The 143,656-nt window shown below is 45.1% G+C and overlaps 3 protein-coding genes and 1 non-coding gene across 5 annotated transcripts; 3 read left to right on the top strand and 1 right to left on the bottom strand.

Annotated features, from left to right (window-relative positions):
* The first annotated feature begins 4,895 nt into the window (after positions 1-4,895).
* Positions 4,896-4,969, top strand: TRNAI-AAU. The gene has a single exon. It is a non-coding gene; the product is annotated as a tRNA-Ile (tRNA).
* A 2,536-nt stretch (positions 4,970-7,505) lies between these two features.
* On the top strand, positions 7,506-25,915 carry ZNF839 (zinc finger protein 839). The gene is made up of 8 exons (XM_048485441.1): positions 7,506-8,006; positions 9,865-10,740; positions 11,323-11,529; positions 18,773-18,865; positions 21,524-21,667; positions 22,394-22,528; positions 23,049-23,163; positions 24,748-25,915. The coding sequence occupies exons 1-8, from the start codon at positions 7,539-7,541 to the stop codon at positions 25,296-25,298; spliced, it is 2,589 nt and encodes an 862-aa protein (XP_048341398.1). The 5' UTR covers positions 7,506-7,538; the 3' UTR covers positions 25,299-25,915.
* On the bottom strand, positions 25,765-33,525 carry LOC125426756 (cyclin dependent kinase 2 interacting protein). Of its 2 annotated transcripts, XR_007243570.1 has the most exons (7): positions 33,411-33,525; positions 31,285-31,444; positions 29,543-29,666; positions 28,484-28,607; positions 27,861-28,028; positions 26,502-26,625; positions 25,765-25,862 (listed from the first exon to the last, which is right to left on the bottom strand). XR_007243570.1 is itself a non-coding variant. In XM_048485442.1 (5 exons), the coding sequence occupies exons 1-5, from the start codon at positions 33,415-33,417 to the stop codon at positions 27,826-27,828; spliced, it is 618 nt and encodes a 205-aa protein (XP_048341399.1). In that variant the 5' UTR covers positions 33,418-33,524; the 3' UTR covers positions 27,453-27,825. The 2 variants fall into 2 exon arrangements, 1 of the variants encoding a protein (XP_048341399.1); XM_048485442.1 differs by lacking the exons at positions 25,765-25,862; positions 26,502-26,625 and having other exon boundaries at positions 27,453-28,028; positions 33,411-33,524.
* TECPR2 (tectonin beta-propeller repeat containing 2) lies at positions 33,508-111,773 on the top strand. The gene is given in 24 exon segments (XM_048484637.1): positions 33,508-33,631; positions 38,136-38,383; positions 40,581-40,709; positions 41,072-41,203; positions 45,604-45,761; positions 46,681-46,993; positions 49,717-49,849; positions 53,031-53,489; positions 55,608-56,563; positions 60,861-61,056; positions 63,425-63,558; positions 63,560-63,626; positions 66,190-66,364; positions 67,430-67,571; positions 69,450-69,678; positions 71,706-71,795; positions 73,267-73,500; positions 75,437-75,479; positions 76,931-77,024; positions 77,853-77,917; positions 78,653-78,725; positions 98,784-98,925; positions 107,441-107,590; positions 109,510-111,773. Coding segments are annotated over 23 exon segments (4,506 nt in total). The 5' UTR covers positions 33,508-33,631; positions 38,136-38,149; the 3' UTR covers positions 109,668-111,773.
* The last annotated feature ends 31,883 nt before the right edge of the window (positions 111,774-143,656 follow it).

The following is a 143,656-nucleotide window of genomic DNA, read 5'->3' on the forward strand; positions in this document are numbered from 1 at the left end:
CCTGATGAAGTGCTGTGGAGTACTTGAAAGTTCTCACAGTATTATGTGTCATTGGATTGTCTTGACAAAAGTCTTCCTGGCATGGATGGTCCAGGTTAGACAGATCTTGTCAGATTATTATAGAAGTTAAGCAGGGTTGGCCCTGGTTAGAACTTGGGTGGGAAAAAAGACTAGGGCCACTACACAGTGGCGGGCAATGGCAAACTGCCTCTGAATGCCTTGAAAACCTTAAAAGGGTTGTTGCCAAAAGTCACCTGTAGCTTGAAGGCACTTTCCTCCACCAATAGGCCATCCTTTGGGCTCTATGGACTTACTCCACCCAAAAGGACGGCACAAGTCCAAGCACTGGCATTCTGGCAGGCAAATGCTGGCCACATCTCCAGAACACCCCCACTATGACAGCAGGGGTGCAGGAGTGCTGACATGGTGCTCTGCATTGTGTCTGACTACTGTGGAAGATTGCGGCAGCTGCCTGCCAGCATATTTGGCCCTATGGTGGAGCAACTGCCCCGGGGAGGGCAAATCAGCTGGCATAGACCTGTACCACCTCCGTAGGCAGATTCACACACATACACACACACACACACATTGGATTGGACCATTAAAGTCTCTTTTACAAAGATAAAGGTGTCTTCCAGGCAAGGTGCCCAGAAATACCATAAACAACTTCCCAGTCAGATCATGGAAATGTGTCACAGAAATGCTGGCACTTAGTTAAAAGGTGAAGATTTACTGAAATAGTCAAAAACTATCCCATCTGTGATTTATCCCTGTCAATCATTTCTTTATAGGGTGCTGTGTGGTTTCCGGGCTGTATGGCCGTGTTCTAGCAGCATTCTCTCCTGACATTTCGCCTGCATCTGTGGCTGGCATCTTCAGAGGATCTGATAGTAGGAATGGAAAGCAAGTGGAGTATATATAGAGTAGCCTGGCATGTGAGTCACAAAGAAGTCTGTAGCATGTGAGTAACAATGAAGATAGCAAGGTCAATAGGTGAATGCACCTGAATAGAAGTATCCTGGTCTTTGTTCCCTTTGATTGCTATTGTCTATCTTCATTGTTACTCACATGCTACAGACTTCTTTGTGACTCACATGCCAGGCTACTCTATTCAGATGGCCGCACCTTTTGACCTCACAGTATATATACTCCACTTGCTTTCCATTCCTACTATCAGATCCTCTGAAGATGCCAGCCGCAGATGCAGGCGAAACGTCAGGAGAGAATGCTGCTAGAACATGGCCATACAACCCGGAAACCACACAGTACCCCAGTGATTCTGGCCGTGAAAGCCTTCGACAATACATTTCTTTATATTTTAATTTGATTTATTTCAAATTGATTTACTCCATCATTACTTGGTTAGTTATCACACTTTTTAAAACATCTGTTCCGCTTCTAGAGAAAATGGCTGCTTTGGAAAATGGACTGCATGGCATTATATCCTACCAAGGTCCCTCCCCTCCCTAAACCCCTCTTTTCTGTCCTCATCCTCAAATCTCCACCCATTTCTGCACCTGGAGTTGACAACCCTAGCACCTCCAGTGCGGAGGCAGTAAACCTCTGAATCCAAGTGCCAGGAGGCAACATCAGGAGAACGTCTTTCTCTATGTCCTGTTGCTGGACCTCCAGATGAACTGATTGGCCACTATGCGAGATAGGATTCTGGACCAGATGAGCCACTGGTCTGATCTGGGGAGGGGGGGCTCCTTATGTTCTTAGAGTTACATGCTTCTAAATCCATAGGTTTAGACCTGAAGGATGTAATTCTTTTCAAGATGGCACTGTTCATTTATTTTGGATTGAGACCTTTTGAGGAATAAGGCACTTTTTACTTCCAAATAAACATATTTGGACATATATTCATATGTCATTAACATATATTCCAAATGTTAAAAAATTCTAAATTGTTGTTCACCGCTCAGAGCCCTTTGGGGATTGGGCAGTATAAGAAAACTAATAAAATAAACAAACACTTTTAACTTCCAAAAAACATGGAGCCAGTGTGGTATAGTGGTTAAGAGCAGGTGGATCCTAATCTGAAGAACCGGGTTTGATTCCCCACTCCTCCACCTGAGTGGCAGAGACTTATCTGGTGAACCAGATGTGTTTCCAAACTCTTACATTCCTGCTGGGTGACCTTGGGTTAGTCACAGTTCTTCGGAACTTTCTCAACCCTACCTATCTCACAAGGTGTCATGGGGAGAGGAAGGGAAAGGAGCTTGTAAGGTAGGATATCAATCTAAACTCCTCTTCCTCTTCTTCATATATAGGATTGGACTGCAAAGTGAGCTTATGGCTGATCCCAGGAATGAAGGCTCTTATGACCTTGTGTCTCTGAAGTTTAAGTGCAATCTACAATTTCATTTTTTTTTCATGTTTGGAATCCACAGGACAATTCCAAGCAAATGGAGTTAAGACTGAGGAGGCCGAATGCTGATCTGAATGAGACTGAAGTACAGTTGTTGATTTTGTTGATATGAAGATGTTTCAAGTTCTGCCTAGTGTTTTTGGAATGGCACCCTGGGTGCCGATTACTACTGGGACAACCTCAGCTGATTTGTGCCATAGTCACTGAATCTTGATTTTCAAATCGTGGTATTTAGTAACCTTCTCATGTTCTTTTTCAATGACCCTGCTGTCATTGTTGCTACAGTGACGCTAGTCACTTTCTTGTCCTTGTCCTTGATGTCCAGTGTATTATATGCCAACACTTTTTTTCTGTTTGGATTCAAAAGTCCCACAAGATCTTGATCTTTTCATATTCTGCCACTTTCTCTGAACAATGTTCCCACCAGTTTTTAGCCGTCCTAATGTTGTAATTCTTGCATAAATTCCAGTGGATCATCCTGGCCACTGGGTTGTGCCTTTATTTGTGTTGTTGTTATTGTTGTTAAATTTGTTTGATATCACAGCTGCAGGTTCTTTAGCTTTTTTGTTTGATATCACAGCTGCAGGTTCTTTGGCCTTTCATTACTGCGACCACTGCTACTGCTATTGTAACCTCTGCTTGTGGATTCTGTGGGGCAGAACTTGGAAGGAGTTTGCAACAACTAAATTTAAAAAATGATTTACTTTTCCTTAACATATGACACTAATCAAGTATAAACTCATGTATATAGATATACACATTTGAAAAATTAGTTATAGCCAGAGTGCAACAGTAGTCCTATTATTAATATTTACTGCTGCACCCCTTTTCTTATGTGAGACTAATCAAGCATTAACATTTAACATAAACATTCAAGGTCCTGTTTAAGTTTCATTCCAAGTCCTTCTAATTGCAGTCTGATAATGCCAAGTCTATTTCTTCCTGCTGGTGGTTGGCTCATGAAGACTCCAGAGGCTTGGTGAACTGGATTTGAGATGATGAAGGTCCCCAAAAGAACTCTCACCTTTTACATATGCAAAACCCCTTAAACAAGGTGTTAAGAGCTTATACAAAATCAATCACGGTCCCAGCCTAGTAGCCTTGCTTCCTCCAACTTCATGAGTTTTTGCAGCCTCCTGTTACTTTCAGTCTTCACCTCTTTTTGGGTCATCCCATTCTGTACATAGGGGTTACACTATTATTATTAGTTCAGATGTACCTAGCATGTAGTACTGCTTTAAGTCATTTTTAATCTCTTCCTTCTTCCAGGGAGCTCATTGTTCTTCTTTTCTTTTATTCCTACAAAAAAACTGTGAAGTAGTCTGTAGATCCATTAAATATTATAATATTTTTAAAATCTTAATTTTTAAATTTTATGTGTTTTTAAGAGGGTGGTAGACTATAGTGGTAGAACAAATTCCGCTTAACAGCAATTTTTACACACAAACACCGACACACATTACTTTAGAGACCAGTCAGGGTTAAGCTATTATGAGTCAAAGTTTACTGCTTTGGATGCATCTAACCAAGTGAGATTAGAGTTACAAAAGTTTATACCCTGGGAAATTGTGTTGGCTTGTGAGGTAGATTGAGTGACTGGTCTAAGGATTTGTACGAAAATCTTGGGGCTTATGTAACCTCAGCTTGTGAGTTCTGTGGGGCAGTACTTGGAAGGAGTTGCAAAGAAACTAAATTTAAAACAAAATGGTTTACTTTCTTAACAACATTTTAACATTTAACACATTACAGTCCTGTTAAGTTACACTTTCAAGTCCTTATATTTACAGTCTACTGATATTGCCAAATCCAATTCTTCTTAGCAAGTGGGTTGGCTCCTGAAGACTCCAAGGGCTTGATGAACAGGATTCAACATAATGAAGGTTTCCAGGAGAACTCTCACCCATTACAACCACAAAAGAAACCCTGAAACAATAAACTCCAACATTTACAACACAGCAAAAATAAACAACTCCCTTCCCACTAGTTCCCAACAACATTGCAGTTACCTTAACAAGGTGTTAAGGGCTTATAAATCAAGGTCCAAACTACATGAGCCCTGCAGCCTCCTCCTGCTTTGAGTCTCCACCCCTTTCTGGGTCAACCCATTCTGAGCATGGGGGTTACATTTACTCATAGGAACATTTATGTAGGGTTGTAGCCTTTTTCTCCTGCTTGCTAAAATCAGTTAATTAGTGTGCTGCAAAATTTCAAGTGGAAATCTGCTTTCATATTTTGTAGCAGCTCAAGAAAGCTGCAGGAGATGGGGTTAGATAAACAAGATCGCTGAATATACACGAGTTAATTTATATGGAATATGTTGCTAAACTGCTATACTTGATTCCTGCTGTTTATTACCGCCACCTCATGATGATTAAAGAACAGGAAGTACTTTGATCTAAAGAAATGGAGTGTATCGCAAACACATAAGTCACTTTCAACTTTACGCCAAAATTTTAACCTGAAAAACAAATTGATGTTGCAACAATTGCAGAAATAAAAAAATAGCAAGCAGAAACAAACAACTGGCCGGTTAGCTCAGTTGGTTAGAGCGTGGTGCTAATAACGCCAAGGTCGCGGGTTCGATCCCCGTACGGGCCACACTAGATTCTTTTGTTTTTAAACTTCATAAAGTTTTGGCTGTAACGTGTGTTTCATCTGTTGTAAAAACGGTACCCCGAAAAACGTTTCCGAGCTTTAATAAAGACAACTGTACATTGAAAAGGTAATTTTGTTCATTCTATTACGGGAAAAAACCCTATAATTCGGTCGGTTTACAATCTTTGCCTTAATTAAAGAGGCAACATTATATTTTTTTAAAAAAAGGGGGGGGGGGAAACAGGAGCCTGCAGGAATTTCTTTACCGTGTTACGCTTATTGCTCTGAATTTCAGACTACATTCTGAAATAACCAAGCCCATCAACTTGTAATACTCGGATTTCAATCTAAATTGGGATAGAATGAGATTTTTGGCGATGTTTTAAAAAAGTGATTCCTCTTGATTGCGCACGAACCAAGACGTATCGCTTTCATAACCAGTTTCTGCTTTTATTTATTTATATAACCGAAACGCGGATCGCCGGGTGAAAAAATAGTTACTCCGATGTGAGTCACGCACGCGCTTTTGGAAGAAAATTGAACCCACTCGGCTTCCATCACACAGGTGATCGTTTCTCTCTTTTCCCAGCCCCTTCCCCTGGCGATTAGCGCCGCAGAGGCAGAGGAGCATTTCAATTGGTCCGTCCTTAAACCTGCCTTAGCATCTAGGGAGGGGCGTGTGTTTGCATCCAGCGAGAGTCTTTGCTTTATGAGAATGCAACGCGTAATAAAACTACCTAAATTGGCCTCAACACCCGATGACCCCTTAGCCTAGCAAGTTGTGGGTCCCACCCACTCTATAGGGATACCACAAACATCTGTTGTTATGCTTTTGGAGTGTAACCGTTTTGTTGCCTCTTGCTCTGAGGAACACTAGCTGTAATTTGCAACGAGCTCTGTTTGAAATCCACTCCTCAGTCAACGCCCAAGGCAGGTTCAAACAGGACTTTACATCCAGTCCTGAGGCATTCTCCGACTTTTTAAATTTTCTAACATCCAACCTGAGAAAGAGTTCTGTCAAGTGTTACTGGGTTGGTTCCAATAACAGATACTACACAGACTGCATTGTTTATTTTGAATCAACAAAGACCCCAGAAAAGGAGTCACATGTTTTAGGTTACCGTATAATAAATTGCAAAATCCAAGTTGGGAAGGGTGCACTTCCGGTAGGGGACCTCAGTGGACTCGCATACCAGCGTCCACCCTCCAAAGCAGCCATTTTTTGAACTGGTCTCTGTAGTCTGGAGATCAGTGGCCATCCCAGGAGTTCTCCACATATCCCCACAGTCGGCAGCCTTAGTTGCGGTCCACACCCGAACTCCATTTCCCGTTCTCCCTTCCCATGCGATAGGTATCGTCCTATAAATTATCCTAATTGCCTTTAATTAAGTTGGATTATTAATTTGAGCCCTTCGGGGGTTGGGCGGTATATCAAGTAGAAAAAACAAACAAATAAAATTTGTTTTATTAAAATAAATAAAATCCTCTGAAGATGCCAGCCACAGATGCAGGCGAAAAGTCAGGAGAGAATGCTGCTAGAACACGGCCATACAGCCCGGAAACCACACAGCACCCAAATAAAATTATTTCTTACGGTAATTAAATGTACCAGTTGTAACTGTACAATGGGTATCGGATGCAACAGTGGCTATAATTTTTGTGCATGTAACCCCCATGCCCTGAATGGATTGGCCCAGAATGGGTTGACCCAGTAAGGGGGTGGAGACTCAGGCAACAGAGGAAGTGAAGAGCTCTTTGGAAAGGAAGGAACAAGGCTACCAGACTCGGACCTTGATTTCTATAAGCCCTTAACACCTTGTTAAGGGAATTGCAATATTGTTGGAAACTACTGGGAAGGTAGTTGTTGTTTGCTATGTTGTAAATGTTGGGTTTATTGTTTCAGGGTTTCTTTTGTGGTTGTAATGGTGAGAGTTCTCTTGGAGACCTTCATCATGTTGCAACCTGTTCATCAAAGCCTTGGAGTCTTCAGGGCCAACCAACTTGCAAAGAAAAAATTTGGACTTAGCTTGTATCAGTAGACTGTAAATAGAAGGACTTGAAATGCAACCTGAACAGGACCTTGAATTGTAACGTTAAATGTTGATGTTTTAAAAGTGTTAATTGTAAAGAAAAGTAAACCATTTTGTTGTTTAAAAATTGTTGTTGCAACTCATTCCAAGTACTGCCCCACAGAACCCACAAGCTGAGGTTACATGCACATGTTTAAACTGAATTGTAGTCATTTCAATCTGAAGGATATTAGATATGTTAGATTAGTTAGGGAGGCCCGATTCAGAAATAAAGTCAGGGAGGCCCGATTCAGAAATAAAGGTAGGAATCGTGTTGGAATAAAGCCTGTAACTCTTTAAAATGCCACCGGGACTCCGTTTCAATTTTGCTGCAATAACCCGATAGAGTTATTCCAGCGCCAGTGGTAGAGGACTTTCAGAGAACGATAGACCAGCGCTTCCGGCGGCCTGTCGTTTTTTAAACCGGAAGTTCGCTCCTTCGCTTTTCCCTGTCTCTATGGTTAACCGCCTCTTCAAACCTTCTGCCGCGGGCCGGTCCTAAGATGGCGGCTCCTGAGGAGAGCGCGGGGGAAGGCGTCGTCGCGCAGGGCCCGGCAGCTCCCCGTGGGGCTGCGTTGCTCCCTCAGCTTCTCCAGAACCGTCCCCCACCGGCAGCTGAGGGACGGCGGGTGGTGGCCATCGAGGAAGGGCAGTCGGGTGCGGCGCCTCCTGGAAGAGAGGCCGTCTCGGAGCCGGTGTCGTCCGCCTTCCTCCTGCGGCAGCCTACTCCCGCCTCGTCTTCGCCGGCCGTGGGGTTTTCGTCGGCGCCCCAGGAGAACGGCCTTTTGGCGCCTCCCGCGCCTGGCTCCTCAGCGCGGCCTTTCGCCTCAGAGACCCAGTTGGTGCCCAGCACCCCTCAGAACGCCTCCCAGCAGTTGCAGGATGCGGCCCGGCGGGTCGCCCTCCAGCAGGGCAGGTCGGAAGCGGCTGCTACTGCTGTTCCTCCTCCCGCCAGACTGCTTCCACCCAAGGCACGTCTCTGGAGATACAGAAGGGGGGGTGGGGGTGGCACGCGGGGTGGGAATGCTTTTCTTACATGCGAGGAGTAGCGTTGCCAACCTGCAGGTGGGGCCTGGAGACATTTTGGGATTCTAATTTATCCCTAGACAACAGTTCAGTGCCTGGAAACAGTGCAGGGTGGACTCTATGGCAGTGTAGTCCTCTGACGTCCCTCCCCAGGCTCCACCCCCAAATCTCCAGGAGTTTCCCAACCTAGAGTTGGCAACCCTAGGAGAGGGTCAAATAGACTACTGTGTTTAGACTGAACCATTTTGATTGGGAACGTTTCTTTTAAAGTGTACCCTGTGGTCAAAATGCCAAAGTCCATTGCACAAAGGGAAGCCACAAACTGAACAGGGTAACAGAACCTCTCTGCTGTGCTAGTTTAACCTTGTTACTGGCAACTAGCAATGCATATTGTCCTTTAAAAGTACAGAATAGGAAGAGGGTGGAATAGAGCTGCTGTCCCACTTTTTAGGCTAGGCGGCCATAACGGAAAAACCTGAAGAAAGCCCATAAGTACAGGTTGGTGTGAAGAAAATAGGGGATTTTAAGAGTTCATTTTGTGATTCCAGGCTTTGGTAAGTGTCTTGTTCTGTAACGTGGTTTTATGATAGGCAGAGGCTGCAACAAAGCATGCAGAGTGTGAACTGTAGAAAGTAAGAGAAGCTCAAGTATTACATGATTGTACCTTAATTCATCCATGTGTGTGAAACATGCAAAATTAATGTTTATAGAAGACTTCCCCCCTCCCCCGGTACCCTTACAAGAGGACATGCTAGTTTTTATATAGATGACACTTCTTACCCGGCTTATTTCTACTGAAATTCATCTCAAAACAGGTTCCAATCACTTTCTCCCCCCCACCCTTCACAGTGGGCACCTTGTGAGGTAGGTGGAGTTGAGAGAGTTCCGAGAGAACTGTGTCTAATCCCAAATTCCCTCAGCAGACTTCATGTGGAGCAGTGGGGAATCAGACCCAGTTCTCCAGATTAGAATCCGTCACTTTTAACCACTACACCATTCTGGCTATTGAGGATGATTCCACTTTTCTCCTACAAAGATGACCCAGTTTTCAGTTATAGACAGTATTACCAAATGCTTAGGGAAATAATTATTTGCTGTTGTTGCAGTCCTGAATACACATATGACAATGCATGAAGAGAGCAAGGAAGAGAGTTATGAGGGAAAGAGACGACTCAAACCAATGTTTTTCTGTCTCCTAGCCACTCTGTCTCTCAAACTTAGGCTGTTTGTGCAATATGGTCTGTCCTGCAGCAAGGGTACATCATCTTTGGGTTAAACTCTGAATTGCTGGCACGTTTTCCCCACTCCTGAACTCACCTTGTCACAGATTAGAGAATCCCTTTGGTTTCCAAAAGCAGAGAAAGTGACCCTTTCCCCCTACCTGCACAGGAAACTCTCTGTTTGGCTTTTCTAGGTTCTCCTTGCCTTTCCCTGCCCTAGTTTTGCCATTTGAGATCAAATGTAAAAAGATTTGATTTTAGATAGGATTTGGAGAACTAGATTTGATTCCCTGCTCTACCACTTGAAGCCTGCTGGGTGATCTTGGACCAGTCACAGTTCTTAAGGAACTTTCTCAGCCCCTCCTACCTCACAAGGTGCCTGTTATAGGGAGGTGCCTGTTACAGGGAGGAAAATAATATGATCGTAAGCTGCGTTGAGACAAGGAGGTAGAGAAAAGTGGACTATAGAAAACCTAGTTTCTCATTAAGCCCAACAATATGGTGTTGGAGGTCTCTAATGCTCAAGAATTCGAGGGAAATCTATGTAATCTTATACTTAAATAATTCTGTCTTTTTCTTAAAGCAATTAGACACCATCTGTGTCCAACTACAGCCTGATCAGACAAAAGAAAATGAAAGACCAGCCTTTGCCACAATTGCCACTATTCAGTCCCAAAATGTAACCACAACTCAGCCAGTTGAGAAGAACGCAAAGGTTTTGGGAGTCAATGTTGTTAATCCTCAGGTCATTAGGATAGAGCCTCTTACAGGAACTGGATCACATCAGTTTTTCTTACACAACTCTTCTGGACCCACAATTCAGTTGCTCCTGCAGAGACCCCACAGACAAGTATCTGCAGATAAGATAATGACACAGCAAATATTGAATGAGCAGAGAAGCAAGTCTCCTATGCAAACTCCGCGTGGTATTGTGGTTTCAACAAATCCAGCAAACTCTATTGGAAACTGTGAGAAGAAACACAGAGAGCAAAAGCTTAAAAAGACCTTGAAGGTGAAAACCCGATCTGGGCGGATTTCACGCCCTCCTAAATATAAAGCTAAGGATTACAAATTCATTAAAACTGAAGACTTGGCGGACTGTCACCAGTCAGATTCCGATGACTATTCCGAGCTCAGTGTAGAAGAGGATGAAGAAGGCAAGGACAAGGGAATGCCCTTGTTTGGTCCCTTGGCCTATGACTTGAGGCCGAAATTGTTCAAGTGTCAGACTTGTGAAAAATCGTACATAGGAAAAGGAGGATTAGCAAGGCATTATAAATTGAACCCTGATCATGGGCCGCAAGAATCTTCGCCACCTCCCCCTATGAATAGTCTTTGTAGGATAGCATTGCTTGAAGATGCTGGGAAAGCAAATGGTGAAAGTAACCTTCGGACTTTTGTACCGCCACAAGTTACTGTAACAAATGAAAAGGCAGATGCCACAGAAAATGGACAGCAGGTAAAAATATTTCTATTATCCCTTTAGTGTATTTTAAGACATAGATATAATACCAGCGTTACCAGTTATTCATTCATGGAGCATGATTCAAGGCCAGTAGCACATTAGAGACCAGTAAGATTTCTGGGGTACACTCTTTTGAGACTCAAAGTGCCCTTCATCAGATACTTGTGGAGTGGATACATGGAGTGGGGTGGGTTTTTCAGCACCATCTATCAGTTATTCTAATTGTTTTAGTGTTTGTTGGTTTATATCTGTTTTAATTTATAATGTTATTGTTTGCCGCCCTGAGCCCAGCTGGGAAGGGCGGGGTATAAATGAGAATATAAAATAAAAATTAAAGAATAAAAACACGCTCTACCCATAATTCAGTGGTGTAGCGGTGGGATATGTATAGACTACTGCCAATCTGGCATAGCATGGCTTCAGAAAAGGGGTTTTCTTGCTTGGCTTGTCGAGTGTGTCCCCTCTGCTTTGGAATACAGGCTCAATTATTGCTGCTATCATTTCAGGCAGGAAAATGAATACATAAAGGCCAAAATGTTTAAAAGACTGTTCTGATGTTCAGTTTTGTTTTGAAAGTCCAGTATAGGTGGTGGAAAGAGAAAGTCTGCAGCACAGCAAAAGAACATTTGTTTGTTAAATTTGGGTCCAGGGAGACCTCGACAACCAAGGCGGCATGGCTGCCCCAGGAATACTGCAAGATCAAGACATTCTGGTTGCCGACCTGAACACAAGGTATCTGCAGAACATCACAGTGTACTTAAAAAGAAAGCTCGGCTAAAAGAGGTATGATTTGTTTTCATTTTTGCACAATTTAATTTTATTTACAAAATGCATACCCTGTCTTTGTGCCCACATCAGAGCCAGAGTTCGCTTTCCATTCTGGGCTGCACCCTTAATCCAATCCAGAGCTGACAGGTGGGGACAGCACTGATTCGGCGTCATTCCAGCCACTCCAAAACGCTTTCCCTCATCACAGGAACCCTGAAAATGTAAAAAAAACCCAAAAACCCTCACCTCAAAGCCCCCACAGGGGCGAATAGAGAGATGCTACAAAAATTGGTTTTTTTAAAATTGATTTATTGTATATCATACAGTAAGAAACAATACCCAAAAGTCAGTGAAATGAACATTTCATATACCATTTAACCAATTCACTAACTTATCTACATTATTCTATTTGGTTTAATAATAATTAATAAAATTACTTCTTACTAAGGTTTCCCTTTCCAAATAATATAGTAGTCAAGTATCGAACTTCCCCATCGAGTTAGCTGAATCTGGAGAGTTAAGAAAAAAAAGCAATCATATATTAAACAAGTAACAGTCTTAACATAAGTAATACTCCTCTAATATTATTCCTGATATAATCTCAGATCTATCTGTTTATATTTAATTTTCATATATGTCATGTCTCAAGAAACAGGAGTCGGAGGAACAAAACATAGTACTTTATTCCATAGCTGCTACTCACACATAGCCTAAAATCACTCTGCAGCTGTGCTCAATATAACACACTTACTGATTACCAATTACAGTGCAACAGCTGCAGACTCTTAAAACAATACAATACATTACACCCCTTCCCCCTAACTCCTGTAATAATCTGGTGGGATTCTCTTTCGCTGCGATCGTCTCAGCTCCCGCTCTGGCTCCTGAGTCTGTGTTTTTTCCTGGTTCTGCAAAACAATTGGACCATTTGCTGTTTCCTTATCCTGCATCTCCATCTGCCCCCTTAACGCCCCAGATTCCTCGGGGACAATTGGACTATTTGCTGTTTCTTTATCCTGCATCTCCATCTGCGCCCTTAACGCCCTAGATTCCTCGAGGACCTGGGGTTCCTGATCTACTATTGGACCTGGCACTCTCTTCTTACTTGGTCAACATGTCTGCGGATCACCCGCCCTTCTTCGGATTTCCACCCTATAAGACAAGGGGCCCTGTTGGCTGCCTCCCACAACTGGGACCCAACGGACCTGCTCCATAATTTGGGACATACACCGTATCATCCCTATCAAATGTCCGAGGTGCTTTGTGATCTTCTTTTCGTGGGCTGATCATCAACTGAATCGGGATGCATTCGGTCCAGCAACGTCGTAAGTTTCCGATTCATTAGCAACTCCATGGGACTCCTCCGGTGGCTGTGCGGTGTTATGTGCTGTGTTAACAAAAAATTCGCCAACCGGCCAGGTGCCAATCCCCTCTACTATTACCAGCCGCTAATGCATCCTTTGTTGTGCACCATCCTTTCTGCCTGCCCATTAGTAGCGGATGAAAAGGGGCCGAGGAGTAACCTGGCGAATAACACCATTAGCCAGGAATACTCTAAACTCCTTGGATACAAAGCGCTGTCCCATTATCCACGTGCACCCGTATCCGGAGACTGGGTTGCAAATAACTACGCAGTGCCCTAATTACTGTTTGTGATGTCATTGACATTACTGGCACTACTTCTAGCCATTTGGAATATGAATCCTCTACGATGAGAAACACCTGGCCTTGGAAAGGCCCTGCAAAATCAATATGTACCCTTGACCACAGTCTTTTTGTGGACTCCCATTGATGGATAGGGGCCTGAGGTGGGGCAGGTCGCGTTATGTGACATTCCCTGCACCTGGCCACCCATTCTTCTATTTCACTATCCATCTTTGGCCACCACACATAGCTTCTGAGAAGCCAATGCCTTCATTCTCACTATTCCAGGGTGCCCTACATGCAAGGCCTCCAGCACCCCTAATCCTTAAAGCTGCTGGGATCACTACTCTATTTCCCCACGAAGTAAGCACCCTTGTGGACAGATATCTAGTGCTGCCTCATTCCAAATGGTCTGAATTTTTCCTCTAACTTACCCAATGGCCAACCCTTCCATTACCCCAATTCAAGACTTCGGGCAAGCACTGGGTCCTTAACTGACCTCTCTGCTATTTCTGCCGCTTGCACTGGAGGCTCTGATAACGATTCCAACATCAAAACCTCCAAAAGTGGGGAGTGATCTTCCTCCTCCCTTAGTACTGGCAAGCGACTCAGCGCATCTACATGCCCAATTTTCTTTCCGACTGGTGCTGCAAGACATAATCATATGCATTCAGGAACATTGCCGCAGCATTCTAGGGGACAATATCTGTGGTGTCTGGCTCTGAGGAAAATAATCCCAACAGCGGCTTATGGTCTGTAACAATCACAAATGGTCAGCCCATACACGTAATCATGAAACTTCTTAACCCCAGCCACTATTGCTAATGCCTCCGCCCATCATTTCGCTCCGTTGTAGACAACGTCCTAGAATATCACATAATTGGAGCTTCCATCCAATTGATGGCTTAACACTGCTCCAACTCCATGCGGGGAGGCATCGCCGCGTCAAAATTAATGGCTTCCTCTCATCAAAATGAACCAATACCCTTTCTGATGACAACAATCGTTTGACATCTCGGAATGCCTTCTCATGCTGACTTGTCCACTGCCACACTGCCCGCTTATCTAATAAACAGTGCGAGTGGCTCTGCCACTGTGACCTTATAGCTTTAAGAATGAATGGTAAAGAATTGTAATCCAAAATGCCTGTAGCTCTTGCTTTGACTGTGGTGCTGGGGCATCCTGGATGGCCTTCACCTTACTGCTGATGTCGGGTGGATTCCCCTTGCATCTACCATGTATCCCAAAAAACTCTACTTGCGCTACTCCAAACCGCACATTTTTTTCTAAACCGTGGCGCAACCCTACATCTGAGAAGCACTGCAATTACTTTCCGTACCTGTGTCATCAGTTCCTCCTCAGTTGCACCCACTATCAAGACATCATCTCGGCAAGTTTCTTAATATTTCTTCCATCAAGCTCTGGAATATCCCAGGGCTACACTCACTCCAAATTGCAGCGCTTTACTCTGAATGCCCCCCTGTGAGTCACTATCGTCTGGGCTTCTGCAGTGGCATCATCCACTTCCAGCTGTTGGTATGCCTGCGCTAGATCTAATTTTTTGCAAAACCTGCCAATGTTGCTAACAACTGACTGACAACTGGCACTGGAGTGCGGATGTTTCTGCAATGCCTTGTTAATTGTGCACTTATAATCAGCACAAATGCGCACATCCCATTGGCCTTCAGGGGAGGTCCTGGTGGGGTTCCCATTTGCATTTACCACTGGTTCCAGTATTCCCTGTTCAATAACCGATCTAATTCTGCATCCACTTTAGAAGCATAGAAGCAAATGGAATCACGAGAGGCGTGATTTTAGGCGATATTGGGGGTACTGAAGGATCAAGATACAACGATATAGGTGGACCCTTATACTGCCCCAGTCCCTCAGCAAACACACTCTTAAATTCTTCCACTAGCACCTCCCATGTTAACAACCTCATGAATTCCAGTAATTGCAATTCCCAACCTCCCGAACCAGTCCAGCCCCAATAGGAAGCTTGTCCCGCCTTCCTTCCACTATTAACAATTGCAAACATCCATCAAACATATGATATTTCACATGCACATTACGCATGCCAACCCATGGGTACTCTATGTCCTTGATAATCCGTAAGTGGTAAGTCACAAGATCTAATGTCCAAATCATCCTGTGGGCAAAATGTCTTATAAGTGTCCCATGAAACGATGGAGAATGCTGACCCAGAATCCACTTCCATCACACAAGGGACATCCTGGATCCTCACAGTCACCGTCAACTTATGCTGGATCTCGGGTTGCACGTGGTTAATTACATCAGCTGCATGAACACCATCACACTGCTCAAGTGGGGGTTGGCCAGCCAAGCCAGCTACATGGGGACAGCAAGGTGCATCCACAGAGTGTGTAGCAGATGAGCCGGGAACATGTCTTCTTGGTCCTTGATGAATTTTTTCTCTGCACACTCTCCCAATATGCCCCCAATGTTTACAACAGAAACATTGTGCCTCTTTAAATTTACACCTTTCTCTCTCATGGGGCCCACCACAACTCAAACATTTCTCTGTTGACATCCTCCCTCTCTGTTGTGGTGGTCTCCCCATCTTCATTACACCATGCTGCAGTCTCTGAATTTCACCATTGCCAGGGTCTACAGTCCCACTGCCAGCTGTTTGCAGTCTCTGTGTGCTCCTGGCTTGTCGCACCTCCCGAGTAGAGGCTGCAGCAAGTTCAAAATTCAAGGCTTCTTGGTATGCCGTTTGGAAAGTCAAGTCTGTCTTTGCCAGCAGCAACTTTTGCAATGATGCCTCTCTCAGGCCACAGACCAAACGATCCCTTAACATTTCTTCCAAATTGGAGAAATTGCATTGTTGTGCCAACCGTCGTAAGGCTGCAACATAATCTGCAATGCTTTCAGACCCCTCCTGATCACGTTTGTAAAAAACACTCCGTCTGGCTATTTCTGACGGTTGGGGAATGAAATGGTTCCCTAATGCAGTCAATATCTCTACAAGTGGCGTTGCTGATAAGTCTCTTGGCGCTATCAATGCTAAGGCGAGGTCAAACACCCCTTCACCACAGAGGCTCAAAAACACAGCTCTTTTCCTTTCTGGGTCTGTTATGCCATTTGCCAGAAGATAAAATTCCAATCGGGCCTCATAACTCTGCCACTTCAAAGGAAACTCCAAATTAAACTGTTCCAGCTGCCCTTGAAAGGCCATAATTTACTCACATTCCACGCTTCACTAAAAACCTTCCAAGACCTTTCATAAGTTCATCCTCGTCGCCAATATGTCATGTCTCAAGAAACAGTAGTCGGAGGAACAAAACATAGTACTTTATTCCATAGCTGCTACTCACACATAGCCTAAAATCACTCTGCAGCTGTGCTCAATATAACACACTTACTGATTACCAATTACAGTGCAACAGCTGCAGACTCTTAAAACAATACAATACATTACAATATATGTATTAGTTTTCCATTAACACAAATTTGCTTAATATTGAATTTTTACTTTCCTTTTCCAAAAACAATAAATATGCTTTCCAAGTAGAGATATGCTACAAAAATTGTTGAGTATCTCTGCTGGTGATTCCGCTAGCGCTAGGGGGCCAAATCGGCTCTGGGGACTGACTAAGGTTGGCCCCATCCCCTGGAATGCCTCTACCATGCTGACGCATCTGGGGGCAGTGTGGGAGGACTGACGCGAGGCCAGATGCTGCGGCTAGCTGTCACGGGATGCTGCAGTGGCTGGATGCCAGTGGATTTGCTCCTCCACCAGGGTAAATGTCCTGGGGAGGGCATTTCCACCAGCGTCAGCCTGCACTGCCTCCAGAGAGGGATTCCCCCCACTCCCTCAGATTGAGCTGTTAGTCAATTCATTTAGTCACCTTAGTCAAGTAGGTTGCTGAATAAAACTGTCAATTCAGTGCGTCACAGGAATGAAAAAGGTAAGCTCTGTGTTGGAGGTTGTTTGGAAAGGGGTTGAAAATAAAACAGCATTATACTATCCCCTATATAGATCTGTGGTACATGCAGCCTCATTTGGAATTCTGTGTGCAGTTCTGGTCACTGTACCTCAGAAAGGACACTGCAGAATTAACAGAAGAGGGCAACCAAGGTGATTAGAGATTAAAACACCTTCTCTATAAAAGAAGGCTGAAAAGTCTGGGCCTTTTAATCAAAGATAACTTTTTCTCTCCCAAAGTACCAAAATTTAGGGGCATCCAAAGCGACAGATAGGCAGTAGATTCAGGATGGAAGAGAGGAACCATTTCTTTACCTGGCAAGTGATTACAATATGAATTTTGGTGCCCGATGACATGGTGATGGTCATAGACACAGGCAGCTTTAAAAGGGGTGAGCAAGGTATCAGACCAGGATCTGGGAAACCCAGGTTCTAATCTCCACTCTGCCGTGGAAACTTGCTGGGTGTCCTTGAGCCAGTTGCACACACTGAGCCTTGACTCTGGTAAGTATTTGGGTGGGAGAACTCCAAAGAACATTAGGGCCGTGACTTCAGTCAGTGGCAAACCAACTCTGAACGTCTTTTGCCTTGAAAACCCCACCAAGGGGTACCATAAGTCAGAAATAACTTGACAGCAAAAGAAGAGTTTTTTGAAGGATAGGTATTTTGGTTGCTACTTGCCATGGTGAAGCAGTAAGCCTCTGAATCTGAAGGTTTCATCTTCTGTGTCCTGCTGTTGGACTTCCAGAGGAACTGGTTGGTTACTGTGTGATACAAAATGCTGGATTAGATGTGCCACTGGTCTGATCCAGCAGGACTCTCCTTTTGATCATCTTAAGCAGTGCCCATGGCTCATAGGGCAACATGGTTATTTTTAAAATACGTATGAAAATGCAGGTGGGAGCTTGGAGGTTTTTTTCCTTTAAAGACAGCACCTGCTGCAGTTCTTCCATGCATTATCAGCAAACATTTGGATTCAATCTATTCTCCCCTTCCCCACAAGCACAAGCACAAGGATATGATTTCTGTTAATAGTCGCCGTGGCCTCCCATATGCCTCATCTTGTGTTGTTCTGGAGGGTTCTTTGACCCTCAAGAGCAGTATTGTAAAGGACTGCAGAACTGTAGCAAGGAGAGGGGGGATGTGGCAAAGATGTCTTCCATAAGCTTTATTCAAAGTTGTCCGAAGCTAAATGTGCCTTTGTCATGATTATTAGGTTGCTGTGCACTTTTGAACCATTTTAATGAACAAAAATGTGTTCAGCTAATTGAATGAGTGCATAATACTTTGAAATTCTTGTGATTTGGGGAGCATTTTTTTTAACTGGCATGGTGTGTTCATGCTAAATCTTTCACAACTGGGACATTTGCCATGAGCGGTTCATGTGATGTTATATATGACTTCTGTTTCTTATATAGATAGGTAGTATGAAGTTGCTTTTGGGTATTGCTATTTGCGGTTGTCTTTAAATGCACCTTAATCAGCTTTTATCCTGATAATGAAGATAGGAGCTAATTCCTAACATTGATGTTTACTCACTGACTTGACTTGTGGTCCATGATTTCATATATCCTTCTTTCTCTCTTAATCCTCATATGTTTAGAGTTGGCGTTTTAGCAATGTGATTAATGGCTTCTCTAAAGAAATCATTATGGTCTTTAACAGCTGATTCAGCAGTGTTCCAATGAAGATTTCATGGAGTTGGTGGCTCCACATTTTGCAGCAGTTGTTACTGTGTTTGAATTCCTGCTTATGAAGGCAAGTTTATAATGTTAAGTCTTGAAATTTCAAAGTCTAATCAGTTAAAGTTTCCCTAATCAGGTTAACACTTATCTTTGCCTAAGAAAGTGCTGATTGAGCCATTGCATATTTATTTGCTTGTGCTATTTATAGTCCCATCTTTCTCACATGGATTTAAGGCACATTACAGAATGAATCAATACAATCAACAGAAAGAGACATTCAGTGAACAGTGCAATAGGATTAGGCTTGTAGAAGCACTCAGAAATCTAAAACTAAAGCAAAGCATACATATTAACATGGCATTAAATACAGTGGAACCTTGTTTTTCGTTGGTAATCCGTCTGAAAAGAATCGATGAAAACCGAAACCGATGAAAACCGAGGCAAACTTTTCAATAGGAATTAATGTAACTCCAATTAATCCGTTCTAGGCACTCCAAAAACATACCAAAAACACATTTTTTGGTGAAGAAACATAGTGTTTAATGCTGAAAACAGTAACAAGCAATAACATTAGGACCAGCTTCAGAGCCAGTGGACCAATGTCGCCCCAGAAAGCGGTCCAAAGAGGTCTGTTTCTGACACCTGTTTAAGATTTGTCTGAAATGGGGCAAGACATTGTCATTAAACAAGTTGCAGACACGGCCCGCAACAGCTTTGTCCGGGTGATTTTTCTCCACAAACCCCTGCACCTTACTGCAAATCGATGAAAACCGAGGCAAATCGATGAAAATTTTTCACTGAAAAAATCGATGTAAACCGAAACTGATGAAAACCGAAGGCAATGAAAACCGAGGTTCCACTGTATTCTTGTGATTAAGGAGGAAATGAAAGTTGTGGAAGTCTTTATAATTAAAATTTGCAGAGTAAGTTCTTGCTATAAATCTGTTCATGGGGGAACATTTCACTAACTTCAAACAATTGTCTTAAGTCAGTCTCTTGATATGGAGCCGCAATTGAAACTAATACAAAAGTTAAGTGTGATACAATCAAGGGGAAGTCCTAAAGTAAGACTAACCATGCTGTAGGTAATGGAAGTGGTAGTTGTTAGTGCGATGCCCATTCTTGTATTTCTTTGTAAATAAATATAATAGGTGCAAAATAACGTTTGTCTCCTCCTTTCTCTATATTTCACTGCCACCAGAAATTTATTTCTCAACCCCTTTTAAAATTCCTCCCGAAGTAGTGTGTCCAAGCTTTAAAGCAGTTTCGAAGGGCTACATGGTCCCGAGAAAAATTCCTAGTGTGGGATTCCAGGTTACATTCAACAAATAATTTTTTTAGTTATGTACTTTAGCTTAAATGTTTCAGGAAATAATTTACAATAAACAAACTGTGGTAACAACTTTTTGTAGGTAACTCTCACTTTACATCAATCCACTCTCACTCCTTTGCATCTGTGAGACCTTCACCGATTACCCACAGCTGGCTCTGCCCCACCCTTGCCCCGCTTTGCCGCAAACATTGCACAAGAAGTGCTCTTGCTTTCCATAGGTGGAGCAAGAGGAAGGATGTTGGGATAAGAAATCATGCCCTGATGCACTTCCTCTCTCAGTGCGCCACAGGGAGAAAGCACATTGGGACGAGATTTTTTGCACATATTAGTGCACACCAGAGAGGAAGTGCGTCAGGACAAGATTTCTTGCCCTGACGCGTTTCATATGCCAGCACATGGCAGCTGCCCTGTGGGTAATTGACCATTATTTGGATTTGACTCCATTTCTAGTCTCTCAGTGTTTTTACACACTCTGACTCAGTTAAGCTCAGACTGACTCCCTGTCAATCTCCAACACATACTGCTGTCTCTCCCAAGTTTTATGTACACTGTGACTCAGTTCAGCACAGAATACTGTCTCTAGTTCTGCACACTCTGATTAAGTTTAGCTCAGATTCAGTTTAGCTCAGACTCTCCACAGTCAACCAATGTCAGTATCAACCAGTCTCCTCACTCTCTCATCCCCCTTTCACCTCACCTCACCTTCTACAACTTACCTCTCACTTTAAAGAAACACACAGATACAACATTTTAAATCACAGTTAATTTTATGATTTTAGGAGGAAAATAGACAGGTTTGAATCCATTGGCTTTATTCCACTAATAGTTGAGCCTCCCTCCTATGGAACATGCCTCTTATGATGAAGGAAGCCTTAACCCTTAGTGGATCAGAACCTTTTGAATCCAGCTTTCGCAGTTTTTTCAGTTATAGATTTTTCTTCTAAGAAGTGCCGTGGGTCAGAGGCCATTAGCTCCCCTCCAAAGCCTCAAATTGCTCAACTAATTTGTGCCATGTTCTCAGCAAGATGTTTGCAGCACTTGAATTAAAAGGCATACCAAATGTTGATTATAACCTTTGGGAATCAACCTGCAACTTCTAGAGTTGTTAAAATTCAGCTGTTTACCTTCTTAGGCTCCTTGTAGCATAACAGAAGCCTTGCTATGATTCTTTGTTGTGAATCCCCACTGTATTGGAAGAGCAGAGCAGTCAGTGATGCGAAGAGAGACAGCGGCTGACTGAGAAGTAAGAGCTGGAGAGGAAAAGCAGGACTCTGTGACTCTCCCTTTCCACAGTGAAATCTCTGAAAGTAGCATTTACATAATCAGTATTTCCTGTTATAATATTGCTGTGAATGATATTTATAGCCAGCATGCTGTTGTTTGTATTTTTTTAATCAGGTAAAAAAAGATGACCCACAAAAAAGGCTCTTTCCCGATGTATACAGGGAATTTGAAGAATTGCATGCTGTAGTGATGAAAATGTCCCAAGAGTATTTCAGCAATCCTGAGATAAAAGAGCCTGTGGAAATTAAAAATCCCAAGGTAAATGTGGGTTGCTGAATGTGGGTATTTGTTGCTAGCCAACACCTATCAGCCACACTGCATGTAAGTGAAATCAGACAGAACTTGCTTGGAAAGAAGAATTTATAGATGGGCAGAAAAGGTTCTCATTTGCTCTGGCAGGTTATATATCACATTTTATTGAGGGCTGGATCCAGAGGAATGTAAACAACGGGATGGGGCCAAGTTTATGCCCTCTCCCCCTTTCCATTGCAGTCCCTGCATCCTCTAAAGAGTGGCTGCTGAGGGTTGTGATATGCTTGGCAGTCCCATGGGATGTGGTGTTGGTGTCTGCAGTAGAAAGGCAAAAACAGAATTCACTCCATTCTTGAGCAGGTAGAAGAGTGAATTTGGATCCCAGCCTGTGATCGTAAATAAATGGACTTTGCCGTTTGCCAGATCTCCCTCCACCTAAAGCGTGCTTTCCAGAAATCATGCGATAGAGTACAGGAATTTGGAACATTATGGGAAGACTAAACTCAAATGAGAGAAGCATTTAGTTATGGTCTCCTGCTAATACTCTAGTGGTATGTGGTGCCCAAAATGTTGTCCACCCTTGTGTTAAATTACAAGTAACTCTTTAGAATACAAGTAAAATAGACATGGGAACGTATCACAATATTATAACTAATGTTTTAATGATTACTATAGTAATGCTTGGTTATTTTCTCCGATATTCCCTGATGAGACCAAACCTCCTTTTTGTAGGTTGCTGAATCACTAGGCATGAACAGCAATTTATTTGGAATGCAGAGTATTCAAGCAGGCTTTTCCCCTGAACACCTTAAAAATTTCAGTGAGCGCGCAGTTACAACGGCTCCAGCACAGAAACGAGCAGCTGAGGTACAACTGTCGATTTCCCCCTGTTAATCTAAACATCGAAATAGGATAGGAAACTTTCTGATTAATTGGTTTTGCAGATGTGCCTTCTTTTCAGGAAGTGTCATCTTTGCACCATAGATTGGTTGAATATAGCGTACATTCTTCCACAATTCTAAATCTTGCTGTTGCCAAAATCAAGCAAGTTATTTCTCAAAAACTTAACATTTTAGCTTCCTAGCACTATTTTGTAATTCCAGTTCTGTATAAAATTGGACCATATCTTATTGTGACTTATTCCTTTTTTGGTAATTACTGTTACAACTGTTACACATATATGCATGGCAATTGGTATAACAAAGCGCAATATTTTGTAATTTAGATTTTTTTAAAGGTGTCATTTTGATTTGAGGCCTTTGATGGTCCTTCTGAAATGCTGCAGCTTTGAATTATTTAAGAGGCATTTTTTGCATATACGACGATCCTGTGATGTTGAATAAATATCTGACTTAAGAGTAACCGTTTATCAACATTTTATATCTAGAGTTCTGATGAAATGTTGCCGCTTGCGAAAAGGAGCAGAGAGCAAAGCCTGTTGGAGAACTCGGATGATTATTTGAGTGACCAAGGAATGAAAGAAATATGCGCTACAAATGAAGGTGCAATTTGAATCACATAAAAAGATTTATTTCAAAGGGTACTGTAGGCCTTAAGTAGAAAGATGCTGAGCTGGAAAAATGGGTTGATATTATAGAGGTGAATTGGATTATCCAGATAACTTTGTATAGTTTTTGCTGATATTACTTGGAGCAGCAGTGGCGTAGGAGGTTAAGAGCTCATGTATCTTATCTGGAGGAACCGGGTTTGATTTCCAGCTCTGCCGCCTGAGCTGCAGAGGCTTATCTGGAGAATTCCACACACGCCAGCTGAGTGACCTTGGGCTAGTCACAGCTTCTTGGAGCTCTCTCAGCCCCACCTACCTCACAAGGTGTTTGTTGTGAGGGGGGAAGGGCAAGGAGATTGTAAGCCCCTTTGAGTCTCCTGCAGGAGAGAAAGGGGGGATATAAATCCAAACTCTTCTTCTCTTCTTCTAATTGTATTGTATCCCGTGGCCAGTCCAGTGCTCAGCAGCACACACACCATTGATGGGAACTGCTTGGAAGGGCAGAAGGGGACAGCTGGGGCTGCAGGTTACCTCCCAGCCCAGAGTTAGCACCTGACTCTTCCTGAATGTAAAAAAGAGCCCTGTGGCATTAGCCCAGTGGGCCATTTTGTCCAGCATTTTGTCTTGCACAGTGGCCAACCAGTTCCTGTGGAGGTCCAACAACAATCATACCCTTTCCTGGTGGCAAGAAGGAAAGGTAGTGGTGGGAGGAGAAGCAAGGGGGAGGGTGAGCTTTATGGGTAGAGAAAGGGGGCAAGGAAGGAATAATGAGAGGAAGGGGCAGTAGGGATGGAGAACGACAGGAAACTGGAGCAGAAAGTGAAGGAACTTGTCCATGAGTTTCTCCCAACTCCTCCCTCCCCCTTAAAGAAGTGTGTTTATGCTATATGGGGAGGAAGCTAGCTCACGCTCTTGCTAACTAGGTCATAGTTTTCCATTTTATGGACTGGGGATGAAGCCTGGGATGCTCTGAAAGCTTCACTAAGCCTGTGTCTTGGATGATTCTCCCAACACAGCACTTCTAAATCCAAGGCAAGGGCCGAAACTAGATTAGTGATACTGCTTCTCCCATTGGGAAGTGAAAAATTTGCCACAGCGAAGTCACTTGAAACTGTAAATACCGTACCAATAGGCAAGATGTTTTCATTTATAGCCACATGGTGGTAGATCTAAATATTAAATCCTGCAATTCTGTACCTAAGATCCAGAATTAAATTTCCTTAAAGCCAGTGTTTGCCTTGACCCAGATGGCCCAGGCTAGCCTGATCTTGTCAGATCTTGGAAGCTAAGCAAGGTTGGGTTCTGGTTTGTGCTTGGATGGGAGACCACCAAGGAAGTCCAGGGTGACTATGCACAGGTAGACAATGGCAAACACCTCTATCTGTCTCTGACCTTGAAACTCCCATGAGGGGTCGCTGCAAGTCAGTTGTGACTTGACAGAACTTTACATGTGCACATACACCCAGTGTTTATAGGTTGCTGGAAGACATATCTAAGTACTGTAATTAGAAGTCTCTTTAATCTGCCTTTTAAGCAGGAATATGTATGTAAACAGGGTTTTTTTAAAATGTGAATCTAGATTTCTTTCCAGAAGACAGCTCTGTAGCCAATACCTGCTGTGGAAATAGAATGGCCAAGGAACAACATGAATCACTTGAATTAGAAGCTGTGACGGACTGTGTAAATCCTGATCCACCCTGTCAGCCCATGAAAGCAGGGCTTGAGAACTTGCAGTTTTCCAGAACGCTGGAACTGGGCCATTATCCAAGCTGCCTGTTCTCATGTGATGAAATACAACCAGCTGTCAGTGCAGAAAATTTGCAAGAGAAAACTGTGGACACAAACTCATCTTGGAATACAGCAAGCATGACAAAGGGGTCTGAATTCTGTAACTCTCTTGCATCTGAAGAATCTAGTCAAAATCCTGACTTGCCAGTGCTTGAAGAAAACTGCGATAACGGAAAATATCAACTTCGACAGGAAGCAAATGAAGACTCCCCCCTTAACGAAAAGGTAGAACAGCCTAAGGACACTGATAGTGTTGATGACCTTGAAAAACACTTTCCCAGTAGTGCCACGGAAGCAATTCATCAATTTGAGAATAGAACGGAGAGAGCTGCTCCCGTGTAAACAGCCTGAGAATTCAGTGATGTAATTGGTATAATTTATGGGATATAACAATGGGCTGGGTGGAGAAAGAAACAATAATACTTCTCATGAATAACATCCATGAGTTTCTCTCTTGGGACAACAGTAAATCATTGAGGCTTGTGCTGGGCTTGTTCTGCTTTGCACTAGTGGTACAGTTACTACTGTGCTCCTTGGCACAGCTTAAACCTGTCTGAAAATTTTACAGGCGCGTTTAATAGCAGAAATGAGGGATAGAAACAGAGATCTTGATTCTGCAAAGGCTTTGTTTCCACTAAGTGTTCTTTCTTGGAGAAGAAATATTTTAACACTTATTTTTCTAATTTAAATGTTATGCTTGATCTACTTCGTTAGGTTGAATGTGTTCAGCACAATAACCAAAACTTCAGAAGGCTATTTAAACTGCTTTATAGTGAGATAAATGTTCCTTATAGTTGCATTGTCAACTTAATTGAGGCAATCTCCCTAGATTGCATTTTTTGGCAGATACGTTGCACTGTTTCTTGACAATGTTCTGATGAAGTAAAATGGATTCTGATGGAACTGCTGAAAAATATTAAAAACAAAGATATAATTAAATTTTATTGTCTCAAACTTTACAAAAGAATCTGGTAGTTCTTTAAAAACTTTTCTCTGGAAGTCATGGCATTTGATTATTTTTGTAAAGTGGATCATGACACAAACCCGTCTAAGTCTAAATGTAGGGTCCATAATTTTAAGCAATAATTCAGTTATGTGCATGGAGCATTAGCAAGTTCGCACTCCTATATTTTGACAATGAAAAGGCCACGTACTGCACAACAGATGAATTAAGTAGTGTGAATAGCTCCCTCCAGTGCAACGTGTCCTTACATCCCATGCAGGTGGTCAGTTTGATAGTCAAAAGACCTGCAATAGATTGTAGTACGTAGTTAAGATATTGGTTTGATTCAGATGTGAAGTGAAGCCATGACTTATATAGATAAGGATTGTCCTATGAAAGGACAACTCCCAAACCAGACTTTAATTAAACAGAAGCAGTAAAGTTAATGAGACAATGTTGAAATTCACATGCTTTTGTGATGATTTTTTTGCTCAAGGAAATTAGAATTTTTTCTCCAGTTAGCTGAAGACCTTTAATTGTGCTAAAGGGCAGCTGGTGTCTCACTGGCTTCACAGGAAGACAGGCACATGAAACTGCCTTACCTGTTTCCATTAAAGCTTTGGATGACTTCTCCTTTCTTAAATGCCATGTTGATTATTGCTACTATATTCACAATAAGTCCTACCATCTGGCACAGTTATCCTTCGTTCAGAATTTAGCGTTCTTCTGTATGATAGAGGAAGATTTGATGTTACTGATCCTGCAGATATGCTGGTATTTATACCTCTAATAGCAAAGTGCCTTTTGCCTATGGGAGCTAAATCTACAGACAGGGGGCTCACTCACCCCACACAGATCTTTCTGCAGACCTGGGGGAACCCCTACGTCTACGGAAAAATCTGACATTTAATAAACAATTGTGGGGGGTTAAGCTCCCCCCCCCCCAATTACCTCAGGGTATTGGCAGTGGCGGTGCAGTCCAGGAACTGTGCAGGGCTTGGCAGTGGCTCCAGAAGGGGCCTACCTACATGCAGCCGTTCTGGTGAGTCAAGGGAGGGCGTAGGGGGAAGGCTCTGTAGTCTTTTGAAAGAGTGTGGGGGAAGCATCTGCACTACTTTGAGAGAAAGTGTGTGGGCACATTATTGAGACAGAAAGCGGGGGGACCTAGGGTGCCACTGAAAGTCAAAGTAGTGGGGGGAAAGCCTCTGTGCCCTTGAGAGGGGGGAGTAGGGAGGAGCCTCAGGGTGCTGTTGAGGGGGAGGAAATGTGCTGGGAGCTTCTGCCCACCCATCTCTGAAAGTTACTTGCAGGTCTCCACTTGTTTAGCAAGAAGTTAGTGTGTCTTTTATAGTACTTGCTTTTACCACAAAACAGCTTCTTATTTCTTCCATTCAGATTTTTGGGCCTGACTGAACATTGTTAGAATTCATTCTATGTAGGATGGGTTTGTCTACCTACCAGCAAGGTACCATGTGGTTTAGGTCCCTGTTTTTCAAGCACTGATATAGCATGTAGTCACTACAACAAATAAAAGCTACAATCTGCAGAACTGATTTGCTAAGGAAACCACATTTTACTGTCAGTAGCTAAATAGGTACTTAGCTTATGGTACAAAACTGACTTTGCGGGGGAAGAAGACAGATGCTGAAATATCTTAAAGCAAAATGCAGACTTCTTGAAAACTGTCAGACAAGTATTGCTTTACAATTCCCCCTACTTTACTTTTTTTGGCCTAATACACCGACAACAGTAATAATAAAACCAGTATAAATGTAGTAAACACACAACTTATCAGAACACGATTACATTAAAGAACCCAAATAAATTTTAACATAGTTATTAAATACATTTAAATATTATGCAGCTTAATTTTCATCCAAGGATTTTCAGGGCAAGAACTAGCTTTTCAAATAGGTCTGAAAGTGCTCAGAGTGATCTGTGTCCTGTTTCCAACAACATACTTTCTAGCAGAACTTTGCTGCTCTGTTCGATATAAGGCTGATATAACCATGATGATAAGTAGACCATTAAGAGATCTTGATCAGTAGTATGTGCAATCTCTTGCACAATAGTTTGTTTCAGTTTTAATTCCCTTGAGTACATTTCTAGGAGTTTGGCAGAAGCTTCATCTGAAATAAAAAGCAAAATCAGGAAGGAGTTCTACAGTTGCATCTCCCTTTAAATTCCCTTTTTACGATGCCCAACTTTACAACATTAGAATTCTCTTCTCTATATATTAAATTTCTGGCCTTCATTCACTTTATCATCTTAGAAAATTAAAATATAGCAATTTAAGTGCCCAAAGTGATATTTTTTTACCCTTGCCAGGCTGAAAATATTTTAATATCAAGGTTTGAAATAACTTTTAATTTAATTGTATGTGAGACAGAGAATTGTTAACTATGAAAAGTACAGAGCACAAAACATTCTCCCTTGGAAATTCATAATCCCCTCCTTAAACTCCAGTTCAGTCCTGATGAGCTACGTTGACTTCTTTGCATTATTTTGACTTATCATTTTCAACTAACAGCCAGCACCTCAAACTGGAAACAGACCAGCAAATTAAAAAGAAGAATGAACTTACAGAAATAGGGTGTGGGCCACGTGTGGAATAAGAGTGTCCTGTGTTCTCCGTGATGGTATTTTTCCAAGTCACAGATTCCTTTAGTGGTTGAACACAGCTTTTCCATCTTCTGATATATTTTTGTCTTAACGAATTTAGGACAAATGCACATGTAAGGTTTTTAAAGTAAGAATGGGGACCAACCGCTCATTTAACAGTAAATATATGCCACATCAGTTTGTTTGATTCTTCTGTTTATAACCAGTTTAGGAGATTGCAATGCTAGGAAAGAGTTCTACCAAGGAGCTTAGAGAACTGGGGTAGGCAGAAACAGTCCTCCAACTGGTTCTGGTGGTTTTTCTGGGCTGTGTGGCCGTGGGCTGGTGGATCTTGTTCCTAACATTTTGCCTGAATCTGTGTGTAACAGACTTCCCTCTGTGATACACCTCTGAAGATGCCAGCCGCAGATGCAGGCGAAACATTAGGAACAAGATCCACCAGACCACGGCCACACATCCTGGAAAACCCACCAGAATCAGTTGAATCCGGCTGTGAAAGCCTTCAACAGTCCTCCAACTGTTATTCTCCCACCCCCAAATACACACACACATATCCTGCTGCTGCTGCAGGAGGAGTTTTTTTTGTTGTTATTTCAATATTCCTTGAGAGGGGAGAAAAGGCATCTGTAACAGAAGCTCTGCCCTGAAGAAAATCTCCCTTTAGTATATGGGGGGGAGGGGGGAGAGCACCAGTGTACCATCGGCCTATGAATGGATGTTGACTTAGACATGTCAACGCAAGGTTCTCAAAAAAAAACAACACGCCCTATATTTCCTAGCTCAAGGTGTGGCATTAGTCTAAAGCAGTGGTTCTCAACCTAGGGGTTGAATAACCCTTTCACAGGGGTCGCCTAAGACTCTCTGCATCAGTGTTCTCCATCTGTAAAATGGATAAATGTTAGGGTTGGGGATCACCACTACATGAGGAACTGTATTAAAGGGTCGCGGCATTAGGAAGGTTGAGAACCACTGGTCTAAAAGGTGGGAGAAATGTAGTAATTATGGCTGTGAAGAAGAGTACCATATTTTCAGAAGTCCCAAGTAGCTCTACACAATGTTCTTCCAACTCTACATTATAACTTGGTGGCACTCTTCTATCGTCGGAGGCAACATTTTCACATTCTACATCCAACTTGTCTTTAAACCTAAAGAAAAATATCAGTATTAAGGACAATGGTTGTTTCCTATGCCCTCCTTAGCGGTCAACAGCATTGTTGCCCAGAAGATATTCATTCCCTCTGGAAGAAGCTACCCAGGAGGCCCCCTTCCATGGAATCTTGTATCAGGGTCTTTTCTCCATTTTTCTATCATTAAAGAGAATTTTAAAACTAGGCATACATACTGGTGAAATAAAATGCCAACCAAGCCCAGGAGATCTCCAAAGCTTCCACTGTGAAAAGCCAATCTTGGCAATTAGTTTAACTCCATCTGGCTGATACCTGTGAATGATGCACTCTCCTCCCAAAGTAGTAAACTAATCAACAGCATCTAGCAGGCTGAACACAAGGATATTGCCTTGCCTAGAGAGGATACCTCTGCTGGTGTTGTATCCTCACTGTTTTTTGCTGTGTCCCTTGTGAGTTTTTTGTTCATTCATAAAGGAATTTATTAGATGCCATCTTTTAAGTAATTTTAGAAAGTTCTAATTAATTTGAGCTTTAATTGTTGATGTATTTTGGCATACTGGGTTTTAATTATTACTTATGTGGTTATCAGCAATCCTGAGCCTGACCTTTGATGAGGGAGGGCAGCATATAAATTGAATAGAATTAAATACATTTACTAGGCCAATTTCTATCACCCACAAGCTGATCCTTATGAAGAAGAATAAGAAGAGTTGGATTGAGATAGGTGGGGCTGAGAGAGCTCAGAAGAACTGTGACTAGCCCAAGGTCACCCAGCTGGCGTGTGTTGGCGTGTACAGGTTCATCTGAATTCCCCAGCTAAGAATTCACAGCTCAAGTGGCAGAGCGGAGAATCAAACTCGGTTCTCCAGATTAGAGTACACCTGTTCTTAACCACTACGCCACTGCTGCTCTCTGTCTTTTCATTCTAATTCAATCAAGTTCCCCACACACCCGTTAGACTCTCAGCAGCCCCTTTTAGTGCTAGGATTTTCATATGCAAATTCAATCTTCGACAGACCAAAACTAAGTATTGCCGAACAATCAGCCACTTTTAGTACTCAGAGATGAACTTGGAACCCGGTAAGCACTCTGTCTTGCTCAAAGATGGCCTCTCTCCCCATGATCTTCAAGGAATCTTAGATTAACACCTTCCTCCATTGGACAGGTAAAGTGTATTTTACATTCTCTTTTATTTCCTAATCAGGCAGAAGCACTCTGCTCCCAAGACTATCTTTCCATAAGGCTAGATTGTGTGCTAGCTTCCTCAGGTGTACATGATATTCTTCTGAACCAACTGTTTCGTTCTGAATTGACTCGCTCTCTCCACTTTGCTTTATGCTTGCTGACTCTTATTCTAAATTATAGTGTATTTTTAAAATGTTTTTTGCCTCCTTCCATTTCTGGGACTAAAGTGCCAGGCTTGACCCATGTATAAACAGACATAAATAAACACAGACTGCTTTAGGGGCACTTAAGAAAGACTGTACCTGTGTAAAGGGAGTAGTTTGCATACCAGCATACAGGATCATTATTTTAATTGGTGCATGATGTAAATATCTAAAAAGCTGCCATCTAACTGAAGTGCAAGAGATTACCTTTGTATGGTTATTGTAGATATTTTTTCCCCAATACTTACGCTGTAGCAATTTTGATGTTCACAATTTTGGTAGCAGTGGTAAATCCATTTTCATTCAGCGTCTCCCACTTCATTATTAAATTATGCCAGTCTGCTGCATTATCTTTAATTTTCCTTGCACTGACTGATAACCCAGACGTCTTGGGAGTAAGACTTTTACCTATTCAGGAACACAAAACCAAAAGCTCTTTAAATCAGAAAAATTAAAATCAGACACAGGGTTCTATTTACAGCATGTGAGTATGCACCTTAATTAACATTTTCTTTCATAGAAGTGTGAATGTATACATTAAAATTGGTCTTAAAGTTAAGAAAGATGTAGTTTTCATCACTAGTCTTTATATTGTTCTGTAGAGTACGTTGTTTTATGAGTATAGCACCTGGAAGACCCCGGTTCAAATCCCTGCTCATGCCATGGAAGCTTGCTGAGTGGCCTGGTCACACACTCTCAGCCAAACCTAGAAGAAGAAGAGTTTGGATTTATATCCCCCCTTTCTCTCCTGTAGGAGACTCAAAGGGGCTTACAATCTCCTTGCCCTTCTCCCCTCACAACAAACACCCTGTGAGGTAGGTGGGGCTGAGAGAGCTCCAAGAAGCTGTGACTAGCCCAAGGTCATTCAGCTGGCATGTGTGGGAGTGTCCAGGCTAATCTGAATTCCCCAGATAAGCCTCCACAGCTCAGGTGGCAGAGCGGAGAATCAAACCTGGTTCCTCCAGATTAGATACACGAGCTCTTAACCTCATATAGTTGTTATGTGGATACAGTAAAGGAGAAGAGAATGATGTAAGTTGCTTTGGGTTCCAAATGGAATACAAAAGAATAAAATAAATCTATTCATTGGTGAAGATCTTTGGCAATCAAAAGAGTCAATCCCTCGTATCCAGTTAAAAGGATGAGATGAAGAAAAGATGTGAAAGACCTCCACCTAAGCCGTTTGAAGACATGCTGTCTGTCTGTAGATAATACTGGTTTGGATAGTTTAAGAGTCTAATTCAGCATCCTACGTCAATATCGGCACATAGAATTCTCCCCTTTATTTAGACAAATTTAGAATGAAAACCATCCCTGGCTACTGTATTTACAGACACGATAGTGAATCAGAGTCTCAGCTCATTTCCAAAGAAGATACACTGAGGAGAGTTAGAGCTCAATTGGGAGCGGGGGCAGACTCACCTCTGAAGCTGGTGCAACCTTGTGCTAGTGCATGTGCCCACCCTGCTGACACATGGGGCAAATGCACCGGTGCTTGGAAGCAGGTGACATGGCTGGGGCTGTTCCTGGGAGGTGAAACCGACCTTCATCACTTTCTACATGGGGTTTGGGGCTGGAAGTATGTCACCCTGGCCCTCGGACCTTTTGGGTGGCGCAAATCTATTGAGCCCAATGGAGGTCTTTCTGACAGTGGGCTTTTCCCCCTCTACCGCCCCACACTATGGGAAAAAAGCCCTCTAGAGGCCTGCCTGGGGGGGTCTGGATTGGGCTGCCCATTAGTTCATTTATAGCACACCTTTCTCACTGAGACTCAAGGCGGATTACACAAGTACAGAAAGAGAAGAAAATCATATTATATATGATTGCATATATAATCATATAATGTTATCACATTATATAAAATCATGTAATCATTGTATAAGGACATCAAATGAACAGGATAACCGTACAAAACTGATGGGCAAAATGAGCAACAATAAGAATACACCGTATAAAAGATGCACTTTCAATCCACTTTGCAGTTGGGCGAAATAGCAAAACCCACTTGCAAACAGTTGTGAAAGTGGATTGATAGTGCATTATTCTGCATGTGCGGAAGGGGCCATAACAGAGTGAACAAGGGCAAAAGAGCACCAAATAACACATTGAACTGCAAATTGTTTTGCCTAGAGACTGCCTTCTGACTGCGTCGGCGGTGAAAAGGGATAAATAAGTACTAATTAATAATGTCCAATTTCAGTGTAAGTCAACCCAAGCTACACTGAAGAAACATTGCACGGCCTGGAAATAACGGATTCCCAGCTGGGGCTCCCGACCTTTTCCTGCAACCCCGCCCCTGCGGTGCACTCCTCGCCCCGGCCTCGCCCCACCGTGAAGAGCTGCCCCCTCCTAAGCAACCCCCGGAGGCACTTACCGGCCATCCTCGCGCGGCCCACACAGCCCGGGACTCGGACTGAGGCCGCTCCCCTCGGAAGTGCGCTCACGTCCGGCTCCGCCTCTCACAACCGTCCCGCCGCTGCCGCCTGGAGGCCGCGGTGACGCCGGGCTTTGCTTTCCCAGCGCGGCTGGGAGCTTGCGGGGTGGGACGGTCGGAGTCCACCCCGAACACCATGAAGGGTCCCGGGCCCTGCTGAGGTGAGTAGGCCGCGGCATAGCCTGGTTCTTGTTGTCTCCATGGAAACGGGTTGCTGCAATCCAGGTTGCGCCTTTGGAAATTCCTGCCCTGTAGTCTTGTGCTCCTGGGAGGGGAGGCTCGTCGCCCCACCCAGGACTACTTTGCAAAAACCCTGGCAGGCCAGTCGTTGCAAGGCTTCCTTGGATTCTGTCAGCTCCACCCCTTTCCAGAGGATTTTGACACCTTAAAATAGTACATTTATTGTGGCAGAGGCTTTCTGTAAACAAACATCGCCTGCTTGCTGGAGTAAACTAATATAGGGATTTATCAGTGGGGTAGGGTTGGTTTTGGGTGGTCGGGACTTTGCATCTACTCAGAAGTACTCCTTGCAGTTACAAAGCTATGGCACAGATATTGAGGTGGGCTTCTGGTGAGCACATTTCTTAAATGCCTCTCGGATGAACAGGTAGGAAATCTATGTTGCAAATTCAGAGTTTGGCTATGCACAGAGGAATGGATTTAGAATTACTCAATGGAGATTCGTTTACCCTTTTATGATACTTTGGGCATCCATTTATACTTATCTGCTGAGTGATTTTTTGTTTTTGTTTTGCTTGTAAGTGGCTTTGGGCTTTCTAGTAAAATTACTTGCTGTGGGCATGGAGATGGGCGTAGTTAATTACTGTGTATTAGCTACTCCAGAATATAGTGTGTATCTGGAGGTGATGTAATCGTTTACTGTATTTGTGTTATTTGTCACTGGAGTAGATAAAGGGGGGGGAGGGCAGAATTGCCACTCTGTGTCAAATGGAGAACATCTGTCCTCTCTCACTGATAATCCGGGGTTTTCTCTCCCCTTTAACAAAGCACAAATCTCTCTTTTGCTTCCCTCTCCAGCAGGCATTAAAGTGGAAAATGCACACTTTTTAGGGAGCTTCTCTTAATACAATGCCCTTTATTGAATATTGCAGTAAGTGTCTGCAATAGCTTCTGCAACAACAACAAAAACAGACCTCTGGGAGTTTCTCCCTAATGAATATGCATATATAGTTTCATATTTCTTAGCTGTTGCAAACGGCATGTTAGAGGAACTTGGGTGGAGTCTGCTTCTATGGCTATAGACATCTAGCTCTTAGCAGTTTGCAGTTTGTCACTTTGCAGCTTGTCTTTCTCTTTTAGCTGTGTGGCACTTGTTGAATTTTTCTTTAGAGATATTCTGCATGATACCGACGTTTGTTGCAAACTTTGTGGGAAATAATATATCTCATGGGTTGCTTTAATGTTTTAAAAGCATGACTGTAAAGCCAACGTGAAAGTCTGGCTAAGTTGTAATTAATGCGGTCTTTCAAAGAATGCCTTCATGTTGCTCTCTCATTTAAGCTAAAGGAAAAGACACTGTCTTTTGTCCACTCCAGCTTCTAGAGAAGAATAACACCAGTAATTTGCTAACATGTTTGTCAACCAGAGAGAGCCATCCTGCCATAGAACAGGGGGAATGTTATTGATGGAATATAGTTGGCAGAATGTGAGTTCGTGTTTTACGTGTTCAGACATAAGACTAATATCCATAATGGAGGAAGCATATAAGTGTAATGTATCTTCAGCCCTCTGCAAGTACTTAAAAACAACATCTTTTCGAAGTAAGAGTCTTGTATTGGCTTTTCAGCATGATCATAATCTTACTGCAGTGCTCTTTAACGTCAATATAATTCTAACGCCTTACATTGACATAATATTTTAGCACGGTCCAAATATTTCATAGATGTTATAACAACCCTGAACAGTAGGTCAATAACAATTCAGATTCCATGCATTTTCTTTGAAGTAAGTCCTTGTTTATTCTGTGGGGCTGACTTCCATGTAAGCGTACATAGACTCGTAGGCTTAATTAGTCACAATAAAGTTGTTAGAGCCTGATCCTCTGGTTTACTTATTTATGAAATAATGTGCCAAAAATGTGCAGCTCCTGAAATAAAAATAAAGCTCTCTAAAGGGCACCTTATAATGAAGATCAGGGCATACGGTTCTGGTTACATAACACGGCTTTCACATGACAAATGAGAAATGAAACTAGGTAACTGACATTGACTTTGACTTTTGCATCTGGTCTTACGCTGGGGTTGAATCTGATGTGTTTGTTGTATTGGTGAATGGCAGCTGACCATGCCTGTTTGCAGTCATCATGTTTTCCAACTTTTTGCACATGGGGATGACTTATTTACTATGTGAAAAGATAATTTTATGTTGAATGAGGGACTGGGAAATCTGGATGGCCCAGGCTAGCCCATCTCTTCAGATCTTGGAAGCTAAGCAGGGGGTGGTCCTGCTTAGCACTTGGATGAGAAGGAAGTCCAGGTTTGGTACTCAGACAATGGCAAACCACTTCTGTTTGCCTCTTGCCTTGAGAACTCTGCAGGTTGCAGTATGTCAGCTGCAACTTGACGGAGTTCTCCATCTTCATGAGGGATTGCCTTCCGGATGGGTACAGATTTCTGTCTGCATAACTGAACTCTTCCTGTCGGTAGTGTAAATCACAAGATTCATGACAGAAGTAAACCATATATTAGAGCAGGGAATGACAGGATTTACTGTGTTGTCCTTTTCAGAAAAATATGGTTATTTGGGGTTTAGCTTTCACTGTGTCATACCTTGTCAAAGCTATGCTAGAAAGCTAGTTGAGTTTCTTTCAGTCCTATGTGGGAGTTTTACTTGCTTGCTTTTGCATAGACATCCGTACAGGCAGACTTGGTAGTAGAAGCACCTGCTTGAATGGATGGCTGATATGGGATTTGGGTATTAGATTTGCAGCCTATGTGATTAAGGCCACAAGCTGGCCTGTAAGTGGACCAAGATGAATATTCAGGGTTCAGACTATGGTGTCATGAATCTAAACCAGGGATAGGGAACCTGCGGCTCTCCAGATGTTCAGGAACTACAATTCCCATCAGCCTCTGTCAGCATGGCCAATTGGCCATGCTGGTAGGGGCGGATGGGAATTGTGGTTCCTGAACATCTGGAGAGCCGCAGGTTCCCTACCCCTGATCTAAACAGTTGTGTTAAGTCCTTTTCTAATAATAACATTTAGATTAGGAGTGTCCAACTCTGATCCTTCAGATGTTCATGGACTACAGTTTCCATCAGCCCCTGGCCATTCCAGCAAGGGTTGATGGGAATTGTAGTCCAGGAACATCTGAAGCCCCAGAGTTGGACACCTCTGATTTAGATGGAGGTAATGGTAGTCCCCTGTACAAGCACTGGGTCATTACTGACCCACAATGTTTACCAAGCAAACTTTGTTTACAGGGAGGTCTACCGTTATCTTACCCAGTCATCTGCATTTTCCTGACCTTGGAAGGATAGAAGGCTGAGCCAACCTTGAGCCAGCTACCTGAAACCAACTTCTCTTGAGACTGAACTCTGGTCATGAGCAGAGCTTGGACTGCAGTACTGCAGCTTATCACACTGTACCACAGGGCTCCTAACATTTATATAGCATCTTCCAGATGTTCAGTGCAGTTTGCAGGCTTCCCTTGTAACAACAGTCCTGCAAGACAAGCCAGTGGAATTGTCCTGATACAGTGTATAATGGCCAGATGCAAAGAAAGGATTGACTTGCCTCCAGCTGCCTAATAAACATGTGCACGTGCCAGAATTTGAACCAGGAGTTTCTGATTGCTCCACAGTGGGTGTGAGAAAATAAACAAGAGAGATTCAGCCATGATGTCTTCAGAGTCCTGCAGAAAGTGAAACAAAGTCCTACCCTGACCCCAATCCCTCCTTGTGTGTGCCAGGGGACCTGCATGGATGCAGCGGGTCTTTTGTTTTCAGTGGAGGCTTGTAAGAGGAAGGAGTTGAGCAAGTTTCTAGGGCTGCTTCTACAAAGCCAGCGCAAAGGAAGGCAGACCCTTTCCCTTGTCCGTGTTCCTTGCTATTCACAAAAGCCAGGGAAGGCTCTCACCATTGGTGAGCTGGCAAGAGCATTTGTGTAGCTTGGGGGTCCATGCAGGAAAACAGCCACACCATGAGTCACTTTTTCCGCTTGTGTTCCTTCTTCTAGGCAGGATTACTTGTGTCAGTTCTATGGGATTAGGAACAAAGTCCAGGAGGCGAACAGGGTTCAACTTCAGCATCACCTTAAAGACCAACAAGATTTATTGGGTATAAACTTTTCAAAAGTCCCAGCTCCGTTCATCAGGAGCTTTAAAGCTTATACCCTGGAAATCTTGTTGGTCTTTAGGGTGCTATTGGACTCAAATCTTCCTCTTGTCCTGCAGACCAGCTCAGCTACTACCCACTTGGGGGAAAAAAAGGAGAATTCCTTAATTCTCCTGGAAAATGCCAGAACTGTCACGATTTTAAATGTGAGAGATTTGAGCGAAAAATCAGTGAAAATGTTGGAATGATAAATACGAGAAAGATTTATACGTTAGTCTTTACCTGTACTGTATTTGCTCTCAGTTCTATGACTTGTAAGGGTGATGCTTAACAAAAGCACGGGGAATAAATTATGTGCCTCTTTCCCAGCCTATAGGTACCACATGTGGATGTTGACCATGGCATCGGTGACTCCTTCCTTTACTTTCAAGGAGTTCTGCCCTTTGTATTACCTCCTGAATGCCATTCCTACAAGGATCCAAAAGGGATTTCGTTCCATCGTGGTATACCTCACCGCCCTTGATACCAATGGAGACTACATTGCTGTGGGCAGCAGTATCGGGATGCTGTATCTGTACTGCAGGCACCTCAACCAGATGAAAAAATACAATTTTGAGGTAAAAGTGAACATGTGCTGATTAAAGTGTACGGCTCCATTTTTTTAAAGGAATATTCATGAGGCTTCTGCTGCCACTGTCCTGCCTGGCCCTGCTTCTTCTTTGCAGCGGGGGTGGGGGGGGAGGGCAGGATGAGCAGAGAACTTGGCCACCAGACGGGAGGGTGGCTTGTCACCACTGCTCTGCTGAACTCTGCTTCTTTGGAAAGCCGGCAGAACGCATGGCAAATGGCTGGAAGTGAGCTGTCACCGTGTGTTCTAAAGCTTAGCAAATTATGTCTTAGGGTAGCCTGGTTTTAAGCTGTATCTACTTATGCATTTTTAAGATTTTAGTGTTTTTCTTGATATTCAGCTGTTGCTTTATTTAAATAATTTAGAGACCGATACCTTGGCATGCAAGTGGATGCATAGTTTACTAGGCTAGCCAAACATAGTTTTCATAGTAGTAGATAGATATCAACAGTTTGCTTTATTAAACTACTTTTTTAATATCCTATTTTCCTTCCTTTATGAACATGAGTCAGCAGTGTGATATGGCAGCCAAGAAAGCCAATGCAATGCAACCCGTCAATTTAAAAAAACGTATCCTGAGATCACTAGCCACCCTGAGTCCAACTTGTCAGGAAAGGGCAGGGTAAAAATCCAATAGACAGAATAAACAAGCTAGGTAAAGCATGTAACCTAACAGTGGTTCAAAAGAAAACAAACACAGAGTTCCAACAATGTATTCATTTATTTTGGTAGCTTAATCCTTTGCTTTAAAGTAAAAGATAAAGTTTCCCTTTCAGTCGTGTTGGACCCTGGGGTACCACTACGAGCAGTGAGTTTATAGGCAAGCCTCTTTGTGGGGTAGTTTGCCATTGCTTTCCCCGGCTATTCCTTACCCCCTAGCTATAAGCTAGGTGAGTGGTTCTTAAACTTCCTTTAATACAGTTCCTCATGTTGTGGTGATCCCCAACCCTAACATTTATCCATTTTACAGATGGAGAACACTGATGCAGAAAGTCTTAGGCGACCCCTGTGAAATGGTTGTTCGACCCCCAAAGGGGTCGTGACCCACAGGTTGAGAACCACTGAGCTAAGTACTCATTTACCAACCAAGAAATGGATGGATGGCTGAGTTGACCACGAGCCAGCTGCCAGGATATCTGACCCACAGGGGGCTCGAACTCCTAACCGCGTGAGTGGCAGTGCAAGCACTTAACCACTACGCCACGCGGCTCCTCCTTGCTTTAAAGAGGCTTGCAGAAATATTCAGTTGAAATATAATTTAATTAAGAAAAAACCCCGATGAATGAGAAAGAACACAAAACCAAATCTTCTGCAGGTTTTAAGTCCACTGACCAGCTTAATGGCCGAGGACTCAGAGCACTTTTGCCGATAGGCTCATGCTTAGCGGTTGCTGGCTCCGAGTTGGGAAATTCCTGAAGATTTGCTGGGTGGAGCCTGGGGAAGGCCGGAGGAGGGAGGACCTCAGTGGGGTACATGGCCATGCAGCCCACCTTCCAAGGCAGCCATTTTCTCCAGGACGACTGATCTGCGTAACCTGGAAACCAGTTGCAATTCCAGGACGTCTCCAGCCATCATCTGGAGACTAACTGGAAAATAAAAATGGAGAAGCACAGTAATGCAAATGGCTAATTAGGTATAAAAACTGCAGCGCAAGAAGTGGCCCCACTGAGTCTTATCGAAGAAGAGGAGGAGTTTGGATTTATACCTCACCTTTCTCTCCTGTAAAGAGACTCAAGGTGGCTTACAAGCTCCTTTCCCTTCCTCTCCCCACAACAGAGACTTGGGAGGTAGGTGGGGCTGAGAGAGTTTGGAAGAATTTCATGTTCTGGGGGTGAGTATCAGAGGGATGGTCCATATGGATCAGCGGTTCTCAACCTGTGGGTCACGACCCCTTTGGGGGTTGAACGACCCTTTCACAGGGGTCGCCTGAGACCATCGGGAAACACATATTTCCGATGGTCTTAGGAACCGAGACACAAATAATTTTATGGTTGGGGGTCACCACCACAACTGTATTAAAGGGTTGCTGCATTAGGAAGGTTGAGAACCACTGATACGGATGAAGCATTCCTTTGGGCTTCCCAGTTCTGGCTGTCAGAAGTAAAACTTATGATTGCGTTTAGGCTTCTGTCTGGAAACTTCTTGCCTTAATTTCACAGCCACCATTTTTGCTCTCTTTTGATCAGGGGAAAAGCGAGTCCATTACAGTTGTCAAACTCTTGAGCTGTTTTGATGATCTTGTTGCGGCTGGAACAGCTTCAGGCAGGATTGCCGTTTTCCAGCTGGTCTCTTCGCTGCCTGGGAGAAACAAACAAGTAAGCCCCAAACTTGGCTAATAGTTGCAGTGTTCAAGACAGGCTCAAATTAATGGGATGGTTTTCTGGCAGTCAGATTAATGGCATATGCTTACTGCAATACCTAGTAAGTACACTGTAGGGGTGGGGCTTCCCCTCCCTCCAACCAGGGAAAGCCCTAATTACTCAGACCATCTTTGTCTGGAAACACGCTTCTGTGAAATTCCTGATGCATATTAAAATAAAAGCACCAATATGTAAATTGGACTGCAGAGAATAGCACCAATGTGTAAATTGGACCATAGAATAGGCTTTTTTGCCTATTTCCCCCCTCCCCCTCAGCTTCTTTGGTACATTCACTGGGGTGTCTTTTTTTTAAAAAGCTTCGCCGATTTGATGTGTCTGGGATCCACAAAAGTAGCATCACAGCCTTGGCATGGAGTCCCAATGGAATGAAATTATTCTCTGGAGATGACAAAGGGAAGATCGTCTACTCTGCTTTGGATTTTGATCAGGTAAGGAGTGAGTCCAGAACACCTGGTGGGTGTTTTCTGAATCAAAATTGGAGGCAGTGTTTGACCTGGGGAAAGCTGAGCCTTTAATTTCTGTTTCCACTTTGCAATATGAACAGTTGCATAAGGTTCTGGCCTGTTGGCATCACGTCTTTGATAAGATGTACCATAATCCTGGAATGATAACTAGACTGAGCTGGAGGGATTCTGGGAATCAGGGCTATCTTCATCCTGAAGGAATCTACTTGTTTGCTTAAGTCACTGGATTGGAGCTTCCTACAAGTGCTGGCATCGTTTATCAGGCTGGTTTGTGCCTGGGCAGGGCTTTCTCTGTAGTGGCACCCTCACTTTGGAACCTTTCCCTAGACAGGGTTAGGTAGACCTGCTATGTTTTGGGTTAGGAGGCTGGTTAACACTGTGGTCATTTGGTCTCTTTGAATCAAGTGTACTTTACCTTCGAGTCAAATTCTCAACTGTGCACGTGTTTCCTGCTTTTCGGAACTCTCTGTGCTGCAGACCAAAGAAACCCCATGGTTTCCGAGAGTGGGCAAAGTGCAGGGACAGTGAAGCAGAGCAGGGTGCATTTTGTTTCAGTCAGCTTTTGCACTCCTCCCTGCCTTCCCCTGCCATACAAGAGCAGTTCCGCCAGCATTTCCAGAGGATCGTTGGGGCTCTTTTTCGTTTGCTTGTTTTTTTTTATTTAGATGCTTTTGATCCATCCCAGGAGCAACAGAGCATGGAAACGACTTAAAAAAAAATCAGGAACAGGTGGCAAAGAACCTCCCGATCCAGAAGCACGGGGCAGGCAAAATGGCAGCTAGGCTTGCGGGGAGTGGGGAGGAACAGGGCACCCCTTCCAGAGGTGGGATCCAGCAGGTTCTCACAGGTTCCCGAGAGTAGGTTACTAATTATTTGTGTGTGCCAAGAGGGGGTTGCTAATTGGTGATTTTGCCATGTGATTTTTGCCTTAGTTACGCCCCTCCTCTCAGCAGTAGCGCGCAGAACTTGAAGCAGTCTAGCAGGAGGTGCACCGGCGTGCGTGGCAGCCTGCGCCTGCGTGCATTCGTTTCCTGCCCAAGGACTGGCGCAGCGGCTGCGTCCTTGCCACAGCCCCGCCCAGGAATGCCCCGCCCCCGTCGTGCCCCGCCCAGCCCCATTGGCACTACGCCAGTTTGAATCCCACCACCATGGGAACCTGTTACTAAAATTTTTGGATCCCACCACTGACCTCTTCTCATGTAAACAAGGGAATGTAGGGAGACCCCACTGCGAAGCGCAGAGCTGCATCACAAAAAGGGCCTTATTACTGTGGGAAGTGTGGAAGGAAGGAAACGTTTACTCCCGATTTAAGGGAAATTTAATTTGAGCTTGTTGCTGCTATGGGTTTGCCATTGTTCTTTACGGTGTTCTTGCTAAAACACGATATTTCTTATTGATGGAATGCAATGGTTTTCAGTTGCCATTAGATGATATGAGGATGTTTGAAGTCTGGCAGGATAGAAATGGAAAAATGAGAAAATACGTGGCGGAGTTCACATTGCAAATGGGGGGTGGGGCAGCGTTAATGCTTTGATTGAACTTAGTAGAATTGTTTGAGTTCCCGAAGGCCTTTTAGTCAGGGCAGTGCAACGTAGCTGACACAAAGGCACAGTGTTTCTTTGTGTTAATAATAGGACGTTCAAAATAACAGATCCTGCTATGAAACTCTGTGGGCTGACACCAGTTTATTTGGTAGTGGGCAAAGCTTGTCTGGTCAAACTAGTCTGAATAATTTGTTAATACCCTGTTTCCCCTAATATAAGACATCCCCGAAAAATAAGACATAGTAGAGGTTTTGCTGAAGTGCGAAATATAAGGCATCCCCCGAAAGTAAGACATAGCAAAGTTTTTGTTTGGAAGCATGCCCGATGAACAGAACACAGAAAAATAAGACATCCCCTGAAAATAAGACATAGCACATCTTTGGGAGCAAAAATTAATAGAAGACACTGTCTTATATTTGGGGAAACACGGTAGTTTGGTCCCCTTTCCCGAAATATTCTGCAGTTTGCAATATAGTCTGTTCTTGGCCTTTTGAAAATTATTTAATTTATGTTCCTTTTCCATTCCCTTTCCCTTCCTTATCCCTTTCCCACATAAATGTGGATTTTATCAGGGTTTAGTCTCAATTAACCTGCCTATCCCTCTGAGAAGATGACTGGCACCAAGATATTGATGCATTACTGATTTTATTTGTTATGTTTTACTGTTGTCAGCTGCCCTGAGCCCATACAGGCAAGGGCGGCCTATAAATTGAATAAAATAAATATATAAATAAATTTATTTTGGTGTTATGACCTCTGTAGCATTAGGATGTGTCCTATATGATTTGATGGCATAAGGATGGAGCAGATTATAGGTAGTTTTCATTTCTGGATATGTTTTCCTCTTCATTTTCTCCTTTCTTTATATTTGCTCGTGTGTGTTTTTCCCCTCTGCTTTATTTCAATTCTTTTTTCCTAATCTGGGAAATTTTAAAATAGTGGAGGCACAACTGAGGACATATGTACGTCTCAATCAGCTCCCAGAATATCCAGTAAGCATCCCCCTCAACTGTGAGATACCCTGTCTGTGTGGCTTTCTAGCATCCCCCACTTTCCCGTGCCTGGTGCTTCTGTGCAGTGAAAGTCTTTGTTTGCATTTTCTTTTATGCTGCGCCTGTCTTCTATATCACCAATAGTTCCTCTCCTTAGGGGTGCTACTTAATTCTTAGAGATAGGAGAAGTCAGTGTAATATGGCCCTCCACACTCCTGTGGGCATAGAGCAGTGGATGCGTCCAGAATGGTGTCTTAATTTTCCAAAGGCATATCATCTCCCCTCTGTCCCCAAGTTGGGAGCCTGTAGAGATCAGAATATGTGCTGTATTTAATTTTTAAAAACCCAGATGTATAATAAATTATGTAATCTGGTTAGCTCTCCTCAGTTTCTCTGGAGGATTGTTGAATGTAAATACCATGGTAATGAGAAGAGACTTTTTAAGCATAAGCATTTTATTGTCATTGTGCACGCACAACGAAATTTACAGCAGCATTCCTCCATGCACACAATTTCAGACTCATACCCCATCCTCACTTTCTCCTTCCTCCACCCATCCCTACACAGCCCCAAACACATCAACACAAAGCCACGGAGTTCAGCATAGCCACAGCTCTAGAGTAGAAGCTGTCTCTAAGCCTCTTTGTCCTAGTTTTGATAGACCTGTATCGTCTGCCGGATGGTAACCGTTCAAAAAGAGAGTGTGCTGGATGAGACAGGTCTCTCAGAATATTTTGGGCTTTCTTTAGGCTTCAGGAATTATAGAGTTCTTCCAAGGAGGGGAGAGGGCAGCCGATAATCCTCTGTGCAGTAGTGATCACTGTGCAGTAGTGATTTAGAAGATATTGGTGGTAGAAAATGCCATCAAATCACAGTGGACGTATGGGGACCCTGTAGGGCTTTCAAGTCATGAGAGTTTCAGAGGTTGTTTGCCATTGCCTGCCTCTGTGTGGACTAAGAATTCTGAGAAAACTATGATTGGCCTGAGGTCACCCAGCAGGCTTCATATGGAGGAGTGGGGACTCAACCCCCCAGATTAAAATCCACCACTCCAGATTAAAGTCCACCACTCTTAATCACTACAGCTGCATTAAAGCAGGCATGGTAAGTGTCTTCTGCTCTGAGAAACCTCTTTCAGGGATCCATAGATCCCTTTTTCCTGCCGGTTTGGTCCACTTTTCCCTAAATATACTACAGTTTGCGATGGGGTCTGCTAAAGTTGTCACATTTTTCCAAAACAAGAAGCCCAGTGAAAAGAGGGAAATGGAATGTGACGGTTTTTGCTGGCACCTGTTCTACTGTTGCAGTTTGTGCTATCTCTTGCTTGGCGCTATTCCCAGACTGGTCTGGCCTTGCCTGTCTGAGAAAGCTTCAAAGGAGGCTGGACCAAAGTTCTCTTCATAGCTGCCTGTACTTTTGCCATTCAGTTCTTTCAAGAACTATGACCAATCTAGCCATATTAATAAAGATCTTTCTGCTTTCATGAAGATTCTATTCAGGGACTCAGTTTGTTACACCCAGTGGCACTCAAAAGACTAACAACATTAGCCCAGCACAAGCTTTTCTGAGTTGGTGATTTCCCCAAAGGTTTGTTTACTCATGTCACAGTTCATGGTGGATCATCACCAGATTAATTATCTGTGCTCAGCTGTGAGAGGGTTGGATCTTGCCTGACTTCCTTTTTCATAATGGTACATAATGAACTGAATTCTAGTGGTGCTTACCCACCACTGGGTCAATCTTCTTTAACCTGATCCAGCACAGCTAAAAGTATAACCAGGTTCTTAACTTGGGAAATGTGTTCTATGTCCATATTATGTCTCTGCAGGGCCGCTGCCATTCTAGTTTGGTCTTGGAAGAGCCATCTTCAATTGTGCAGCTAGATTATAGCCAGAAAGTGTTACTGGTCTCCACTTTACAGCGAAGTCTGCTGTTTTACACAGAAGAAAAATCGGTCAAGCAAGTTGGAACCCAGCCCAGGAAAAGGTAACCCCATTAAACTTTGATGTAAACAGATATCATTAGTTTCGGATTTGCAGAGATGGGATTTGGATTATGAATATGCAATTTGACATAAATCTCTGCATAAAATATCTCGTGTTCAACAGACTTTCTATGAAGCTGTTAAGCAGATCGTTTCAAGTATGATGGTTTCATTATATTGGAGAGGTGACTGTGCTTATCGGAAATTCTCTGACTTCTGCTTGTCGTGAGCAGGCCATTAATATCGCATGCCTCTTAGCCTTTTTCTTGGCTATTATCCCGTGTTCCCTGGGTCTAATTCAAACTTCTATTACTCTTCTTCTTGGCCATTATCCTATGTTCCCTCGGTCTAATTCAAATTTCCACATCCATTTATATACTTCCTTCCATGTCTTGTTGCTTGCCAATGAAGCTCTCTATATTTGTTTGCAGAGCAAAAATACTTGGAAGCAGAATAAGATCTGTCAAACTTGCAAATTCTCTCTCCGCTGTTGCCGTATCCTTACATTATTGGGGATGAAAATAGCTACAATCCTCCTTTTGTGAGGTGGGGTTGCTTGATCAAGATTCAGGGAGCCCTGTATATAAGTAAAAAATCACTTCAAAGTGCATACACATGAATGTTGAACACCTGATTTCTTACCTGGCTGCCTCTGCCTGTACCACGCCCTAAAATGCTCCAGAGAATCTTCTAGCCCTGAAAATAAATTTGTCTGGGCTGCAACAGGAAAAGAGCAGCCAGAGATCTGTTGGGTTCAAAGAAGATGGCCCATTGCTCTGGTTTAGAAATGTAACGTGCTGCCTCTTCAGGGTCTTGCCAGGATGCTAAAGTGGTTAGCACGAGTGTTTTCTTTTTCTCCTCCCCTCCCTGCCCTCTGGTATGATTATGTGGTTTGCCAATACTTTTGCTTTTCAATTTCAGCACCGGCAAAATCGGAGCTTGTTTTATACCTGGGCTGTGCAAGCAAAGCGACCTGACCCTGTTTGCTGCGAGGCCTGGGATTCGCCTGTGGAAATCGGACGTCTTTGGGACCGTGCAGGCCACTTACATTTTGAAAGACGTGTTCACTGATGGAATGAAACCTTTTGAATTATATCCACGAATGGGACCTGCAGACAAGGGAAATTACAATTTCCCCGAGAGGCAACTTGGGCTCATCTCTTGCTTTTTCCAGGAAGGGTGGGTGATCAGCTGGAATGAATACAGCATCTATTTATTAGACACCGTCAATCAGGTGAGCGAAACCCCTAAAACTGTGTTGTGTTGGTGGAAGGTGCTGTCAAATCACAAGTAATTTATAGCGACCATGTAGGGTTTTCAAGGCAAGAGATGTTCAGAGGTGGTTTGCCTCTGAGTAGCAACCCTGGGCTTCCTTGGTGAGAAAGAGGGACTGGCAAAGGACTGTGCTTTCTTTTCAAACAGACACAGATGCCATAGACATATCGATATGATCTGGGCATTTGGAATATTAAATAGAAGAAGAAGAGTTGGATTTATATCTGCCCTTTCTCTCCTGCAAGGAGACTCAAAGGGGCTTACAAACTCCTTTCCCTTCCCCCTTCACAACAAACACCCTGTGAGGTAGGTGGGACTGAGAGAGCTCCGAAGAACTGTGACTAGCCCAAGGTCATCCAGCTGGCGTGTGTTGGAGTGCACAGGCTAATCTGAATTCCCCAGAGAAGCCTCCACAGCTCAGGCGGCAGAGCGGGGAATCAAACCCGGTTCCTCCAGATTAGAGTGCACTTGCTCTTAACCACTATGCCACTGCTGCACCTTTATTACATTAACAAAAAAAGGTTTCTTAAAGCAAGACAGATCACAATCCGATAATATAGGAGCTAAACAACTATTCTTTTTTTTAAGGGTTTGGAAAACAAAGGACTGGGTCCTTAAAAACAAGGAAGTACAAAATAAAATAAAAACAAAGCTTAATGAATATTGGGATATCAACAAGAATGAAGAGACAAACTTAAATATCGTATGGGATGCACACAAAGCAATTATTAGGGGATCCTTGATTAGTATAGAACACCATATAAAAAAATAAGAGGAAAAACGAGTTAGAAAAAGAATTGAAAGTCCAGAAATTAGAATGGCAAAAAAACCCCCCCAAAACCTAATAATTAAAAAATAATATTATTACATCAGTCTGTTCCATACAAAAGTTCTGGCTTTGTGACAATTATTAGCACAAGCATGGAAAATAGGAAAGGTCCTTGAGCTACATATATGGCCTTGCAAAATATGGAATACTATGTTGATGGATAAAATCTCTTCATGAAAGAAAAAGCAAGAAGGGAAAAGTGGCACGCAAAAGAGAAATCTACTGAGAACCTGCATTGGAACAGAAACATTCTATACTGGAACTCAAACAAGCCTCAGAAGCAAGTGGAAGAGACTATTTAAAGATATATCTGAATAAAGATGCTCAGTTATGACCGAATAGCATCGTTTGAGTATGGGATTGACCCGTAGTTAAGCTTTCCTGACTGATGCGGGCTGCTCAATGAATGGAAGGAACTTGTGGAACTTTTTGTATCGGTTGAAATGCTTGAGGATTGCAATATCTTTCTTTTTCAGTTTGAAAAAAGAGTACTATGATACCTGTCTCTTTTGCACAAAGGTTTTGGTACTGTGACTGACATGTTTGTTGCTTGATCCTAAGATATGCTTAGTTGTGCATTGCAAGGCAATTGCATACTGTTCCGTCGGTGGCCAGCTGTTCAGCTGCTTATTGGAAGAGTGGAGAGCATTAGCCAACCTGACCCAAATGTTTTCCTGCCGCCTGCCCCTTTATCAGTAGACCAGCTGTTCTGCGGGAGGAAGAGAGAGCAGGACCCCTTCTATGAGTATACTTTGAGCCATTGGTGTTTTTTGAGTCTAGCCACCTGGGATTGGTTTTGCTCAGTCATTAAGCTGGAAGTTTTGCATGTGTGCTGACATGCAACTTTTACCTCTTTGTCAATTTACACAGTCTTATTTTGTGTACAGAAAGCTTCAGCCTACCTGCTGTCTTTTTCAGCTTCTGTGATTGGCTCAAGGCACTTGCCTTTCAGAGAGAGAGAGAGAGAGAGAGTCTGGTTGTCTGGTTGTTAGGTACTTGGGATACCATGGCGCTCGTTCGTGATTCTAGAGTGCAAAGCAGTCTTGGGACAGATGTGATGAAAAGATAATTGCTCCTGATCACACTGGCTGGAAGCTGGAGCTGAGCTTGTGCCTGTCTGCTTAGTCCCTTGATCTTCAGCTGACTTGGGTGAGGGCATCACCCAGACTGGGTTGTCTGTTTACTATAAGCTAGAGCTGTTGTTCACTTTCCCTTTCAGTTAATAAACAGTGCCAGTATTGCAGCCAGACATTAAGTCACTGCAACTCATGGTTTCAATTCAGTGGGACTGCAACAAAACGATGGATGCATGAAAAATATCTTAGGATTCCTGGTCATAGCGTGTGTTTTGGCTTCTTCTGGTTAAACATACTATTAGTGGATTTTTGGCTGCCCTGTTCATGCCACAGAACTCTGTAATCGCATGAATCTGTATCAGTGGACTATGTCCAGACTAATAATTAGGTGGCAACATAGCTATTTTTCTTCTCCCTCTTTCATCTTAACAGGTTTCTGAAGGCAGTTGCTGGCCAGCTTTGCTGTACTTTGAGCACTGAAAGAGGTGACGAATGTAATCTGAGATTATGCTTCCTGGGCTAGCAGCGCTGAATATACCACAGCAGAGCTCAACTTATAAAACATGTATAACCACTTCGGTTCTGTGCTCTTTGCCAAGCTTAATGAGGATAACCCTCAGCCCCAAATCCCCCGTTCCTTTCAACAGCGCTCTTTGTTTTGATTGAATAATGTTCCTGGTCGAGGGTGCCGTCCAAACTCTCAAGTGCTGCCTGCATTCTGGAGAGAAATTTTCAGCGCATTTATAGCTTGTCTTCCAACTCTTCTTGTGTCCACAGGCTCTGATTGGCAGCTTGGAAGGATCCGGTGACATAGTGTCTGTATCCTGTACCGAAAATGAGATTTTTCTTTTGAAGGGAGACAGAGACATCATAAGGCTCTCAAGCAGACCTGAAGGATTGGCATCAATAGGTTTGCACAAATTAGCATGTTGAATACATAGCATGTGTGAAGTGATTGAAGTGTGGTGAGCATGCCTCTCTATATCTCAGAAGTGTAGCAAGGGGGGAAAGTGCCCGGTGCACTGGTGCATCCTCCACCCCTGCCCCGCCCCGGAACGTCCCCACCCCCGGAATGCCCTCGCCACACACCCCGCAGGGGCGCGCACCCAGTGCGTCCCCCCCCCCAACCGTCCCCTTGGAGCTACGCCTCTGCAGTATCTAAGGGGAGCAAACATCTGAATTCTGGTGGTGGGACACGGCAACAAGGAAAAGTCTTGGTTTCTATGCCCTGTTCATTTGGCCCTCCAGGGCAAGCAATCAGCTGCTGAATAAAACAATATGCTGGATGCATTGATCTATTTCAGGAGGCTCTTGTCATGTCCTTATTTTTTTTAACAGACTGAGATGACCAGTTGATTTCCTTATTGATTTACTGTTGGCTGCTGATTTTTGTTGAGTTGAATCTAATTTTAAAAGGGATAAGCAGATGATTGAGCTCACTGTTCTCCGTCAGCTTTAGGATTCTTGCAATGCATGCTTATGTTAGGGACCCAAAAAAAAGGTGCATGAAGTTCTGTCTGCGCATAGGGGGCTATCCCGCCCCTGCCCTTCATCTGCAATGTTTTGCATTCCCCAGAAGGCCACACTTGAAGTTCAGTGGACTTTCCAGAAAATGGCATGCACTGTAACATAATGCACTGTAGGTGGAAAAGAAAATTCACAGACACCTCCTTCCCTTGTGCAAGAAATGCCTTCTGCTTATGCAAAGGGATCTTTGGATCCAAACTAATATGTTGAAGACTCAGGGCTAAGCAATGAAACTGCTGGAAACAGATAGAAAATGTTTGTAAAAGGCATGATGTAATGGTTAAGAGCAGGTGGATTCTAATCTGGATTCCCCACTCCTCCACCTGAGTGGCAGAGGCTTATCTGATGAACCAGATGTGTTTCCGCACTCCTACGTTTCTGCTGGGTGACCTTGGGCTACTCACAGAACTCTCTCAGCCCCACCTACCTTACAAGGTGTCTGTTGTGGGGAGAGGAAGGGAAAGGAGCTTGTAAGCCACCTTGAGTCTCCTTGCAGGAGAGAAAGGGGGGATATAAATCCATACTGTTCTTCATCCCTTTGAATAACCTGGCTTGAAGAATCCACTATTGTTTATTGGGTTGTCACTGGTTGTAGACAAAGTGTGTATGTGTACACACACATATACATACATACATACATACATACATACATACATACATACATACATACATACATATGTGTGTATGTATGTGTGTGCGTGCGTGCGTATATGTATGTATATATGTGTGTGTATAGAAAAATCTGGCTATCTTATCTAATGATCACATATGCCCTGTTGCTAAAATTTCATGGGATATTTGGTTGGTTGCTGATGGACAGGATTCTCATTCAGTAATCCAATATAGCTTGTGAAGTTATGTTTGGAACAGAGACAGCCTGTAACTTATGTCCTTAATGCCTCAGTCTTTGAAAAGCTAGATTTGTATTGTCAAAGGCTTTCCCAGCGGGAATCGATTGACTGTTGTGAGTTTTCCAGGCTGTTGGGGCCATGATCTGGTAATTTTAGCCCATAATTTTTTGCCTGCATTTGCATCTGGCATCTTCAGAGGTAAGATGTATTTCATTCTGTGGCACAGAGTGGAGCACAGTACCATGGAGAAACACATCTTACCGGGATATGCCTAGGAAAACGCCAGCCGTAGATGTAGGTGAAATGTTAGGAGATAAAACTACCAGACCATGGCCACACAGCCTGGAAAACCCACAATAGCTAGATGGGTCTCAACATGGACGTGTCCCACTAAAGCTGAGAAACATAATTAGTTTTGCAGTACTTGAAAGTGTTTTTGCCCACTCACTTTATCATAACACACCTCGTTGTCAGTACACATTAATCTAGGCTTACTTTTTAGGGTTAAAAGGTAACACTTTTTAAAAATGAAAGTTAAAATTCAGAGTGTTCAGCATAACCAGACTTCTAGTCAAAGGATTTGATTGCTTTAAACACGGTTCTTTTGTGGTATTCTCTTTACCCGATTTTTCTTTTTATGCTCTCAAGAAAATACACACATCAAAGTATCTTCTCGTAATTTGGCGTCCTACAAAAATCCCCCCTGAAAAGATCCATTTAGCCAGTCATTTGCAAGCCAGATGCATCTATGAAAGAAAATGCTTATGTCAACAGGCCTCAATCAGGTGTGCATGTTTCATCCCCAGAACCTGGTATTCTGAAGATACTTCCTTCCAGCACGTGAGGTTCTGTTTCATAACTCACAGCCATCGATAGACACAACTCCTAACCTTTTTTTCTAATCCTTTAAGAAAAGTGTGTCCTGCCACATCTTGTGAAGGCAGAATATATAGGCTGTGTATTTTTTCCAGTCTGCCAAGAATATCCAGCCCATAATTCTCATAAAATGATTAGCTTTAAAAAGGGCTTGGACAGATTTATGGAGGAGAAGTCGATCTATGGCTACCAATCTTGATCCTCCTTGATCTCAGATTGCAAATGCCTTAACAGACCAGGTGCTCAGGAGCAGCAGCAGCAGAAAGCCATTGCTTTCACATCCTGCACGTGAGCTCCCAAAGGCATCTGGTGGGCCACTGCGAGTAGCAGAGTGCTGGACTAGATGGACTCTGGTCTGATCCAGCAGGCTAGTTCTTATGTTCTTATCCTGAATTATAATATTGCAAAAAAAGAGAAGACAATCGGTGGCCTATTCATTTCGGGTATCCACGTCATAATTTTATTGACCTCTGTTGCCTCTTTAATGCCTTCTTTTCTTCAAGGAGTTTGGGGGTAGTACGTGGCCACCATCTCCTTTTTGATCATGGTAACAACCTTGTGAGGAAAGTATGGTTGTGATAAAGAAAGAGGTTCAAAGGCACCCTGTATGTACTTCTGGGGCTCACAGCCACATTCTCTTGTTTATACTTTTTGAAAGCATTGTGTTCCCTCTAACACTGGGGCGTCCAACTGTGGCGCTTCAGATGTGCATGCACTACAATTCCCATCAACCCCTGGCCATGCCAGCAAGGGCTGATGGAAATTGCAGTCCATGAACATCTGAAGTGCCAGAGTCGGACACCCCTGATCTAATGTTATTGTTTTGTGTCTGTTCAGTTTCAGATGTAAATTCAAAGGCGACCTGTCCGATATCTGATTTGAGCCCGAAATTACAAAGCCCGCTCTCAGTCGTTGCATCTGTATCACTGGATCCGTTGACGCAAGCCAACCAAAAAAGCTTCCCTTCGCCCCAGACTCCTGGGAATAAAAATGGTTCTCTAACAAGAGCTGATCTAGAAGCAGCGCTGGTAGCGGAGAAATTTCGCTCGCAGAGCTTTGATGGACTAGGGGACTTGGCCAGTGACCCAAAGAGAAGGGGCTGCTCCGTAACTACTGAGTCGAGAAGCCGGAGCAGCTCCGTGAATTCTGTGGACAGTGGCTCCAGCTTCATGACCGGTGGAGACCAAGAAGGTCCATTGTCGTCTCAGAGATTCAGCACGATTAGCTCTGAAGACTTCAACCAGGAGCTCATTGTCAAACCCATCAAAGTGAAAAAGAAGAAAAAGAAAAGACCTGGTAAATATCTTGTTTGCTTATCAAGCCCTTTCTAGCCTGCCTATCGAATTTAAGGCTCCCAGTGTCTGAGGAGGTAAGAGCGGAGAAAAAAAACTCGCTCTACAAGCCACAAAATAGGGGAAAATCTCCCTTGCCCTCCTCCCACCCCCCTCCCACACACTTTCCTTAGTGAAACAGTGCAGTTTGTAGAAGCGTCCTGTTCCCTTCAGGCTGAAAACAGCATGGTGGGAACTACACTTCCCATGAGACCTTGCGAGCCCCAGGGTCCTCAGCCAGGAAGGCATAGTTCCACCAGGCCGTTTCAACCGAAGGGAACAGCCGCTTCAAGGCTGGGCTAAGGTGGGGGCGAGAGGGCAGAGGGGCAGGGCGCCATAGAGGGGTGTGTGTGGAAAACACAGTGTACTAGGTGCACTCTGGCCCAGCTTCACCTCTGATGATCAGGCTCAACTGAAGTGGCAATTGCTTGGAAGGCAAGGAAAAACATTTCTAACATTGTCAGTTCCAGAGCCACCTTTTGGTATGGAAAGTGCCCCACTATATCATTCCTTCACTTACCCTGTGTTACGGATGTTACAGAAGTTCAGTCATCTGAGACTCAGAATACAGATCTTAGCAGCTCGCCACCCTCGTCTTCAGTGTCAAGACTACAAAACTGTTTCGGCTTGGAGTGCCTATTAAAACTAGAGAAGAACTCCTCCTAAATCTTCCTCCAAGAAGGAGAAGGAAGGAGTCTCCCTTTGCCCTCTTTCCTATCTCTCCCATCCTTTATTATGTTGGGCCTGTTTTGGAAGCATCTGAAGCATCCAACCAGGTGTGCTCTAGGAAATGAAGTCCTCAGACCACCTGGCATGAGAAATTCCAGCATCCCAGGGACTGTGCTTCCTGGGTCGCATCACCACTCCAGGAGCTGCCGCGATAGTAGACAAGGGACTGTAGATGAAGAGGGAGGAGAACAGAAAGGTTGGAGTCGGGAGAGAGGGACTTAATTTGTCCAGCTGTCACTGCACGCCCAACCACAGTCACAGGGTGAATTGGGGGCAGTTGAGGGGACTTTGAGAAAAATCTATGTTAATTCCCAGGGATTGTCTTTCAAAGTCATTCTGAAATGGGTCTAAAAAGCCCTGCTTGCTACTTTTAGATCTTTATTTTTGCAATCCGGCTCAGTTTACCAAGTCCAAACTGAGCCTGTGTGTGACGGGGTGCCCCTTCTCTAATATTTATAGAGAGAAGCTTTTGTTTTTCACAGACATGTGCTTTTCAGAGTGCATTACTATATATCGGTACAAAAAAAAGGGAGTCTTTTTTTATAAGCTGTGGAGGCTTATCTGGTAAACCAGATTGGCTTGTGCACTCCAACACATGCCAGCTGGGTGACCTTGGGCTAGTCACAGTTCTTGGGAGCTCTCTCAGCCCACCTCACAGGGTGTTTGTTGTGAGGGGGGAAGAGAAAGAAGATTGTAAGCTCCATTTAGTTTCCTTATAGGAGAGAAAGGGGGAATATCAATTCCTCCTCCTTCTTCCTCCTCCTCCTCCTCCTCCTCCTCCTCCTCTTCCTCCATTAAATCTGATGTCCATTTGCACCTTCTGGTTTAAAGATACCCATCTAATATAAGATACAGACTCTGAGAAGATGAACGTCGTGCTTCATTGCAATGATTCTCAAGTTGGGAGGAGCAATCACTGTGTAGGTAGAAGTTTCTAAATTTGACCCCTGGCATCTCCAGTTTAAAAAACTAACAAACAAACAAAACCCCCGTGAATCTTAAGGAGCAGGGTTTGACTTCTGTCTTGGGCCATGGAAAACAGCTCCAGTGTAAAAGTATCCCCAGTACAATAAGGCTGGCCATGCAGGAAGGGGCTGATGGGATTTGTAGTTCCTGAACATCTGGAGAGCCGCAGGTTCCCTACCCCGGGCTAGAATATAATGCTTTATGTAGCTTCTGCTTAAATCATGGAAACTTTATAGCTTGCCAATACAGTCAAAGTGAGGGATCTCCAAGGCTCTAAAGTGTAGTAATTGTTTACCTGTTGTTTTCAGTTTGCCCTTAAATTGATGGTGTTCTTTTCACTTTCCTTCCTCATCGCCCCCTTTGATCTCCCAACTATATGTGAGCTTAGAAAATGGGCCCAGGAGAAATCCGAGCTCTCTGGAGAGTACACCGTGCTCAGAATATCAGGGTTCAACTGACAGTCCCCAGTCGATAAACGCAGACTCCCTCTCCATTGCTTCGAGCCTGATGAGTGGCGTGGTGGACAGCTTAAGTATAGATTCTCCGGATCAAGAAAGTCTTGTGTTGTTGCGGGAGGAAAACGGCTCCGAAACGTTCAGCCCGCTTCAGTCTCCAGAGCTGGGAGCTGCTCTCACCCCCAAGGGGAATGGCGAAGCTTTGGAACTGCTGAAACTTTCTCCTGGGGACAACGAAATGGGTGTGTCGCCCGCCACAGACTCCTCGGCTTCTGGCTCCCCCACGCTGCTTGCTGATGATAAAACGGACAACACTGAGAGTGGACGTGATGGGACCCTTTTGCCTGAATTTGCTGAAACCACCTCAGGGCAGCTGTCCCAAGATGAAGAGGATTGTCTCGCGTTCTGTGAAACAGAGCAGATACTAGATCAGCCGGGTCAGCCAAGTAGTTTTGTTTCTCTAAAAGACACAGAGCCCGTGAATGGCATACTGACCAATGTGGAAATGGCCTCTAGTGTGGATGAATCTTTTGGCAGGGAAATAGGAGGTGAATCCCTCCCAAAGGAGGACTCTCAGCAACCTCTGATGGGTGGAGTCCCTCCAAGCCTCCTTCATCCTCTTTCTGCCACTTCTGAGCCATGTCATGTGGAGGATGCCTTCTCTGGACAGGACTGGAGCCCTGAATGCAATGCTAGCCCTGCCAACAAGTGGATGAGCGATGATGCTGGAGCTGAAAAATCAGCCTCGAGTGATGAGGAGGATATCTACGGACACGGCCTGCCTCGTTCGTCTTCAGAGACTGGTGTGGCAGACGTGGGGGACTTCTGTGCTCCCCCGAAAAAAGCCCAAGCAAGTTTAGAGGAAGGGATGCTTTTAAAATCTGATCAGGTATGTTCTTGTATGTGTCGGTGCAGCGCAAGAAATGGAAATATGCTTTATTTACTTTTTAAATGAAGCCCTGTGGGTTGATCTAGTCCCCCTCAGTGGCATAGGAGGTTAGGAGCTCGTGGCATAGGAGGAGCAGCAGTGGCGTAGGAGGGTAAGAGCTCATGTATCTAATCTGGAGGAACCGGGTTTGATTCCCAGATCTGCCGCCTGAGCTGTGGAGGCTTATCTGGGGAATTCAGATTAGCCTGTGCACTCCCACACACGCCAGCTGGGTGACCTTGGGCTAGTCACAGCTTCTCGAAGCTCTCTCAGCCCCACCCACCTCACAGGGTGTTTGTTGTGAGGGGGGAAGGGCAAGGAGATTGTAAGCCCCTTTGAGTCTCCTGCAGGAGAGAAAGGGGGGATATAAATCCAAACTCTTCTTCTTCTTCTTCATAGTGGTTAAGAGCAGGTGTATTCTAATCTGAAGGAACCTGATTTGATTCTGGGGAATTCAGATTAGCCCCGTGGGGGCGAACCTTTGGCACTCCAGATGTTATGGACTACAATTCCCATTGGCCATGCTGGCAGGGGCTGATGGGAATTGTAGTCCATAACATCTGGAGTGCCAAAGGTTCGCCACCACTGGATTAGCCTATACACTCCAACACGCGCCGGCTGGGTGATCTTGGGCTAGTCACAGTTCTTCTGAGCTCTCTCAGCCCCACCTACCTCACATGGTGGTTTGTTGTGAGGGGGGAAGGGAAAGGAGTTTGTAAGCCCCTTTGCGTCTCCTATAGGAGAGAAAGGGAGGATATAAATCCAACTCTTCTCCTCCTCCTGCTTCTCCTCCAAGCTGACAACTAGAAGGTTCCCAAGCTTCCCAGCTAAGCACTGACTCACCAGGGTCTGCATTACGAATGTTTCCACCACCAGACATCCCAAATCAAACCACTAAAATTTATAAAAGGATTAAGAGGGGCTGAGATGTCAGAGCTTGAGTTATTGGAGCTTGCAATTCTGAAGGAGAGGGCGATTGGACGCGCCACAGCGTGAAGAGAAATTCATGACGACTTAACAGTTTATAAGCGTAGTTTATAAACACTTCGGGATGACCCAGGTTTTTTTTTCTATTAAATTGGCAGTGGAGGATTTGAGCAGTCTGGCGAAACTGCATACTAGAAGGCCTAATTCCATAATCGATGGTGGGTGTTTCTGGTTTTGATGGAAACTACTATACTCTGTCTCAGGGAAAGATCCTCTGAAGATGCCAGCCACAGATGCAGGTGAAACGTCAGGAGAGAATGCTGCTAGAACACGGCCATATAGCCCGGAAACCACACAGCACCCAAGTGATTCTGGCCGTGAAAGCCTTCGGCTGTGAAAGCCTTCGACAACACTGTTATTGTTTGTACTGTTAAACATGGAAGTTTGAAAAGAGAGCATTTATATCGCCCGAATGGCTATTAGCAAGACTTCCCTTTCTGTCGGACTTATCGTTTTCTTTCCCGTTCCTGCCATGGGAAACAAAATGGCAGACGCAACTTTACAAAAAGGCAAGTCTTGCTAAAAGCTGTCCAGGGCAATATAAGTGCTCTTTTGTTCAAAATTTGATGTTTAACAGAGTAGGCAGTAATGGTTTTAATGAAAACAGTGCTTAAATAAGATTATTTAATGCCAAAAGAGAATGTGTGTGGGGGGGGGGGTCTCTAGGACCCCATGGAGCATTTGCACACAAGGACGGTCCAGGAAGATGTAGCGAAGTAATTCACACATTTTCTGACATCTTTCCCTGATACAGAGCATATCAAGTCACAGTCAGTTTATATTGAGATTCAGAGCTGGTTTGGCATGGCCTGCCACTGCATTTCGCAAGTCCCTGGAGCTGTAGGTGGTCTCGTCCAAGTGCAGAGAAGAGCGTGATGCCTGGGCCAGAGCGTGCTTGGTGTGCACTCCTGGCTTTTTTCGCCTCCTCCCTCATTAAACCCCCTTACTTTGTAAAACCAAGCAGGCTAGGGAACAGGCTCGTTTGCACAAACCTATTCTGGGGAACCATACTTGCCAAGGTCTCCCTGGAAATGTAGTTCCCACCAAATCACTGCAACTCTGGAAGGCAACTGAGGCGAACCCTATTCTCCAGCCTCTGCCTGGTTTGTTGGCTAAAATAGAGTATTTGGGGGGGGGGGGGGATCACACATGCTCCCACATCGACAGCCCACACTTGAGCTTTAGCAAACCGAAGCAGGCCTGGAGAACATGCCTGCTCAGGGGTGTAGAATCCTACATTTCCTACCCACGCAGACCCGGGGAAATGTAGTTCCCCACCAGAGGCTGAACAGGAAGGCCTCGTTCTCCAGCCTGCTGGCTGGTTGCTAGAAGTAGATTATTGTGTGGGAAGAAGCTGTCGGAGTGGTAGGGAGGACTTTTCTCCACCACCCACTTACGTGGCCTAAAGCCCGTGGTGCCTTCGTGCATGGCGCACTTCCCTTCCCCAGTAGCTCTGCAACTAAGTCCAAGTACCCCAACCAGGACCGATCTCTCGATTAGCTTCACGAGACCTGGCCGAGATTGGGCTGCTTGCCCAGCCTCCTGGTGGTTAAGTTGGGTGTTCAGCAGCCTAACGTTTCTCTGCAAATCCTGCGTTCACAGCTGTGAACACAAGTGCTGGGGAAGTCAGCAGTGGTAGAGACATGAAGAGAGTCCATATCTTGAAATAAATGGTACTTTCCCCTCCCACATTGTTATTGTATTAACAGATGGATAAAATTTAACTACTCTGCCAGTCAGCTCAGACAAGTAACAAATGGTAAAAGGTGAGAAGTTTGGCGCCATGCAGGTGCACAGTGAATTCTACGCAAGGCTTTCGTTGTCTGAAAACTCCCCACCCCCAACAGAGCATGTGGGTTTGGCGGCCCCTCCTGGGGGTCCTTGCTCAGCAGTATTGGAGCCAGCTGGGTGCCCGATGAAACAGTGCCACTAGAGATTGGCAGCACATCTATGATGAATAGCCAGGATCAGTGGAGGTTAACTCCCTCTGTCGCATGCTAAGCTATCCCCGGATCTAAATCCAAACCTGGAGAGCTTCATGCTTGTTCCAGTAAAACCCTGGGTTCTTTCTTCCAATAACTCCAAGTAAACCAGCTGAGTTCTCAAGGTGATTTTTTTTTTTTTTTTTATTGTCAAAATTCACAAAACAAGGAAATAAAAATAAACTTCAGTTACAGAGATTTCTTCAGCTAAAGCACTGGCCATTCTTGTTCCTGTTTAGACCTCTGCTGGAAGCCAGAAGGTAGATGCTTCTCAGGCCTGGAGTCCATGCAGATGGGAATGCTCCCCACCCCTTTGTCTTTTCCTCTCAGGAAAACCTCCCTCCTTGCCATGAGGCCCTCCAAGCCCATTTGGCTACTATCTTGTGTTGGGTAAATTTCCACAGCCTTTCTGGTTTCTCTATCCGGAGATCAAAGCTACCTGTCATACTGGTGTGAGTTTGCCTGTTGGAATTACAGGATGCAACTTCCTCACAACATCTGAGAAAGCTGCTGAGAGTTGCCAACGGCTGATATCCTTGTTTCCTTTTAAACTCAGCAAAGGGTTTCAGATGGTGAAACCCAAGTGGAAGTTGAAGGGTTAAACCCAGAGGTGGGATCCAGCAGGTTCTCACAGGTTCCCGAGAGTAGGTTACTAATTATTTGTGTGTGCCGAAAGGGGGTTACTAATTGGTGATTTTGCCAATGCATTAGCACTGCCCTTAGTTAAGCTCCCTCCTCTCAGGCGAGTAGTCGCGGTAACCTTGAAGCAGTTGCCCAGCAGGAGGTGCACACCGTAAAGTGTATGGCCACTCGCGCCTGTGTGTGTTCCACTGGGACTGGCTTTGGCCGGCTGTGCCCCTTCGCTGTACCACAGCACTGCCAGGAAATTTCCGCCCCTGTCCCGGAATGTCTGCCGGTATTGCGCCTCTAGCCACACTTGAGAATGCCACGCCCCATTGGCGCTATGCCACAGTTTGAATCCTACCGCCATGGGAACTGTTACTAAAATTTTTGGATTCCACCACTGGTTAAACCTTTCTGTGCCTAGAACAACCCTGAGGTGAATTGAGGCTGGGCAAACATGCAGGTTGTCAATTAGAACTGTAGGTGCTGCTGCATGGAGGGGGAGTATCCGTTTATGTCCCCGTGTTCCTATCAAAGTTGTTTCTGGCCAATGCAATTGTTCTGAGTCGAACACCCTGCTTTTAGATCGATGCCGTGTCAGTTTACTGTCAGCTTTCTTATACCAACGAAGACACCTCACTACCATCTAACTCTCCAGTCTTTAGTTTGCAGAAAGCTGGATGGGCTACGCAGGTCCTGGCTATGGAATACTGAGCCTGGTTGTCTCCGACAAATACATTTGGTGCCTGGATTACAAAGGGTCTGGCCTGTAGCTCTTCTTTACTCCAGCGCCCGACCGTACTAAGAAGCGCTGGCAGAAGTTTGAGGAAAACGTCCAGCAGGTGGCAGTCTCCCCTTCAGGTTGGTTGGCTTTGCGTTTCTGCCTTCTGTGCCTGGAAGATCAACATTTGTACGAAAGCTTCAGTGTTGGCTCCTTCAAAAAAATTCAAGCCGCTCCTTGGTTCTTCTTCTAACTTTATTGTCTCAACAGTGCACAAAGGTCCGCCTGCAGCCCCTGAGGGTTGTGCCGGATTACGTGAGTTTCTCATTTGCAAAACTTCGGTATTGTTAACAAACAAAGCGCCCTGGGACAGATTTTGTTGGGATTTCCCTAACAAAAATTAAATTCCTGCGAGCTGGGTGTATGGATTGCTGGAAGCATAAAAAATATAATGATGCACTGGAGGCAGTGTGGCTAAGACTGCCTTTTAATAAAAAGATGTTTTCATGAATATAGAACCGTGGTAGAACCTTTGGCACTCCAGATGTTATGGACTACTGAATTCCCATGCAGCCCTGTTCTTAACCACACCTACCACGCTGGCCCATGTGGAATTGTAGTCCACTCTTTATCTGGAAATATAAGAACGCTTTGCGCGTCACTCGACTATGAGGAATCCACCACTGTGTGTTGTTCGTGGGGACCTCGGAAAAAAACATGCCATAATGCTTTTCTGGACCCCTCACAAAGCAGGTCGAATAAGTTTGACTCCTCTAGGACAAGGAAGACAAAGGCGCCCTTTTTTCTGCGCGTCACCGCACCAAGCCTTAAGAGTAGCCAGTGTGGTGTAGTGTTTGTCGAATCCAGGGTCTATGAGGCCCGGTGGTTCAAGATCCCATTCCAGCGTACCATGGTGGTTTATCCTCGTGACCTTTAGGCCAGCAGACGCACTTTTCCTCCTGTTCCAACTAACCACATTCCGGCGGCGGTTTGTTGTGAGGATAAAATGGAGGAGAGGAGAATGAATGGAAGCTGCTTTGGGGTCTCCCGTTGAGAAGAAGGAGTATGCTTCCACAGGAGGTGTATGGAATATGGAATATGCTGCCACAGGAGGTGGTGATGGCCACTAACCTGAATAGCTTAAAAAGGGGGTTGGACAGATCGCTTATGGAGGGTGGATCTATTGGCCTACGCCGTAATCTTGATCCTCCTTGATCTGGACGATTGTAAATGCCTTAGCAGACCAGGTCGGCTGCGTGAGACAGCAGCAGAAGAAGAAGGCCATTGCTTTTCACGGTGATCCCTGCATGTGAGCTCCCAAAGGCTCCTGGTGGGCCACTACGAGTAACAGAGTGCTGGACTTTGGTCTGATCCAGCAGGCTCGTTCTTATGTTCTTTAGGAGTATCTATGAATTCACAACATGAATACTCCATGCAGAGGAAGAAATTCTTTTTGCTGGTCTGCTTGAAATATATCTACACAACGGGCTTTTCTGTGGCAGAGTATTCAGTATTCTGTGGCAGAGTATTCAGTCTTTTTCATACGCATCAACCAGAAGGTGGTATAGTTCAGGAAAAGTTTTCCCGCTTGATTCCGCTGGCTGTATAAACTGGCACTCGGACTACCTGTTTGAGTTACTCCTAATTTTTGTGAAAATATCATTTAAAGAACTAATGTCCTTCCTGTAAACTTCAGCGCTATGCAGGATATAATGCTGCGGATATCTCTGCAGGCTTTGTTTTTAAGCATTTTTTTTTTTACATTTGGCATCTGCGTTGCCATTGAACAGTAGGATTTAGGGGCGCTCGAACTCCAAGCCGGATGACTCGGTTCCAGCAACACCATGATCTGAAGCAGTATTAAAAGCAATCATCTACTAAGTGGGTGTTGTTTTTTCTTTGTATTGAATTGTTTTGGGCATACAAGGCTGCTGGAATTGAGCCATTGGTCCTTCTAGCCCAGTATAGTTTTCTCTGACTGGCAGCAGGTCCCAGGCAAAGGTCCCTTTCCCATCTGGTTTTGATTTTCTCTCATATTGACTCCTGCATCTGGCTGGTTAATGTTCTTTTGAATGGCATCCCTTCCTGCACACAAACAGGTTTCCTAGAAGGCTTTTTAGTCAGCGTGGTGTAGTGGCTAAGAGCGATAGACTCTAATCTGGAGAATTGGGTTTGATTCCTCACTCCTCCACATGAGTGACACACTCTCCTCTGGAGAACTAGATTTGCTTCCCCACTCCTCCCACAGCCAGGAGCCTGCCGGGTGACCTTGGGCTAGTCACAGTTTGTCGGAACTCGTCCACCTTCCTCAGAAGGTGTCCGTTACGGGGAGGGAAAGGAGTTTGTAAGCAGCTTGGAGACTCCTAACAGTTGAAAAAAGTGGGGTGTAAATCTAAACTCTTCTTTTTGAACTGAAATGACTGCAACTCGTCAGCTTAATTAGAGCACAGGGAGGGAGGGGCCACTGAATGTGATTCTTCTTGTTTATACATGTGTGTTCTTCCTCAGGGAATCTTCTCTGGAAAGTTGAACAAAAAACCAATAAAGCCTTTGCCTGTGGGAAAGTCACTATAAAAGGGAAACGGCACTCAGTAATGCAGCTTTCATCTAGCTGGCGTTTATTTGTGTCTTTTGAAGGCGATGACCACGGCCTGGATTATCAGAACAAACGGTGACTTGTATCTGCAGACAGGTACCCAAACGAGTGGTGGTTCTTCTCCGAGAGCAGCGCGTACATGTTTGTTTCCTCCAGAATGCTGGGATTTCTCAGGAAAGTGTAGTCGGGCTTCCTCAGCCGAGGTGGGGGATAGAAAACTGATAGAAGAACTGAAATCACCCAGTTCTTAGCAGAGTAAAAACGCAAGAGTTTAAAAAGGAATTATCCTCTTTTAGGATTCTAGTTATAAAAAAAAATTGAAACACAAAATATATACAAATGCAAAGGGAGACAAAAAAAAAATCATTATTACCAAACGCATACGAAGCGCAGCAAACAAAGCTGGCTACAGAGTAACAAACAACAAAACAGTACCATCAACAGCACACAGCATGGGAGGAAAAGAGATACAGCAGGAGAATAGGGGGTTTCAAAAAAGGGGAGGAGTGAGAAACATACGCTGTAAACTACAATTCATTACATGCAAGGAGAATTGAGCTCCCCAATTAACCGTAGTGCAGCCGCTCACTACTTACCCCTGCATCAACAGAAACAACCAGGTAAATGCATCTATCTTACTCCTGCAAGGACTTACTGAAAGAATCACCAGGAATGGCAAATATTCTAACAGAAACTGCTGCCAAGTTACGGCTAGATTATGGCGCCCTCATAAGGTTCTGAAGGCAAGAGATGGGCAGAGGTGGTTTGCCATTGCCTATCTTTTTGTAGCAGCAATACAGGCCTTTCTTGGTGGTCTCCCATCCACATGCTAACCAGGGCCGATCCTACTCAGCTTTTGAGATCTGATGAGATCGTGCTAGCCAGGGCCATCCAGATAGGGCAAGCTACGGCCAGCTTTCCACACGTCCCACTCTTCTCCTTCTTGGGTTATCCGAGAGTATATTCATAGTTCAGCCGGACAGATGGGGAGGCCCAGGATGCTGGGCCAGACCATGTGAGGTATACACATGACTTGGAATGCTCCAAAGAACCTTTCATGATAAGTTCAGGGGCTGCCCAGCAGATGTGTTCCAACAAAAACAGTTCCTTGATCAGGGAAAGATTTTAGGGAAATGAATTCAGCTTTACAAGGTTAAAGATAGCTGCCCCATTTTCCTTATTTTTGATGTTTATGACAAAGTATCTTGTTTTGTTTGCAAAACACAGATGTAAATGGCTACCACATCCCTACTGGATCCTCTTTTCATGAAGTTTCTTGTGAGAAGGAAATTTTTACACCAGTTAGACTTCCCTTGTTTTCTTCCCTTGCAAGGGCAGAAAGCTTGTATCCCCTCTCAAATGATTCTTGACTGTGTTTGCGAAGTTTGGGCCAAGTGCAATCCCACAAACAAATTAGTTTGGCCCTTGAAAGTTTTACCCAAAATGTGGTTAATCATTTACCTGTAGTTTTTCTCTCATTTTTTTTTTTCCTTTTTGGATTGAGTATATTTATTATTAATTTTTAATATTTATACCCCACCCTTCCTGGCCTCATCTAGGCTCAGGTCGGCTTACATAACAAGATTAAAACACCAAAAAAGTTTCCATTTCACAATTTGAAGCTTAAACATTAACACCTAAAAATCAACACAAATGATGGTCTATTGCTGTGGTGGCGAACCTTTGGCACTCCAGATGTTATGGACTACAATTCCCATCAGCCCCTGCCAGCATGGCCAATTGGCCATGCTGGCAAGGGCTGATGGGAATTGTAGTCCATAACATCTGGAGTGCCAAAGGTTCGCCACCACTGGTGGATATTCAAAGGACCCCAGACCTACAATCTATTACATTCCCTGTCCCGACATATAGTTCCTTTAAAAAAAATTATGGAGGGGGAAGAGGCGTGTCTAAAGTTGGAAAATGCTTGGGTGTGGAGAGAGAAGATGAGCTTCATGTGATGGTAGAAGGGAGGTTGGTTGAGTGTTAGAGCCAAGGAAATTCCTAAGACCATTTCTTAGAGAACTGAACAGCATCCACAAGTTTCCAGTCCCTCCTATGTGATCTTTCTAATGTGCGCAATAGTAACCTACAGTGTGGAGCTCAACTAATGTTGAGGAATATGTTCTGCTACAAGTCCTTTATGTTTAGGCAGCATATATTTATAAATTCCTGCTGTGCCCTCACCCCAGAAGAAGAAATCTCAAGAGGGCAACCCTAGGATTCTTCATGTATTTTCCATCTTTTACCTCAACAGTGCCAGCAGACAGGCACTATGCTTTTATCTGGAGCCGGGCTGAAATAGGGTGATGCCCTAGCAAGTTACAACTTTTTCAGACAGATGTTGTCAAGGCTTCATTTTATTGGTGGCATTTGGTAGAATTAATGGTCAAAGGAGGAGTTTTGTGCATGGGGCGGAAACAGGAAACACTCTGCAAAATAACGTCTGGTTGAGATTTGCATCGAAACCAACATTATTGCAAGATAAAGTGTTTGAGGGAGTGTGTTGTGAAAAGATAGCCCACTTTATTTTTCCAAGGAAAGTTAAATAATATGGGAAGCTGACAAAAGTGAAGTTGAAAGCACATAGATTTTAAATTTTAAAATCTTCCGCAGTCTTTGCATTGCAACTTACTGCTTTCTGTTGTTTTGCATCAAGGCCCACAGTGTTGATAAGCCTAGCCAAGAGCTGTAAAGGTAGACTGTCCGTATCCGCTGTCACAGGTTGCAGCCAGAAACAATGTCGTTTGGAAATGCGATTGGCCGAGCAAGCTGAACCCCTTCTATTACCCGGGAAGCGTGAGCAGCTTCTGTCCCGAGGAACAGTGGAAAGTCAGCGATATATCATCAGGGTGACTCTGATTCCACTCAGGAGGTGGGTCTGTACCTGAAGAGATGATTGCAGAGCAGGTGAGGGAAGGGGGAGGAGATCAAGGTGAGTAGGGTGTGAAATCTGTGCAGAAGGATCCCAGTTCATTCTTTTTCCCCATCTGATTGGTGGGGTTCAGATTTCTCAGGTCTTTTGTTGTCTTTCAAATCATGTAAAAAGAGATGGACGAAAATGATTAATTGAAGCCAGTGGAAAGGAGTAAGGATGAAAACTTGATGCCTTTTCAGTGAGGTTAGGCTTTTAAGAGCATAAGAAAGACCTGCTGGATCAGGCCAGAGTCCATCTAGTCCAGCACTCTGCTACTGCTTGAAAGTGCGACCCACCAGGTGCCTTTTGGGAGCTCACCTGCAGGATGCGCCGTAGCAATGGCTGTTGCTGCTGCTGCTGCTGCCGCTGCTTTTCGCTCCTGAGCTCCTGGTCTGCTAAAGACATTTACAACCGTCAGATCAAGGAAGGTCAAGATTGGGCAACCATGAATCAACTTCTCCTCCATAAAATCTGTCCAAGCCCCTTTGTTGTGGAATTAGGTGGCTGACATTTGGTATGCAAAACCTCTACTTGAAACCCTGGAGAGCGGCTGCCAGTCTTGAGTGGACAATACTGACCTTGATGTTTCAATGGTCTGATTCTGTATAAAGCAGCTTCATGTTCATTTGATCGCTGCAGCCTGCATGCTAGTGTTGAGGGGAGGGGCCTTGACACCTGGGCACCGTGATAGAGCATCTATTTGGCAAGCAGAACATCCCTGGTTCAATCCTCAGCATCTCCAGAGAACCAAGCAGTAGATGCTGTAAAGGTGCCTGAGACCCTGGAGAGCTGCTGCTACCATCTGAGTTGACAATACCATGATGGACCGATGGCCAAGATTCAATATAAGGCAGCTACACATGTTAGCAGCTCTAACTCCGGTCCACCCAGCTGTAAATAACCAGATTGTTAAAGTGAGACATCTGGGTGTGGCATGGACCACATCTGCCCAAAAATCCTTGCGTATTAAATACTTCATGAATTCTGTTTGTTTTTGCAGTGAAATGCAAGCTCTGGAGCCGGTGTGCATTACTCTTGGAGGCCAGCAGACTCTGTGGGTCTTAGACATCTACGGAAATCTGTGGTTCAGAACTGGCATCCTCTCGAAGAAACCCCAAGGGGACGATAACCACTGGTGGCAAGTAGGCATTCCTTGTGCTTCTTTCGGTGTATGTGGAAGGGCCCTTAGTGACAGAGCACATCATTTGGGCATAGGTTTCCAGGCATCATCTGTGGCATCCCTGGTCGCCGCCATTGGAAGTTTTGTAGGGAAGCGGTCTGGACAGGTTCATGGACAGGTCGTCATCAGATGGACAGTGGAGGGATCGTAATGCCCATCCAAAGGGAAGACATATCTGATCTAACTCAGGGTCTGCAACCTGCGTCTCAGATGTTCATGAACTACAATTTCCCATCAGCCCTACCTGGCAACTGTAGTTCAAGCGTGGGAACATTGGTCCTGGAGAGCCGCAGGTTGCAGACCCCCAATCTAACTGGATATCAGGAGATTACCTTCATGTAAAAACTAGAGAGGGGGTTTTTTTAGTGTTAAGATTCATTTTTTGGTGTAAGAATCCTGATGGGAATTGTCACATGTGCAGCTTTAAAGATAACCACTTGTAAAATTACTTTATGTGCACAATATGTGTACATTCCTGGGCCTAGAGCTGCAGATTTTGTCAACTGGCTCACAAACAGGGCAGAGTCCCTTGCTCTGTCCACATTGCGAAAGCTTCCAAGACAAAACGGAGAGAGATCTAAGCTCTGAGGTAATTCCTTGGCCGAGGTGTTCCGATTCTTTAGTTTCTAGAATCTGGGCCCCTGCAAAATGTCTTCAGCCCCATCTCCAGCTGAAGAATGAAGTAAATGTTTCTCTTTTCCTTGTGCAGAATAGCAGTCGTGCCATTTCATTTTTCTCGTCAGGTTCTTTGCCCTCACGAGTTTTACACATTCCCTTTCAAAGAAAGCCACTAGGTGTTCTTTGTCAGTCTGGTCCTATCAGAGGGACTACAGTGCCTCTTTAATTCATTTTCTGGGATATTCCAGACCCAATGGGTTTTATAGTTGATGGTTCATAGTGGGGCTTTAGCAGTTATCTCTTTCCCATGCCCTTAGTTCTGAAGTGTAAAGCTCATAAAGCATGCAGAAGTCATTATTGCGAGAATTGCCTGCAAAAGTGGGGATGAGCTCTACTTTTACTTGCACAAGGTCGAAAGTTCAGTCCCCGGTATCTCCTCTTAAAAGGATCAGTGATTGATTGATTGATTGATTGATTGATTGATTGATTGATTCATTCATTCATTCATTCATTCATTCATTCATTCATTCATTTATTTATTTATTACATTTATATACCGCCCTCCCCCAAAGGGGGAGACCCTGGAGAGCAACTGCCAGTTTGAGTAGGCAATATTTGATGGACCAGTTGGCCTGATTGGCAGCTCCTTGCGTGTTCAAGTCTCTACCTTATCATGCAGTAGTCTACTGTAGTGCCTTTCAGACAAAAGGAAACTTTCAGTTCTTGTTAATTTCAACTGCAGAGTTAAACTAGAACGGAGAGCCAGCGTGGTGGTATGGTTAAGAGCAGGTGGATTCTAATCTGGAGAACCGGATTTGATTCCCCACTCCTCCACCTGAGTGGCGGAGACCTGTCTGGTGTACCAGATGTGTTTCCGCACTCCTACATTCCTGCTGGGTGACCTTGGGCTAGTCACAGTTCTTTGGAACTCTCTCAGTCCCACCTACCTCACAAGGTGTCTGTTGTGGGGAGAGGACAGGAGCTTGAGTCTCCTTACAGGAGAGAAAGGTGGGATATAAATTCAGACTCCTTCTAAACTCATGGCTTACTGATTGCTAACTGGTGAAATCTGTAAATATGGCCTGTGCTGTATGTTTTCTTGTCTCTAACATGTGGAAGGGTGGTTGCTTTATCTGATTGGTGGTTGCTTTATCTGATCCCGCCAGATAGTTCTTGGGTTCTCTTGAGTTAAACTCATCATCTTGTGTTTTTCCCCTACTAGGTAAGCATTACAGATTATGTCGTGTTTGACCAGAGCAGCCTTTTCCAGACCATAATCCAGGCGACACAAACAGTAGCCACGGTCGCCCAGGCCCCCGTTGACAAACTCCGCACAGCTTTCTGGTCGCAGCAACTGCAGTGTCAACCAAGCCTGCTCGCAGTCAACAGCAGCGGCGTCTGGATCTCCTCTGGGAAGAATGAGTTTCATGTGGCCAAGGGAAGCCTGATAGGTACATGCGTTTTAATTGCTGGACTATTTGATGCTGCAGCTGTCCAGTCTGGGCACACTTAGCCTGACATTCACACAGATTAATATGTGAAAATGGCAGGAACTCCTGTTTTGACCTGTATTGGGATTGTTATTACAATACGGTGGTCACCACTTAGGCATAAGGGCCACAAGTCCAAGAGCATAAGGTGTTGCAATTCCTGGGCACGCTATTATGCATAAGCATGTTCCAGTTAGATGAGATTTTCTTTTAAAAGTGTAGATGCAGCAGTGGATCCCCTTGGGGAGGCATAGTATAGCTCAGGGGTCTGCAACCTGTGGCTCTCCAGATGTTCATGGACTACAATTCCCATCAGTCCCATTGGCCATGCTGGCAGGGGCTGATGGGATTTGTAGTCCATGAATATCTGGAGAGTCGCAGGTTGCAGACCCCTGGTATAGTGGTAGAGCATCTGCTAGGGAGCAGCAGTGGCGTAGGAGGTTAAGAGCTCGTGTATCTAATCTGGAGGAACCGGGTTTGATTCCCAGCTCTGCCACCTGAGCTGTGGAGGCTTCTCTGGGGAATTCAGATTAGCCTGTACACTCCCACACACTCCAGCTGGGTGACCTTGGGCTAGTCACAGCTTCACGGAGCTCTCTCAGCCCCACCCACCTCACAGGGTGTTTGTTGTGAGGGAGGAAGGGCAAGGAGATTGTAAGCCCCTTCGAGTCTCCTGCAGGAGAGAAAGGGGGGATATAAATCCAAACTCTTCCTCTTCTTCTTCTTGATGTACAGAAGGTCCTGGGTTCAATCCCTGGCATCTCCAGTTAAAAAAATCACAGCCTGAGTTCGATCCCACCGGAAGTCGATTTCAGGTAGCTGGCTCAAGGTTGACTCAGCCTTCCATCCTTCCAAGGTCGCTCAAATGAGTTCTCAGTTTGCTGGGAGGAAAGTGTAGATGACTGGAGAGGGCAGTGGCAAACCAACCCATAAACAGTCTGCTAGTAAACTTTGTGATGTGACATTGCCTGTGGGTCAGTAATGACCCAGAGTGTTAAGGTCAGGGTTATCTACTCAGACAGGCAGCAGCTCTCTGGGTCTCATGCAGAGATCTTTTACAACACCTGTTACTAGATCCTTTTAACTGGAGATACCGGGAGTGAGGAGCAGCAGTGGCGTAGTGGTTAAGAGCAGGTGCACTCTAATATGGAGAACCGGGTTTGATTCCCCACTCTGCCATTTGAGCTGTTGACGATGATCTGAGAAACTAGATTAGCTTGTGCACTCAAACACATGCCAGCTGGGTGACCTTGGACTAGTCACAGTTCTCCGCCACACCTACCTCACAGGGTGTTTGTTGGGGGGGGAAGGGAAAGAAGATTGTAAGCCCCTTTGAGCCTCCTTACAGGAGAGAAAGGGGGGAGGTATAAATCCAAACTACTACTCCTCCTCTTCTACTTCTTCTTCCTCCTCCTCCTCCTCTTCTTCTTAAACCTAGGAGCATCTCCTTGTGAGGCTCCTCCCCAAAATGCCCGTGGTGTTCATTCCTCCACACTCCCCGTCACCTGATGTTACTCAAATCATTTCTACAAAACCCAAATTTTCAGCATGCAGAAACAAAAATCCAGCATGCATTTTAAGTAATATCAGGTAAAGAGGAGTGGGGAGGCACAAGCATCCTAGACAGTGTATTTCAGGAGAGTTGCTGTGGCTTAGCGGAACCACCGCTGCCTTGCATGCAGGAGGTCCTGGGTTCAATCCCTGGTCTCTCCAGTTAAAAAGGACCAGGTAGAACAGGATGGGAAAGACCTCCGCCTAATCCTCTGGACTTCCAGTCTGAGTTGACAGTGCTCAATGTGACGTACCAATAATCTGACTCAGCGTGAGGCAAATTTTCATCCAAACCTGAAGTAATTTTCATTACTTAAAGACGAAAGATGAAATACAGAAAATATTAAAAATCTCGGGAATGCTAGAGGGGGTTGGTGATGAAGTTGGTTGCACTGGGATGTTTTTGTGGTTGACTCTTTTGTGCTTCTCTCCTTCAGGTACATATTGGAAAAACATTGTCCCTCGTGGCACTGCTTCAGCCACAAAATGGGCTTATGTGATAGCCTCTGCTGCTCCGGCAAAAGAAGGTAAAAGTTTGAACACCTTTGTGTGTCTGAGGCGACTTTGTGACCTGAAACTCAGGTTATTCCCTTTGTGTGCATTGATTTATCTGTTCAATAACTGCAGTAAACAAAAAGAAATGCTTACAAGTGCCTTTTATTGTTCTTTTCTGTGTTTTCAAGAAAGATGAGTTGGCTCACTTTTATAAAACTGAGCACAGCATTTAGAGCAAAGACTAGAAGAATGGATTTTATGTTCCCATATCCCTAACAACTAAAATCTGTTCTTTCTCTTTTGAAATGTTTCTTAATTGTTATATAAACAGAGTAATACTTTGGCAGTTAACAAATTAAAAACATGTAGAATTACATCTTAAAAACCATTAACACAACAAAAGCATCTCATTAAAGTAGTTAAAACCAGAGTATGTCTTTGTTTGATGTCTGTTCAACAGCACTGGGTTGTATAACATTGGACTGTTGCTGCCATGTTTGGTTACACCTTTAAACCCGGGTCCCGTGAAGTGCAAAAGAGTTGACATTCACAGAATAATGGTATTTTGCTCTCCCTGCACACCAGAAAAGGCAATAGGTACAACTGGAGACCTTTGAGAAGGTGTGGTCTATGAATCAGGATTCCCCCTTACAATTTCTGCTTGTAAGGGGGAATCGGCAGAAATTGTTCCGTACCTCTCATGCTTGCACACAACACACACTCAAAAGCAAGCAAAAAAATGCCCTTCTCGCTTGCAGCTTTGGAGCCAAGCCTTAGTTGGGTAATTTGAGCGTGCTCTTTTATTAGAATTCCTTTACATCACAAAGAACTTTGTTGTTGTCTTTTGATTAACTGTTCCTACCTTCTCCAAAAGCTATTTCTGTGTTATTTGTGCTGCAGCTGCTTGATACTCAAATAGCAACTTGATTATTTTTAAATTATGTCCAATTATAGAATCTAACGCCAAAGCAATTTGCATCTCACCTGGGACACAAACTTGCAATCTTTCAGTCTCTATTTCTGTCAAGTGGCTATAATAATAGTCTGCCATACAGGACCTCTTTAGGATTGACTGAAATATTGCGAGTGAGGCAGTGTGAGCATATAATGTCAAAGGCTTTCATGGCTGGAATCACTAGGGTGTTGTGGGTTTTCCGGGTTGTATGGCCATGCTCCAGTAGCATTTTCTCCTGATGTTTCACCTGCATCCTCTGAAGAGGCCAGCCACAGATGCAGGCAAAACATCCAGAGAAAATGCTACTGGAGCATGGCCATACAACCCGGAAAACCCACAACACCCTAGTGTGAGCATACTTTATAAGCAGCAGTAGTAGTATTGATTATCATTATTAAACCAATGTTTAAACATTTAAATAGTCAAATGTACTCAGGATACTGTGTTTAGTTCTTTTTTTATGAACCCACAAGGCCTGTAAATAGCTTGGCAAGATGTTGATCTCTAGAAAATCAGATTTCATAGTCGAGGCTTTGCCCTTCCCACAGGGAGCTTTCTGTGGCTGCGTCAAAGTAACAAGGACCTGTTTTGTGTCAGCGATCAGAACCCGCAGTTCCATCCTTCAACTGTTCAGCTCCCCCTCGATACCGAGATGGTGCTTTATTCCGCGTGCCAGGATGCCATGTGGGGCTTGAATAACCTGGGACAAGTCTTCATAAGGACGCTTTCCCCGACTTGCCCAAGTGGGATGCACTGGACCAAACTGGACCTTTCTCAGCTAGGTATGATTTCTCGTGCATTGCACTCAGAAATTCCAGGTACAAATGGGATGCATGTCCTCTGAATACTCCGTGAGAAACCTTGTCTCTGTGCTGTTGATATGTGGGTGCTATAATATAGTATATGGGCAATGTGATGAACTACAGAATACCAAAATGCACAATGCCCATTGGCCAACCACACTTATCACATACAAAAACCACACACAGGGGAAAAGTGCAAGTGCTGTATTCATATAAAAAGAAGAGTTGGATTTATACCCCCCGTTCTCTCCTGTAAAGAGACTCAAAGGGGCTAGCACTCTTCCCCGCCCCAACAAACACCCTGTGAGGTGGGCGGGGTTGAGAGAGCTCAAAAGTACTGTGACTAGCCCAAGGTCACCCAGCTGGCATGTGTTGGAGTGCACAGGCTAATCTAGTTCCCCAGATAAGCCTTCACAGCTCAAGTGGCAGAGCGGGAAATCAAACCTGGGTCCTCCAGATTAGAGTACACCTGCTCTTAACCACTACGCCACTGCTGCTCATGGTGTCTTACAAAGGTGCAACACTCAAAAGAGATAGTTTTTCTGATATTGCATCTGCCATGATTCTCAACAAGCTGGAAAAAGGAACATCCAGTACCACTGACGAAGGCATGATTATCGCAAATAGGGTTAGGGGCTGGAATATGGTTACAGATTGAGATATTTGTGGACTTTTATGCTGGTTTGGAACATTGTCATATACTTAGAAATTTTCATAGACTGTATGTAGGACTTAAATTCCTAGGAGAGGAGTGTGCATTATAATAACAGGACGCGCATTAACAGCTGCCTCTGTGTGTAGTCTTTGTAGTTTGTATACATGTTTATGTTGCATCTTTGAATATGAATTGCACTTTTCCCCTGTGCGTGGTTTTTGTATGTAACAAGTGAGGTTGGCCAATGGCCATTGATATGTGGGACCTGCCCATCATGGGCTTCTGAGCTCACGCTGCTATTCTAAATGCTGGATAGATGCCCTTTTCTGGCCTTATTTGTCTGCTATCTGGTAGATTTTGAGCTGTGCCTAGTATTTTAGGGCATACTAAACTGTGTCCTTCAGTATTTGCCTGGTAGGGCAGAAGCATCTCAAAAAGGATATCGAAGAGATAGAAAAAGGGCAGAGAAGGGCAACGAGGATGATTGAGGGATTGGAGCACCTTCCTTATGAGGAGAGGCTGCAGCGTTTGGGACTCTTTAGTTTGGAGAGGAGACGTCTGAGGGGGGATATGATTGAAGTCTATAAAATTATGCATGGGGTAGAAAATGTTGACAGAGAGAAATTTTTCTCTCTTTCTCACAATACAAGTGAAAATGCTGGGGGGAAGAATTAGGACTAATAAAAGGAAACATTTCTTCATGCAACGTGTGATTGGTGTTTGGAATATGCTGCCACAGGAGGTGGTGATGGCCACTAACCTGGATAGCTTTAAAAAGGGCTTGGACATATTTATGGAGGAGAAGTCGATTTATGGCTACCAATCTTGATCCTCCTTGATCTGAGATTGCAAATGCCTTAGCAGACCAGGTGCTTGGGAGCAGCAGCAGCAGCAGAAGGCCATTGCTTTCACATCCTGCATGTGAGCTCCCAAAGGATACAGGATACAGACCTTTCTCTGTGCTGCTGAACTCACAGGATGTAACTAGGTGTCTCAGATGTACATGAAACTTTCCCATTCATTCTCCTGTTTTGTTTGACTGAAAAAATGGATGTACCTCAAGTCATATTCTTTGGGGGAAACCACCTTGTTAATGCTGCTTCTGATGTTCTGTAATCATAACCAGTTTCTGGGAGGACAATGAAGATGTCATGCATTTGCTGTCTATCACAGTTCAGAAGGAAGGCATGCTTTCTGTGATCACAGTCCATTTCCATAATACGGAAAAGCATTTCTGGATTCTGAATCTCTTTACCCTAGCGTTACGCAGGTACGAGAGTTATGTGGGAGACATAGAAATCAAGTGAGCAGAAAAAAGGGAACGTTAGCCATAGTCGTGTTTGTATCTTGTTATAAAGAAAACAAACCTGGAAATGTCCCCTTCTCACCGAGGGGGTGCCTGGTTTGGTGCTGGCCGGCATGAAGAAGCTTCTTGCTCAGAGATATGCTCCAGCTTTTCAAAATCACAATTTATTGCCACTGTAAGATGCAGTGGCTCAGGAAAACGAAGTGTTACTTCAGTCAGAAAAAAACTAGCATGAAACAAAAGGAGAAGCACGAGGCACACCAGAGTCCTTCCTATCACTTTGCCGAGGCGCCTTCCACACAGGCAGAATAATGCACTTTCAGTCCACTTTCACAATTGTTTGCAAGTGGATTTTGCTCTTCCGCACAGTTGCAAAGTGCATTGAAAGTGGATTGAAAGTGCATTATTCAGCATGTGCGGAAGGGGCCCTGGATCCGACAGTAGATGGCTGTAAGCAAGACCTGACTTTGAACTGCTCCAGATTCCGACATCCTGGAACATGGATTGTGTTCGTTACACCACCCTGAAGCCCAGCTGTGATGACACAACTCTCTGAGGTTACCGGTTACCTGCATAAACACACATGCCACAAGCAACGGCAGCCGCTTTTGTCCAGGTCAACATTTAATGATGTTACATGAAAACAAATGAGGTTAATCTTATTTTAAAATCTAAATGTCAATTTCACACCGGTAAACAAATTAGAAGGCGAGTGAACATTGACGAAATAACTAAGATCTAATGTATTAGCATATAGGGCCAATAAATATTGCGTGTTACGTTTTGTGCACTCAGTTCTGCTTGTCCTTACACGGAGTCCTATAACATCTGACTTGATAAGGACAACACTATTTATATTCCAGGATTTTTAAAAAAAGGGACCCTTGATGATGTGCCAGCAAGCAGAGAAGCTTATTTTCTAGATGAATTATTAGGTAGCGTGGAAACAAAATGGAGTTAAAATGTTACATAAGGAGTAGATCTTTGGGTATCAGATTGTGCCACCTGTATAAATAAATACCCAGCAATGCAGAGCGACTGTTATATGACTCCTTGTTTAGAGGGCCCTGATGTTTATTTAGATACAAACCAACAGCTGAGCTATCCAGCTCCAAAGCCGCCGTGTCCCCTGTGCTTTGTACAGCGAGGAGTAATAAGACTTTATTTAAAATGTCAGATCCAAAGGAGCAACCGAATTATGCTGATGGGTGTTCCTCTCCTCCCCCACCCCCCTTCCCCACAGCTATTTTGAGCCAGGCAGCAGGCCTTACGTAACAAGGCTAGAATAAAGGCAGAGTTCTAGACATTACAAAAGAACAAGCCCCAATAGTTCGTGTAATTAAGACCCTGTTATTTTGAATGCTTTTCCACCCTGCTTTTTCATTGCAGAGCTTAAGACAGCTTATGTGTGGGTTTTCCTGTTTTCTTTGTCATGCGCTCCATGTCAGCCCCCACATAGATTTCTGCCCCTGCGAAGAAATGCAGTTGTGGAACATTCTAGAATTCGAGCCGGAGCCTGCAGTGCCGGCCCCTCCCCCAGATGTGAGGATTTTTCCGGCAAGGGGTTGCAGCAAGACCTTTCCCACTCTTATGTTTTGACCACCACAAAAATGCAGCCTTGCAGAGAATGTCCCTGGAAAGTTGTCTTCTCTGAGCTTCCCCCCCGCTTTCACATTAATTTTAATCTATTCATTTAAAACATTTATTAATTACATTTTTTACCTTGCATAACTCAGGGTGTCTTACAACATTTAGAAATCTATTTAAAAGCCACAAATTAAAATCACAATTTAAACTGCTATGGGGGGGTGGGGGCTAAATTTTAAAAAGCCTGAATAAAACCTTCTTCAGATGCTCCCTAAAGATTGAGGGGGCTAGGTGCCACCACCCTGGAGAAGTTGTTTGGAAATAGAGAGGCTGCCACCAAAAAGGCCCTCTTGTATATCCATCAGGCGAGTTTCTTAATTTGGTTGATCTTCATTTTTATTCAGTAACTGTTGTCTTAGGTCCCTTCGCACATGCAGAATAACACACTTTTAGTCCACTTTCAGTGCACTTTGCAGCTGGATTTTACTGTGCGAAATAGCAAAATGCACTTTCAAACCATTGTGACAGTGGACTGAAAGTGCATTACTCTAGATGTGCGGAAGGGACCTTAGTTGTTTAGGAGAGCAAGGCTGATTCCTGCTCTCTTTGCTAGAAATGTGCAAGACAAACTTGAGGAAACCACTCTTCTCATTTGTGGTCCTCTCTTTGAAAGTGAACTTCAGAGACCTCCAGTGTTAAGGATGGGAGGGGTTGGATCTTGACAGACAGAACTTTACTACTGTCTCTGATTCTCCCACGGCAGCCCAGTAATCTCCCTGACAGGTTGCTCAAGAGGGGATCCTCAGGAACGGTGTGAGGAGCAAACTGGAAGACTTCAGCATGGAGAAGTGAGAAGTCCCCGCTAAAACATTCCCCTCTCACTGGACACAGTGTGTAACAGACATCTCTCTGTGATACACCTCTGAAGATGCCAGCCACAGATGCAGGCAAAACGTTAGGAACAAGATCTACCAGACCACGGCCGCACAGCCCAGAACACCCACCACAACCAGCCTTGAAAGCCTTTGACAACAAATTAGCAGAAATTACACCCCTTAGCAGAAATCTTAGTCTGGATCCACTCCTCAGAGACCCCCCACAAACGAATATTTGGTTCAGAGGATCTGACTTGACTGTGAGGTCTGGGAAGGGTAAAACGAAGGCATTCCCTCTTCTGTCGTCTACTACCACTACCAACAACCCCAGTCCTGAGCCTCGTCCCGAGGGATGGGTTCTGCCACTTAAACTGATTTCTGGATTTCCATTTCTCAGGCAGTAGTGCATTGCTTCTAAATGGGAACCAGGGCTTTGCTTCCTCTTCTAGCCCATCTGGAGATATCAGTACAAAGGAAAAGGCATCGTGGAAATGATGTAATCCCCGTGTCTGTGCCGCTGATGTTGTGATTTAACGGGTGCTAGCGACATTGGGTTTTTTTTCACAGTGCATTCAATGCCTTGTAAGGCATGGGCATTCTCCTACACTGACATCAGCCACGCACGGCATTGTTTGGTCCAGCACAGCATATCAGACATCTCCAGGGTGCTTCTTTGAATGTAGAACTTCGCAGGTTTCTTTTCTAAAGGGGGAGATTACAGTGGGACAGAACAGCTGCTGTTTGGGTGATATGCCTGGTTCCACATGAGACCTGTTCAAAGGTAGGTTACGTCAGGAGTTCCCACTGTGGCACCCACCAAGTGTTTTCAGAAAGTGGGTGGGGCCGGGGAGGGCTTTTGCTCAGCAAGACTCCTGACTGAATATTGGAGATCCAATTGGCTCTGCAGATCTTTTAAAGCGTTGCTTTGGCAGCAGCTGCCACTGCAGCACAGAGTGTACGCCGTGTTACTGAAGTCAGGCTGTAGCAATCGTTTTGTGGCTGGCTCCACCTCCTGTCAGAGAGTCAGTGTGGTGTAATGGTTAAGAGCAGGTGGCTTCTAATCTGGAGAACTGGGTTTGATTCCCCACTCCTCCATCTGAGTGGCGGAGGCTGATCTGGTGAACCACATGTGTTTCCGCACTCCTACGTTCCTGCTGGGTGATCTTGGGCTAGTCACAGCTCTCTCACAACTCTCTGAGCCCTACCTATCTCACAAGGTGTTTGTTGTGGGGAGAGGAAGGGAAAGGAGCTTGTAAGCCACCTTGAGTCTCCTTACAGGAGAGAAAGGGGAGGGGGGCATAAATCCAAACTCTTCTTCTGTAGCAGCCATGCCGTGTCAGAATTCCAAATGTGCAGCAGGCTCAAAACGGTTGGAGACCCCTGGGTTACGTCATCCTTCCCCGGCAGTCAGTCCAGGTTTCTTTCAGTCTCTCAGACAGTGTTACCTCCTGTGCGATTATCTGTGCAATCGATAGCTTTCCCACCATCCTCACTGTAACTGTCTCTTTAAAGAGGGAGAAAGGAAAAGCCACTGTAGTCAGAACCTTCCTTTCCAAGAGAAAGCCAATCATGGCAGCTTGTTGGGTTTGACCTCTCAGAAATGTGCTTGGCTCAAGCACGGGAACCTCTGTGTTGGGGAGCATAGATGACCCCCTGAAGAATCACAGAGTTGTTAGAGACCACAAGGGCCATCAAGTCCAACCCCCGCCCTGCAGAAACACACAATCAGAGCACTCCTGACATACGTTCATCCAGCCTCTGTTTAAAAACCTCCAAAGAAGGAGACTCCACCACTCTCTGAGGCAATGAATTCCACTGTCGAACAGCCCTGACAGAAAGTTCTTCCTAATGTTTAGGTGAAATCTCTTTTCCTGCATCTTGAATCCATTACTCCGTGTCCTAGTCTCTGGAGCAGCAGAAAGCAGGGAAGCTTGCTCCCTCTTCGACATGGCATCCCTTCAAATATTTAAACATGGCTATCATTATTATTATTATTATTTATTCAATTTCTATACCGCCCGATCCCCAAAGGGCTCCGGGCGGTGAACAACATAATATAATTTAAAACATTTATAAAACATCACTTCTCCAAACTAAACATCCCCAGTTCCCTAAGAACATCAGACTAAACATCCCCATCTCCCTAAGAACACCACCTATCAGAAGCAAGGAATATGATTGGCCCCAAGTTATTCTGGGAGCATCATAATTGAACAGGGATTTTCCCCCTTCATGCTGGAACCTCTGCCGTAGCCTGGCTTTTGCTTCAGAAGACCTCTGATTGGTTCCTGTGATGACCAAAAACCATCTACTCCTTAATAAGCTGGCAACATTGTGGCTGTCTTCATCTTCACCAGGAAGTGCTGTCAGATGCCATGAAAGGTGGTTCTTGGATGCTTCCCATTGTGCTAACCAAGGTAGTTTACCCTGGTCTTATTCTGTGCTGCACAGAATCTGGTGTCAGGGCCTCTGCGCCTGTACAAGCAGGCCGTTCTTTTCATCTTACAGCCCTTTCTGCATTAAGAGCCAATGGGTTCCTGTGAGTCACTGTGTGACTCCGCGGAAGGGTCTACATCTCTTTGAGGCATCCCTCAGAATCCCACCCAGGGTCCACTGCCTTCGGAAGCAGCTCTACGAGAAGAAATTCAACACTCCACAACTTCCTCACTCGCGCCTAGGAGAGGATCCCGTTCCTGCTTGCCTCGTAGCCAGCTGCACCCCACACAAATCCAGGCCGCCAGTCCACTTCAGTAACATCTGAAGAGGTTCTGCTAAAACAGAGGCCTTTATGGGCTTCTGAAGGTGTGGGATGGAATCACACCATCTGTCCTAACTAAATGCATCGTTCGGGGTTCTTCATCCCATGGTTTGGCCTCTCTTTCCCAGAGGCAGCGCTGTTATCTGGTAACGGACTATCCTGGTCACGGGACAGGACATTCTGTTGACCAGTTAGATTCACATAGACTTTTCCCCTTGGCCTCTTGTTGGCATACTGTACATGCTGTTGTCAGTGCCACTTGTGTGTGTTCCCAGGTACATGTCACCCAGTTTGCAGAGGCTCTGGACTAGCTAACCTCTCATTTCCATCTACAGCCTCCTATGCTTTCTTTCAGACCCTCACCTGTGTAAACAACGTAGCTTGAATTTCTAGGGGATATGCATTCCGTGGGTGGGTGATTGACAGGAGACAGGAGAGAGCTATTTTACAGCTTTGCACTTTCTATTTCAGTCCTAAGCGAAGCTTCCAGGCCGCCATTCAGCTGGAAGTGAAAATATCGTGTGGCTGTCGCCGCCGCTTTAGAAAAGGGCTTCCTGTTTGCGTTGTGCATTAATGATGAAAGCGAGCTAATCTTGAAACGTTATCCCGTACATCCACCCGGCAACTCGTGTTTGCTTGTTACATTTGGAATGTTAAGCGCTAATGCGTATTTATAGACCTCATCAGCAAGTGTGGTCAAGCCCCCGGAAAGAGTTCGCTCGAGGTCATGTGAAAAACTTTCATCTCTAGTTATATGCAAACTTGCAGTCCTTGTTATCTGGTCTGCTTTATTCCTCCTTAAAAACAATGTCCTGACCTGTAGTCTGAGTCTTTCATCCTAAGATATAAGATATAACTGAGTCTTTTATCCTAAGAAATGAGTAAAAAGCAGAGGCGTAGGAAGGAGGAAAAGTGCCCAGTGCACTGGTGCGTCCTCCCACCCCGTCCCGGAACACTCCCATCCCGGAACGCCCTCGCCACACCCCCACAGGGGCGCGCCCCTGGTGCGTCACGCCCCCTGTCCCCTTGGAGCTGTGCCTCTGGTAAAAAGAGGGTGCTTCGGAAGAAAGACCTGTTTAAAAAAGAAACCAACCATTCAGATTTTTCTTTGTGTATCTTAATGTTAGTTTTGGATCCTGGCAAGCCCTGAATCTGTACCCTCACAACATCTGACACGCATCTTTTAAATAACCCTTTTACTGATGGTGCAGAGGAGTGTGTGCAGCTAATGATGTGGTAGTCCAGAGAAAGTCCCATGTATTTCAGTGGATGCAGCTGGCTTTCTTTGGATCAGACTCCATGACTGGTGGTTCCAGAATGAGGGTTTTTCTAGGCCAGGGGTAGGGAACCTGCGGCTCTCCAGATGTTCAGGAACTACAATTCCCATCAGCCCCTACCCCCCCACCCCCCACCCCCCCAATCCCACCCCCCCCCACGCCCCCCCCCCCCCCCCCCCCCCCCCCCCCACCCCCCCCCCCCCCCCCCCCCCCCCCCCCCCCCCCCCCCCCCCCCCCCCCCCCCCCCCACCCCACCACCCACCCCCCCCACCCCACCCCCCCCCCCCACCCCCCCCCCCCCCCACCCCCCCCCCCCCCCACCCCCCCCCCCCCCCACCCAACACCCCCCCATCCCCCCCCCCCCCCTCTCCCCCTCCCCCCCCCCCCCTCTCTCCCCCCCTCCCCCTCCCCCCCCCCCCCCCCCCCCTCTCCCCCCCCTCCCCCCCCCCCCCCCTCCCCCCCCCCCCCCTCTCTCCCCCCCCCTCCCCCTCCCCCCCCCCCCCCCTTTTCCCCCCCTCCCCACCCCCCCAAGAGAGAGAGAGAGAGAGAGAGAGAGAGAGAGAGAGAGAGAGAGAGAAGTACCACTGAGTCACGGGATTTATAGTGACTTCATAGTCTAGGTTTCCAAGGAAAGGAACAAACAGAGATGGTTTGCCAACCACTGCTTAGCACCCCTGGACTTCCCATCCAGATAGAATCATAGAATTGGAAAGGGCCATACCGGCCATGTAGTCCAACCACCTCCATTGATCTACCCATTAGCTTTTTTGGCATTAGATTTTTTTGCTGCTGCACCACACTGATTGCTCATATTTAGCTTATGTCTATCAGGGGTCTGCAATGCTGGCACATGGCCATGCTGGCAGGGTCTGATGGGAATTATAGTCCATGAACATCTGAAGAGCCGCAGGTTGCAGACCCCTGGACCTGTACCCCTAGATCTTGTTCACTAACCATGGGCTACCCTGCTTCACTTCCAAGCTCTGATGAGGCCAGCCACAACAATAAATCAGCAAGGTCAAAAGGCCATCACCACAAGCATTAAAACAGCCAAAGGAGATTGCATTCAGAGCTAGAAGGCTCTTTTTCTCCACTGGCTGCCAAAATTCCAACACTGCCACTGCTTCAGTGCCTCACTTTTGAAAACCTATTCCACAATCACAGCAGTTCTCTCTCCAGTGCTGTCTCCATAACGAAATATCAAAGTTCAGTCTGTAATTGCAATAACTTGTTCTCTTACGCCATCATCCACTAAACTCCGTTGATCTTATGACGGACAGCTGCCACCTGCCGTGTTCCGTAGAGAGGTAATTGCAGCAGTAGGGAACTTAATTGTCCCCCTTTTTAAGCTGACTCAGTACCGGGCAGTAACCTTAACTGTCCTTAGAGAGGTTTAAGTGACAGCAACAGGGTTATTACTAGACTCTGGAGTGAGGAGCTTTGGTAAGTTTGCGTTGGTCCACTTCACCCAGTCTCGGAGAGAGAGCATCGATTCAGGCTTGTAGCCCCAAACTCCTTGACTATTCATATTTGTAATTAATTTTGTCTGAAGCTACTTGTTTTGTAAACCACTTTAGGCACCAGTGTTGATAGAATGGAGACAACAATGAGCACTTTGAATAAGCAGTTTCAGCAGGTAGCTGTGTTGGTCTGCAGTAGAAGAGCTACGTTAGAGTCCAGTAGTACCCTTAGGGGACCTAGATTTCCAGGGGGATAAGATTTCGAGAGTCAAAACTGACAAGAGCTTATCTCATTAAGGGAGCTTTGATTCTCAAAAGCTGATCCCCCTGGAAGCTGTATTGGTGTCATTGGAATTGAATCTAGCTCTTGAATGGGCAGATGTCACATGGGTTGGATGGAGAAGGAGCTCTGGAAAGCAATGATGGAGAAGGATGACGTTTCTGCGGCAAGTTAACAAATTTGCCTTCAGATAAGCTTGCATGAGGTCAGAAATGAGCCATGTCACCAATTGCATGGAGCATTACTTGTGCCATACTGTGCATCTGGTGTTGTGTGTCCATATTCTTGGAAGGTTATGCCACATTATGTTGACCTATTAGACAGTGTCTTGTCTGGGGGTCGTGTCAGTCTGCCACAGAAAAAACACGCATAAATTAGGAAGAAGGGCAGTTTCTTGGCATATAGCAGAACCAGCATGGTGTGGTAGTTAAGAGCAGAGAACTCAAGGTGGCTTACATGTTCCCTTCCTCTCCCCAGAACAGACACCTTGTAAACTAGCGGGGTCTCTAATCTGGAGAACCAGGTTCGATTGCCCTGTCCTCCTCATGAGGAACAAACTCTAATCCTACACATGAAGCCTACTGGGTGACCTTGGGCCTGTTGCAGTTCTCTCAGAACTCTCTCAGCCCCACCTGCCTCACAAGGTGGCTGTTGTGGGAGGAGGAAGGGAAGGAGTTTGTGAGCTGCTTTGAGACTTCTTACAGGAAAGAAAGGTGAGGTATAAATCCAAACTCTTCTCCTATATAAAAAGACCCTCTGGGCACTAGTTTTTCACCAAAGCACATGTTTTCCCTTACGTGAAAAAACTAAAGTACCACGTGGAATGCCATCACTGGCTTTTGAGGATAAGAAAGGGCTGTACTTTTAAAAGATTTTTTTCTTTAACCAGACTTGGCATTTTCCAAATAATAAAGCTACTTCAAAGCTGACACAGGAGCAACAAAAAGATAAGGAAGTTCATAGGGTTTCCATGAGTTGGAAGGAACTTGACGGCTCTTACACACGCAGAGCTAAGTTTCAGAGGGGGGTATCACAGACTATGAAAAATGGGGTTTGTTTTTTTTACTAAATATGGCCCCTGACAGGAGGGATACTCAGTCTTCACAGCAAGCCCTCAAATGTGTCAGTTCCCCCATCATGCAATAAATCACTTGCTGGTTTCAAGGATTTTATTGAAGACGTGAAGCATAAGCATAAGCATTTTATTGTCATTGTGCACGCACAACGAAATTTACAGCAGCATTCCTCGATGCACACAATTTCAGACTCATACCCCATCCTCACTTTCCCCTTCCTCCACCCATCCCTACACAGCCCCAAACACATCAACATGAAGCTGCAGAGTTTAGCATAGCCACAGCTCTAGAGTAGAAGCTGTCTCTAAGCCTCTTTGTCCTAGTTTTGATAGACCTGTATCGCTCTGTCGGGATGGTAACAGTTCAAAAAGAGAGTGTGCTGGGATGAGAGGGGTCTCTCAGAATATTTTTGGGCTTTTTTTTTAGGCTCAGGAAATTATATGGGGAGTTCTTCCAAGGAGGGGAGAGGGCAGCCGATAATCCTCTGAGCAGTAGTGTGATCACCCTTTGGAGCGCCTTCCTATCTGCCACTGTGCAACTGGAGAACCATACACAGATGCAGTAGGTTAAGACACTCTCTATAGCACAGCGGTAAAAGGACGCCAGGAGTTTTCCATCCAGTGGTTGTTTCCTTAAAAGTCTCAGATAGTACAGTCTTTGCTGGGCCTTCTTAACCACCGCGGCAGTCTGTACGCCCCAGGTCAGGTCCTCTTTAATCATGACGCCCAGAAATTTAAAACTAGCCACCCGCTCTACTTGATTTCCATTTATAGTCAAGGGCTGAATTTCTGAGCTATTTCTTCTATAGTCCACTATAAGCTCCTTTGTCTTGTTAGTATTAAGAACCAGTTATTTTCCCTGCACCATGAGAGCAGACGGTCCACCTCACTCCGATAGGCAGACTCATCCCCTCCAGAGATGAGCCCACCACCGTTGTGTCATCGGCAAATTTGATAATGGTGTTACTATGATAGACAGGAGTACAATCATATGTATAAAGGGTGAACAATAAAGGACTCAACACGCATGAAAGGAACGTAGGAAGACAGTTCTGGCAAAAAAGGCACCAAGCAGTTGATAATCTTTTGTAGCAGATCCGCACTCCCACATGTGACACAAGACAGTCAGAAGAGTCCAGCCTGGAGGCCCATCCCAGCCGCAGACCTTCAAGGCCAGAACAGGTAAATAAAGCTGCACCTGCAAAAAGCGAAAGCAATCCCCAGTAACTCCCCTCTCCCAACAATGGCATCCTGACAAAATGCAAGACTAGGCTTTTTCTACCGCTGTGCCATTTTGAAATAAGGAGGGGGATGTTCTTACATTCGCATACTAGTTACAGTTCAGTAATAATTTGTGTGCACGTGTATAATTTCGTTAAGGGGGCATGTTACATTCAAGGCCGTCTTTCTTTTAAGTAAATGTGGTAGGAAGAGGAGAGTGTGTGAACATTTTGCTTCCAGAGATCAGTGAATACATGGATGGCTCTCCAGGGGTAAGGGGAATTTAAGCCTCTCCTTCCAAATTCTCTCAGAAAGGAGCTTATTTCATGCTATGAAGACCTGGGAAATAAAACCACATTACGTGCATGATTGTGAATAAATAATAGGAGAGTTTTTATCATTACTGTCATTGCTACCTTTAATTATCTCCTTCCCCAAATCAACTAGCTGGCTTTCCCTTCCTTGTTAGGCATCCAAAACTTCAAGCTGGAAAAATTGTGTTCTCCTGGCTCTTTCTTCCCCGTTCTCCTTCTTTCTTTCCTTCTTTCCTTCTTTCCTTCCTTCCTTCTTTCCTTCTTTCCTTCTTTCCTTGTTTCCTTCCTTCTCTCTTTCCTTCTTTCCTTCTTTCCTTCTTTCCTTCTTTCCTTCTTTCCTTCTTTCCTTCTTTCCTTCCTTCTTTCCTTCCTTCCTTCCTTTCCTTCCTTTCCTTCCTTTCCTTCTTTCTTTCCTTCTTTCCTTCCTTCTTTCTTTCTTTCTTTCTTTCTTTCTTTCTTTCTTTCTTTCTTTCTTTCTTTCTTTCTTTCTTTCTTTCTCATTCTCTTGCCAACCTCCAACAATACAAGCTATTCTCAAAGACCACAGAATTCAGAGAGCGGAGAAAATAATCTCTGTTATGTAATAGTATCTGAGAGGAATCCAGTACAGGTTGTTGCAAAGGAGAATTTGCCCTATCTTTGCCAAAAAAACCCAAAACACAAGGTCAGTTCAAATCAAGCTTTCGGTCCTCAGGTGTTAGCACAAAAACATGGAGTCAGCGTTACAGGGTACAGAATAGCAGTTTGTGGGGCTGTTCCCCATTAAGATGACACAGTATTTTGTATTTGTAGCAGCAGAGAAAATAAGAAAAAGGAAAAGCAAAGCTCTCTCTTTTGATTCCTTGAGGCATGAAACTGTTCTCTACAGCTAGTGGGGCAGAACAGTCAAGTCAGATTGAATAATTTCTGTTATCTTGGTCATATAGGTTGCCTGTGAGCTATTCTGTTCTCTTCTCCACTTGGGCCTCTTGCATTTGGGCCTCACCATTCTGAGGTAACACTGCTTCTTGTCTGCATTGACAGGGATCGTAAAACCCACAGGTCCTTTCCGTATAAGTTGGTCACAACATATCTTGCTGCCAAATACTACATTTTTTTCTTTTAATTCTGCAAGTTTTCCCCCCCTGGTTTTGGGAACATCTTTATTTTTCCTCCCTTGTCTTCCCAAGCACTTTTACAACTATTTTTTTCCCAATCTGTTTCTGAGCTGGATTCCCTTGAGTGTTTGATCATTTTGAAACTATCTTTATTTCTTTGCCCCACCAAGCACCTGGCCCTTAGCCTTGCCCCGTATAGTTCCCCAACACCCCCTTCAACCATTTTCTTCTTACCCTCCTCCTCTGTTTTCAAAAGGATTTTTTTATTTTATCTCTTTGTCATATCAAACTAGCAATGTAACACTGAGGCAGAGATACTAACTTGCTTGGTTGTTTGGGTCAGCTTTGACAATTTCACATACTAACTTGCAATCTTAATGATCCAGGCAGAAATATACAAACTAGCCTGGCCAATTAGATAAACTTTGTCAATTTCATATTGAGCTAATGAAGTAACACAGGTCAGTGAGTGATATTGAAGCTGGGGCGATTGGAAAGAATACTAGGAGCAATCGCCGCATGTAATCAGGGACTGCTTTCAGTAACAAACATATACTATTGCAGATCAAATTTGGCCCAAAATCTGGTTCTTTTTTTGGAGGGGCGGTGTAAATGTTTCTGTCCCTTCAGGTAATGGTGGCTGCTGCAGGAGTTGTTTTGGTTTCCATTTTGGGTTGGTGGATCTCAGTAGTAGAAGTGGAGGCTTTTTGAACGGCCACTTCAAAATGTAATTGTGCAGCAATACTAGAGCACCTGCGCAAAAGGAAAAAAAGGGGGAGGGTTGTTCTTTTGCATCAACGGACGACATCCCTCCACCATCAGGAATAATATGTTTCAGCAGTAGCGTGTGGAATTAATGCAACTGAAGAGACAAGGGGGAAAAAACCAAAACGACAAGTGGGAATAATGATTTCTCAGGAAATGTTTCCAAGACACAGGTTCGTGGTCATCTGTGCATGTGGAAAAGGCAGCAGTTTAAAATTAGATAACCTAGGCTTGGATTTCATCATCATTTAGCACGTTCTACTCAGAAACCCCTCTGGGCTGTTCAGTGGGGCTTGCACACAGGAAAGTATTCTTAGCATTGTACGGTGTATCTGCTGCTAAATCTGCGCCTCAGTTGTGTTCTGCATTGTTTAGAAGCCAGCTACTGACTGTTCACACATTAGAATAACAGGGAAACAAGCATATTTCATTCTTCAGCTTGCTAGCCAGCTCTTGCTTCCTGTTGCGCGGATCACCTGTTTTCTGTCCCATTTGTCTGTTTGCCAACGGTCGGCACGACGCTGACCAGGGAGCTATTCAAGAATTGAATGGCCGCTTGTCAGATCATAACTTGTTCCGCGCTTCTCAAAGACACAGCTAAGCTCTCCTCTCGTCTTCATGGGTGCTACTCTTCTGTTGAAGATTGCTCATGTATTTATTCAAATGTCTCTTGGGCCCTGGCCTTTTCAGAATCTAAAACGTAAACCCGGTCTTTACATTCATTCAGCACGATATTCTGTACTTTACCGTGTAAAACAGATTTCGTGCGGTTTTTCACGTTTGAAAATGCTTCTTACAAAACGCTTCTTAGAAATGCTCCTAACAAAATACTCAACTGTGCAATTTGAAACAATTTACTCATGCCTGTTCTTTGAATTGAATAGAATTAATTGTGAATGTCCTTTGCTTGGGAAGTTCGCGTGATTTGTTGCCACTATAGCAGAAGGGAGCATTATCTTCAACTGTTTTGTAGTTGAGGCTATTAAGTATATTTCCTGGTTTATTGTTAATTAGGGGGCTTGATAATTACTGCCGATTCTTTTATCTTGCCTCTAATGAGCATCCCCTAGCGTACAGGCTTATCAAGCTCATAAAGATATTCTCACAGGGATTTTCTTCCTTCCTGTGCTGACTCGTTCAGAAAATTCAGTTCTCTCTCAGCAGTATTACTATCTGTCTAATATATGCATAAAAACATTCTGCGACTTCTTTTTTCAGGGACTTGTTAGGTTGCTCCATGAAGATATTAAACGTTTTGGTGATAGAGGTTGAAAGTCCAGTCAGCCCTTTACATAGTTGTAAGCGTAAAGCCAGTGGGGTGTGGGGGTGAAGGTGCCAAACTAGTAGGGCCCAGTTTCAAATTCCCATTCTGCCCAGGAAACATGCTGGGTGACCTTCCGCCTCAGCCTCTGGTAAGTATTTGGGCGGGAAACCCCCAAGGAATACCACAGGCACAACGTGGGGGCAGGCGGTGGCAAACCACCTCCCAATGCCTCTTGCCTTGAAAACCCTATTTGTAGCCATAGATCGACTTCTCCTCCATAAATCTGCCCAAGCCCCTTTTAAAGCTATCCAGGTTAGTGGCCATCACCACCTCCTGTGGCAGCATATTCCATATTCCATACACCTCATGTGGAAGCAGGGTCATGGCATCCTTTGTAGAGTCAATCCATCTCATGCTTGCTCTTCTTGTTCTCTTTAAAAGTACCCTCAGATTCTTCTTTCTGATGTTTGCCCCCTTAATTCTGGCTAATTTGGGGGCAACTCTAGCTTTGACAGACAGACAGACAGACAGACAGACAGACAGACAGACAGACACGTACGTTTAGGAAGAAGGGGCGGATGGGACTGTATTCAGCAGCTTCATACATTTGGGTATATGTGCTGGTGTCAGGAAGAGGTTTTTGCTTACTCACGTAAGTGAAGCCAAAAAGAGAACAGATCATATCGCTCAGGAATTTGTGATCTTTAGCTGCTTGCAAGGAATTTTAAAACTCCTGTGAATAAACGGGCCTTAATGGTTTGAAACTAAATTTATTGAGTTGCGTCACTAAAAACGGAACCGGCAGGCTGACCTAATGCATCCCTAAAAAGACTTACTTGTTGTCCCCTCTTGCAGCTGGGATTTTTTCCTGTCATGGTGATGAGGAAACATACCACTGTTGTGTCAACCTTTCCACTCCCTACCAGAACAGGAATCCAAGCAAATGGTGTGAAAATGCGAGCTTTTGTGTTGTAACCCCTGCTTGCATATCGGGTTGGAGATGTTCCCTCCCCCCTCCCTAACACCCGTCCCTACCTCTCCCCCCATGTGGGCGGGCCATAATCAGATGACGGCCCCACCCTAACACTCCCCCCAGGGTGGATGGGCTAGACCAGATGCTGAGCTCTCTCCCTCCCCTCTCCCCTCAGGCTAGGGAGGCCGTGACAGGATTTCTGCCCCTTCCCCCCTCCATACTCTGCCCCCTTCCCCCCTCCATACCATACCTCTCCCCCTTCCCCCCCTGTGCCCCCCCACACACACATACCCACTACAGCTTATTGAAGGTTCTGGGTTCAATCCTTGGCATCTCCATTTAAAACATCTGGCAATAGGTGATATGAGGGGGGATATGATTGAAGTCTGGCAATAGATGAGGGGGGATATGATTGAAGTTTATAAAATTATGTATGGGGTAGAAAATGTTGACAGAGAGAAATTTTTCTCTCTGTCTCACAATACTAGAACCAGGGGGCATTCATTGAAAATGCTGGGGGGAAGAATTAGGACGAATAAAAGGAAACACTTCTTCACGCAATGTGTGATTGGTGTTTGGAATCTGCTGCCACAGGAGGTGGTGATGGCCACTAACCTGGATAGCTTTAAAAGGGTCTTGGACAGATTTCTGGAGGAGAAGTCGATCTATGGCTACCAATCTTGATCCTCCTTGATCTGAAATTGCAAATGCCTTAGCAGACCAGGTGCTCAGGAGCAGCAGCAGCAGAAGGCCATTGCTTTCACATCCTGCAGGTGAGCTCCCAAAGGCACCTGGTGGGCCGCTGCGAGTAGCAGAGTGCTGGACTAGATATCCAGCAGGCTAGTTCTTATGTTCTTATGATATGAAATACCTCTGCCCAAGACCCTGGAAAGCCACCGCCAGCTTGAGGAGACAGTGTTGGCTTTGATGAACCAAAGGTCTGATTCAGTGCAAGGGAGCTTCATGTGTTCATGTGACTTCTTCCTGGAACGCCCCAACTCAGCTCCCCTGTTGGACACAAGACGGACTTTGTGATTTTGATCTTTTTGCTTTCTTTCAGCCTACCCTCCCTTAGGGCTGCCAGATCTAGGTTGGGAAATACTGGGAGAGTTTAGGGGCGAAGCCTGAGGAAGTCAGTGTTTGTTGAGGGGAGGAGCCTCAATGGGGTTTCATGCCACAGGGTCCACCTTTTAAAGCAGCTATTTTCTCCAGGTGAGCTGAAATTTGTCACCTGGAGATGAGTTGTACTCCTGGGAAATCTCCAGCCACCACCTGGAAGGTTGGCAACCCCACGTGGGGCTGTTGATCCCCCCACCCCACTATTTTATCCCACTTAACTCAACCTCTCTGGAAGAACAGTTGAAGAACCCGTGATAAAATCAACTAATCGAGCTATGGGAACATAAGGTTGTAAGAGTCTAAAAGTTCAGTTTTCTGAGCCCTTCTACCAAGGCCAAGTTGTCTTTATAAAGATTTTTCCAGCTTTTGTCAGTTATAATAGAAAATGTGTTGCGTGTATATTCTGCTTTTCTGCAAAACATCTCAGAGCATCATATCTGGGGATACTCGAGTAGCTTCTCATGCAGCTGTTTGTTACGCCCTGATCTGCTTAGCTTTATATCTTCATCAAAGGCTTCCACATCTAGTGTAATGGTTAAGAGCAGCATGGAGTAGTGGTTAAGAGTAGGTGGATTCTAATCTGGAGAACCAAGTTTGATTCCCAACTCCTCCACCTGAGTGGCAGAGGCTTATCTGGTGAACCAGATGTGTTTCCACACTCCTGCATTCCTGCTGGGCGACTTTGGGCTAGTCATAGTTCTCTCTGAACTCTCTCAGCCCCACCTACCTCACAAGGTGTCTGTTTTGGGGAGGGGAATGGAAAGGAGCTTGTAAGCCACCTTGAGTCTCCTCACAGGAGAGAAGGGTAGGGTGTAAATCCACTCTCTCTTCCTCCTCCTCCTCTGCCTCTGTGATCACTGAAATATGGAGTGCCATGAACAGAGTGCCTTTTGGTCAAGAAAAGTGCTCCTTTTGCAAATAGTCAATAGGGGGTGTTTTAAACATTTGTGGAAGAATAGAGAAGAACCTCCCTGCACCAGAAGAGAGAGCTGTGGAGGAGCAGGTCTTCCAGAGGGCCCACAAGTGTCTGGTTGATCACGTGTTCAATCTCACCCAGCTAACTTCTCTTCAGAGTGCTTGTTTTGAAGTTCAGGGACGGCGCTTGTAAAATGAGATTGCCAGATGGAGTTCACTGTTTGGGTGCTGTACAAAGTGTCTCTCCTCAAGTGACATTTCCATCGCAGCATTCATTTTGCTGCCTCATCATGCAGCATTGACACAAATAGTCTCTCCAGTGGCTAACTTATCTGTGTGGATCATCCGCTTGTACCAGCTTTTTTAATCCACTTAGTAAACAGAAAGTATTCTAACTTTGTTAACACGTTAGTAGGAGTGCTAGAGACATGTGGCATCCTACAACTAGTCAACTTCCTATTGTTATGCTGTCACTGTAAGTTGCTAATAACTTTGACTTCATTTTAAGGCTCTCTGTGGAATTTTTAAAGCCACTTTGCTCGGTACATTTTTGGTATTTGTTTTTTTGCACCAAAATTCCATGAGACTCACACTTACCTCTGGATGCTTCCAGATTTCAAATGTTACTGTGTGGGATGAAGATAACTCTTGTACAGCGCTGCCATAATCTATCTAAATGTGTCCACCTGAAAGTGCCTGATGTTGGAGACCGAAGACCTGTGACTGTTTTCTTGTGTTGGGGTGGTGGGCTGCCTTTATTGTACTGTTGTTTAACTGGTAGCCATTTTGAACGTGACGAATCATGGAAGAGAGAATTTTAAGTACATGAAGTACAGGACTGGGGGACAAGCAGTGGCAGTGGAAACCATCCCTAGATCTGCCAGCCACATTTCCCTGATAGCACCCCTACCCCTTTGGCAGCATAAAAGCAGCGCCTATGCCAGTGGTGGCAAACCTATGGCACGGGTGCCAGAGGTGGCACTCAAAGCCCTTTCTGTGGGCACACGCAAACAGAGTCCCCCCCCCCCCCACACACACACACATACATCTAGGCTGCCTGGGCCGCTAGGCTCGATTATTAGCATTAAACCTAAGACCTAGTTTTGGGGAAGCAGTGTAGGTAGCCCTGTTAAGCATTGTTAAACCCCACTGATTTTCCTGTGAAGAACTAAAGCATGATCCTTTACCTGGGAGTAAACTCAGTTGCTGGCAATGGGGCTTGCTTCTGAGTAAACCCTCCTAGGGTCGTGTACCTGTTGAAAGAGTTGCTCGGTTGCTTCAAAGCAAAGTCACCGACTACCACCAAGCTTACTCCCGAGTAACGCATGCCTCAGAGCCAACCGTTTTTTCTAAACTAAAGCCATAGTATTCAGGATAAATTGCCATATTGGCACTTTGCGATAAATAGGTGGGTTTTGGGTTGCAGTTTGGTCTCGAAAAGGTTCGCCATCACTGGCCTAGGCCCTAGGCATTTACACAGTTAATCTCCATTTGAAGAAAACGATTTGTGTAACTGCATAGCCTGACTTTGCTGTAGCTCAATTTATTTTGCTGCAGCTCAGTTTTCTGCAGCTCAGTTTATAGAGTCTTTTTTTTCAATTCCCAAATTGCAAGATTTGTGCAAAATCACAGGAAATTCCCTCATTCTGAGCTGCCTGTTTTATTTCTTAATAGCCTAGCAATCTTCCGTCATTAACCAGCTGCCATTAAGATGCCTAATTCACTTAGACAGATTAGAGCAGATGGGAATTGGTTTTAGATTCCTCAAGATACCAGCGAAGTGTCTGACGAAACCACTTTGCAGAGATGATATGTCATGTCTTTTAAGAAGGGGATCCTCGGGCCACTGAGCCATTCTAAACTAGAGGCTGTTATTCCACTTGGATCCTTGAGTAATTGGAACTATCCTGTCACAATGAAAAAACCCTCAGGCTTGTAAAGAAAGTGAAAGCTAAGCTATATTGAGAAATGAGCGTTTTCTGATCAGTCACTGATTAAATAGGGAACTGCAGCAGGAGAGAGAAACTGTCACATACACACAGAAGGATGGAATGGCGTGCTGTTGAGATTGCTTTCCGTTCCATTAAAAACCATCCTTTGGCCCTTGGCCATTAATTGGAGCAAGTAGCCATCGTTGTGATTAAAAGGATCATTGGAAAATATATCATTGTGATGGGAAAAATCATCTTGCTGACGTTCTTAAAATGAACCAATTATTGCATCCTCTGACAACATTAAAATTGACTGACATCAACATTAAGGAGTCAGTTTTCTTGGTCTCAGTTTGACTTAAAACCACCTGTCATCTCCCTCAGCAAGTATAATTGTAAACACACAAAAAATATTTCTTATAGTGAGAGCCAGCGTGGTGTGGTGGATAAGAGCAAGTGGACTCTAATCTGGAGAACCAGCTTTGATTCCCCACACCACCTCATGAGAGGCAGAGTCTTATCTGGTGAGCCAGATTTGTTTTTGCCCTTTCCTCTATATGAAGCCTGCTGGGTGACCTTGGGGTAGTCACAGTTCTTCGGGACTTTCTCAGCTTCACCTACCTCTAAAAGTGTTGTGGGGGAGGAAGGGAAAGGAATTTGTAAGCCCCTTTGAATCTCCTTACAGGAGAGAATGGGGGGGGGGGAATAAATCCAAGCTACTCCTGCTCTTTTTTTATTGGCAGAGAAATTGGATCACTGGCAGCAATAGTAGAGTAGCCCCCAATCTGCTACACATGGATGTAATCAAGCTAGCTCCCTCCTCTTAAGACTTAGACCTTGACGTAATGTAAATTGAAATTCCTTGAAATTATATGACCCAATATAATGTAATAAAAGTATGTATATCATTGCCTGGGGATAGCCTAGGCCAGGGGTGGGCAATTATTTTTTCCATGGGGCCACATAAGAAACAGAAAATATTGTGGAGGGCCGGGCCAAAAGGCAGGGGGGCGAGGCGCTTTGGAAAGCCCCACAGAAGCCGGCAGAAGGCAACCAGCTTCTGCGGGGCTTTCAAAGACGCCTCGCTCCCCAGCACAGCAGGGGGGCCAGTCAGGGTCATCCGGCGGGCCGGATGTGGCCCGCGGGCCATATAATGCCCAGGTCTGGCCTAGGCTAACTTGATCTTGTCAGATTTCAGAAGCTAAGCAGGGTTGGTCCCGGTCACTGTTCAAGGAGGAGATGACCATGGAAGCCCAAGGCTGTCATGCAGAGGAAAGCTGTGGCAAACTACCTCTGTTAGTCTCCTGTCTTGAAAACCCCCTGAAGGTCGCCACGCATCAGCTGTGACTCGATAGCAAAAAAATATTATTTGCTTTCTTTTAAAACAGATGGAGAAACCGATTTTCATTTGGAATAGAAACTGAGATTTCGCTAATGAAACCCTGGTGTACACTCATAATAAAACCATGGCCATGTCACGCAGCTTCACTGGTTGCTTGTGAGGGATGCTGTGTTCTTTTGGGGTCTTCTAGAGTCCAAGAATTGCAAGTTAAATAAATGGTATTCCCATTTCTGGGCTTCACCCCACCCCATTCAAAGGGGTGCTGCCCCTTTTGGCAGCTGCCTTCAAAGCAGCAACTCCTGGTTAAAGGCCTTCATGAGCAAGGGGGTAACATAGCTGAGGTAACAAGCTAAGCCAGGGGTGTCCAACTCTGGTGCTTCAGATGTTGGCCAATTGGCCATGCCAGCAGGGGCTGAGGGGAATTGAAGTCCATGAACATCTGAAGCGCCAGAGTTGCACACCCCTGAGCTAAGCCTTTGATACTGAACATTTGACATCTGTCTCCTTAGACTCTGGGTAGCCAAAAGTCCTTTTTCACCACCATTTTAATCTGTCTCTTCAAAGGCAGCCCTTTCAATTGTGAGGGTCAAGGAGATTTCACAGTTCAAAGTAAGCACACAATGACCCAAAAGGAAGAGGGAAATGTGGGGGGGGGAAAACCTGGTCTGTTCCTACAAGAATGAGTCCCCCTGAAGTGCCCGTGTGCCGAGAGATACTTGTTCTCTGTCACGCAAACATGCAAGTCTGCTAAAACCTGATAAGAGGTTATGTGTTTCCACATAAGATATTGGCAAACAGGCAGGAAAAAAAAACAGCTATCTTGTGTCCTTGTGTGGAGAAATATTATTTCTTTAACTGTAGTACCCCCACCATCTTTAAAGCAAGCGGTCTTGGTGGTCATACGTAGCGGCTGAACTTGGTGCACAAAAGGTTCCATTTAGGTGTAAGCCTTTTAGGGAAAATCAGTACCTTTTGGCCAAGACGTTCTTTCCCTATTTCATGCAAGGTTTGCTCCTCTGCATCTCAGTGCCATAGGTGAGCCTCCTTCAGAAAAAGGAAAGAGACAGTCCTTGATAAAAGACCCAATTATTGGTTCAGAGGAGGACTGAAAAGGACTTGCTGTCCTCTGTGGAGCTGCTCCCCCACCCTCACCCCAATACACACATGGTATGGTCATCCAGATTTTAGACTGCATTAACACCACTTGCTAAAAGAAGAAGAAGAGTTTAGATTTATATCTCCCCTTTCTCTCCTGCAGGAGACTCAAAGGGGCTGACAATCTCCTTGCCCTTCCCCCCTCACAACAAACACCCTGTGAGGTAGGTGGGGCTGAGAGAGCTCCGAGAAGCTGTGACTAGCCCAAGGTCACCCAGCTGGCATGTGTGGGAGTGTACAGGCTAATCTGAATTCCCCAGATAAGCCTCCACAGCTCAAGCGGCAGAGCTGGGAATCAAACCCGGTTCCTCCAGATTAGATACATGAGCTCTTAACCTCCTACGCCACTGCTGATTTATACCCCACCTTTCTCTCCTGTAAGGAGACTCAAGGTGACCTACAAGCTCCTTTCCCTTCCTCTCCCCACAACAGACACCTTGTGAGGTAGGTGGGGCTGAGAGAGTTCTGAACAAACTGTGACTAGGCCAAGGTCACCCAGCAGGAATGCAGGAGTGCGGAAACACATCTGGTTCACCAGCTAAACCTCTGCCACTCAGGTTTGGTCAGGTGTCTTGTCTCTCACAGTGGCCAGTCAAACCCAGTTCTCCAGATTAGAATCCACCTGCTCTTAACCACTGCACCACGCTGGCTCTGCACCTGTAAATAGATGCCTCTTGTCCCAATCATTCCCTGCCACCGGACAAAAGAGCAAAACGTGCCTGTCGAGCTTAACTTGGTTCGGGAAGTTCTGCTGTCTTGCCCAACAGCAGAGTCCAGAAGGATCTGCGTTCTGCTGCCAGTACGGCAGACGCCCTGTGGAAATTAATAGTGCTGAGGCAAACTCTTATTGTCCATGAATGCATGAAGCCGCCTCGTTCTGAGTCAGATCATTGGTCAGGCAGCCTGTCTCTCACAGTGGCCAACAACTGGTTACCAGGGAGGACCAACAAGAGGGCCTAGGCCAGGGGTCTGCAGCCTGCGGCTCTCCAGATGTTCATTGGCCATGCTGGCAGGGGCTGATGGGATTTGTAGTCCATGAACATCTGGAGAACCGCAGGTTGCAGACCCCTGGCCTAGGCCTTCTCCTGGCGTTGTCACCTGGCACTGATATTCTGATTACAAAGTGGTTTGGGAGAAAATGTCATTGGGGCTACATGTTTGGTTGTGTTAGTTCAGAGCGTAACCTTGTTGAACTGCTGTAGAACAGCTAGATTCATAGGGTTGCGAGCTCCGGGTTGGGAAATGGGTGGATATTTTGAACGTGGAGCCTGAAGAGGGCGGGGCTGGGGAGGGAGGGAGGGACCTCAGTGGGATCTAATGCCGACACAGTCTACCTTCCAAAGCATCTTCGACACAGTCTACCTTCCAAAGCACCTTCCAAAGCATCCATTTTCTCCAGGGGAACTGACATTTGTTACCTGGAGACCAGGAGATCTACAGTTACTACCTAAAGATTGGCAGCCCCTATTCAGTAGCACCTTAGAGGCCACCAAGTTCAGGGGGTTTAAACTCAAGCGTCGACTCTGTGAATATCTGCTGAAGAGAGCTTTGACTCTCAAAAGTTTACTTCCCAAAACTCTTGTTGGTCTCAAAGGTGCTACTGGACTCGAATCAAACGAAAATACTGGGATGTGCTCTACGTAGTGCCAGCAGGAAGCACTGGTGTGTGGCAGATCTTTTCTGTCTTCTTGCAGAAGCCCTCTATGAGTAAACGAGACAATGCTAGCAGATTGGGGGACCCTCGTGAGTAAAATGCTGCACGGAATGGAGGAGGAAATGGTGAAAATCACCCCTGTAGTTTCTTTTGTCAGTGATGTTTCTGTTGACCGAAGGCCCCGTGGGGCCTGTGGAAAGGGAGCCTGAGATTCACCTTGTTGTGTTTAACACTTCTAGCCAGTCGGAGTCAACTTAATCAGCATTTTCTCGAGTCCCAACGACCAGAGCCTGTGGGCGATCGACAGCAAATGGAACGTTCACGTCCGCGCTGGGATTACTGAGGAGATGCCTGTGGGAACTGATTGGGAGCACGTTCCAGGTAAGGATGCTTCATTGGTGTTCTTGGTTACTGTTGAGATGGCATCTGTGCTTCATCTGTAGTAATTGGTGACTTCTTTGCCACTACTTGAATGCGTGTCTTTCTCCTGTGTGTGGGGACGGCCTAAGACCGTGGTGGCGAACCTTTGGCACTCCAGATGTTATGGACTACAATTCCCATCAGCCCCTGCCAACATGGCTAATTGTAGGGGCTGATGGGAATTGTAGTCCATAACATCTGGAGTGCCAAAGGTTCGCCATCACTGGAAGACCTTGGAGAAGTAATGGAAGAAATAGGATAGTTCATCTCTTTCCCCAATCAGTTCTATTCCCATCCCCCTCCCCACCCGTTCCCGTGTTATCTGGGTTACCCCTTGGCCAGGTCATGAGAAGAGTTGCTGCTCACCCATTTATTAGTGGTTTCCTGCCTCCCCACATCCTTTGCCTGCACTCTGATTTCAAGATTTTTCTAAAAGTTGATTGTTTAAAATAGTGAAAGTGCTTCTTTCTTACCAAGGAAGACTGTGAGAATCCTAGCAGAGTATAAAGAACACACAGAGTATAAAGAACACACAGTGCGTTCACAGTGCGTTCACAGTGCACTTGAAGCATCTCAGTGACACACAGAAAAGCTTTCAAAGAATATGATGCTAACGTAATTAAGAACATAAGAACAAGCCAGCTGGATCAGACCAGAGTCTATTTAGTCCAGCTCTCTGCTACTCGCAGTGGCCCACCAGGTGCCTTTGGGAGCTCACATGCAGGATGTGACAGCAATGACCTTCTGTGGCTGTTGCTCCCGATCACCTGGTCTGTTAAGGCATTTGCAATCTCAGATCAAGGAGGATCAAGATTGGTAGCCATAAATCGACTTCTCCTCCAGAAATCTGTCCAAGCCCCTTTTAAAGCTATCCAGGTTAGTGGCCATCACTACATCCTGTGGCATCATATTCTAAACACCAATCACACGTTGCGTGAAGAAGTGTTTCCTTTTATTAGTCCTAATTCTTCCCCCCAGCATTTTCAATGTATGCCCCCTGGTTCTAGTATTGTGAGAAAGAGAGAAAAATTTCTCTCTGTCAACATTTTCTACCCCATGCATAATTTTATAGACTTCAATCATCTCCCCCCTCAGACGTCTCCTCTCCAAACTAAAGAGTCCCAAACGCTGCAGCCTCTCCTCATAAGGAGGGTGCTCCAGTCCCTCAATCATCCTCGTTGCCCTTCTCTGCACTTTTTCTATCTCTTCAATATCCTTTTTGAGATGTGGCGACCAGAACTGAACACAGTACTCCAAGTGCGGTCAATATAAGGGCATGACAATCTTTGCAGTTTTATTCTCAATTCCTTTCCTAATTATCCCCAGCATAGAGTTTGCCTTTTTCACAGCTGCCATGCATTGAGTTGACATTCCCAAGGAACTACCAACTCAGACGCCCAAAACCCTTTCCTAGTCTGTGACTAATAGCACTGACCCCTGTAGCGTGTATGTGAAGTTTGGATTTTTTGCCCCTATGTGCAATTACTTAGAAACAAATTCCACTTTATTCAGTGGGGTTTATTTCTAGATAAGTTTAACCGTGTGTTTCCAAGTGTTGGTTCTTACCTCTCAAGCTTCAAAAGACCTAGTATCAGGATTACTGAAGAGCTTAGCTGGTTCTGGGCAAACTCGCTTGCCAGTTAACAATGCCATCTCTTTGACCACCTTCTGGAGCAAAGTGCTTGACAGCCAGAGTCTGGCCTTCTCTGTATCAGGCACTGGAGCCAATTTTAATGTTTTTGGTGCCCAGTGAAACCATGTTTTGATAATTGCATAGTATGATTTGATCCCCATGCTATTTGAATGTTCTTGCTGATATTGACCCAGTGGTTTTTCTGCAGCTGTTTTATCTTGCTGATTTGATTTATAAGAACATAAGAACGAGCCTGCTGGATCAGACCAGAGTCCACCTAGTCCTGCACGCAGTGGCCTACCAGGTGCCTTTGGGAGCTCATATGCAGGATGTGAAAGCAATGGCCTGCTGCTGCTGCTCCCGAGCACCTGGTTTGCTAACAATTGATAATTGATTTTAGTGGTTTTTGTAAAGCATTTTATGCCCTTTGTTTAGTGAAGATAGATAGAAACCCTGTTAGAGAAGGATGAGTTTATGAGCAACGATCAGAGTTGCTCTTTTCTTCTGTGGGATAAGGAACTGAATATTACTGTCCTTGGCCTCTGTCAAGGAAGACTCCACAGTCCCCTTCTACTTGAATTGCTTATTGATTCAATACACTCATAGAAACTTCTTCTTTTTTGTAGTTTATTACATATAACAGGCAAGCTTACAAGTTGCTCTAACGAATTAACAAAATAAAACTTCAGGAAAAAAACGAACTGGGCTTCAGCTTCAGTTAAACCCTCACTCACTAACTGCCCTTCCTGTGTTCTGAGCCACATCCTCCAACTGACACTTTCAGAATGTTCCTGAACTCTTCACATGCCCCTTTTCAGCTGAAATTTAGGGGCTAAATGTCTCAAAATTTCAGTTAGATCCAATCATATCATACAGGCAATTATATATAATTAACCATTACCCTGACGACTTAGTGCATCAGCAATAATATTGTCCTTACCCTTTATATGTCGAACCTCCAAATTCACTTAATCTTGTAGGGCTAGGACCATCTCAAAGAGCATCTGAGAGCATTGCTGTTTTCATCTTGCTCCAAAAAAAAAGGCCAAAGGATTATGGTCAAGATCTTACAATAAACTTAGACCCTATTAGGTAAAGGATGTAATTTTTTTTGATTGCCCACAAAATGGCGAGGCATTCCTTCTACCGATCGTTGAGTATGCACATTCTCTAGGTAACAGTTTTTTCTACTAAGGAAAACTATTGGATGCATCAATTGGTCTTAAGCCTTTCTATGAACTAATGTAGCACCTAAACCTTCGTTCGAAGCATCAGTATATACACTTCAAATGGTTTTGTTAAAATCCCAGGAGCAACTAATATGCTGGAGCATTTACAGCAGCCCTTTTTACCCGATCAAAAAAGCAGTTTTGACATCTATCGCTCAAACAACTTTAAATGGAGCACAAAGCACACATAGAGATCTGATATTATGGTGTAAGCCTAGTTCACTTAGTTGAGGGTATATGAACTTTCTATAAGAGCCCAACTAATCCTAAAAAGGACTGAATATCGCTTTTTTTGTGGTTGGAATAAGCCAATTCTTAATACTGGCAACCTTGGCTTCAAGAGAGCTTAATTTGACCCGTTGCCCGACACAGTGACCAAGGTATATCACCTCCTTCCATCCAAATTGACACTTATCCAGGTCTCAAAAGGATTAACCCAGCTTCCTGAACCTTCTGCCGGAAACCGATTGCATTATGTATGTTTCAAATGGGTCTCCCAGGAATCGAACGCCATGATGGCTATATCATCCCTGATAACCAAAGGCATAATCTAACCCAGTAAGAACCTTATCAATCAACCTCTACGGAAGGTTTTGGGCAGCTCCGTTTAACCCAAAAGGCATTCTCTTAGAATTGAAAATGCCCCGAAGCCACGCGCTACAAAGGCTGTTTTCTCAGAGGCATCTTTAGTTAGGGGGGGAATTTGCCAATACCCCTTTGAACAGTCCAAGGTGCTTATAAACTTAGCACTATTAATCTTTCCTGAATTCCTCCCAAGCGAGGTGTGGGATAAGGATCAAGAGTTGTCATTAGATTAACCTTTCTAAAGTCTACACACAGTCTGAGATTCAGGAGGGTCCTCCCTCGGGTACTTAGCACCTGTTCACTAGAACTATGGGTGCTCCCCATGCACTGTTACTAGGCTCAATAATATCCCACTTCAACATTTGTTTTAACCTCCTTCTCCACAGCGCTTCTTTCATCACGATTGTTAATAGGGTATGGGTGTGGTTTTAATAGGTGCGACACTTCCAGTGTCAATGTGGTGAAATCAGATTGAATCCAAGCCGGGCTGTTCAGTAAACAACAATTCAAAGTCCTTTTAACAAATGTCTAACTTGCTTACATTGCCCTTCTGATAAAGCCATCTACGAAATTAGAACTTTACTCACATCAGAACACTCCTCAAAATTCCATTCCACAAACTCATCTCGCGTTAGTGTCAACTTGTACTGGAAAGAGTCATTTACAAGATCTCTCACAATACGGTTTCAACCTGTTAAATGCACCAGTTCTCTGCCCATCATCTTCTTGAATTACATAATTGTCATTGGGTAGAAGCCTGTATTATCACATGAGTCCCTTCAAGCCACATCCAACAACAGGCTTATCCACTGACAGTAATAAAACTTTGTACCACTGCAAAGCTCGTGGTCTAGCCTTAACATCAAAGTAGGTCTTTGCTTTGCTGAGCCTGCTTCAAATTCTCTGCTGCAGCTGTCCTTACTTCCTGCAGAGTTCTTTTGCAGCTCACAGGAAATATGCATTTTACATCCTTGGGATTAAAGAGTTGTCAGTAAAGCCTTCCCAATTTGCTCTAGCCCCTAAGCCCAAGGACCTCTGATATCTCTACCAAACAATAGCAATGGGTTGGACTAAATCCTAGGCTTTCTTGGACTGAATCACGAGGAGAGCAAGCGTCAAATATGGTACCTTGATCCCATGAATTTACAGAATGCTTTAGTACATAAGACTTCAATAATTGTCCGTAGTTTCTGAATGGCCCTCTCCACTAAACCATTTGACTGAGGGTTATCTAAGCCACCACAGGGAACGTAATGCTGAACCTCAACCAACTCACAGAAAAATTTTCATCACCTGTGACATCAAATTAGGGGCTTGATCAGTCATTGAAGTACTTTCATCACACCATAATGTGGACTTCACAAATTCCATTAAGGCCTTAGCTACTGACACAGATGTAATGTTTCTCACTAAAAGGCACAAGGAAATCTGGTTGCATGGTCAACTATAACTACTAATATACTGTTTTCGAGACTGCTTTTAGGTAAAAAGGACCTGAAATGTCCAAACTGACCCATGCAAAGGGTTCATCAATTACTGGGTAGAGATTAAGTAGCTCACACCTAGTTCTATCGGTAAGCGATGCCCAACCGTTGACATACATCACATGTCTTGAAAAAAGCCTTAACCGCTTTAGTCAGCCCTGGCCAAAAAAACTGACTAGGAAGTCTTTCAATAGACCTTCTTATTCATAGGTGTCCAGCCAAGGGAACACAATGAGCCAGTTATAAAATTACTTCCCATGTACTTTCTTGGAGTTACTAACTGTAAGGTTACTTTTTTCCCTTCTCCAGAAAAGCCCTGCCTCCATTTTTGGTGATACAATAAGCCAGATTGCCATATAAATCTCTCAAGATTTTCTTTGGATATACTTCTCAGAAAAACAACCTCTGCCTTTTCACATAACTCTTTTAAAGTAGTACATGATCTTTGTTCAGTTTTAAACTGCTCAGACCTTTCATGACATACATTTTCTTTATCCTCAAAATGGAAAGTTTCAACTTCCATAGCTGGACTAGGAGTGCTTAATGACTCATCTTTCTTTCCCTCCAATTGTGACTTAGTTAACTCAGCTTTTGCTGTCAACTCCACTTCCACCCCACTTTTTTCTTTTTTTGCTCTGCCTATGTTTGACTAAAGTTTTTTTTTTCCAGCTTTAGGAATCCTGGTTGAGGCTTTTTCATGTGCATCTTTCTAATTCCCCCCTTTAGAGCCTTCTGTTTCTCTCTTTTCTCAGTGCTTGTTTTATTGCCTTGACCTAAGTAACTACTGCGTTGTTTGTCTAGGTGGTACAACACATCTGCTCCAATTATAAAAGGCATATCAGAAACATCATGTACAATGGCATATATGTCCTTTTCAATTCACAGAGTCTGGATATGAATCAGTACTAAATCTAAGTACATAGGAGTTAAACTTCGCTTCATAATAGGGTAACCTGCATCCCCTTCCCACCAACTGTTGACTTATTTGCTTTAACAACTTTCTGTTGATGAGAACCTATATCTGCCCTGTGTCAACAGAACCTTCCACCACAACTTCCCCAAGTAACACTTTCCATAGCCCTGGGAATCTCAACCCACTGTCTCTGTTCCTCAGATGTCCACACTATTTACATCCAACCAGCTGTAACTGTCCCATTCTCACTCTTGGTTCTTGTTCAGTGGATTTAACAAATTCCTCATCACCAGCATATCTCTTAGTTGTCATGCCAGGGTTTCTCCAGGACTTAGCAGAGTTCAACCTTCATCACTGCATTGACCGGCTCTTCTCCTTCACTGGAACAAGCAGAACTACCTGGTGAATCATTAATCTCCTCCCAATCTTCATTTTGCACCAAAACCCGATTATTTCCAACATGTTTAGCACTCTTGTTTCTCTCTTATTTCTTGCACATTGTGATTTGAAGTGACCCTTTCTCCACACAAAAGCAGATTATATTCCTTGGTTGTATAGATCTCAGCGGTTTACTGGGCCTTGGAAAGAAAGTCCTTTCTCTGGAAGCAAACTTTTTTTTCTCCATCTTTACCCGTAAACTTCAATATTTCTGGGGTTGGTTTTAAACGAATTCCTCTCTTCTCTCTGATACAAAGCGTGCTGGTTTTCTTTCCACTTTGCTTTTATGGCTGACCCATCTGGTCTATAACTTAGCCAAGTCAGATAAATCTAAGTTCTCTTTGAAAGCTTGAACAAGGCTGAGATTTCTTGAGATATTAATGAAAAAATTGCTCTCTTGCCTTTATCAAGTTGCAAAAGTCTTCTATGGACTGAACAGCTTTGCAGCTCTATACCATTAACTGAACTATAAGTTTCAATCGAGGCCATAAAAGCAACATAGCTCTCCTTCCTCTTAGGGAAAGCTCCCCTCAGTTCTTCTCTCAACTGGATCACCGGATTTTTTTCCAAAATCCTGGCTAAGGCCTGCCTTTAAAATTCTCGCATAGGTGGCTTCTTCCCCAAGTGTAAATTCACCCTGAATAACTGAGCCTAAATCTCCAACAGCATAAAGATTACATAGCAGCCCTCACTTGCTCTCTTCACAGAGACTTCATTTCCACTCTCAAGGGCAGCTTCAAACAAAGCTAAAAAACTTTCCACTGTGACTCACCCTGCTGATACCTGGGGAACTGTCTCTTCTGCCAAGCTGCAGTGGACTCCTCTGTCTATCCTGCATCCAGCAAGTTCATGGTGGTTTTCTTGATGGAGTGCATAAGCGTTTCGCAACATCCTCATCCATCCCTCAATTAACTGGTTGAATTACTGAGGAATGGATCTGTATCCTATACTATCCCGTCTGGTTGCATTAACTCTGGAGTAGTCCTCTGGGGTGTACTACAGACCTTTCTTGGTCATTCTCATCCATGTCTCTCAACTCCCTTGCCATTCCAACAGCTGTCCGTGGCTCCCAACTCTTGAGCTACCACTCTGCTGCTTGATTCTGCAGCTCAACTGAGAAAAATGAATTGTGCATATTCTGGGCTCTTCCGAGTGTGACCTGCACTTCATTCACCTTTTAGATCGAGGTTTCACTACTGGTTCGATCCATCTGCGCATTCAGCAGAAATCTGTGGTTTTGTACTAGAGAGCAAATTTACACACTCTTTAGCACTTGCCAACAAAAATGCTCACTGGAAGTGTGTTTCAAAATCCCTCCGGCTTGCCACCATGTCAAGGAAGACTCCACAGTCCCCTTCTACTTGAATTGCTTATTGATTCAATACACTCATAGAAACTTCTTCTTTTTTGTAGTTTATTACATATAACAGGCAAGCTTACAAGTTGCTCTAACGAATTAACAAAATAAAACTTCAGGAAAAAAACGAACTGGGCTTCAGCTTCAGTTAAACCCTCACTCACTAACTGCCCTTCCTGTGTTCTGAGCCACATCCTCCAACTGACACTTTCAGAATGTTCCTGAACTCTTCACAGCCTCTTTTAATAATTCAAAATAAAATAAAAATTTTAAAACTTATCATGCATGTGGTCTTAGAAGGGGGAAAGGAGATGGAAAAAAAATAGCATAGTTGGGCTTAAGGCTATGGCCAATAAAACCTTACCAATTGAAGAAGATCAAGCATTTTTATGTTCTGTCGTATTGTAAGCCATTTTGAGCATTCCTTTTTTAACAACTGGTTATCAAGGCAGAGCTACACTCTTCTAAGACCACTGACTTCAATAGATTTGGAAGATCATTACTTTGCTTAGGGTTGCACTGTACGTATTCTAAATAGAGACAGTAATAAGTATGTTTAACTCTAATGTTCAGACATGTTTGCTGTTTTAATTTGTCCTGTTAAAATTATTCTAATTTTTTTTTGCATTGTCAAAAGGCTTTCATGACCAGAATCAATGGGCTGTTGTGTTTTTCCCGGCCACAGCGACACAGCCCAGAAAAACCCACAACAGCCGAATTTTATTTTTATTTTTTTCTGTGTGGAATTCCAGATACATCACGGGAAATGCGTACTGTGTGTCTATTATTTTCTCAGTATTTGGGACAAGCGTTTCTGTCTTGTGTCTTCGGGTTTAGGGCTTCAGGCCTGTCAGTTGGCAATAAGTACAAGGACGGTTTGGGCCCGCTGCCCGAATGGGGACGTGGCACGACGGTATGGCATCACAGATAAAAATCCTGCAGGAGACTACTGGAAGAAGATTCCCGGAAACGTTTCTTGTTTGACAGGTGGGGCTTATGCCAGGCAAGATCTGTAAGCCTTTCATCCCACTTAAATTGGAACTTGAAGCCACAGATTTCCTGGAAGGGGAAATAAGATGAGCACCATATGTTTGAAGTGACCTGGGTTCAAATGTCTACTCAGCCCTGAATCCCACTGGGGTGACTCTTTCTCTTTCTCAGCCTAGCTAGCCTACCTCGTAAGGAGGTTGTAAGGATGGAACAAAATGAAGAATGGGTAACTTTTTGCCTGAGTTCCTTGGAAGCAGGGTATGATAAAATGAATACAGGTAGAGCTTCCAGTTTATTTACCTAGTTGGCAAGGGAAAGAACCTGGGATGAATAAATATTAAAAACAAAATAACATGGGAACATTCTGTTTCATCCCTGCGCTTTGCTAGCCTGTTTGTTTGTTTGTTCACTTCTTTTACGCCCCACCTCTCTCCCCTGTGGGGATCCAAAGCACTTTGATCTTCACAACGGCCAGGTGGGTTTTAGAACTGAGAGCATGTGATTGGCCCAAGGTCACCTACAGCAGAGCAGAGATTTGAACCTGGGTCTCCCTGATCCTAGTCCATTGCTCTAACCGCTACACCACGCTGGCTCTTTGCACTTATTTGCTGCAGGAGCTCCAAACAGAAGGTTTCCCACCCAGGCCAGTTACAAATCCAGACCTGTTTGACTTCAAGCAACAAAATTGCAAAATGTGCCTCTGGCCCCTTTCTTTACATTTAACATATCATACTTCAGCCCAGTTTTTAGTCGTGTCATCAAAGCATGAGGAAGTTCCTCAAAAGGAGCAGCTCCCTTGAGGAAAATGATTTCCAAACTTTATTTATGGTGGGATATTTGAATGAGTAGCGCATCTGGCATTCAGTACGTGCCCTGTCGGCTTCATCTTGCCAGTAGCTTACTAGAGAGTGGTAAGACCCATCATTACTTAGAGATGACCTCCACCGAAAAATTGGGATCAGCCCACAAGAAGTGGGTTGGGATGGCAAACTGGCTCCCACAGCTCTCAGTCGACATGTTGATGAGTGAGACCTGGTTCAAATGCTGCCGTGGCCAGTGGGTCAAATTGAGAGGTGGAAAACCCTGGCTCAGATCCTCATTGTGCCAAACCAGCGGTGAAGCTCCCAGGGGACGGGGGGGAGGGGCGACGCTCCAGGCGCACGGATTTGAGTCACGTGGGGGGTGCACGGATTTGAGTCACGTTGAGTCCCCCGCCTCCCCCCCACTCCGCGGCGCCCCCTACACACACCTACTTTAGAAAACCGAGCAGGCTGGAGACCTGGCCTTCCTTTTCTGGTGGGAACTACATTTCCCAGGGTCTCCTGGGAAATGTAGTTCCCACCAGAACAGGAAGGCCTGTTCTGCAGCCTGCTCAGTTTTCTAAAGAGAATGGGAGTGGGAGGGGCACCGCCGGCGTGGGGGGGGGCACCCCGGGTGGGGGGGCGAAAAAGCCAGAGTGCGCACTGGGCGCACTCTGGCCCAGCTACGCCTCTGTGCCAAACTTACTGGGTGATCTTGGGCCTGTCACACCCCACCCTTAGCCTGACCTACTTCATGGGTTGGTGGTTATGGAGAGAACGTTAAAGAAGGGGAGAACAGTGTTGTAATCTGCTTTGGGGAGAAAAGTAGGTCATAAATATCTAAATAACACAAGTGAAACAGAAGAGCTAGAACACCAGTATGTATATCCAAGTGACATTTGCAACTAGATATCTCACCTCAAACTGCCTTTGAGTGGAATAGGAACAATTTAACCTTTCAGCTTGCTGTTTTTGTTTACATATGCGTGCTGGAAAGTACACTAGCAGCTAGTCTTGATGAGAGAGGAGGTGGTAGACACCTTAGCCCATCTTCTTGTTAGCAGTCTGTATTCTAAAGGGATCTAGTAACCTGTTTTTTTCCCCTCCTCTTGTTAGTTACTCATCTAGATGAACTGTGGGCAATTGGTGCTTCAGGACATCTCCTTCAACGTCTCACGAAAACCTTCTGCCATTCGCACACCATGCAGAAACACGGCAATGCCTCTGTATCGTTTCACTCTGATGACTTCGAAGATGAGTGGGAAGTCATATGAGGCCGTCGCAAGATGTGGAACTGTAAGATAGCGAGGAAACGCACTTGGAAGCCCTGTTACATGCCAGAAAGTCAGGCTTTTAAAGCCACTCACATTTTGATGATATTCGCACTTTAGTATTAAAAAGAAAAGAAAACTGATCGGTCCAAAAATTGTGTAGTGAGTTGTCTTGTTTCAGTATCTCTCAGGCGAGATGGGCAGCGTGGCTTAAAAGTTGTTAACTTGTCTTTTGAACTATAACATAAATTAACCTCATTAATGGCAAAATTATTTTGCTGTAGCATGCACACTCATATGTATTACAATAGGAGGGCCTCCTGGTTATATTAAATATTTCCCTACAGCAGAATACTTCTGTTGACTTCTTGTACTCCAAGTGGAAGAAGGTGGGCACAGATGAGATTTCACCCAGTTCTTTGCAAAAAGTAATTAAATGTAATGGTTATATTTCTTGGCAAGAAGGTCAAAAATTCAGTGTCATGATGTAATTTGGCGTTGAGCTGAAGATCTTTCGGGAAGTGCGCTTCAGATCACTTCCGGGACTCTGGTGAATTTTGGTTTGTTCCGACGTGGGTTAAAAACCTTAATTTCAAGCATTCCCTAAGAGCTTCGACTAATGAGTTTTCTTCCACAAGCCCCCAGGAATGGACTAGCCCAATTGTTCCCGGTTAGACTTGTAAAACAAGAGGGCCTGTGTGGGTTGTGAAAATCCCTCGGCCCAACTGAACTGTGCCTCTAACTAGAGTAGACTTTGGACTTCCTTCCTTGTAAAAGAATAAGAATTCAAAACAAGAAGTAGCGTAAAGAAATATATTCAGGTCATAGTCACAGAATGTGGTAATAGGTCACAAAATGTCTTCACAATGATGGGTTTTAGCTACATTAGCTAAATCTTTGCAATGTCTTACATTATTTGAGATGTTTACAGCAGACGTGCACAACTCGTTGGTTTATTAATCATGGCAGCTTATATAGATTATGAAAGCTAATTTTCTTGAGAACAAAACTCGAGGTCAAAAGAAATGTTTTCAGTTAGAAAGACTAGGGTAGCATTTGGTTTTGTTTTTTTTAAAATACGTAACCAAATTATTATGTGTCTTTTAAAATGTCCAAACAGCTGTTGAATCTGCAAATGAGCCAACCTCCACGAAGGGGGGGGGGGGGCAGAAGGAAAAATGAGATCCTGCTCCCAATTCTGTACCTTTTGTGCTCCCACCCTTATTAATTACTACTTGGGATGATTTACATAGGAGAAACAGCACAAGAGGAAAGGTTTGATTTTTCCTCCCCCTGCAACCCTGATCTTCAGAGCAGATGTTGGAGCTGGCGAAAGGCAGGAGATTTCCCTCACTCGTTCCATTTAGTTTGACCCACAGCGCAGAATGAAAGGAATAAGTGTTTCCATCCTGTGGAGAGAAACAGGCAGAGAGAAAGCCACAGCTCCTCCCAGGATCGAGAATTACCTTTGTTTCTGTCCACACCCCCTTCTGAAAGCGGGATTTGCATCATTAGCACTCAGCTTTCTCAATCTGCTCTTTCAGCAGCTCCCTGTGACCTGGGGGTCATATTTGTTTTCTGCTGAGAACTGATACGTTTTGCTTGATCTCTTCCTTCTCTATATAAGGAGTCGGTCTCTCAAGAGGTTTCTTTTTTTAGTCCATCACTGGGTTTGTAAGAGGCACTCGGTTGTTGATGTTTACTCGGTTCAAAAATGGTTCAAACTTTGTGGAGCCCGGTGGGAAATGGATCTTCAGAGAAGGACTTTGGAGCAATTGGAACAGTTCCATGCCACCTGGTCAAGAACCCCAATGCTCACTTACAGCACTGAAAAATGAAATGTTTATGTTTTATTACACGTTGGTGGGGAGCCCTCTTGGTGTGGCTTGAGCTTGCTTCGCTGTTCTAACTCTGTACAGTAAATTCACGTTGCTTTCTTGATGAATATTAACTGGCGTTGACAGTCCTTCTAAGCCCCTGGGACATTTTGTACAGTCTCATCCAACCATCAGAAATGTTTTCCATCCTTAGTTTCATTTCTGTACGCTTGTGTTTCTTTTGTGCTTTCAGACGAGTGCAATAAACTACCCTTTTTCTTAAAAAAAAAAATCTGAAGTTTGGCTGCTTAATTTTAAATAACAATTCAAAAGAAGACAGGAAGTGTGTCATAATGAAATCCTTCCACTGATATTAAAGGAAATGAGGATACCCCTAGCCCAGTGTTTCCCAACGTTTTCGATGTCGTGGTACCCTTGACCTTGCTCTTCATATCTCAGGGTACCCTTGAGGTTCATTTGATTTTTTTTGCAATTTTTTAGAGTTTTTTCCGTTTTTGGCCTGTAGGTGGGGGGAGTGGCAAGCAGGAGGAGGGGCGGGGAAAGGGAGGGGCGGAGAGCTCCCTTTAAATCTACCCCCCCAATCCACACCAAATTTAGGCAAATAAAACAATGCTGTTTTTCAATGTTGTTTAAAGGGAGCCCATGAGGCTTCCAACCCCTCCCCCTTCAAAATCCATTTGATTCCGGTGGGAGGGGGCAGGCGGTAGCATTGCCATGGTACCCCTGGGATGTGCTCCTGGTACCCCAGGGTACCACGGAGCCCTGGTTGGGAATCACTGCCCTAGCCACTCCAAAACAGAGAACGGCTGCATATGGCGCTTTGGTGTGGCTTATCAGAATCTTGAGAATTCCAGCTGTTTAGGTTTAAAGTACGTAAATCTTCCGCAACATCAAGATTTCCATATGAACCCATCTGTCAGAAAGAAGCTTGAACAAAAATATGATACAGCCATATTCTATGATTGGAAATATGGCAAGTGATCAAAAACAGAAATAAAGGGCAGGCAGTCCTTTGGTGATCTTCAGCTATTTTTGCGTGGAGTACACAGGTTTGGTTTATTGTTGATTTGATTACTTGATTTTATAACGCCATGTAAACAAACACCATAAAATCATGGCATTTTATACATTTCCTCATTTTACAGATTTCCTCACAATCTCATTGTGTTGTCAAAATTTGAGATTTTTGCAGAAATTAGAATATTTTTTTCGAAAGAAAACTGATGCCACCTGCGAAATGTACTAAAAAAATGCTGTATGTCATAATCATTCCTACAAGTTAAATCCAGCTTCTACTGCAGAGTCCTCAAAAGTCTGTCTTGAATCCAGTAAGTTCAACCCGATCTCTTTAAACAGCACAGCAATTCAGTTTCTTTGCCAGGGAAGTATGTTTCTATCCTGTAATCTGCTTAAGTGCTCCAACTATAATCAGTTACAGGGGTAGCCATGTTGGTCTGCAGTAAAACAGCTACATTTGAGTCCAGAAGCACTTTTGAGGCCAATTAGATTTTGGGGGTAAAAGCTTCCAAGAGTCAAGGGTCCAAACAAAGATGTCTGATGAAGAGAGCTTTGGTTCTTCAAAGCTTTATGCCCTAAAAGTCTTCTTGGACTCTGGGTTGCTACTGGTCTGAAGCCCAACTATACTCTGTTTCACATGGAGATGTTAGTTCTGTCACTTGAGGTGCAGTGGTTGAGAAGATTGTATGCTTCCGCATTAGAATATAGTCCCAAAGGCACGTGAGAATTATCATTCATTTTTATGCAGAGCCTTTGTCAAAACCATTATTTGGTGCATTTTTATTTTCAAAAGGATGGGGAGAGCTGGGCTAGGTCGACACTAGGACCCAGGCGGAGCATTCTACAACAAAGAAAGTCCGGCATGTTTTATTTTGTGGTGGAGGGATACACAATCCACTAACATCTTTTGTTGAAGCAGAGTATATAGTCAGATAGCAGTATACATGACTCCTTTCCCCAACCCTTCACATGAAGCCTGCTGGATTACCTTGGGCCAGTCACGGTTCTCTCAGAACTCTCTCAGCCCCACCTACCTCACAAGGTGTCTGTTGTGGGGAGGGGAAGGGATTGTAAGCCACTTTGAGGCTCCTTAAAGGAAGAGAAAAGAGGGTATAAAAACCAGCTCTTCTTTTTCTTCTTGTATATGTATGAGATTTTAACTAAGAACCTAGATCTGACGGGTGAGATCAAAACAGGTAAATGCTGTCAATATTACAAAGGCAGGGAAAAAGCAAGTGGATTTAACAAGGAATAGAACCTGAGAAAGTAAACTGGTGCTTGAAGTGCCATTGATCTCTTATGTGTGATTAATAATAGCAACCTCAATAATATCTAATTAACCCAATTCTCCTGCTACTAAAATTAGAAAGTGAATGATGATTCAAACTGTCTCCTAGCCATATATCACATTCCACTTAACCTCAAGGTAGGAGGAGCAGTTTCTTTATTACAGGTTAAAAACAGATGCTTAAATATAATCTGAAGGCTTTGTTTAAAATCCAAGCTAGGCTGAATAGACATAGTCCCTCTGCTTCTTTGAGATGCATTTCAAAAAGCACGAGGACAGCATTAGCTATAGTGATGCAACATAATGAAGTTAATACTTAACTACCCTTTATCCCAGGAAAGGATAGCAGAGCTCTCTTTTAGATGAAAAGTTTGTTCTGTGGCACATGCTATTTTGCTCTTCCATGTTTCAGGCAGAAGAACGTACTCTAATAGCCATTCTCACATTGTCGCAACCTGAGGACTCCCCCATGTCTGTCGCTTTGTCAGACAGACCTTTTTCAAAGCACATTCAGTAAGAAGAGGAGGAGTTTGGATTTATATTTCCCCTTTCTCTCCTATAAGGAGATTCAAAGGGGTTTACAATCTCCTTTTCCTCCCTCCCCACAACAAACACCCTGGGGCTTTCCCCACTCACCTTCTGCTGCGCGCCGCTCTCGCGCCCCCTCAGCGCACGTCATTCCTGGCACACTCTCGGGGTTCCCCTCTGCGCAGGGTCATCAAAAGGTGCCGTTTCTTCAGCGCCAGGAATGACGTGCGCTGAGGTGGTGCAAGAGCGGCAGCGTCGGGGCGGCTGCGTGGTTGCCGCCCTTGCAAGTGGGGAGCGCCGCTGGACCCCGCGCTACTTTCCCTGAGTAGCGCACAGCAGAAGGTAAGTGGTGAAAGCCCCCCTGTGAGGTAGGTGGGGCTGAGAGAGCTCTAAAGAACTGTGACTAGCTCAGGGTCACCCAGCTGGCATGTGTTGGAGTGTACAAGCTAATCTGGTTCACCAGATAAGCCTCCACAGCTCAAGCGGCAGAGCAGGGAATCAAACCCGGTTCTCCAGATTAGAGTGCACCTGCTCTTAACCACTACACCACATTAGTGAAAGCTTCCAGACCTCTCAAAGTAAAATTATAAGACCCTTACCTGTTACACTTCAAAGCAAGTTTTTTTTTTAAAAAAACTATTTGCTGTACATGGCTTAGGTAGCTAATTCTACAGGACCACAACTCAAAATACTCTGATCCAAGTTCCAATCACTCTCACCCCTTGATAGGAAAAACTTCACACAAGTTAGCAAGAGATGTCCTCCTTGCTTAATAATTCCTACATAAAGATTAACCAAACAGAGGTGGGATATGAGTTCTGCCAATATTGGCAGTCTAGGAGAAACTCACAGCAGATTCTGCCATAAATGTACTGATTTGTGCTTTTAAAGATTGCTTTGGCTATCTGATGTATCAGTATAGCGTCTGCTCAAGAAGAAATGAACCTCCTTCACATTAGCTACTGCCTGGAGATCTAACACCTGCCGCGTTGTAGCAGCTTTGCCAGGCTTTGAAGAAATTGCTTTTAAGAGGACAGATGGATAGAACTGCCTGTCAGCACTTCCGACACAATTCAGCGACCAGCTGCAGTGAGAATCGCAAGGCTGCAAAGCGCTAGCTTTGATTCTGTGGTTGTTTTATAACCAGCATCCCCTCTAGCAAGAAAAAAATAACAAGCTTTTCCAAAATGTAGGTGAAAGGCAAGAAAGTAGGTCAGCGCTTATCCTTGATTGAACTCCTTGGGAACAACAGATACCTAGAAGTACATTCAGAAGGCAAATACCTTGCATTTAAGAAAACAAGATGCCCCACTGCTCTCTCAGGCCTCGTAGTCAAGGAAAGGAGATTTTACCTTTTTAAAAAGGTATCAGGGGTCGAATCTCCACTGAGAAATTAAACCAGATATTCCCCAATTTCAAAAGAAACGGCACCTTTTTATCACGGTTTCTCCCTCCCCACTGCAGCGTGTCTAGTGAAGACCTCGATGTCTATCGCAGTTTCAAACAACGTAACACGTAACACGACGTAACACGAATACGCAATCTGCTCGGTGGGTCTGTTGTTCCTCGTCCTGATTGGCTGTTGTGTTGTGTTGCAGTGGAATTTTTTAAAACCTTTTTTTGTTTTGCACACAGCTACATCGCTATGTAGATGTGTAGGCAGAATTACCCCGCCTCTGCATTGGAGCAGGTTTCTTCTGATTGGCTATTGTGTTGGAGCGGGAACACTACTCTGCCCCCGATTGAAAAATCATGTTATTCTTATTCTCGTTTTAACGTTCAAACGTAGCCACGTATAAACAATTTATCAAAATCATTGTACCGTAGCTTCCTATTTACATTTCTTCGTAGCCACGCCCAGCGTGGCACAAAAAAAGGCTGCTTGTGTTCTGTGCTCTGATTGGCTGGAAGGTTTGATGGGCGGGAACAATAAGCCACGTCTGTGCCCTGTGTCTCCCCACTGGACTGGCTTCAGCTTGTGATTGAAAAAAAGGTGCACTTCAATGCAGGTTCCGAAAAAATGCGTGATAAGGGGGGGGACGGATGCCAGAACCGGGATGAAGCCATGTTTGGCACTTAAGCCGTGGGGAGTCCTTGCTTAAACTGTGATTCTTCACGTGAGTATGATCACACTCATTGCCAGGTTGATAATGTTAATCAGCATGCTTCAGTGGATGAAGAGGCCATGGATACTGGCATTCTCCCAGCTCCCTGTTCTTCAAACTCACCTAAACAAAGCTAAATCCTTATCTCTACAGGTCTGTTGATCAACAGAGCTGCATTTTCACCTTAGAACAGAGACATAGAGCTGGAGAGAGTGAGGCTTAACGTGTGAATCCAGTCAAGGAGTCAGAGGACAGCTTGCAATCCTTTGATACCTATCTCTTGTAGGCCTAGAGAAGAACACATTCCCATCCATCCGTTACCCAATCATACACCTGAAGGCTAGAAAGTACAACCTCTAGTCTTCAAGTGGATCAGCTTGATGTAGTGGTTCAGAACAGATGGACTCCAATCTGTTGAACCAGGGTTGATTCTCCACTCCTCCACACGAGCAGCGGATTCTTATCTGGTGAACTGGATTTGTTTCCCCACTCCTACACATGAAGCCTGCCGGGTGACCTAGAGCTAGTCTTACAGTTCCCTGAAAGCCCTCTGAGCCTCACCTACCTCACCAGGTGTAGTAATGCACTGCTGACCCAGCAGCCAATCGCGTGTTAGTAGAAACGTTGGAGGCATTAACGGACTCCACAAGGCCTTGCTGGTCGCATACGCGCATCTCTACCTCGGCATCCCCTATGAGTCCCACGGGTCATGAACTGTCTGGCCTCCAGTCACGGGCGCAGGGATGCCTTTGTCTTCAACTTCTTAGGTGAGGATTAGGCCTTCAGGCAGCTTACCCTCCTCAGCAAGACGTAGCCAGGCGGAGATCATGCATCCCACAGCTGATGATCTCCAGGTCCTTTCCGCTCCCCGGCTCATCTCCTACCCACCTCCCCTTTACACTCTACAATGAAGAAACCCTTTCAATAAAGGTGCCAGAGACTGTTAATTGTAAGCAGAGTTGTCAGGATCCGCAATGAATCGGCAGCTTCCTGTTACCGCTGACGGCTCTCGGCTTTCCATCAGATGAAACCTCCTCCTCCTCTGCTGGCCCTCTTCTATTCCTTAGCCGGTAATGTAATTCTGGGCGGGGATGACTTCTAAGCTGAATTGCCTAAAACCACGGGAATCCTCGAACCTCCACCAATTCCTGCAATTCACGTTCGCCGCCTGGGAAGGGCCATACCCGATAATTTAAGTCCGCTGGATCGGGCGCGATCCAGGGACCCGTACCCGCTGCATCGCTTCGTCCTCCTGGATCGGGCGCATCCAGGAGACACGGCGAATCCTAGGACGCACTCTCGTCCGGGACGGAACACCGTAAAATTCGAGTATGGGAGCTTGCAAAAGCAGAGAGCTTATGACAAGCACGTTGATCTAACTTCAGAAAGCCGCGTTAAGCGAAATGTCGGCAGGAACCTCAGATAAAGAAGCGGGAGCTGCGCAGAATTGGTTGAGGGAGATTGAAGCTCAGTGTCCATGTAGTACCCAGAGGGGGGACATTGAATCATTAAGGACTGGGAAAACATCGGGCGACTTTTCGCGACAGAGCCTCGCAGCGCCGGATAGTCGCTAAGCTACTCTGACGTGGAGACAATGTTTTGTGCGCCCATCAGCCCGTAGACCTATGGCTCCCTTTGCTGTAGGTCACCTCCTTCTCGATCTTTCACCTTCACCTAACCCCGGAATTTCTCTCCTATCCACCTCGGTTAAATGCCTGGATTTCGTCCTCCTTCTGCCCCCTCTTTGCTCCTTCACCCATTTCAAACTCTCCGCCGAAACTCAGCCGGCCTCTCCCCTGTTCTCTTCATTTTCTCCGGGGTTCTTGTTCCACGCCGATGGAATATGCGCGTTTTCAGACTTTCGAACTCGCGAGAACGTATTAGCCCACGCATCTGCAGAAGAGAAGAAACCCTGACGGAAGATCATGCCGGTGATTCTGCATTGTGCCCCGGCCCATTTCACAGATACCGAGGGGAGGGTGGCGCTATTCGCCGGTTGTTTCCAGTATCGCCTCTTATAGCTTACAACATCTCAACTGAGCCTCCGCCAGCGTAGCGGGACGTAGGGAGTCACTCGTAGCCCCTATGTGAGGAGGTATGCTAGAGATGTCAGGAATCGCCTTTACGGTTCCGACCACTGGAAAGACTTCTACCTTCCAGATGCTCTTGTTTCTCCTGCACAATTTGCCTGATCTGGGAGAGCGAGTTCCGGCCAGCAATGCTTACAGGGCAGGCCCGGGCGGGCGCCTCTTTACACAGGCGCTCTTCAACCAGCTCAGCTTCGAGCGCTTCATGCGGCTCAGTAACCCAGCAACAATCAGATCGCCCTGCCGTGGCTGCACTCTAAAATCGGCCTTCTAAATGCTTTTGAAGAGTCCCCAATACCGGACAATACGCCAACCCAGTTTTTTCTTAACACCCGCAGAAGCCTCAAGAGCCCTATGCTGGAAGTTTGTGAAGACAAGGCTCCAGGAGGCCCCTCAAGAGGCAGGTGGTTGACAATCAGCAGGAGGCCTAGGCTTCCGAACTCCTTAAAGCGCCTTATAAGGAGAACGCCTCCGGCTGGAGTGCCGCCAGTTTATCCACAGGCCTAGAAGGAAGGAACCCCAGCTGGCCGCATATGCTCAAAGCTTACAGGATAATACCGGGTCTTTTCGCCTATCCGCCAGCCTTCCTGGCGCGCTCACAAGCTACATGAGATGCCGCCCCCGGTGACGAGGTTCTCGGTGGCACCTGCTGTGACATTTCCGGAGGAATGGTAGGCTGCCCGCTGAAGGGCCGCACAACCCTGACGGAGGAGGGTCTCTCCCCAGAGGGCTAAGACTCCCCAGGAGAAGCCTAAGACAAAGGTGCTCCTAATGCCCGGCTACAAAGTGCCCGCTCGCATCTCTCAGCCCGGAACCAAGATCCGCGACTCTCAAACCTCTTCTTCCCCGAGCTCCCCTTAGCGAGATCTTCGCTGCCCCAGCTCGCTAGTATAGTAGATCCTATCCCACACTGAGACCATGGAGGCTGAGTCTTGCCAGCTTTGCCTCTACGCTCTCTGCGCTATACTTCCTGCTTTGATAACCCCTTCTACTTCCAAAGTCACCATGCCTCCGCTTTAGTGCTCCCGTGAATGGCACGCATTTCAAAATCTCTGCAGAGTCCACAGTCACTGAATTGCAGCAGAAAGGAATGCTGGACGGAAGAGGACGCCGCTTTGAGCTCTCTCCTCAGAATGCCCCATAGCCAATCTACAGGACAATGAGGCATGGAAAGGGGAAGATGCTCGCGACAATGGCCTTAAGCCAAAAGTCCTTACGCGGAAGAAGAAGCCCCCCCTTGGCCCTCTCTCCATAGCTGTAAGGTTCAAGAGCTAGATCTCATAGCCTCCTGAGGCCTGTGCCTTAGAAAGGCCCTAAGCTCCAAAGCTCCCAGTGGCAGCAGGAAATCGTCAGCACCTCAGAGAGCCAGCAAAATCTCAAATCAGGAGCTGTAACTCCTCCTCAAGCATTTATATGTGCCTGGCTCTCATATGCATGTTCTTATGGTATGTTCCTGTATGCCCCCTTCAAAGAGACCTCAAAGTTTTCTCTCATAGGGATTTTCCATTGCTTCTAAGCTATGCCTTTGTGCTTCAATTAAAGTTTTTCTCCTTCTTGATTATGTGTGCTAATGCCTTGTGTCAGAAAGGCTTCGCTTCATTACAGCATCCGCTTTAAACGGGATACAGCTCGTCATGCGTACTCCTTCTAGGATACCGATGATGGACCGCCTGTAAAGCCACTTATCATCTTAGTTTAAACCTTCAAAACTTTTCTTCAAACCTCTCCTTGGAGAACCTTTTCCTTCTCGGCCCATCTGAGCTCTGACTGCCACATTGGCTGGGCGCAAGTTTACATATGAAGCCAAAATCATTTTCATGCTCCCACATTCCCTCTGCTGGTGGCTCCTGGCTAGTCACGAGAATTGCTGCAAGGGGGGGTCTCTCCACAGCCAATAATCTCCTATCTTACACAGCCTCCACGATGTGTGAAGGTAGGAAAGTTTAGCTCAAAATCAAGCCAGAAGTCCCTTACGGGAGGGGAAGCGTAGAGCTGACTTCCAAACCCTTTCCCCCCCCCCCTGCCTTCCTTTTCTGCACACCTCCCACTCTTTTCCACAATGGGCTGGCCTTTGACCCCACCTCTAGATCTAGGGATCTGATAAAAGGATTTTGCAAAACCCTCTCGAATTTGCTCCTGTGATCAAACTCACAAGCTCAGGAACTGTTTTCTTTGCATCTTCTCTGTATCTTTCCCTATAGATGCTATATTCACGATAAGCGACTATAATTGTGAATTGTTCAAGTTGTTTTGGTAAAACCTACACCTTAGGACGGTGAAGTTGGGATCGATTTTACAAAACAAACTATCCGACCTGGATACACCTCTCCTCTTCCTAAGCCTTCGGCAATTCCCTTGCCTTGTATCTCTTAACTTCTTTGATATGCTGTAAGTGATCGTAAGTGATCGTGAGATGGGCCACCGCTAAGCTCTTAACGAAGTTTGGCCTAAAACAAACCCGAAAGAAAGGGGAGAAGTTCCCCATTGACCCAATCCATGGTCTCTATCCTCATCCAGCAGACCATATCCAAAGTACTCTTCTCTATTCTCTATCCCAGCAGACCATATCCAAAGTACTCTTCTCTATTCTCTATCAAAAAAATTGCCCGCCCCCCCCACTTTCAAGGGCTCGAGCCGCATTGTTACCTTCATAAGGGACTAACTCAGCCCAGCACGCGAAAACTCCCTTAGAAAAGCGTTGCTTGTCTTTTTTTTCTCTTCCCATACAGGAGTCCAGCTCGCCATGACTCAGCCCCAGCCCCGAGATGGAGCGCCGGGCCCTCCTGGAGGATCCGGACCCTCCGTAGCCCTGTCGAGGGCCCGGAGCCGACCCCCCAGCCTGGGCCAAGATGGGAGGGATCTCTCCTTGGAGCCAGCACACCCAGCCCTTCCCACAAGGATCACAGCCCTCCCCGCCTGGGGCCACCTCCTGGGGAACGGGCAGCCTATGGGCCAGCTGTAGGCTCAGAGGTTACGATGCCGCTGCGTGCTGCTGCATCCCTCTCATCTTACAATCGCCATTCTCTCTCCTCTCTGTTTCTGCCCTGGCTGGAAGCGGGTTGCAGCCAGGGACCTTCCTGATGGAGTCAAACCTCGGGAACTCTCCAATGCCTTATAGCCAGCAGATATTGTTGGGTCACCTTGCTCACAGCATGGCCGAGGAATCACTCTCTCGAACTCCGCAGAATGCTAAAGACTATCAGCAGCTCTCCTTACGCTCTTGAGAAATCCATGGACTTCTAACACCATCGCTTCCAGCTTTGGCTAGTCTTCAAACAGCAAGAGCCATGCATTGGACGATGTAATTCATGCAACCACGGGTTGCCTTCCTTCCGCGACACATCATCCAGCCCATGTATCGCTTAGCCCATGTTTTATTGTTTAAATTTATTGCACCTGCCCAACGGAAGTTATGTTATTTTGTTATTGCTGCATTTCCACCTGTCTGTCTGCCGGGACTCTCTGCTAACAATTCTATTCCACCCCAGGAGCTCCGACGCCGCCCGGCCTTGCCTTTCGATCCTCCTGTCGGAAACGAATGTCGCCTGCGGAGCCTGTCTCGCACTCTTTGTAGGAGCCCGGACTTGTTTCCTGTAACACCACGACTATTGGCCGGCTGGCCTGTGCCCTTCACGCGAGCCTATCAATTCTAATTTCCATTAAGCCTGGGCGGATCTGTGGCCTCCGAGGCAGCAGGAACTGGCCAATTCTGGTAGACCCTAAATCGTACACAGCTATTGATTACTTATTGTTATTACATCCCACCAAGGCTGTGAGAATGTACATAGCCGTATGTGCTGTTTTAATCTTTCTGATAATTCCCAATTGAGTTCCGCTATATGAAGTGCGTACTGAGCTGCAAGAAGTTAGCTAATCCTAATCTGGAAGTATGATGTTTTGCCCCATTGGTGGTCAGCCCTCTGGAGCTACTGCCGAGGATGGTTGGAGTGCTATTGGTACAGCTCTGTACTGGTTTAATTGCGCCTCGCTATCGGATCTTACATTTCGCCTTCAATGTGTGCTCAACATTGCCTGTAAAGCGCGTGTGCAAGAAGCCCTCGAATTTCCCTACCCCCCGCAGCCAAGTTCTAATGTTACACAAAGCGAAAAGCAGCAAATTGGTCAGCCGGTGACTAGACCGGCGGAGGAGACTAAGCCGGCCCCTTTAAATCGCCCTTAGCATTTCGTCCTCTTTTCTAAAATGCTCAAAAGGAGGAGATGTAGTACCGCACCGCTGACCCAGCAGCAGCACGCGGTAGAAACGCTAGACGCCTTAACGGACCCTCATTGCGCTGTTGGTCGCACCGCACTTCTACCTCATCCTCTATGAGTCCACGGGTCATGAACTGTTCGCCTTAAACATCAATTGCCGCAGGGACAATTTGTCTTGCTCTAGGTGAGGTGATTGAGCTCAGACGCTTACGCCTCCTCTCCAAGACGTAGCCAGGTGAGATCATGCAACAAGCATGGATGATCTCCCAGGTCTCGATCCGGCCCCGCCTCATCTCCCCTACCCACCTCCTTCTTTACACGCCCCACAATGAAAACCCTACTAAAAGGTGCTGTGACGACTAGCATAGGCAGAGTTGTCAGGATCACGAAATCCCGCGCTTCCTGTTGCTGACGCTCTCCGCCAGATGAAACCTCCTCCGCGTCTCGCCTATTCCTTAGCGATGACCCTGCGGGGATGACTACACCAGGTACCTGTTGTGGGTAGAGGAAGAGAAGAAGTTTTCAAGGCTTTGAGACTCTTTACAGGGAGATAAAGGTGGGATATAAATCCAAACTCTTCTTCCAGTTCATTTTTAGTGCTTAGGTGGTGGACACCAATGTAATAACAAACTGCAACCAACTTCAGCAACCCCTCATGTGGTTTTCAAGGCAGAGGTGATTTGCCATTTCCTGCCTTCACATCGCAGCCCTGATCTTCCTGGTGTCCCTCATCCAAGCACTATCCAGGGCCAACCCTGCTTAGCTTCTAAGATCTGATGCACTCAGGCCAGTCACGGCTGTTCAGACGGCTACCACTAATGTGACAGGTTTTTATTTCCTTTAAAAAATGTACGATTTCTGTAATTTGTTTGGGTTGCAAGAATCCCTTGTTTGTTTTACAAAGTGAAGTATCTTTACGTGCCAAATCTAGGGCACTTGATCTTTCAAAATGGCAGCACAGTCTGAGTTTGAATGAGAGTAGAACATCAAGTTGCTCAGCTTCCCAAGCCATGACAGCCCGCTTGGTCTCCCAGTTGGATGGCTACCTGAATCATGGCACCAAAGTGGAGCTTGTTTTCATTGGGTCTTGATCATTCACACATCCACAATTTTCAGCCTAGTAGTATCGCTGCTGCCCTTAGGAAACTTAGTCACTGATAGTTTCCTTTAAACTGCCGGGGTAGGGAAGCAAAGAAAGTTTTCAGGTCAGTTAAGGGACAGAAATTCAGATCTTGTTCCTAACGTTCTGCCTGCATCTGTGGCTGGCATCTTCAGAGGTGTATCACAGTGTGTAACAGACTTCCCTCTGTGATACACCTCTGAAGATGCTAGCCACAGATGCAGGCGAAACGTTAGGAACAAGATCTACCAGACCACGGCCACACAGCCCGGAAAACCCACAACAGCCAGTTGAATCTAGCCATTAAAGCCTTCGACAATACATTGCCATGGTGTTGTTTACTGTAGAGCCACCTTCCTTGTCAAGTGAGCGTTCAGGTTTGAAAAGGCTGTTTGCTGAGGGCTCAAAGCCATTCAAGTCAGAACAGGGCTCAGGCACATGAAGGTTCTAGCAAAATTTCCCATGGAAAATGGGTGCAAACTACAGAGCTGAAAAGCTACACTAAGACTTAAAACGCACATGAATCTGCCTTATTCTGAATCAGACCCTTGGTCCATCAGGGTCAATATTGTCTGCTCAAGACTTCAGCCAGTCTCCAGGATCTTGGTTGGAGGTCTTTCTCACCTACTTCCTGGTCCTTTTTAACAAGAGGTAGCAGGGACTGAACCAGCCACCCTCTGCGTGCTAAGCTCTTCCATGGATCCACAGCACTTCTCTTTGATGCTTGCCCTGATAGACCCCAGTTAACAGACGTATCTATGACCTGTACAATGTATGACTTAAATCCTGCTCCAACCGTCAAACCACCACCAGCCCAGACTACATATGAAGTTGCCTTCAGGTGTATCTGACCACTGGCAATGGGTCTCCAGGGTCTCAAGCAAAGGTCTTTCACATCATTTGCTGCTCAGTCCTTTTAAAATGGGGATGCCGAGGTTGCATGCAAAGCAGAGGCTCTTCTTTTGAGCTACAGCCCTTCTCCTTTGGTCCCCGCTCCAAACCAACTCCGGTTAAATAGCACAGCTATTATCCATGCAATATGTTATTTTTGAGCAGTGAGAGCAGCAGTGGCACAGTGGTTAAGAGCAGGTGTATTCTAATCTGCAGGAACTTGGTTTGATTCCCCGCTCTGCCGCTTGAGCTGTGGAGGCTTATCTGGGGAATTCAGATTAGCCTGTGCACTCCCACACATGCCAGCTGGGTGACCTTGGGCTAGCCACAGTTCCTCTGAGCTCTCTCAGCCCCACCTACCTCACAGGTGTTTGTTGTGAGGGGGGTGGGGAAGGGAAAGGAAATTGTAAGCCCCTTTGAGTCTCCTACAGGAGAGAAAGGAAAGGTATAAATCCAAACTCCTCCTCCTCCTCCTCCTCCTCCTCCTCTTCTTCTTCGTCGTCTTCATAGTCTTTGTCGTCTTCTAATCCTACTTTAACTGTTACAGACCCTTTCCACCCCCAGGAATCCTGGGACTTATTCGACATCTTCAGTCCCCTTTGACTGTTCACACAATAAGTCAGTTCTGTAGAAGAGCCACTCGACTTCTGCAGAAGATCCAGTCTTAGAGTTTCAAGAGTGGACAATATGAGGCCTTTGAATCAGACGTGCCATGGATGTTTTTGCGTATCTTAGATGCAGGGCAGCCCTTTTCTGCTCACAACTGTGGTGCATTGAAGAGAAGCAGCGTCAGCCTCCCCATTTTCACGTACCCTGTGGAGCTTCTGTGGGCTGTGTTGTGAAATCATGTTATGTGAATGTGTGCAGAGGATGTGGGTGTGGGTGTGTTTTGTTTTGGGTGTTTTGTTTTTTGCATTAGAGAAATCAGCACAGGAGTCTGCAACCTACGGCTCTTTAGAAAAAAGAAAATGAAATCCACAAGTCAAGGTACAGAGGAGGCATATGTGGGATGCTAGAACAATTGCTCAGTGAAGGGTTTTTTAAAAAAATGGGATTTAAGAGCTTTTTAGAGATGTTTTACGAAAGGAAAAATAATAGAGGTGCTCCAAATGCAAAACATGCCCAGATGCAAGTGTGTGGGTATAAAGTGCCACCAAGTTGTAGTCAATTCATGGCAACTGCAGCTAGTGAAAAGCAGAGGTAGTCTGCCATTGCCTTCCTCTGCAGAGTCTTCCTTAGAGGTCTCCCTTCCAAGTACTGACCTTGCTTAGGCTTCCAGGATCTAATGAGATCAGGCTGTATCATGCTACCTTCCCTCTGCAAAGTCCTATACCAATGCACTAAAACGGTTGTGCAGGGTGCCCATTATTTGTTGAGCATATGAAGAAGAAGAAGAAGAAGAAGAAGAAGAAGAAGAAGAAGAAGAAGAAGAAGAAGAAGAAGAAGAAGAAGAAGAAGAACTACTACCACTACCACCACCACCACCACCACCACCACCACCACCACCACCACCACCACTACTACTACTACTACTACTAAGAACATAAGAACATAAGAACAAGCCAGCTGGATCAGACCAGAGTCCATCTAGTTGAGCACTCTGCTACTCGCAGTGGCCCACCAGGTGCCTTTGGGAGCTCACATGCAGGATGTGAGAGCGATGGCCTTCTGCGGCTGTTGCTCCCGAGCACCTGGTCTGTTAAGGCATTTGCAATCTCAGATCAAAGAGGATCAAGATTGGTAGCCATAAATCGACTTCTCCTCCATACATCTGTCCAAGCCCCCTTTAAAGCTATCCAGGTTAGTGGCCATCACCACCTCCTGTGGCAGCATATTCCAAACACCAATCACACGTTGCGTGAAGAAGTGTTTCCTTTTATTAATCCTAATTCTTCCCCCCAGCATTTTCAATGAATGCCCCCTGGTTCTAGTATTGTGAGAAAGAGAGAAACATTTCTCTCTGTCAACATTTTCTACCCCATGCATAATTTTATAGACTTCAATCATATCACCCCTCAGACGTCTCCTCTCCAAACTAAAGAGTCCCAAACGCTGCAGCCTCTCCTCATAGGGAAGGTGCTCCAGTCCCTCAATCATCCTTGTTGCCCTTCTCTGCACTTTTTCTATCTCCTCAATATCCTTTTTGAGATGCGGTGACCAGATGTTGTACTACTACTACTACTACTACTACTACTACTACTACTACTACTCAAAGGGGCTTACAATCTCCTTTCCCCTCCCCCCTCACAACAAACACTCTGTGAGGTAGGTGGGGCTGAGAGAGCTCGGAAGAACTGTGACTAGCCCAAAGTCACCCAGCTGGCCTGTGTCGGAGTGCACAAGCTAATCTGGTTCACTAGATAAGCCTCCACAGCTCAGGCAGCAGAGCGGAGAATCAAACCCAGTTCTCCAGATGACAGTGCACCTGCTCTTAACCACTACACCACTCTGGAAGGCACAAAACTCCCATTGCACATTGGATACCAAGTCCTCCAGTTATTTGCCAACACATGCAAGGACTCTGTAACGTGAAGATCGGTCTGAACTGTTCCCGCAAGAGCATTCTTCATGTGGCTTTTGAAATATGGAAGATGACAAATTGTGGCAGGGTTTTTTGTTTAAATAAGCATAAGAAGATGGGCTGTGCAGAATGATCTCTAGTTTGAATGCCTGCTCCACAACTGCTCCACAGTCTTTCTAAACAAGCGTCTAAACAGCTTGCTATAACCACCACTGCTTTGGAGGTTCAGGTCACCGAGAGCTAACAGCTACCCATACTGTCTGCGGAGCTAATCTAATGACAGCTGAAACATGGAATGGAGACAGAATGTAAAAGACTCCAAAGTGAAAGTATTATTAAAAATAAAATTTATTGCTAAGGAAATCAGGATTTGCTTGGCAATAAAAGCTAAAAATGTCTAGAAACAAGGGTTGGAGTAAAACAAAGTTTCCAATACTTTCCAGATCAAACTATAAAACTTATTTTGGTTACAAGGCGGGTCTTTTTGTTTAAACAATCGCCCAAGATGAAGAAAGCCACATGGTATCTCCAAGGAACAGGAAAATTGCTCCCTACTTCGTAAACATCGCTAGAAGCTGGAATCTGAGCCAGAAAGTGTAGAAAACAGAACCAACTCCCATTTAAAGCTTCTAAAGGAAGACCGACCAGTTGAAATTGTTCTGGACATTTAACACAAAGTTAGAAAGAGAGAAGACCACTTTGGTTCATGGTTATAATCCCCATTGTATTACCAGAGCAGCAACAGGAAAAGACAGCTCCAGCATAGGCATCAAAGAATCCAAACAATGGGACCACGTTGAAATACAAAGGATCTTTCTATAGACCAGGTTGGCAGAAAAATCCCCCCAGAGTATGTAACCCCCATGCTCAGAATGGGTTGACCCAGAAAGGGGTGGAGACTCAAAGCAGCAGAGGGCTGCAGAGCTCTTTGGAGGAGACAAGGCTACCAGACTCGGACCTTGATTTCTATAAGCCCTTAATACCTTGTTAAGATAACTGCAATGTTGTTGGGAACTACTGGGAAGGTGGTAGTTTATTTTTGCTATGTTGTAAATGTTGGAGTTTATTGTTTCAGGGTTTTTGTGGTTGTAATGGGTGAGAGTTCTCCTGGAAACCTTCACCATGTCGAATCCTGTTCACCAAGCCCTTGGAGTCTTCAGGAGCCAACCCACTTGCAGGAAGAATTGGACTTGGCAGTATCAGTAGACTGTAAATATAAGGACTTGAAAATGCAACCTGAACAGGACCTTGAAGTGTGATGTTAAATGTTGATGTTATATGTTAAGAAAGTAAACCATTTTGTTTTTAAAATTTGTTGCAAACTCATTCCAAGTTGTGCCCCACAGAACCCACAGTTAGAGGTTACAAGTACTTTTTAAAAATGCAATTACCCCACCAAAAAAGTGAAGTCAATGCAAGTGAAGAAGTCATAACTCATACTTCCAAATTAGACGACATAAGCGTTGCCGTGGAAACCGTTGTTAGAGGTGGGAGGACTGAAGCGATATCATGGCCTGTCTCTCCACCTACCTGATGGGGGGAGCAGTCTGAGTCAGAGGTGCTTTCCCCACCAGCAGGGAGGCAGGGAACACTTTCTACAACTAAAGGGTCTTACTGATGTGTTGCCAATTACCAGGTGAGGCCTGGAGTTCTCCAGGAATTACAGTTCCCTAGATGACAGAGAGGAGCTGCATGGCGTAGTGGTTAAGTGCGTGCACTGCCACTCACAAGGTCAGGAGTTCGAGCCCCCTGTGGGTCAGATATCCTTGCAGCTGGCTCATGGTCAACTCAGCCATCCATCCATTTCTTGGTCAGTAAATGAGTACCTAGCACACAGGTAAAGAATAGCCGGGGAAAGCAATGGCAAACTACCCCACAAAAGAGGCTTGCCTATAAAATCACTGCTTGCAGTGGTACCCCAGGGTCGGACACGACTGAAGGGGGAACTTTACCTTTACTTTAGATGACAGAGATCTATAAATTGGCTGCTTAGCAGGATGGACTGTATGGCATTAGAATCTGCTGATGACTCTCCCTTCCAGCACAGGTCAGCTGATTTTAGAAAGTGTTATCTTTCTAGGCCAGGGGCTGTTGCATCACCCTTCCTTATCACAACAATATAGTCCCTGAAACACCAGTCCAAAATACATAAACCAGCAATCCTCTGAGATTGAGTGACAGACAGAGGCAGAACAGATGTAAGACACCATCCTGAAGTTGGGTTGCCGACCTCTAGGTAGGGCGTGGAGATCTCCAGAAATCTTCAGACTCCACAAATAACTTATTTTGCTATTTACTTATTTAAAACATTTATTCTACTCCTTCTGGAGAAGATGGCTGCTTTGGAAGGTGGACTGTATGGGATTATATCATAAGAACATAAGAACTAGCCTGCTGGATCAGACCAGAGTCCATCTAGTCCAGCACTCTGCTACTCGCAGTGGCCCACCAGGTGTCTTTGGGGGCTCACATGCTGGATTTGAAAGCAATGGCCTTCTGCTGCTGCTGCTGCTGCTCCCGAGCACCTGGTCTGCCCCCACCCCCATACCCCATCCTCCATCCTCCCAGGACCTATCCTCAAATCTCCAGGTATTTCTAAACCTGAAATTGGCCACCCTATCCTGATGATTCAAGGACCATACAAACCCTTCAAAATGACCAAGTTGAAATATTCTATGCTGGACTGTGATACTTACCCACTCGAATAGTGGCTTAATGTTTTCCAAATAAGCCCCCATTTAACCTACTTTTTGGAATATTATTTTTCCCCACAGCTTGCAGGCATCACATGACATGTTAGGCACAATCTCAAAATAGCTGTCACAGCTTACCTTCAGTCACCCAGTGAAGATCCTTGGCTTTGGTGGCTGCTGCATCATGAGTCTCCTACAGGAGAGAAAGGGGGGATATAAATCCAAACTCCTCCTCCTCCTCCTCCTTCTCCTTCATTCTGCACAGCCCATCAAAATTTCAACAGGGAAAGACCCATAAGGCCCCACATGTTTTCTAAAAACACTTAGCGGGCACCAGAAAAGATGCTGACAGGGGCCGTGGTTCCCATGGGCAGCACATTGAAGATTCCTGATACAGAGACAGGACAGAATTCAAGATATTGGTGAATGGAGGTCTGACTCTCAAAAGCTGGGGAAAAATTGTTAGTGATTCAGACACTACTGTTCTTGAACTTTGTTCTGCTGCTACAGACTAACATTGCTACCCACCCAGGATATGTACACGTACTTTTTAATAGTGTGGGAAGACTACAACAAGCATAGTGATTTCAGTGTCCAATATAATATGCTTACAGCGCTTAGTACAAAATAATGCTCTGAGTGTAATATTAGTGGGGAGGAGCTTATTTAATGGCTACAAAGAAGATGCCTGCTTTATTCTCAAGGGATGAACTGAGGTGGGGAAAAAGAGGCTGTGGTTCAGTGGTGGAGCAACTGCTGGCATGCAAAAGGTGCCAGGTTCAATCCGTGGCATTTCCAGGCCAAAAGGCTGGGTAAGAGGTGATGGGGAAGGCTGTCACTCAATCTCAGAGGATTGATGGTTTATGTATTTTGGACTGGGGTTTCGGGGACTGTAAGAGGTGACGGGGAAGGAAGAAGAAGAAGAAGAAGAAGAAGAAGAAGAAGAAGAAGAAGAAGAAGAAGAAGAAGAGGAGGAGGAGGAGGAGGAGGAGGAGGAGGAGTTTGGATTTATATCCCCCTTTTTCTCCTGCAGGAGACTCAAAGGGGCTTACAATCTCCTTGCCCTTCCCCCCCTCACAGCAAACACCCTGTAAAGTAGGTGGGGCTGAGAGAGCTCCGAGAAGCTGTGACTAGCCCAAGGTCACCCAGCTGGTGTGTGTGGGAGTGCACAAGCTAATCTGAATTCCCCAGATAAGCCTCCACAGCTCAGGCGGCAGAGCGGGAATCAAACTTGGTTCCTCCAGATTAGATACATGAGCTCTTAACCTCCTACGCCACTGCTGCTCCTGTTAGGACTGCTTACAGCCTGCAGAAAACACAAACCTTTCCTTTCAACAAAGGGGTAATGGGATGCTATTTGCTGGTTGACGTTATTTATCCCCGTGCTATGAAAAGCTGCAGCTGCTCATTTGTGTGCATTATGCCTCCATCAAAGGGAAAGGACATTTTCCTCCAGGCTTTTGGCAGTCCTGTGGAGAGCCGGAGAGCCGCTGCCAGTCAGAGCAGACGAGGCTGACCTCAATAGACCAAAGGTCTGACTCAGCACAAGGCAGACTCAGATTCCACAGCGGAAAGAAGGGCTTCCTAACACTTTCTTCCTGCCCCGTTTTCCTTCGAAAATCCCCCCCCCCCTTCCCCAAGAAATCCCTGCTGCGTAAAATGTACCAGGAGTGTTCGTTTTTCCCTGATGGAGGTAAACACAGCTTGGGGTGGAGATTTTTGGTGGGAGGAAATACCTAAGGGGGCGTAGTTAAATAGCACCTTTCCTCCTTGTCATTCCTCCATGCCTGCAGTTGTAGTCTGTCAAAGAAAAACAAGAGGGAGGATTCAGGGAAGATGCAAGGATACAGCCAGAGCCAGCGTTCTGTGCTCACCAAGAAGAGCCCTGTTTCCTATAGCGGATTTAATCTCCTACTAGGATACCTTTCATGTGTCTTATGTGGTTAGGGACAGCAGACTGCCGGGTTCCTGGGCGTGGTTTTCTGTCCCAAATAGTCATAGCAAACAAAATAAGCTTCTGAATTAATGGGGAAGGAAGGAAGGAAGGAAGGAAGGAAGGAAGGAAGGAAGGAAGGAAGGAAGGAAGGAAGGAAGGAAGGAAGGAAGGAAGGAAGGAAGGAAGGAAGGAAGGAAGGAAGGAAGGAAGGAAGGAAGGAAGGAAGGAAGGAAGGAAGGAAGGAAAACCCTCAGGGGATGAATCCTAAAAAGACATAGCATTGCGAACTCTTGGTTGCAACATTTCTGGAGTTGGGGTGGTGGGGGTGGAGTGGAACCTGGGGAGTAGGGTTGCCAATCACCACATGGTGGGCGGAGATTTTCCAGAATCACAAGTGATTTCCTGGCAACAGATATCAGTTCCCCTGGAGAAAATGGCCACTTTGGAAGGTGAATTCTACAGCATTGTGAGTGCCTGGTTTTCCTGGCTGCGCTTGTTGCCCAGCAACCAGAGTTAATAGGTGGTCAACAGGGAAGGGTCAATAGGTGGGCACAGTAGCAGCATCTCTGGCAGCCTTGAGGGAAGCACCCCCAGCTGCCCACACCACGCAGTGTGGTGGAGAAATGGACATGCAGGCTGTGTAAATGGCCGTGAATGTGGGGGCCTCCCTCCATCCTGTTGGCGATCAATGCTTTCTTTAGCAATTAAGGATCACAGACAGTTTGGTCCAGTTCATTCATTCTGATGTTAGTTTTTAAACAGCTGTGTGCATTTTTGTGTGCTTTCAGGGTTGACGCCACTTTGGAAAATTGATATTGTCAAGACTGCATGTAGCCGTTTAGTAAATCAAATAAAGCAATGGATGAAGAAACTGATCAGTCAGTCTGGAGGGAGTCTTCATTTGCCCTGTGGTACATAAAGGCATCCCAAGGCACTTGGATGCCTGAAATGGAAAATTAAATGGCTACGTTCCTTGACTGCAAAATATGTAAGAAAATGCAGAACTGTATTTATGATAACTTCACTCTGTTTAAATGGTAGGACCAAGATGATGATGACGATGACAATGAAGATATATGGACAGATGGACTGACAGACAACTTTCAGGAGGAATCTGGACAGTGGCGTATCTACCAGAGGAACATGGGGGGTCAGTTGATCCCCGGCACCCCATTGGATCATGTGGGAGGTGCCCGGCGGGCCAAGGCAGGCTCCTCCTTTCAGCTGGTGGAGCCTCCAGTGACTGAAGGAGTAGCCTGGCAGGGCCAGGCTGAGGGGTGGCATGCAGTAGGTTCCCCTCGACCCGGCCCCACAAGGCTGCTCCTTTTGGAGTGGGACAGCTTGGCAGGGCCAGGCCGAGGGGCGGCATGTGGCAGGTGTTGCACCGGAGATCTCTTGGCATTACAACTGATTGATCATAAGATGACAGAGATCCTCTGGATGAAATGGCTGCTTTGGGAGATGGACTCTATAGCATCATACCCTGCTGAAGTCTTGCCCCCAAGGATGTAGGTAAGGGGGGGTTCTTGGGTTCAAACCCCCCATTACATGTCTGAAGCTCTGCCCCTGTTTGTGTTTTTTGTATTTTTACTTTTTTGTTTTTGGCCTGCAAGGGGCACAGTTTTTAGGCTAGCAGCTCCAAAATTTCAGGGATTTTTTTCAGAAGACTCTCCTGATGATAACATCCAGGTTTGGTGAGGTTTGGTTCAGGGGGTCCAAAATTATGAGCTCCCAAAGGGATTGCCCCATCCCCCATTGTTTCCAATGGGAGCTAATAGAAGATGGGGGCTACACCTTTGAGGGTCCATAACTTTGGACTCCCTGAACCAAACTTCACCAGACCTGGGTGGTATTATCAGGAGAGGCTCCTAAAGATATCCTTAACAATTTCACCCTTGACAGCAGGCATTTCCCCCCCCCCCATTTCCCCACATTTCTCCTTTTAAATCCACCCCCTTCGGCATGGATTTAAAGGGAGAATCCATGAGGTCCCCATTTTAAACATTGAAAGCGATGCTGTTTCAGAGTGAGGGAGAATCCACCCCAAAACAGCATCACTTTCAATGTTGTTTTAACTGGGGACCCCAGATTCTCTCTTTAAGATGGATTTAAAAGGAGAATCTGGGCTCCCTAGTTTAAACACCATTGAAAGTGATGCTGTTTGGGGGTGGATTCCAGCATCACAGCGGCTGTCCATGGGGAGGGCGCAAAACTCAAGATTTTTCACCGGGCTCCATTTCCCCTAGCTACGCCTCTGCCTGGAGGGGAGGGCAGAAAGGACTACAAGCTGCCTGGGGGGGGGCAGGGCAAGCGGGCGGGGCAGGGGAGTCTGCTGTCCCTGGCCTCGGAGAGCTGCTTTTATAAGCATTGAGGCTGGGGGTGGGGCTTGGGGAGGCATGGCCCCGCCCCTGAACCCTCCCCCATTAAAAATCTATACCTACACCCCTGCTGGGCCCCTTCCAATTCCATACTCCCCAAACTCCACTGACAAATTTCCAGGAATTTCCCAACCCAGAGCTAGCAGTCCTATAGGTTTTGTCTCAGTGCCAACTCTGGGTAAACAGATGTCGCAAAGTTTTGAAACAATTCAAATACTTGCAGAACCTGTTTATCCACAGGTAGCAGTTTCTACCTGAACCCTGCTCAAATACTCCATTTTAAAACTCTCCTGTCTTTCGCTGTGGTTTCAAAACTTGTGAGGTTCTTTGCTTGTTTAGTGACTATGTGACTCCAAACAGTTCGTTGGCAAAATCACAGTAACTGGAAATTGAAATCCGATCCGCTCGGGATCCTACATCTTTACATCCTGGGTTGCATTCAGTCAGAATTTCCATTCAATCCCAACCAATTGCTATCCCTACTACAGCCCCTACTCCACATAGTTTTGGGCCTGCAGGAACCAAACCTCACCAAAGGGTATCTTTAGGAGATTTTTTTCAGAAGACTCTCCTGATGATATCATCCAGGTTTGGTGAAGTTTGGTTCAGGGGATCCAAAATTATGGACCCTCAAAGGTGTAGCCCCCATCTTCTATTAGCTCCCTTTGGGAGCTCATAACTTTGGACCCCCGGAACTTTGGACCCCCGGAACTTTGGACCCCCGGAACACAGCCTTTTTTGGTGGTCAAAGATCACTTCATTCTTCACCAGCAGAAAAGCTGACTCCCCTATGTAGTTCATATTCATTCATTACCAGGTCATCCTTGACTTTAAAAATGAATAGCCAGAAATTGCATAAGGAACTAACCAATTTGCATCATGCCCGTGCATGCAATAGGCCAGCTGGCTGGGTGTCAATCAACCTTGATTTATGGAGGCACAGTCTGTGCTCGCATACACCCAGGGTTTGGAAACCCAATTTGGTTCAGCTCGCCTGCTGTGCGGAGAAACCCAACCCAGCCTCCAGAAGAACAAACCTGTAGTTAGAATCAAGTTCTGGCAGCGTTTCTTATCTAGAGGATCTCTTTTTCTCAGAAGTAAGCCAGCTTTGACAGCACAGACCTGGGTTCAGAACTCAGTTGCTGCCAATTTCCTATGAAGCAAGAGGGTTTTTAAAACCTTTTTGCAAGGAGGGAGTAATTAAAAGCTCTGCAGGAAGGAGCAGAAAAGACGCTTCTGTGGTGATATATCAGTAAGACCAGAGGTTCTCAACCTGTGGGTCGCGACCCCTTTGGGAGTCGAATGACCCTTTCACAGGGGTCGCCTAAGACTCTCTGCATCAGCTTTCTCCATCTGTAAAATGGATAAATGTTAGGGTTGGGGGTCACCACAACATGAGGAACTGTATTAAAGGGTCGCGGCATTAGGAAGGTTGAGAACCACTGAGTAAGACCCAAATTCAGCTCTTTCCTCTGCCTGAGTTTGCTCAGTGCCCTTAGAAAAGTCTACACGCTCTTGGAAGAATTAAAAGGGCTGAACAAATAACAGCTCTACAATAAGAGGGATCATCTGCATTTTATAAATATTGAGCCATTCTTCCGTAGGAAGTTGATAATTTTAATATGGCAGGAGAACAAATAGATGGTTCAGCCGGAAACATTTTTTTGATATTCCAGATCTAATAATCTCTGTTTTAGGGGGACTGAATATGTGATACTCATTTGAGAGTCCAAAAAAGTCAATTGAGAATCCAATATGTTGAATTTCGGTCACTATATTGGAAAACCATGAAATACTGTGGAGTTATTTTTAAGATAAAACGTGAGAGAGAGAGAGTTTGGATTTGCTCTAAAGTGGATTTTGAGCCAGGACCTAAAGTGTTAGCCAAACCTTAGGCCCCTTCCGCACACGCAAATTAATGCGTTTTCAAACCACTTTCACAACTGTTTGCAAGTGGATTTTGCCATTCCGCACAGCTTCAAAGAGGACTGAAAGCAGTTTGAAAGTGCATTATTCTGCTTGTGCGGAATGAGCCTTAGTTTCAAGAAGATGTTGGCCCAATTCAGCACAGATAACAGAGTAGGTCACGTATTTAGGAATGAAGAATGCTGACAGGAAGAAAGTAGATTCCTTTTATGAATACCGTGGACTGTCAAAAAGAGAAATCTGTGGGTTCTAGATCAAATCAAACCTGAACTGTCTCTAGAAGGTAAAATGACTAAACTGAGGCTATCATATATATTGTCGAAGGCTTTCATGGCCAGAATCACTGGGGTGCTGTGTGGTTTCCGGGCTGTATGGTCATGTTCTAGCAGCATTCTCTCCTGACGTTTCGCCTGCACCTGTGGCTGGCATCTTTAGAGGATCCTCTTTTTGAATCTGTAAGTCAGTAGCATCTAAGGTCAGATTCGTGATGGTTCTTCTTCGATTTATCGGCCTGGGGCGCCAAAAGCGCCCCCACGCCGTCGCGACAGGCCTTCTTCCTCCCCCCAGGGCCAAGCCGGGCTTCTAAACAAACAACCCTTTAAAGGGTTGTTGTTAGAGGGAGCCGCTTCCCGATTGCGGCGCGCGAACTGCGCCGCCGGAAGATTTTCTCGCCACTTACGGCGCCGCCGCGGTAGCCGTTGAGTTCCCCGCCATTACCCTCGTCCTCCCAAACCTCCAGGGGTCGGAGGGCACGCGTATGGGCGGGGCCGCGACGCCTCGCAGGCTTCCATGCAGGGACGCCAGTGAAGTGGGCTACGGAGGGTGCAGAGGCGGCTCCGTGCGGAGCCGCCCTGCCTTCTGCCGGCCTCCCCGTTGTGAGCAGGCTCCCGCCCCCACGCCGACAGAACTCCTGCCGGCGTGGGGGCGCGAGGGGGCCGTGCAGAAACGGCCTAAGAGTAACTGAAGACAAAACTGTTATATTTCATGAGAAATATAACATCTAAGAAACGAAGAAACCTAGAAAGCTTGATAAAATCCTATTCTTGTGACAGAAACCTAAGATCCTCTGAAGATGCCAGCCACAGATGCAGGCAAAACGTCAGGAGAGAATGCTGCTAGAACATGGCCATACAGCCTGGAAACCACACAGCACCCTAAGGCTATCATACTTTGGTCATGTGGCACTCTACACCTTATTATCACTGCGAGGCAGATTTTTCAGCCTTTTCCTTTTGGGCCCCTTGGAACTATAATCTTTCTGGTAGCATGTGATGGTTTCAGGCTGTAGTTCTAATATTATCCCACCTTATTGGTGTAGAATGCCTTTTTCTTTTCAGACAAATCCCTTTAAAATGACACTGGAGAACTGAAATGGGTTCAAACAAATTTTAAAAATGTATGGACCAAAGATGGAATTATGGAGAAAATCAGCCGACAATCAGGCGGGAGTAAGATATATGCCATCAGGTTTCTGTCACAGGCACAGAATTTTAGCAAGATTTCTAGGTTTCTTTGTTTCTTAGATGCTATATTTCTCATGAAATATAACAGTTTTGTCTTCAGTTCCTCTTAGATGTTACTGACTTACAGATTCAAAAAGAGTCTGGATTCTGATAGGCTGATACCCTTTCTTTCAGCACATACAGCCTCTCTACTTTACAGAAATATTCTTCATGAAGTAAGTTAAGCAGATCACTAATACACCAGACAGGGAATCCTCCTTTGAGTATCATTCCCTTACTACTGGCTTAGGAATTCTTCTATCTCTCAGAAGAGATATTCCCCTCACCCTTTATAGAAGGGCACTGTGGAAAATCTCTCTCCCCTATTTCACCTCTACCTTGATCAATAAATACGCTTCCAGTTCTTTTGTCAGTGGCCCCTTCCGCACACGCAAAATAATGTGTTTTCAAACCACTTTCACAACTGTTTGCAAGTGGATTTTGCTATTCCGCACAGCTTTAAAGAGCACTGAAAGCAGTTTGAAAGTGCATTATTCTGCATGTGCGGAATGAACCAGTGTATTTCTGCTCTCAGCATATGCTGCCACACACCATGGCTGATTATACATGTTACCTTCATGGCAGAATTTTCTGAACAAACAACCTTACACTAATAGCTCTGCTGATCCTGAAAGCACCACGGTTTGTGAGACCATGGAAACCCCAAGGTTTCCTCTCGCTTCAAGGTTTCACTCCTTCCAAGTTGCTCCCCCAGTAGCCTCCTTCAAGGGCTATTATTTGGTGTGGCTCTCAGCACAACTTTGAGGTCTTTACTGATGTCTCCCTAAGATGTTGAGGGGACACATTGTGGTGACTTGCCTGTTAAAGACCTTTGGTCTGCAGAGGAATCTCAATTACTTGTCAATTTCCTGGAGTTAAGAGCAGTAAAACTATGGCCGTTTCTGCACGGGCGGAAAATGACGGCCTGGAGACGGTAAAAACGCCGTCTCCAGGCTGCCATTCGCACGGGCGGCACAGCTGCAGCGCCGCCGCTTCGCCTCTGGCGCCAGCCGGTTGGCTCAAGCAAGAAAGCCGGGCGTATTCGCAGAACACTAAGAAGCCTGCTGATTGATACCGCCGGAAGCCACTGCCGAGCTTAATGGCAGCGTTTCACGGCGCTTCCTCGACTGCACTCACGAATTTTGGTTCTCCGGCGCTGTCGCTGGAGGCCTGGGGACACTCCTCTGCCCTGGCGCCGCCGGAAAGGCAGGCGCCAAGGGTGGCGTATCTTCAGGCCTCGCCGACACGCCGGATGCCTAGGGACAAGCCGGGTCAGCGGCGGGCCGGCGCTTCCGCTGCACCGCTGCCTCTCTTCCCGGGACCGTCCGTGCAGACGGTCCCAGCGTCTTCGGGTCGGCGCGAGAAGAGCCGACCCAGCCGTTTCCGCTGCCATGTGGAAACGGCCTATCTCTCTCTTTCCTTGCAGATCTCATCAGAGGCAAGTCAGTGTCCATTGCTGCCACCAACACCACCAAGTTTATATCTGCGAACGGGGGGGGGGGGGCGCACAGGGTCACATTTGTCCTTTGCAAAGAGACATGTGACATATGACATTGGGTCCAGAGGTGGGATCCAACCAGTTCTCACCACTTCTCTAGAAGTGGTTACTAATTTTTTCTGAGTGCCGAGAAGGGGTTACTAAAGCAACCTCCCTGCCCAATAGGGACTGGAGGGGCATGTGTGCGGCGGCGCCACTGTTTGAATCCCACCACCATCGGAACCTGTTATTAAAAAATTTGGATCCCACTACTGATTGGGTCCTTCGACACAACACTCACAGCCATTCATATAGACAACACATTAGCAGATGCACTCAGCAGAAATCTGTAGGATCTTCATGAATAGTCCCTAAACCCCTGCTTACCTAAACATAGTCTTTCGTCATTGGGGAACTTCTCAAATAGCCATATTTGCTTCAGTTGCAAAGTGAGTGGAGAACTGAGAGGTGAGATGCTCTTCCCCGTCAGTCACGGGACTGTTTGGGTGGGAAAATGCCACAGCTCCATTCCCGAGGGGAGGGAGAGCACTCCAAAATGGATTCTTCTAGAAGGTTGCAAGAATACGATCCTGCAGCCATCCTGTGCCCGCACAGTCCCAATGTGTGTCTGCCCACTCAGTGAACAACAGTGACAGGTAATTGCAACCCTGTTTTTCTAAAAACCAAAAGACTGTTTGCCTGGCCTCCTCCTTTGGCGCAAGGCTTTAGAAACAGTTGCCCGGATACTAATGAAATCATGTTAGTTTCCGTGCAAAGGAGGGTAGGAGGAAAAAGTCTAAGTTCAGCTTTAGATCTTTTCAGAGCATAATCTCAGATCAGCTCTGCGGGTGTTGTTTGAGCTGATATTCCAGTTAAAAACATTTCCAGGGGCCTAAAGGGTGATTAATCGGGTTTTATGTCCTTCTGTCGCCAAATGACAGGAAGGCTCCATGTTTGTGTGGTCTGGAGAGGAATGCTGATATTACAAGGAGTCAGTAACGTTGTCAAGATCCCCAGACTCCAAACAAAACACTGTTCCACTTAGTGGTGTCTCTGGTTGCTATGTAGCCTCCATCAGACCCGATCACCCCGAGCTTGGTATTGAAAGTGTTTGTACTAGAGCAAATAACCAAGCCTCTGGTTAGCACAGTGCAAAAGGCCTCCAAAATATGATCAGTGGGCTTTGGCCACAATAGACTGTCTCTGTTGCTATGGCCAGGTACCTCAAAGAAGATCTATGGTCCTATCTGAACAGGTGGTGGAAAGTGCTGTCAAATCATAGCTAACATGGCGACCCCATAGGGCCATGGTGGTGAAGCTTTGGCACTCCAGATGTTATGGACTACAATTCCCATCAGCCCCTGCCAGCATGGCCAGCAGGGGCTGATGGGAATTGTAGTCCATAACATCTGGAGTGCCAAAGGTTCACCACCACTGCCATAGGGATTTCAGAGGTGGTTTACTGTCACTTGTCTCTGCTTGGTGTGAGAGAGTTCTGAGAGAACTCTGACTGGCCCAGGATCACCCAGAGTGTGGAGAAGTAGGCTACTACTCTTAATCGCTACAACATGCTAGGCTTTCAAATCTGAACTACCTGCCTCTTATTTATCCAAACATTTTTATCCAAGGGCCTCCTGTTCATTTCAAAGGTGCCGCTGGACTCAAAACTAATTGTTCTAGTGCAGACCAACACAGCTGCCCCTCAAAACTATCTTCATGCAAAGCAGCTTATGACATTGTGACATTGTTCTCCCCACCTCAGGTTTCTTCATAACAACAACCTTGTGAGGTAAGCTCAACTGAGTGGGAATGATTGGCCCAAGGTCACACGGTGAGCTTCTATGGCAGAGAGGGAATTCCAATTTAAATCTTACTGATCCTAGTCTTTACACGGTGCTGGCGGTGCTCCTTACCAAATCAAACAGCAGGCTTTGTTGACACGCTTTATTAAACATGAAATACATTTGAAAGAGGCACAAACTAGCATCTGTGCTTCAGTTAGCAGGCTCTGCCGAAAGGCTAAATGGCAGAACCAGCATGACTGCTGGCCATTGGGAAAAGTCTTTCTGGTACAACCACAATTTCATCATGCAATCAAGAGAGGAAACCAAATGGTTTTTTTTGTGAGGTAATGTCGTATGATTGAACAGAATGCTTCCTGTTCCAAGATCTTGGCAGCCCAGCCTTTTCCACAAGCTGTGAATTCCAGTGAAGGAAGGGGGAATGGCACTGGTTCATGTTTATTTGCTGTTTTTTTCCTGACTCAGTCATGTTTCCAGCCAATTATGGCATGACAACTGGTGTGTCCCTTTACCAAAAGAGTGATGCAGGAAAACAGGCAAAATACTCAGGAAGAAAAATTCCACAGAGTGGAATACTGGGTTGTTTGTTTTTAACCATTTGAATTAAGTAAGGATCAGCGCACTCAGTACAACCCAGTAGAAATTACACTGAAAAAGGCTCACAGCAATTGCTGTCTACTTTTAAATGAGGTTAAGAGCTCGTGTATCTAATCTGGAGGAACCGGGTTTGATTCCCAGCTCTGCCGCCTGAGCTGTGGAGGCTTATCTGGGGAATTCAGATTAGCCTGCGCACTCCCACACACGCCAGCTGGGTGACCTTGGGCTAGTCACAACTTCTCAGAGCTCTCTCAGCCCCACCTACCTCACAGGGTGTTTGTTGTGAGGGGGGAAGGGAAAGGAGATTGTAAGCCCCTTTGAGTCTCCTACAGGAGAGAAAGGGGGGATATAAATCCAAACTCTTCTTCTTGTTATAAGTTAATTGTCCTCTCATTGCCCTGTGCACTGGCTGTGTATCTGACCATCTGCCAGCCCCTCCCAGAATTTGACCACTCCCAGGATTTGACCACTGGGGTGTGATGCCAGACGTCTCTTATTATTAATTATTAATTATTTATTGAAGGATGCTGCTGCTATAGTTTTAAGGTTTTGTATTTTTAATTGGGGTTATTTGATTTGTTTTATTGTGTTTGTTGTTGTTTTGTTGTACACCGCCCTGAGCCCTTTGGGGGTAGGGCGGTCTATCAAATCGAAACAACAACAACAACAACAACAACAACAACAACAACAACAATACTGTTGCTCAGATGATTCACTGGAACTTGTGCCACAACTACCATCTGCCTGTGACAAAGAACTGGTGGAATCACAAACCTGAAAAGGTCACTGAAAATGAACACGTAAAACTACTCTGGGACTTCCGAATTCAGACTGACAAAGTTTTGGAACACAATACTCCTGACCTCACAATTGTGGGAAAAAAGAAAGTGTGGATAGTTGATGTTGCAATTCCTGGTGACAGCAGGATTGATGAGAAGCAACTGGAAAAACTTCAACGCATAATGCAGGATTTAAGGATTGAACTACAAAGACTCTGGCACGCAAACCAGTAGAAGGTGGATCCCAGTGGTGATCGGCACACCGGGTAATATTCGCAGTGCTTGCAAAGATCTTGAACGACACTTAAAATCACAATTGGCTGGACAAAATCACCATATGTCAGCTTCGCAAAAGGCACAATTCCGCTACTCGGCTCTTTGCACGCATTGATCAGTCGGTCGGTATACATCACACAGTCCTAGATGCTTGGGAAGTGTCCGACGTGTGATGTAATACAAAATCCAGCATATTGATCTTGTTTGCTGTGTATAACTGTTTTATAATAATAATAATAATAATAATAATAATAATAATAATAATAATAATAATAATAATAATAATAATAATAATAATAATAATAATAGTGTCCAAAATTACAAACACTACAAAAATACCACAGGGGGTCTGAAAAACAGACTCAAATAACACAGAGCCCTTAGGGGATGGGGTGGTTTTATAAATACAATTATAAATAAATAAAATAAATAAAAATTCTGTGCAGTACAAAACATCCACTAAGCTAACAAGAACCCAGATGTGTACCAGTCTTAAACAGAAAAGGAGGAGAGGAGAAGAATGGAAGCCACTTTAGAGCCACACTGGGGAGAAAAGTAGCATATAAGTGAAATAAGCAAATAAATACAGACTGTCGTAGGATTGTCCAGCACTGATCCTTCACTGGTTATAAATCTAATCCCCTGGTGCTGGCACCTGACCAGAGAAAGACCTTTCTTCATGGTGGCACCTCCAGAATTCCCTGGCCTGTGCACAGCTTCTGCTTAGCCAGCAGTTCTCAATCTGTGGGTTGCAACCCGTTTGGGGGTGAAACGACCTTTTCACGACTCTCTGCATCAGTGTTCTCCAACCGTAAAATGGACAAATGTTAGGGTTGGGGGAACTGTATTAAAGGGTCACGGCATTAGGAAGGTTGAGAACCACTGTGCTAAGCTTTAGGTGCCAGGTGAAAGCATTATTTCGTCAGCTGTTTTGTTTATACCTTATGTCCCTCTCCCAGTTTCTTCTATATTTTCCTTTCGGTGATTGGTGATGCTGTTTATATTCATTGCTGTTTTAA

The sequence above is a fragment of the Sphaerodactylus townsendi genome, linkage group LG02 (genome assembly GCF_021028975.2).
Source record: "Sphaerodactylus townsendi isolate TG3544 linkage group LG02, MPM_Stown_v2.3, whole genome shotgun sequence".
In the NCBI taxonomy this organism is placed as follows: Eukaryota; Metazoa; Chordata; class Lepidosauria; order Squamata; family Sphaerodactylidae; genus Sphaerodactylus; species Sphaerodactylus townsendi.

Coding starts and splice junctions, on each gene's coding strand:
- LOC125426756 (XM_048485442.1), bottom strand. Junction 29,667..31,284: donor AACATCAAAATTGCTACAGC/GTAAGTATTGGG, acceptor ATTTTTCTTTAG/GTTTAAAGACAAGTTGGATG. Junction 28,029..28,483: donor GTGGCCCACACCCTATTTCT/GTAAGTTCATTC, acceptor TTTTTATTTCAG/ATGAAGCTTCTGCCAAACTC.
- ZNF839 (XM_048485441.1), top strand. CDS start 7,539: ATGGCGGCTCCTGAGGAGAGCGCGGGGGAAGGCGTCGTCGCGCAGGGC. Junction 8,007..9,864: donor CCAGACTGCTTCCACCCAAG/GCACGTCTCTGG, acceptor TTTTTCTTAAAG/CAATTAGACACCATCTGTGT. Junction 10,741..11,322: donor CCACAGAAAATGGACAGCAG/GTAAAAATATTT, acceptor TTGTTTTGAAAG/TCCAGTATAGGTGGTGGAAA.